This window comes from Poecilia mexicana, unplaced genomic scaffold (genome assembly GCF_051168715.1).
Source record: "Poecilia mexicana isolate PSO_F unplaced genomic scaffold, ASM5116871v1 scaffold_7, whole genome shotgun sequence".
Classification (NCBI taxonomy): Eukaryota; Metazoa; Chordata; class Actinopteri; order Cyprinodontiformes; family Poeciliidae; genus Poecilia; species Poecilia mexicana.
This window is the reverse complement of record NW_028263376.1, coordinates 7,227,507-7,371,685: the sequence shown is the minus strand read 5'-3', so window position 1 is coordinate 7,371,685 and position 144,179 is coordinate 7,227,507. Positions and strand designations below refer to the sequence as shown.

The window sequence follows — 144,179 nt, the reverse complement described above, 5'->3', positions numbered from 1 at the left end:
GTACACATTGCTTGGGATGGGATGTCACTTAAACTTGTATGTGAGTCAAGGCAGGTGAGCAAATACTTTTAGCAATATAGTGTATTCTGGAAGCCCTGCACGGCCCCTCAATCTTCCAGATGCAGATGCTCCACGTTGCCTCTCAATCGTGAACCCTGTGGTTATCCCTAGGGCTTTAGCACCTTTTTCCCTTTTTCTGCAGCACTCTGGGAAGCTCCTGCTTCTTTAATCCCCTTGTATGGCATTTCAGTCTCCTGCAAAACTGTCAAGTCAGCCGTCTTCCCTATGATTGCAGTCCATGCAATCATAGGGAAGTTAACTTCTTGTTATTTGTATTATAAAATATTAAAATCTTCTTAGACACTGAATTTTGGATTTCTATTAGAGGTAAGCCACAGTTATCAAGATGAATAAAAACCAACTATTGAAATATATGGCAGCCCTTTATTTGAAGGAGTGTGCTGACACGACACTGTCATAAACATGACATAACACCTGTCATGAACATGAAGGAGTCTTTGTGAATGTTTATGACTCTTGACATGAACTATCATTCGGTAAATGACATGAAGACTCCTGCATGCTCATGACAGGTGTTATGTCATGTTTATGACAGGTGGCCTGTCAGTCTTATGCACATCCCTTCAAATAAAGTGTTACCAGATATATCACCATGTGTGTAAGGAATCTGCACGAGTTTCACTTTTTGTATTGCATCTTTAAAAATACAGAAACCTTTTGATACGGTTTCATTTTATTGTAATATACACAGGTGTAAAAAAAAAATAGTTGGTAATCCTCTGCTAATAACTGAAGCCCACAATAGGCACTTAAATAACTTGAAATCGATAACAATGATAATCAAAAGAGGAATACAAAAAATCACCAATGAAAATCAGACATTACTTTTGAATGGTGGCTCACAACGATAATAATAATAATCTAGTGAAACAGGTCTTTCGATGTGATTGGTTTTGGTCTGGATTCTCAGATTTTGTGTTTCCTTGGTGGTTCACTTAAAGCTCTGGGACACCCTGGATGATTTAGAAATGTGGAGCTGTGTCACACTGTCTGAGCCCCATTATCAAATCTTGATAGTCAGCCATATGAAACGGTTCAGTGTGAGACTGTAAGATACAACATGACGCCCTGCTGTAATAAGTCCAAGTGAACTTAGTGACGCAGCGCAGAATTGTGGGGAGTTTAACAGAAGCAGTGATGAAGTCCTTTTTTTTTCATGGTATCTAAAGGTTAGTGAAATATATCGGTAAATATCGGTTATCACCCAAAACAGCAATGTTCAAAATTAAATATCAACATCGGCCCTCCAGATTTTCACATCAGTGCACCCGTACTCCACACATGCTGACTTTGATGCTTGATGAAGACCAATTTAAACCCTCATCCACTTGATTTAGCACAACTTTTTTGAGTAAAACTTGTGCAGGAATATAAAAGAAAAAACCTTAGCATTATCTCTGATTCCCATTTAGAAAAGGCTGTGCTCCACGTTTTCCTGTCACCATCGGAGCATCATGACTGTGTGCTGCTTCCTGACAGACAGCTGCTCGCGCATGATCTGTGCTCTGACTCCACGCCCTGACAGTTCACTTAAAACACATCTGAAAAACAACAAAAGGCTGCACGCCCACATTTAATGTGAGTCAGCTCAGCGCGGCAGAGCACACAGCTGTCATTATGCATCCTGAAGCGCCTTCATCAGCCTCTGTTCTCTGGCTCTACTGTACATATGAAGGCCTTAAACAACACACAGAAAACACCCTCCTGTTGATGATCTCTGTGTGTGTGTGTGTGTGTGTGTGTGCGTGTGTTAGAAATAACTGATGTAGTTCTAAACACTGCATAGACTCCTGCAGCATCTGTTCCCCCCGGGTGAAGCAACAAGGCAAATAAAAGGGAATCATTAATCACACACATACTCACTTATTCATTCTGAAACCTTTGTACTGCACTTTACTTTTTATTCATAATAAAAATATAAAAGGATAAAAACAATTGTAGATCAGATTAAAAAAAAATCGTGTGGGTTTCTAGAATGATTCTCATCTTAATGTATGTTTATCATAATTTGAGAAAAATGGTGTCAATTAAATATACAAATGCAATATAATTCAGTCCAGCGGACCCCCGCCTATTCAAGATTGAGTAGTCAAAGGTTTCTTCAGTAAGTATGCATAAATATCTAAATATTTCATTTTCAGAGAGGCGTCTGAAGTATTTGTGAATTCTACCTGCAATAACCGGGATCTACTAAAAAAATAATTGAGCTTGGTTCTGTGAATGTGTCTGGAAATGGGATGTCATAAACAACCATTAGAGCTGATCTCTATCTGAAAGCTCAAGACTGATTTGCGTTGGAATCAAGAGTAATGAGTTATTACATGAACTGCACATGTTTCTTGTGATTGTGACATGAAGTCACCACTGGTCCTCATGTGTCCAGCTTTGTGAAGTTAACAGACTGACTAGAAATTTATGTTCACCTGCCACTTCATGAGGTACGTTGAGCTGGTTCGGTTTTGGAGCCCTTTCCTGTTCGGATCCTCCTTAATTCTTTGAGGCATAGAGTCAGCTGGTCTGGTGGTCTCTCCACGGAAACATCCCAGTACCATCCAGTGTTACACCAGCAACCAAAGTCTCTTAAAATGCCCATTCTGTTGGGATTCTGGGTTATTTTGAGGTTTGAGAAAAATGGTGTTCTCAAACTTAGCCTTAGCCTCCTTCTTTGCTTACATCAGTTTTGTGTCTGTTTTACTTTAGTTCAGTCCTTTCCTAGTGATTCTAGTTTATGATGTTTATTTCTTGTCTCTAGTTGTTCCTTGTTAGTCTTGTTTAATTATGTTCCTTTCGTCCAGTTATTCTTTAGTATTAGGTTAATTTCCTAGTCTCATGTACTCTTGCTCGCCCCCTGTGCCATTTTCTCTCTCTCTCCCCCTCACACCTGCAACCTGCTTCTAGTCGGCCATCTGTTCCCTGTTCTAGTAATCAAGATCCCCAGTATATTTACTACTTGCCGATTCCTCCTGTTGAATCCTGTTAAAAGTTATCATCTTTTTTTTTAAACTTTCAACTCCATTCTGCTGCTGCTGCTTCTGTGCATTTGGCTCCACTATCACCAACGTCATGACACATTCGTATTCACCACATCTGGATGCCAAATGCATGAAGATCCTGTCATGTGATTGGCTAATTTGTCTTAGCAAACCATTTCTGCATGGCCTGTAAGTGTGGAGCTGAATTTATCTGCATGTTTAAGTCTGAATGTATTTGATTACAGCATTTAAGTTCTTCTTTTTGGGGGCGTGTTTAAAGTATTTGGTCGCCTCCATCAACATACTTCAGTTTGATAGTAATTTGTGGTGGGACTCGATCAAAAATGTTTAATTGGGTTAATTGCAGGGTCTATTATTAAATCATAAAAATTAATTGCATTTTAATCAAAAATTATATGCCAGCAAAACAGACATTTATAATTTAAAAAACCACGAGCTCAGAAACAATTATATTAATTTGGAATCTGTTTAAGTTAAATAATCAAATTTTAATCAAATGATACATAGACAAAATAAACAATTCAAAACTCCTTTTAGTTGCCAAGTTGTTGAATAAATAGAAACACAATATTTATAGCTGTTTAATCTCCTGGTTCTTCAACCACCAGAGTGGAGCAAAGTGCTATTCTGGCCTTTCATCGTTCTAGTGTCTCAGGAAGCCCTGATTGTTCATGGAGTTTCTATAGAAATGTGGCGATCCAGAGGAACACGTTTCCCAGATAGCCTGGATTCCCCTGGAGGAGCTGGCCCAAGTGGCCCAAGAAGATGGATGGACAAACGGACGGACTGTGGATGCTGACATTGGCGTTGGGGACGTCTGTGCTACTGAAATGTTTAGCAATCGAAATGCTATGCGAGGCTTGGAAAACTGCTGCGATCATCTGCCCGATTTTGTACAACTTGAACACAGCAGTAATGTTCTCCAGTATTCAGTTCTGCTTCACGTCGTTTTAGAAGCAGAAACGAACGCACACTGGGGCTGCAAGAGAGGCAGCTCTGTCGTCCATTTCCGTTGTGCGTGGCTGTAGCTTGTGCACCAGAAACAGGCAACATATTATAATACAGGGACCTATGTATGTTCAAAAAAAAAAAAAGATTGATTGCATCAACATTTTTAACATGTTGAAATCGATTTAATTAACTAATCCAAATGAACAAGTTAAAACCCAGCCCTAATAATATTAGTACACTTCATTTAAAGACGCCTGTTAGCACACACAAGGTCACCTAGCAGAAATAAAACAGTCAAAAAAGTTGATCTTGGTATCGGTACGTGTCTGTTTGCCAACTGACAAGTGATGGAAAGCAGCTGCGTTCAAAGCATGAACCTTTTCAGGAATCTTTTGTCGATTCAGGATGGCTGTGGTCAGAAGGCACCTTGAGTCATATGTCAGTGTTTCTATGCGTCATTACTTTGCTTGCTAAACAGTGTCAAGTCATTGGAGATTCCGAATCCAAATTTGAAAAGGAGCATTTAAGGTCGCCTTGTTTATTTCTAGTTTCATGTTGGAACATTAGATGAGCGCTGCAGCTGCTTGCTGTGCAGATGTTAGCTGCAGGAATGACTGAAGTTTGGTAGAGAGCAGCAGCAGGTTTGATTTTTCCACTGGGGGGATTTCCAGCAGCATGAAATGTGCCTCTTTTAACCAGAGCTAACATCAACTTTTATGCCTCACCTATTGTAGGTCAACAGAGATTGAGCTAAAAACATCACCTTAAAAAAGAAGATAAAGGGTTATTCTGCAGTCTTAATATAACCAGAACTCAGACCACCAAAAAGCAGAAAACCTGCAGGACTTTAAACGTCTGGCTGCTTGAAAGGATTTGGGATTGGATCCAACTTTAGTGCAGCGCTGTGTAAAACAGCTAAAGAACACAAAACATGACCAGCTCCGTGTTCAGGAATAACACGGCCTCTTTCTCCAACTTCATTGCTTCAGAGTTCCCGTGGGACAATAAAGCAGAGCAGCAGGTAATAAAAACAGAAAATTGATTGTTTGTGTCTTAATGAGTTGTGCCTTAGTGCTTGTTCATTGGAGTCCCCCTCAGCCCAGCACCAACACACACACACACACACACACACACGCACACACACACTGCAGCGGGAAGCAGGTTGACGAAGCTGGGAGAAGTAGAGAAGCGACACTTTGTGGCCTTAAACCAAGAACCCGTCTCCGTCTCCGTACCTGGCAGGCTTGGCACGCCACGACTGCTGTTACCACATATTAATATTCATCAGACATTTCCTGAGGGGGCGGGGGCTTCTCTCTGTGAAACGACGACACGTTTGAACATCATTTACCTGCCGCTCGCTGTTATTCCCCCTCCAAATGCAGCGCTCCTTACTGCCGGAGCGCTGTCAGAGTGATGAGCTCGGAGTAGAGACTCGTAAGCTGGATGGTATTTCTCAGTGGCACTGAGAGCACATCTGAGCAGGAAGCAGGATGAACAAGCTGCCGAGGCATCGTTAAACAGCATTAACCCAGACGAGGCTAAACGTAGCGCTTTCACACCAAAAATGACATTCCTACTTTGGTAAACAAAAGCGGCTCCGTTTCAGCATCTGTTATTGAATTACGATACCTGCCCCAGTAGTGGACGTGAACATGCTGAAGTGCAAGGAATGTTTCATTTGATGCATAAAGCTTTGCATCAAACAACAAAATATATTTTTTCTGATATTTTAAAAAGATTTCACCCCCCTGACTGCAGTAAGAAAACACATGCACACATGCTCTTGTACTCCTATCGAAGACTTTGCATTGACTTCCATTAATTTCAGTACATTAACTGTATTTATGCCTAACCCACTTACCGCATTAGCGTATCATCAACCAAAACCGTGTTCACATCAAACCTGTAAGGCTAAAAGTGGAGCGCAGAATAATGTGAGAACTAGGGAAATGTCCTTACTTCACAAAAAAGACTTTCCTTTGTTGGTTAAACATGTTTTTAGACTTTAAGTGTTGCATGTACAAGTTTCCTCTCTCTCTTTATTTCTCTCTCTCTCGTGTTAAACTCCTTCATGTGGAGCTGTACTAAAGCACCACTCAGGGCGTCTGATTCATTGATGCTGTAGAGTAAACTGTAGTGTGTTCTGAGTCACCTGCCTTAGATTGAGCCAACTGTTGCATCAATGCTTTTGGAAAACACACACACACACACACACACACACACACCCTCACGGTGGTTGTTGTCTTCTGAGAGTGTCTGGTGTGTGTGTGTGCAGCCTGATGGACTCTTCAGTGCTTTCAGTGCAGCTCTGGGCTCAGTGTTGTATGCGCTGGGCCATTAGCACCTTCCTGCTCCCGCCTGCCTGACAACACATCAGAGAGACTGGGAGGAGAGGAGAGGGATGTGGAGAGATTAAAGAACTGAAAACAAGCGAGGCAGACACGAGCAGAGAGGAGGAGGCTGAGGACAGGATATGGGGGGGGAGGGAACTGACAGGAGCGTAGGTAGGAGAAGCTGAGAAAGAAATTAAATAAAAGAAGGACAGAAAGAGACTGGAGGAACAAGAAAGAGGTGATAGAGTTGTTTTCTGCTTCTTTAGAAACGATGCATTGAAGCATTAGAATCCACAATCCAACACTCTGCTGGAACTCACAGGATTAAACAGATTACCTAACGAAGCTCAGCTAAAATGAGGAGGATTTTGTTTTTAAGAGGAGGGCCACAAACTGATTAGTTTTAAGATTAAAACAGTATTAAAGGAAACTACCGAAGCCCTGTCTGTGTTTGGTTGATTTGAATTGGAGTAGGTGCGAGCAGTCAGCATCATCCCTGTAGAAGTACCTTCAGAGTGCTGGCCGTTTGGATCCTCAGGGAGGTCAATCCACCGGTGAGTCAAGAGGTCAGCTGGTGATCAGAGGCATCATTACAAGCTGTATTTACAGTTCACTCCAGATTATTCCAACTTTTCTGGTTTTCTACTTTTATACACTTCTCAAATCTAGATCATATTTTAAAAACGTTGAGTTGGTTGTGGCATGCTAGTCAGTGTTGTGCCAGTTCATCCTTAACAAGAACCAGTTCCAGGTCAGGCAGTTTAGAATGAACTAAATCACGTTCATAGTTCATCGCCTAAACAGACCCTTAATAAATATCCAGAGTTCAGTCCTGAAACTCGATTTGTAAATCTTTAGTTCACCTCCAACCAAAGCGCCTTTAGAAGGCGTCAAGATGAGCGGCGTCACCTTCTGCATAAACTGCACCATTTGCTTCTAAGTTCTCAAAATGTGATCTCCACTCATTCACAAACACCGACTACAGTAACAAAATCATTTCCTTTCTTAGATGAAATATTGTCTCAATGTATTTTTAGCTTGAGCAGCCTGTTAAAAACCCCAAATCCAGCCAGCACTCCATTCCTGAGCAAACACAGGTTGCACTTACAACATTATCTGTGAGGATCTGAAAAATAAAATCAGAAGAAGTTAGGCGGCTGCTTCACGAGGCTGGGTTCTGTGCTATAGATGTCCAGAGCTGGTAGGCGAGTCTGAGCTGTAATTTGAAGTCATAGACTTAACTGGTTCTTTGGTGTGTGTGTGTGTGTGTGTGTGTGTGTGTGTGTGTGTGTGTGTGTGTGTGTGTGTGTGTGTGTGTGTGTGTGTGTGTGCATGGAGGCTGGGTGGAAGGTATCACTCGTGTTATAAAAAGCTTAATCAGCAATAGTAGAAATTAACACTTACATGAAATTTAGAATGCTATACAGGCCTATTTATCAGATTTAATGAGTTTTTCCATCCTGGGCTACCATGATGTAGCCCATGACAACCACATAGAAATGTAACGGCATGGTAGACTCTGAGGGAAAATGCCACCTTCAATAAGAGACGAATTTCGAGGTAAAAATAAACGTAAACGATTCTTTTCAGATGATTAAATTGACAGCATAATTAAGATTTCTGCCACCAGATGATGATGATGATCTGAGGCACATTGGTACCAACCACATTATGCCTGCTGATGATGTTGATTTCAGTCCGGCCCACAAGTGAGTTCATTAACAAAAATGAATTAAATCGGAAAGAGGTTCCCATTAACCCACATGTGTGCTAACTAGTACAAACTGCCTTCTGATGACTTGGCCTGGAACGTTCCCTCCAGACGAGCTGAGAGACGCGCACAAAAAAAGTATCTGCTCAGCTGCCGCTAACAGAATGGTGTAGTTAAAATAAACATAAACCTGTAAAGATATTTCCAGACCTTTTCTAGACATGTTTGTTTGTGCCTGCAGTAGAATATGACAACCCTTTGTGCCCCCTACCTTTATTTGCCACCCGTCGTTTTAATGACGGAACAGTCAGTCTCTCTGCACTACTGCTGTCAGTAACAGTGAAGTGGGAATGACTTCATCTGCAGCACAGCGTCTCTGCATAGTGACAGTTCAACAGCACAGATCATGTTCAAACAAACAAAACAACAACAACAACAAAAAACTGCTTTATCAGCACCAGGGGTTATATTAGGATTCAGCAGAGATGGTGACTCAAGTTTTAGATGGCGACATGAGTCACACTTAAGTCGTAAAAATAAGATTTCACACCTAACTTAGACTTCTACCCTACAGACCTGAGTCTTACTCTAGTCCTTAACTCACCACACAACAAGGAATAACTGGAAGTGACTTGGCACAAGCAGCTAGAGAAAGTCTGTCTCGCTCACTCGAAGATCTTTGGTGTTGTAAGTAACATAAGGTCATTTTATTTATACAGCACATTTTCAAGTGCTTTACATAAACTAGTAGGGCTTTCTCTAGAAACCCCTATTAGTATAGTACACATTGAGTGTTATAAAAACATTCAATGCCTCCTATCTCTGTTGGCACACTTACTCTATGTTGGTAATTGAACTCCTACATCGTCTTCTTTTTACACCAATCCCAATTATGTTTGTGTGAGGAAAGCTTCCTAAGTGAATCCCTTTGCTTTGTAGGTCAGATTGTAGTTGATGGGCAGCGCTGCAGTGAGTTCAGGCCTCTCTCACTCAACTATAGGCCCAAACAAGAGACATCACAAGAAGACTGACCTTTTCACTTGTCTTTCAATGAGTCACGGCTTCTGTGGAGCTTGGATTCTTATAACGTCAAGTTTTGTTAGATCAGATGTGCAAAATACAAAAGTTCTCATTTTACTTGGTCCAGTTTTCTGGGTGGCAGCTGGAGCCAGACCTGGACTGGAGCGCATACTTTACACAAGGCTGATGTTGACAAATAGGACTGAGTCACAGACCACATAATCATATTTTAAATGCAACACAAGAGTGATCAAAGTAGTGTTTGTAAAGAAGCTCCTCCCACTGAACAAAGTCATTCTTCCTCCTGAGCAAGCACATGGCGACAGTGAACAGGTAACTGCATGGTGCTTTGATTTAACGTGTCCAAGTCTGCAGTTTTTCTTTCCCTCTGTGAGGAGCTGGAGTCCAGAGGACTCGGTAGTTCTTGTATTTAGGTCGGTCCTGGGTTCTGTTTGTGGATGCGGGGGGTAATTGTTGGCTCGCAGAGCGCTCTCAGCTTAACTCGATCCATGTTCATGTATTAACCAACCGCTTCCTGTCAAGTGTTGCTCCAGGGCTTGAAGGACATCCAGCTTTGCTTTCTGCTTTTGGCCTTGTTGCATTGAGGTTTGCGCAGACGACCTGAATATCTGTTGCACACTTCTGCTGTGATGTGCACAGACTTCATGATCATTTGCAACAGTGAGCAATGACTCACTTGCTGAATTTAGCACCGCAAAGATTATTTTGTGCTTTTTGATATGATCAACGTGTAATCTTCTGCTTTTGCCATTAATGGCATTTTTAAAGAACCTCCAGTGAGCATTAACTGATAAGACAAGACGCCCCCCTCACCCGATCATTACCAAAATAAGCTAAAACAAATGTCCAGTCGTCCAGTCAGGTTTAGTCCACCTGAAGAGACTTAAACCCTCCCAAACCTCATGAAGAAGGAAACATTGTACTTGTTTGTGTTCTAGGAAAATGTCCTCAGCCTCATATTTAAAAGGGTGAGTTACTGATGTGAAACCATGGAAACACAGCAGACAAAAAAATTTCCCAGCTGAATCACTCCAGCTCAATTATTCTGCTGCCTCTACATTTCAGCATTTTGTTGTTTTTCTATCCTCTCGCCGTCACTGCCGCAAAAAGAATCCCCCCACCCCCGTTTTCGCTGCATGTGGAAAGGACCAGGTGGACTGAACAGAAGAGTATTTATTTTTGGGCTCGCTGTTTGCTTAACCACCTAACATGTGCAGGGGTATTTTCCTTTCCTCAGACGTGCCTCGGGTCAAGCACAAAACATGTGTTCACCGCAGATGCGGCAACAGTAACGCTCCTACTCTCTCTCTTTTTTTTTTTTCTTTTTTTTTTTTTTTAGAGAAGTTCACAATCACACAGAGGCTTTGAGTCTCTGCTTTATCAGCAGAGGGCCAGGACAATCTGTCACAAAACTTCCAACGTGGGAAAAACACAATGAGTTCTGACGAGAGAAATGAAGGACAAATATTTCTGGGACTACTTCAGCACTAGGCAAAAAGAAGATTAAGAAGCATTGAGTGTGTAGAATAAGGGGGGGGATCCTTCACATTTCCAGTAGTGGTATACTTACTGTAGTAGTTTTCTGAAGGAAAACAGCAGCAGCTCAGTCCACTGTGTGAATGTGACACATGGACTAAATTTACCCACAATCCCCTGCACACTTGGTCGTATTGACATACAGAAAGAGGTTACAATATAGGTTGTAATGTCTTTTCCTAATAAGAATGTAGAAAGTGTGACAGGCCTTCGTAGCTATTAAGTCTGAATATATGGTCATTGATACAGTCTCCAAATATGAATTTATGTGAATTTATAGATCAAAAGATTTATATGGCAATATAAATCTTACACAAAGCCAGATAAAAATCTCATATTTGGGGATTTATACTTGTTAAAACTGTTACAATGTTGTGACAGTATAATATGAGACGGATCATCTGTGAAAACATGAAGCTCCTCTACCTCCTCCCAGTGCGATTATTGCCGTCTGAAGAAATGCACCACCCCCACTCAGGAACAGTCAGGGCCAAGAGGAGGGTCTTAATGCTGTCAGTTATGCTCATGTATGTGCTGCTCAGCGTACTAACGGTGGAGACAGAACTAGACCGTTCCAGCGGTTTATCCGCCATCCTCGGTTGCCATACTTACTATCCTAAACCTTCATGGTGGTGTGTCTGGGTCGGTGTGGATCAGCACCCTGTGCCTCTGTTCCCTGGGGCTGCTGGGACCTTCCACCATCCTCACCACTCCAACGGTCAGTCTGGATTTAATGAAGTTTATCAGACAATTAGGATGTGGACTTAAGATGTCATTTTTATAGAGAATATTTGCCCCTGGCACTTGTAGACAACCATCTTCTCAGTATGATATGCCTGAAATGCCAGACATGACACATTTAAAGCACAATAATAACAAATAAATTGTTCCAGTTTGCAACAACTATTTCCTCGAGGCAGTTTTCAAAACAGATAGAAAAAAAAATTCCTCTGTATTCAGAAATTTGTAGTCCATTCAAACTGTACAGATCATTTCAAAGTCAACTATGACTTAGAAAATCCAGCAGATTAAATCAAGTCACTGACTTCCTGTTGAATGAGCATGTGGCGACAGTGGCCCGTGGTTGCATCATGCTCTTCGTTGGGCAGCAGCAATCTGTCACACAGAGCCAGCGTTAGCGACGGTGCGGTGCGTAGCAGAGAGACGGAGCTACAGGGACAAAAACACTGAAACCTTTCAAACACGCGTCCAAAGCCGTATGCCTCTGGGACCGACCCGGCTGGCAGCACGTCGCCAGTCTCTAAAACTCGACTGAAAACTTCCAAAACGGCAGCGCATGAAAAACAGAGGAAGACCAAAAACAAACAGTGTATTAAGAACAAATCAACACGGTCATTAGCTGTGTTTTGACACAGGCTGTTTGTTCTTCTCTCCATGGCCACCACTCCGTAATTCTGGAGAGAAAAACTGTTGTGGCACACGGCGATGACACATGTTAATGGGTTTGTTTTTCTTCAGCTGGAAAAGAAGGAGATGACGGCGCCCTTCAAACCTCAAATCTCTGATGAGTACGGCCTGGAAAATTTTGACACGCAGTTTACCAACGAACCAGTGCAGCTAACACCAGACGACGAGTGAGTACTGCTCCTTCTCTGCTCCTTCTCTGCTCCTTCTCTGCTCCTTCTCTGCTCCTTCTCTGCTCCTTCTCTGCTCCTTCTCTGCTCATATGAAGTGTCTGTAGTTCTAATTAATGCCGTGAAAAAGTATGTGCTCCCCCTTACGTATTTGTTCCTTGCAATTTGTTGCACTGAAATGTTACCTGTTATCTAACAGATGTTACTCTTTGACTAAGATAACGTGTAAAGGTAAAAGCAGATTTAGTAAAAAAAAAAAATCCTCATAAATTCCCCGCTAAAGTAATGAATGTGTTCAGTTTCTCCCACAGTTCCTGCATGAACTATTTTTGCATGAATTCGTCATGCTTGTATGTGATGCATTTGGAAAAATAAAGGTCAAGTGCTGCAGTTACCATACTGATTGTGCCATTCGGGCCATTTATTTTCATACATTTATCTCCTGGCCACTTTAACTAAATAACTGAATTTTAATATGACTAAATTCGTCATCAAAATGCTCTCTTCTACATATTTTCCTGCTTTAGCTGTCAGAAAGGAATGAATGCTTGGCCGGATAGCAGCCCAGTAGGGCAACCTGTTTAATAGGAGACTCTTAAAGGAGAATTAAGTCAGTTTTTGTCCGAAATAAATTATTGATTTTGTTTAAGCATGTCAGCTGACAACAGTTTTCTATATTCGAAGCAGCCTGTGCTGTTAGCACACCTGTAGCTACTTGCTACCGTGGCTGAAGGAGAAGGTATAGAGACTGAAGGCCAGAGCTCACACACTGAGCTCACACACTGAGTTCACACACTGAGTTCACACACTGTACCTACAGAACTGGGGGGCAGAAACAATTCAGAAGGATATGTCTGTTTTAATCATTTTATGGTCGATGCAATTAGTGTGAGAGAGGGGGATTCATAGGTCCATACAGCAACAGATTTATGGATTATCTGCATGAAGAAGTTATTCGGTTTATATCTTTCAGTCATTCCCAATCAAAGTGCCATTTACTGACACCAGGAAGACTTCAGTTCACTTTATTTATGTGGTGCCGATTCACAAAAAAATGTCATCTTAAGGCACTTTGCAAGGCAGATAGAAGCAGTTCATGTACAGAAGTATGTAATCAAATAAATCCAATGATATGAAGTCACTTACAGATTTTTCAATTTGGTTTTAGTTCGATAAGCAGTCAAGTTGAGGCAGTTATTGCTTTAAAAATTCCACCTAAGAAAATACCTCGAATTACATCGCAGCAATCCCTCCTCTGGAGCAAGCATGACGCTTTCTGCGGGCAGTCGGTCTCATTCAGTGGTTTGCTTTACAGCAATGGTGAGCATGCATATGGTAGCAGTGGGTAGGAATGGCTCCAGTTTAACAGGAAGAAACCTCCAACAGAACCAGAACCTGGCTCAGTGTCAGCAGCCCAAACTATAGAAACACAGGAGCACTAATCCAGGAGTTTCTTCTAAAAAAGTAAAAAGTAAAGGATTAATGGAGGCAGTAGCTCCTTCAGGAACATTCTCATTCGAACACAAGACGAGACAACACTGGTGGTAGATCAGAGACGCCATCTTCCTCCAACTCATCCTGGACGATTCTCCTCACTTAAACCAGTAGACTCGATTTCTGGAATCCCAGTAGAGCATTTTCTTTTACCAACTGCAGTTGAGCAGCTCCATCTGGGAGGGAGGGAGGGAGGGAGGGAGGGAGGGAGGGATGGAGGGATGGATGGATGGATGGATGGATGGATGGATGGATGGATGGAATCCACGTTTATTCAGGTCTCACTGTGAAGCTCTACATCATTGTTACCATAGCAACACGTATTGCTGCAACACATCATCGGACATGTCACAGTGTTCCTGTCGGGTAAAACTTACCCCTTTAGACAAGAACAAAGATGATTAATACCTTCTGTTAACAACAGCAAACATACAGAGAGTCTGGGAGGGAGAAGGAGGGGGCTTAATGGGAGATGGTGGTGGTGGGGGGACATGTTCCCTCCATCCGTGGTGAACACGGAGAAGCCCCTCCTCGTCCTACCTTCACGCCAGCGCTGCATGCTGTTCCATCTTCCCACAGGACTTTCTCATCAAATACAGCAAAACATCCCCCACGGGGTTCCCAGGCTGATGTCTTTATCCATCAGGGACATTGTCTTGATTAACACCAGCATGGAGCTTTTAGGGCCTGACGGGAGCTCTTGTTTAAGATTCGACTTTTCGAGAGAAAAGAGGCTGAGGATATCTGGCACGACAACAGACATGAGTCGCGCTCTGCTGCTGGGGATCGTCTGCAGACGCAGCACGAAGACACAAGCTCGGCCTGTTTTCCTCTGTGCCATTAGAAACAGCTTCCATACGCCTTTAATAAGGCCTGCCAATAGATACCAGGCTTTTCTTAGACAAGATTTTTCTATAAATCCATGCAGGATTGATTGTTCAGGCTCCAGCATTTAAACTTCTCCTGCAAAGCATTTATTGGACTGTTTTTTGTTTTTCATCAATCTCTGAACAAAGCAGCTGCTCAAAAACAGACGGACTGAAAATTCAATACCCACTACGTATAATACACTTTAAAAAAGACAGGCCTCTCATAAGCAGGAAGAAATGGACATGTTAATAAGGCTTGACAGTTTAATATTAAACAGGAATGAAACTCTGTGTTGTTGAAGCATACTCTGTAGGACTGTGAACATCTAGAAAGAACGGGGCTGTAGCGGTTCTAGAACCTGTTGAGGTTTTTGACTCTTGGACTTGTTCTGATCTCAGAGCTGGTCCCAATCTTCTGCCTCCTGATGCTCTTACAATCAGGACTTTCTGGCCTCAGTTCTGATCTTCTAGCTGCTTTATGCTGACAAAACACCCAGGACCAAAACCTGCTGCAGCATCCTGACCTCAGTCTGAGACAACGGGTCAATAAAGCATTTTGAATTGAACAAACTCTAGCGCTAACTGATAGTCTGCTATTACCAAAGAGAGGAGGAGTCTGCAGCAGTCTGTAGGCTGATCAGATTACTGCCGATTTCTGCTGTTTGTCTTCTCTTCATAGGAAGACAACAGATGTGCAGAATGATGCCAGATTATTTTCAGTTTCAGTATTTAGGTCTGTTTAAGTCTCGCAGCATCATATTTGAGATATGAATATCACAGTTCAGATCTCTGACCTGTAGAATCGCAGCCTGCCAGACATGCTGCCCCCACCTGCCCATCCTGGATCCTCATTATGTTCACCTTCAGCTGGAGCAACATGAACTTCCTCCGGTCCTGTGAGGTGACACTGAACTAATGTCACACCGCGTCTCCTTCAGTCTGAAGGTGCCGCTTTGCTTGTCAGACTTCAGAGCAGAGCTCATTAAAACGCTGCAGCAGGGTGAAGCTCCACCCCTCGTTGTGACAGGGTGTGATGAGGGGGGTCTGTCACAGACCTGTGTGGGTGGGTGGGTGGGTGTGGAGCGCCTGTTGGTTCAGGAGTGGAGACATTCGTGCGGCCTCAAGCAACACATCAGAAGATGGAGCAGGACAGGGTGGCCTGCAGCACCGTTTCAAGCGGAGGCTGTTTGATGGAGTCACATGAGCTTCGCTCCTCACATCCCCCAGAATCCCTCTCTGCTCTCCTGCGTATGAAAGGCAAATTAACAAAAAAAAGGAGAAAATAAAAGAAAGACCCACGCATCTTTTCCTGCGTCTCGCACTTTGTCTCCCCTTCCCTTTCTCTTCCCTCTGTTACCAAGGAGAGGGGCTGGCGTCGCCCACTCCCGCTAGGAGGGGGGTGATGCAAAAAGCACTTCAGTCTCCTCTCGCTCCCACTCATGATGGGCTTGGCACGAGAAGAAAGAAAAGTGAAAGCTGTGTGGGGAGAGAGGAGTGTAAGCCCTCCATGTTAGAGATTTACATTGCTACATTAAAAGCCAGGATTGCTGGGGGCCCACGCCTGCCTGGTGGGGTGGGGGAGGTGGCGGAGGGGTCTTTGTGCCAGCTCTGTCTGGGAGAAAATGGCTGTCTCAGCTACTGCCAAGGAAATCACGTTTTGTGTCCTCTGTCCCTGGTCCAGGTGTGACAGGTAGCTGTAGTGAGAGTCATCGCTGCTCATTGATGGTCAGTCTGCCAGTTACCCCCCCTCCCCCCCAGCCCTCCTCCCGTCCATCCATTCTTCTAATTTTGCAGCATGTTGCAGTCTGTTCTCACCTCAAGAAGTCCCAGCAGAGTCTTTAGGAGCCTGTTGTGTTCACACCGTTTTACGATCAACAGGAACTCATCTGTGAAAAGTTTTGCACTGCAGTCCAGCAGTTGGTCAGCATGTTCAGGTTGGCCAACTCTAGTCGAAGGTTTTATCAGCAGGAATGTTCCTCTGGGATTCCTGACTGATCCATATGTACGGCTGGGGGTGGCGGTAAATCTCCTACCGTTCCTCTAGGATGTTGTTCTCAGATTGTGTAACCCAACGCTGATCCATGTCTGAGCTTATTGCTGGCTTTTATGACCTGGATCCAACAAACAACGTGAAGTCTTAATGATGGGAGCGTTTGAGAAACTGCTGCCTTTTGTAATATATCGATCCATTACTGCCGATGGGTCACCTTTACTGCTTCCATAGAGGTAAGAGAGAAAGCAGAGAGCCCATGCTGCTAATAATATGGAATTGATTTTCTTGCTGAATCATCAGCGAGTGAGAAGGCCTGAGTAACAGCAGGGATGTGGGCAGTTTGCTGCTTTGGAGCAGCAGTACACTCTGTGTGTGTGTGTGTGTGTGTGTTTGTTTGTAATACCTTGTGGGGACCATTTTCCTGACACATACTGCATTGTGGGGACCCACTGCTTTTTGTGGGGACTGAAGCCTGGCCTCCACAAGGGGAAACGCTGTTTTTGGGTCAGGGGTCAGGAATAGGGTCAGGATAGGGGTAAGGTTTAGGCTGTAGAAATGAATGGAAGTCAGTGGAAAGTCCCCACAAAGATAGCCACGCAAAAGTGTGTGTGTGTGTGTGTGTGTGTGTGTGTGTGTGTGTGTGTGTGTGTGTGTGTGAACACAATGTCAAGTAGGAGACACATGAGCAGTGATCCTAAAGAAACAACTGTTGCTGCCATCAACCAGAGAAGGTTTATTCAATGAACACAGTTCTGAAGAAGGAAAACCTATGAGGTGATTTCTTAACAGCAGGTTGAGAACAGGCAGTGCTCAGAGAAACCAGATCAGACTCTACAGGCCTCAGATGACTGGCTGGGTGTTAGAGTCCTCCCTCCAGCAAACCTACACTAGAGTGGACAGAATTAAAATCTGTGCTGCAGTGGCCTAGTAAAAGTCTAAACCTCAATCTGAATGACGTGTTGATAGTTTAATTTGTCTGCCCATCTAAATGAGCTGCAGCCATGTTTTAAAGAGCAGGCTGGCCCCGCTGTCCTCCTGACGGGTTCTGAGCCGTCCTGAACTGTTCCACATCCTTCTGAACTGGTTCAACTGTTCCCAACTGGTCTGAACCGTTCCGAACCATTACTATTGTCCCAAACTGACCCAACCATTCCCGACTATTCCTGACCAGTCTGATCCATTCCATACTGTTACCATCGTTCCAAACCGACCCAAACCATTCCCAACTGTTCCTAACCGGGTTGAACTGTTCCTTCTGTTCAGGACCATTCCCAACTGTTCCCATACATCACTCCGTTTCACTTTGACTCAGCAATCCCTCATCTCTGAGAGAACACCGGCGGATGCAGTGAAAAGTCCAACATGTGGAAGTGCTATGGATATTTTCCTCTCTGGGGAAAAATCCTCCTGTGGTCATTATTGTAATAAGGTGTTAACATCGTGGCAGGAAAAACGTCTGTCTTCCATCATTAGTAAAGATCCAGAGAATGGCCTAACCCATAAAACCTGACCTTTTCTTTATTAGACAATGGCCTTTGTTGTAAACAACTAAAATAAAACCGTCTCAAATGAACCGTTTTGCGTCTCTAGGGAGCGAATCTTCTGGTAGTTTTTGGTAAAACTGCTCAGACTCGTGTGATTGTGTCCCACAGTCACTCTGAGTTTACGCCGTAAAGTGTTGGTTTGAGTGGCGTCCAGCCTCCCCGGTCCTCCTCATCCTCCTCCTCCTCCCTCCCTCAGCGCGCTCCTCTCTCTGCATCTGGTAATGCTTTCAGCTCCTCCTGGCCTGGAAGAGAAGAATGCAGTGTTTGTTTTGGTCCCCTCCCAGAGCGTCTCCTCTCTGCTTCGTGTCCCTCTCCGTTGCTCCGTCTCTCCGCCTTTCAGAAAGTTCCTCCGTGTTCTAAATCCAATTGTTGTCTCGCTGGTTGACCTCCTCCTACGCTCGCGGCTCTTCACACGAGATCAGACGGAAGAAAAATATTTGCTTCATCAATATTCCGCTCGGCACACTCGAGGAAAGACACTGTAGTGTTTTATTCACTTGTCCCGGTGCTCCGTGTGGGTGGGACGGGCAACCTGTTGGACGCCGCTGGTGGCCCTTAACGGGAGACTCCCACCCACCTGGTGGACCACTCAGCGCACCTTTTGTTTCAACTTCAAAGCCCCCGCCCCCCGCTCAGGGTCTGCAGGGAGAAAGCCTCCCAGCCTTTCTAGCAGGAGGCTCCTTTTTGGGTTTCGTCTCTCCGACCCCCCCAAACCCCCAGCACACACACAGATGAGTAAACACCCTGTTGCTACAGAACAAGAAAGCAGCAGCGTTGCTAAGGGAGTCCATTTATTTTTACTCTGCTACTCCTCACTCTCTATTTATGGGGTTCCACTTCATTTACCTGCGATGACGCTTTTGTTGTTAGCAGAAATATTCTCAGAAAAATAAACAAAACAAAAAAAAAAAGATTGCTTTTAATTTTGCTGCCTGGGGAGGAAATACATGGCTTTTTGTTCTGAAGTGAGCTGAAAGAATGGGCCCATTGGGGTGCAGCAGAGCAGGTAGAGGCTCGAACTGCACGCAGATGCTGAGAGACGATAAAGAAGAGCGGCTTGTTCAGGTAACACCTGCGCTGCAAATCAAGCACCATTATGAAGTTCTTGCTGTCGGTTTCAAAACCAGCTTGGCTTCTCCTTTGATTGGTGAACCCAGAATGTGAATGCAGTTTGTAACAGTGGAATGAAGATCTGTCTACGGTCTATACGCTCCCGACGGGGTGAGCAGCAGTGAGGAGAACTCCCCTTCATGATGACAAAGAGTCAACAAGCTTTTGGGATTAAAGTCAAACAAAATGTCGAGGTTTGATCGTTAGAGACACGCCGGCCCATCGGTGGCGCCAGAGATGGACACAGAAAACACAGGACGACACTAGGTCTTTTCACGATAACAAATTTTGCTCGCCGATAAATTGTCCCAGAAGTCATTGCGATAAATGATAACATTGTTGTTTTGAGACCATTTTTAAGTAATGGTAATGGCAAAATAATAATTCAAGAGCACATTCTAAAAGATCAGTAGACTTTATGAGCATTTTGACACTGGAACTGGAAGACATTTTAATTATCCAAAATAAATAAAACAAATAAAATTAACTTTGAAGTCTTTGTAAACAAAACTGACCTTCAGTAGAAGGGATAGTTGACACCAAATCACCAAACTTAAGACTTTTATCATCCAGTTTTTGGTAGAAAGAGAGAAAAAAAAAAAGATAAACGATAAATCATGTCAATGGAAATCATTGAGCTTGTTTTAATTTATCATGCGATTAATTGGTTTGTTGATTATTGTGGCAGGCGTAGACGACAGCGTGTTTGTTGTTTGAGAGAGTGAGGAGCATGCGGGATAGAGAGAGACGGAGCTATGATGTCATCATGGCTCCATGGAAACATGAAACTGGTTTTCAGAACCCAACCTAAAAAAATAAAATAAAAAAGGTAGTTTCTAGTGACCAAAGACACCGACTCTGTGTGGATGCAACAGCCTAGGTAAAAAAATAAAAAACCATTTGAGGATGTACCCAACACCCTCTCCGTGGTGACAGCAGGATGCTGTGGGCTTGCTTGCTTCTAATCAAACCAGGGTTTTGTTAAGGTGGATAAAATTATGAGCAGTTCTAGAAATGTAAAGTTTGATTTCATTTTGCTGCTCCACAGCGAGTCCAGGCATACAGTCAAATTAACGAAAATGACGAAGGAAGGAAGTTTTAAATGCCCGAGCCAGAGTTCAGAACCGAATTTGATAAAATATCAAACATCTCCTATTGAACCTGAGACCTTCTCCCAGTGTGACTGATTTAGTGAACTTTTACAAAGTAGAACAGTAAATATTACCACTTTGATGAGTTGAATGCTGCTTGCCATAACGCTGCAACAATGCATTGGATTTTGTCCCTAGTAGAGTTTTCAGGCAAATCGTTCAGGATAAATATCACATTAAAGGTCAAGAAAGCTTAGAAATTACATTTTATCATTCATATCCCAACAATAAAGCATTTTAACAGGATGCGTAAACTTTTATATCACGGTATGAAAAAAGTTTTTTTCTGTAAGACAGGACATATTTCCAATTGCAGGCCAGCAGGTTTTGATGTTCAGATTGGCAGATTAAAATCCAAAGATTTTAATCTGCCAGCTGATTTGTTTTTACTGGAGCAACTCTAACAGGTTTTTTTTTTCCTCCTTCTCCTCCTCAGGGACGTCATCAAGAGAATAGACCAGTCAGAGTTTGAGGGATTTGAATACATCAACCCCCTGCTGCTATCCACAGAGGAGTCTGTATGAAGGAGAGAGCAGCTTCCTCTGTCGCCCACCTTCTGTCTGTCCAAGCTGCTGTCTTAGCCAAAAATACAACCAACACAAGCCAACAGTGGAAGGCCAGGAGGAGGACGATGAACTCGCTGCACCGGTCATGAAGGCGATACGAGGGGCGGGGGGACTTTCTCCAAAAGTCCAGGAGAGTTTCCTTCCTGGACTTTTGGATTGTTTTGTGGAGTGGCAGACTCTGCTGTCTGTGTAGTTTGTAAGTGGAAAACAAACCGTGGACTCCGGGAACATTCCCTACCCTTCTGTTCTCCTCTCCTTTTCTTTTTTCAGCTTATTTCCATCCTTGAGTCAAAGCATGACCGGCTTTGTAATTTCAGAGCAGAAGTGTGTCATTCTGTGCCTGCCATCGTGAAGACATTTCAACCCGTCCCAGGATGACGACCAGAGTTCTGTCCGAGAGCTTCAGATGACTTTAGGTGCACCCGGTCCTCATTTCTGTTTTCCTATCTCGTAGACGAGGCCACACCTCAGACCAAGCAAGAATGTACAATGACGACGTAAAGAATTGGGTTGTTGCGTGTTACGACGTAGGTAACTAATCCAAAATTGACGATGCCTTTTGTTGATGCGACTGGCACATTCTCATTCTCAACCGTAAAATGTTCTCTCTCTTTTTTAATCTTCTCTGATTGTCTCTAACTAAACATGGGACTCTGTCTGAGAGAGTAGTTTTTATTTAAAAAGTGCCTCAAAGATCAAATGAGTTCTGTCTCTGATTGCTCCTCCTGGACCTTCTCTGCCCACCGGCTCCAGCCGATCAGTCCAATTCTCCTGTTTTCAGTATTAAAACCTCTCAGCGATTATTGCCTATAAGTTTGCTTGAGCAGAATCGGGACACAGTGAGAGCTTGTTGAGTCTTCAATGTCTGAACAGAGGCCATCCCCAGCATCGCACTTCCTGCTGGACAGAAGCATCCGCACTCGTCTGGTTCTAACTTCCATGCGTCTCCGTCTCCAAACCAAGGTTGGCTTTGCTGGATGTAGTTTCAGCTCAGAGCCTCATGTAGCTGGGCTTTGGATCCGCAGTGGACCATAGAAAACCAGCAGAAGGTTTCTAGAGATGAACTTCTGACGGTTTAACCTTGTTGCGTTAGCCGATAGCTGTTTGGTATCAGCCAGACAGTTTGAATTTACAGGTCTCGTTCACCAAACTGGGTAGAATTAAACGAACGATGACCTAAGCTGTTACCAGAAGGTTCTGATAGGATGGAGCAGGAGATGGATGGGTGGAGCCTGCAGTGCTGCCGCCGCTACTCCGATCTGTTGTGGTGAAGAATGGCTGAGCCAAAACCCACCATACCCAGCTTCACGCTCTGCCCCGACTCTCACCGCCGTTAGGAGAGACGGATCATGACCAGAATCACAAGATGCCGGATCTGAGCTTCCCCTGCAGGCTGGCTGGGTTCTGCCTTACAGACTGCATCAGCGGTTCTGTCACCCGGATGACTTAAACTGACCAGAACTGGTTGTGGACGTAGAAATGAAACGTCTGGAAATGTGACAGGCTCACTGTGTTCAGTTCCAGAGTCTATATCCTCTGTCTGCATCTGGACCTGAGCTGATCCCTGAAGCTTAGAACCTGTTGAGCCCTGGATGAACAAAGTCAGCTTTCCTGAACATTGAGACCGTATTGATAGATCAGCCTCACTCTGCTGTTCTCTTTGACCTAAACCTTTCACACTCTTCTCAAGATGGGACCTCTAACTCCACCGGCTGTGTGCGGAGTCAGGAGGAAGATAAAACGGATAACTACGTGGCGTTCTGCTGGACACTAGAGGAGAGAATTGGGAAGGTAAACCAAGGCCCAGCTTGGTTGGATCATCAGCATGAGCCGTCTCTTCAACCTTTGATTCCTGTGTGATGTAAATGCATCAGTATGTGCAACAGGCCTTTGGTTTCTTGTGAAGGTCCTTCTGCCTGAGTCCAATGCTCGGAAGGTTTCTAGTTAAAGCAGGGATCGCACCATTGATCTAGTTGGACAGCTGGAAGAGGTGTCGGTTCTACACCGAGCCATCCTCACAGTCCAGAGCCCAGCCTCCTCATGCAGCTCAGCCGCAGCGCACACTTTGCAGTTTGAAGGTAATCAGGGTTCTAGCTGATCCACTTACTGCCACTCACACAGCTGACATTTCTGGAAACAGGAGCTTTGAGCTGGGATCACAACATTGACTGTCACATTTTCAGGTTCAGATGTTTTGTTTTCCTCGCGTTGCAAATATTTTCTTTGAACATAAAAAGCGCAGACTGCTACCCTGAGACGGATAATGAATGATTCTTCTGTTGAAGAAAAACAACTGGAGTGGCTAATGCATTTAGTACATTTTTATACATGATCTACTGAGTTGGGCATTTAAGTTTGAGCTTTTTTTTCTTTTTTTTTAATACAGAAAAGTCTGGAAACACCCAGGTTCTTCCATCGTCTTTCGCCAGACTTCTCCTGGAGCAGTACTGTTGTGTTCAGGAACCCCGTAATGATCTGTGAATATCAGCTCTGAGGATGGAGGTCGATCTCCTCGGGGGGGTTAGAGGAGCTCTCTGTGGGCCAGGAATTACGAGATGAACTGTGACCTGTGCTAATTTGATAATGACATAATAGGATTAATTAGCTCGCCTTGACTCTGAATCTTAATAATCTGCAGGGTGGGATCGGATAGATAGCGAAGTGCTTCGGTTTCCACCAACATGCTGGTGGAGATCAGAGGAAGCCTCCCCGATAAACTCCACCCGTTTCACTGCATGTTCTAAACGATTTCGTTGAGCTTTTTGTACATCAGATAACATGTTTTCTGAGGGACCAATGGATGAACTGGAAGTCCTTGAATCCAAACGTCAGAACACTTTAAAGAATGACTGAAAAATGAATGAAATAAGACCACGATTTTTATTAAATATAATGCTGGGTCAATCTGCTTACCGTTGCTTCACCACATCCTTGTAAATATGTGTAATTATTAAAATGATACTGGTTTTCCGTGACCTGGCTCCATCCTTGTTTGATTTGCAGGGAAATGAAGCTCCAGTCAAAGCTCGTCACCGCTTTCTATGTTCACACGGCGAGGGAAGAACCTTCTTAGATCATCCTCCGATTTTCTTTCTTTGATACAGAGAAAAGGACATTTTCATCTGTCTACTAATGAATCTGCATCTTCACATGATTGGGTCAGCTTAGTCCAAATCAGTTCAAAATGTAGGCCTGAATGTTTCTTTTTTAATAGTTTGTATGTTTTCAGGGTGCCAAGAAACAAAAAAAAATATCTCACACAATTCTTCCAATCTGCATCTTTTCCACATAAATACTGCCATAACTTGCATATTTCTACAGTAACAAGAAACATGAAAGCCAACATAGGCGTACAAAGAATATCCCAAGGCTTAATGTAGGCCACGTTTATGTTCCTCTACTGGGACAAATTAAGTAGCATTTATACAGTTGTGTTCAAAATAATTTATTTCTCAAATAATTTTGAAAGCAGAAACCTGAAAAGGCCATGCTGCCTTATGCACAAGAGCCTCAAACCAACAGCATCATATAAAAACCTTTCCACATGATTTGCTTGAGTTTTCAGGGTTTTTTCAGTTCCGACACCTAAAAACGTGGCTCAGAGGTTTGAGAAGAAGGAACAGAAATCCAGAAAACACCAAGAACTGATGTAGGAATAAAGATCAGACAGAAATGCAGCCAAGCCTGAATTATTAGCTTGATGGTCATTTAATAAATTCAATTTAATTTCATTGTTGTACCTCATTAATTCAAATGCATGTTTAAGGTCACAACATCTTAACTGGATGAAAGTCACAAACTGACAGCTGGAGATTCTATTTCATGCTTTTTGATGCAGATCTGAATTCATGGGTTGAGGCATGATGTAACGCCTCTTGCTGGCTTTTGGCCTACTTCATGTTGTCAAAAAGGTTTTAAGTGATTAGTTGATTCCACGGGTCAAGCAGAAATTGAGTCTAGATTTGGCCAGTAAACCTCAAACAGGAGAATTTATCACACTGACAAAGAAAATTTTGTTTTCCAGTTGATACATCTGTTTAGCATTTGAACAGCATTTATGAAAGGACATATCAGGAATAAGGCAGTTCAAAGTCCTTTACACTATGAAATCATGCAACAGCAGCCATTTATAAAATAAAAAAGCACTTTATCAAGTGCCATCAACCTCATTCCTCCACTAAGTATACGAGTTTTAGCCTTGATTTAAAGGAGCTCAGTGTATAGCTTAGCATTTTATATTTCAGTTTGACGAACAGCTCTCGTTCAAATGCAAGAATAACAAATCCAAATCAGTCCAGTTCCTCCCCGTTCAGATCCAGTTACACACACTCCGGTTCAATCACGAGTGTAAAGTAGGACAATCAAACTCAATCACATAACACAGAGTGGTTAAAAGAAAAAAAAAAAGTCGGCCTGGCTGATTGCATCAAGGAAGTCCTCCTGAGAAAGCATGCGGTGCCACTTCCTAAAGCCACGATGGCAGGACTTGATCCTGTTGTTTGGAATGGCTTCCTGCATGTTCCAGTTCAGTAATGGTTCCCAGCAGCAGCACTGAGCTTTGACCACTTGTTCTCCGTGTGAGGCAGATGATCTGATTAAAAAAAAAAAAAAAAAAAAAAAAAAAAAAGCACCTTGCAGAGTCAATTTGCCAGTTGATGAGGGATCACCGAGTAAAACTCGCCCACATTTCCTTCACATAAAAGTTCACCGTGAAGTATGTCACACGCGAACACAAACCATGTTGGTATGAAAGCGCTTTCCAATTACCCAGCTAATTACCTTGATTAACAGGAAGAGGGTGATCGCTGTGAACTCAACCTCAGGATCACAGCACAGCCGAATCACTTCTTTACAGATAATCTGACTTCATTTTACCCTGCGGTGTACATTTCCATATCAATGAATTTTAAAATATTTTCAGGAAACACACTTTCTTCACTATGTTCAAATAAATGATGCAAATAATGATTTACTGCATTAAAGCAATCAGACCAACACAAGTCCTAAGCCTTTTGTACATGACAAATAATAAATGTGGTGTATATAAAGTTGTTGACGTTTACTTCAAGTGTTGACAACACGTTATATTGATTTAACAGTGTGGAGCAGCTTCTATGTACAATGGAAGGACAATTACAATTATTAGAGAAATGTGACGAAAACAAATTATCACTAAATTATGGCAAAACAAAATTTGTACAATTTAGCAACAAGCAAATAAAGAGACAATGTTAAACAGCATAGGAATAGAAAATACAAATTGTTTGAAGACTCATATTGACCATGTAAAAGGTAAAATGTCAAAAACTATTGCAACAGTAAATATTTCCATACATAAGTTGCTGTATAGAGACCTGGGGAAACTTATGAAATGAGCAGAAAACCTTTCTACATGCTTCAGAAGAAATTTCTTGCATTGCATGCGTCAAAATGTTATAATTTAGTCAAGCGCAGAATGGCAATGAAAATATGCAGAGCTTACAACATTCCAACATGTATGCAGATGTGGCTCAAAATTAAAGAAACAGATCAGGAATTAAGAGAAAGATTTGTTTAACCCATCATGAGGACGATGGTTTCCTCATCCACCCCATTGACTTGCATCAAAGTGTTTCTGAGGTGACAGTTAAGGGGTTAAAAAAAAAAAACCCAAGTCTCACAAAATATTTGTTTTTGCCTTTGACTAAAGTCCGAGAGGTTAAAGTCCTTGTCAAACGATGTTTTGACTAAAGTCAAAAGGGTTGGAGACAGCTTTTTATTTCTCTCTCACTGTTTGCGTTTTAATGATGTTTTTTTCTTTTTTTTTTAAAGCTCTCTCACATGCTGTTCTTATTTTAATTATGTAAAGCACTTTGAAATGCCTTGCTGCTGAAATGTGCTATACAAATAAAATTTGATTGATTTGACAGGAATTTAAATATTGTTTATTTCTATTAGATTTGTCCATTTGTTTTTCTTTTATCATTTTCAATATTTAATATACATAGCACATTTATTTTTCACAGGGCGAACCCAAAGACATCCAGAAAATATTCTGTGGAACGATGAGACAAAAGTTTAATTTCTTGGGAGGCGAGGGTCATATCTTAATGGTGGTCGTGCAGTAGGAGCCTGAACTCACCGTTCATCCTGAAAAATCCTCCAACGTGGCTTAAATCAAACATTCATATTAAAGTGTGGATTAGGACAAACGATGCTGATTCTTACAGAAATCCACTCCAAGGTCCAACTGAACCGTCTCTGATGGAGGTGAAAGTGTAAACGGGCTACAAGGACTGAAAAATTCTTCAAAAATCATGGTAACGTCCTTTAAACAGAGTGGGTTTAAAGAATGTTACCATGGTGACAAAACCATCCCAACACTGGAAGCTGACCCTCTGCTTATATGTGCATCCAATTTTGTTTTTAAGAACATATTCCACCCTGAGCCATGCAACAGCAGCTGAACATGTTGTATCAGAAACATTATAACAATGTTGTTACTGAGTGAAAATTGGAAAAATGCATTTATAAGACTGCAATTACAGGTTCAAGAACAAAAAAATCACATCTTTTAAATTTTTCTTAAAAAATGATTTTTTTTAAAATGGAGGCGTAAAACTGAGGTTGAAAATCTCCAGTTTTACAGATCTGGCATGTGGAACATGAATTTATCCAATAGTATAACAAGAGCCTCATCTCCTTGGCTTTACAGGCCAATCGGATACAGGCGCTGAGCCTGAAGGACTTTTCAGCTGCTTTCCCTGAGCTCGGATTTCAATGCAGATAATTATGTTTCCTGAAACGGCTCTAAGTGGGTCAAAAAGCTGAAAGGTGCGGTTAAGGCCAACCTTTCTTTTTCAAAAGTCCTTTAGAGAAGAACAAACGGCTACACTCAGCGGCTGTCTGAACCACGAGGGGCAAGTTTTTCACCGTCCCCCATCAGATTCTCAGTTCAATTCAAAGCCCTCTAACTTTCCCCAGCTCTGACCCTGAGTGTTCAGTCTGCGTCAGTGGAGTAAATAACCTGACCACGCCCTCTTCCAGCTGACCGGGTCCTGGAGTGTGTCAGGGCATCTGGCTGCCTGAAGCCCCGGGACGGCCGCCAGCTTCCTGTCGCCTCACCAGGTCATGTCCACGCTCAGCTCAGAGAGACACTGGGCCAGGTGGCCGTCCCGCTCCATCTGTGTGAACCTGGAGGGCCAGAAAGCATCACACTCAGAGGGACGAGATCACCAGGAAGCTGCTCACTAAGAGAAAATAACACATTTTATCCTGCAACACTTTTTCAAAAAAACTCTAGACACTTTACAGGAACCTAATGAAATAAGAACTGAACACTTGGGTACATAGCGCAGGACATTAATCACACGCTGTTGGAAACAGGCGAGTATCTGAGTTGTGATAAGTGTGACGGATCTGCGCAGACGCGGATGTGTCGGCGTATTCTGTGTCCGCTGTGACCGAATCGGTGTCAGACAGGATTTCTATCAGTATTTGGAGCAGGACCCATCAGCACCAGCTGGGGATGCTAAAAGGACACATGGTGACCGTAAACAGAGCCACCAACATCAGTCACTACCCGATCAGAATTTACTACGCGAGTCCTAATCAAACCCTGAAGGGACGTGACTGACAGTGAGCTCAAGTAGTTTCTAACGACCGTCTTTCAGCGTGAGCAGACCGAGCGCCCCTTTGACATCCATCGTTCCCATTAGGGCTGTAGTGATACAATAATCTCACAATACGATACTCTGCTTACGATACGATATACAAACAAACGATACAATTCAATACACTTTTGCGATTTTCTGAAAGATTTTAGGGGGACAGAGTGATTTTGGTGACATTTTGTGACCGTTATAGAGTTGGATTGAATTAATTTAACTGAAAACTGATTAAAAGCACCAACTACACAATACCTGGCTCTGGTTGGACATGGACACAGACTTAAAGTCGACAGCTGGACAAAATGAATCAAAGTGGTGAGAAAACATGTTTCTTTTAATTGAAACAGTACAAACTGTAGCTTACATGCATTTGTAAAGTAAATAAAGTGCACCAATAACCTGCTCTGAATAGTTTGATACCTTTTTAACTTTGACACTTAACATCTGAAGGAATCACTCTAAGCCTGATGCCCTAATCAAGCGAAGCAAGCAGTGAGTGAGCAAGGTGATGTTGGATGTTATGATACTTGTGGATGAATATCGATTTTTTTCTAGGAAAGAAAATATCGATATATATCGCAAAATCAATATTATTACACAGCCCTAGTTCCTAGAAGGCTTTAGTTGGAAGAAGTCATGCAACGCGACAACATGAGACATCTCATCAATAATGAATCCTTGCAGCATAGTTCAGCTCAATAAACGAAGAACAATTAATTTCACAGGCTTAGATGGAAATGTAATTTTACTTCATGGGAGTACTCTCAGGATTTGAGTTATTAATATTACGAGAGTCAGAAAAATTATGCGTGCACAAATAATGAGGCGTGTTCACCACCCCCACCCCAACAGGATGACTCACGCTCCAATCATTAGCAGCGTCTTCATCATCAACAGGATGTTTCACACACAGTAGCTTGTTGTCAGACCACAATGTCTGACTTTTACTTTGAATTTACTTCTATAAATCCACTGACAGCTAAAATCTACTAGTTATTTAAATGCAGAGTTTGCCTCTGAACTTTGGCTGCTGCTGGACTTCCTGTTTCCTCGCCATGCGTCATCCTGTTTCATCCGGCTCGCCCAGACCAAAAACTCTCGTCTGGTTTTTCTCTCAGGACTTGATCCAACAGGTTTCCCACACACAGCGGATTTTTACTGGTAAGAGTGAGCCTGAACTAAACGCCAGCACCATCACTCAGTGGTGCACTGCACTGTTAGTTTTCATCCCACGTAGTCAGCTTGTGTGTGAACGCAGCAGGCAAAGGCGACGCCACATGAACTGGCGAGAGACAGAAATCCACTGGTGACTTTGCAGCTTCACCATTCCCGACTGGTGGTCAGCTGATCCAATGTCAGATCTTTTTCCGATCACTTGAAATTTCAATTCAAATAAATGTATTTGTCCCGTGCAGCAATTTAAAGACGCACAAGTAATACAAGTGATGGCTCAGACAACAACAGAAGACATAAAATTCACACATACTAATAAATCTATTAGTATTATAAACATATTTGTGATGTAATATTGTTGTTCTACCAGGTTGGGCCGATATCATCTGTTATGTTGTTACTAGACAAAAATATTCCTCTTTCTGGATACACCAACAAGATTTTTCATCCTCCTCTTATCCACAGAGACCCTAGATTAGGGCACAAAGTTGCAAATATTTTGGCCAAACTTGGAGAAACTGTAAACTTGTCACTTTTCAGAATCTAACCACATTCAGACATAAAGCAAACACGTTTGTGCTGAGTAGGCGACTGTCGTCATTTCCCCGGGTATTTTCCAGAGCTGCCCTCTGCCACTCGTGAGGACTAACGGGAAAGAACGTTACCGTTTCACTTTAGTGTGAGAAGAGAGAAAGTGAGTGATGAGCAGCTCTTACCCAGAAGGGAACACATGAAGGCACATGGGGCAGCTCTGCAGAGCTCCTTCTTCATGTTTGCTAGCGCTCTGCTCCTCCTCCTCGCCTCCTGGAGAAACCGATGGGTTGGAAACCTTCAGCGACTCGGCTACAAGCCGTCCGCTCCACTGTTCTTGTTCTCCTCCGACCCTCGGCTCTCCTGCTGAAGACGGAGCTGCCTTCTCCCAATTTTGAATCCTGCTGAGGGCTCTGGGAGGTTCAGCTCGCTGTTCAGGACTCTGTCTGCTGTCAGATGGCGGCCCTTTGTCAGACCAGGCCTTCTTTCTAGAAGGCCTGGTCTGGACTGGGGAAATCTCCTGGGGAGAAGATGCTCTCTGACGGTCTGGGTCTGATGGAAGCCCCGGGGTGAGTGGGCCGTCTTCTGGAAAGGGAGGAGCATCACTGAAGAGATCATATGTCCACTGCTCCTCTACCTTTGGTGTGGCAGGTCTCTAAATGGAATACAAAATAAAATAAAAAAAAACAAGTCTTATTAGGTCTACAAAATTTAAGACAATCCATCTATTGCCGTCATCATTCAGGCAAACACACCAAAACCGATCATCCTGTCCTGAGACCACTGCGTCTCGACTGTTTTCATGAAGCGGTCACTCAGGAGACCTCAGCCAATCAGACCACAGAAGCTGTATGGTTGAAACGCAAACCAGTGACAAAGCAATTAATCTACTTCCAGGTCTTATAGTTCTGAGTCACAGGTTGTTGTTTACAACGGGCTGCACTGAAATATGTGAATAGAAGAAGTGGAGTTCAATTGGCAGTAATGACTGATTTGCTGAGATGCGTTTGTGAACAAACAGAGCTCAAACATACAGATTAAACCCACAGCAGGGGCATCTTCTAGAGGAAACCCAGTATAGAAAACACTCCTGGATCACTTCTCTTTCTTTTTTTGTGTGCATCTGCTCCGTCTTCTCAAAGCCCCTGTTGGTTTTGACAGACAGCTGGTCCTACTGAGCCCGGTCGGTTCTGGATCTGCTGGAGGTTACTTCCTGTTAAAGAAGTGGAGTTTTTCCCTCTCCACTGTCGCTACATGCATTCTCAGTATGAGGGACTGCTGCAAAGTCAACAAGACGACACAAGCCGATGTCTACTGTTGGAGTCAATGACCTGCTGGGCTTCCTTAGATAGAAAACCTGATGCACTGTCTGACAGAGGATCAGAAGAAATGCATGTGATCGAATGATGCTTCCAGATGACATTTGTTGTGAATTGGTGCTTTAGAAACAACCTGAACCGACGTGAACCAGTGCATGTCTGATTTTGGACTTTTAACGCAACATACTGATGAATATTTTTGAAGCCGGTTGTATTCTCCGCAGGAGCAGCTTTTGGGTAACTTACCGCAGCAGGAGGAAGGGGAAGATCAGGAACCGGGTCCCAGAGCTGGTTCTGCAGGTGCGGCAGAGCAGACATCAGTGTGAACGCCCACAGGCTCTCCACAGCGGGGGGCTGCGACATGTTCCACCATGCTGCTGCTGCTGCAGGCGGCCGACACCTGAAAGCAGCTCACACACTCTGTTCCTCAGCATTACTGAGCTAACTGAGCTTTTTCTGCATCAAGCCTGATGAATACGTTCCAATACTTTTAACAAGTATATATGAGATACACTTCAACAGATTTTTGAAGTTATATGAGAAAGAAAAAAAAAAAAAGTACTATAATTTTAATTTGTTGTCTTCCCCGTTATAAAAACGATTTCAATGCATTTTTAATCTAGGCATTAAATTATTTATGAGGCTCCTCTTTGATCTGGTGCTCTGTGACTCCTTTTGTAAAATAAAAGAATAAAAAAAGCGCAAGAGGAGAGAGATGCTGAATATCTTCTGAATACATTAAGAGCAGAAGCTGAAATCTGGCTGCTTTGCAGAAACAGAAGCGGGTTTGAGCCAGGTGGAGGTGACACACTGCCACTGAATCAAACTTCAAAAACATAACGCCGCATTTTAGACCCCGTCTTTTTCAATGAACATGAAAAAAACATGACTGACACATTTCCGCCTTGCAAGCTTTCGGCATTGTAAAAAGGTTAAAGTAGCTAAATCATTCTGTCAGACAGCATCTTGTAAGGTATTCATTCATTGTCGCCCATTAATGGCATAAAACAGCAGCCAACTGGCCACCATGAATGCCTTTTTCCTCCAAACAGCCAAACTGTCATTAGTCATTTCAAATGCTTTTGATCAACAATTTTCTAGACTGAGCAGCCAAATTAATTGGAAAGAAGAACATGAAATATTTTTCATTTTTTATTAATCATTTAGCAATGGGTTGAGCTATACTATCCACAACATGCAAAGACTTATTTCCTGGATTGTAAAGATAGTGTACCTTAGCGTGGCTTTTTCTCCACTTGGCAAACCGATCCTCATTGAAGGTTTATTATGACAGATTACAATGCACCCACTCCTCAACAATAAATAAGAATAATTTTAAAAACTCTTGGCATATTAATGTGCTTTAGAAATTACTAATGTTGCAGTGATTTAACATTATGGATTGGTATCTCGATAAAAGAAAGGATGGAGAGATACAGCTTAAAACATGGACAGAGAAAATAACTCGAAGCTTCTGTCGCTGTATTTCGGTTGGATTTTGACCAGAGCATTTATCTGATACTTAACATGTCAGGGAATCATATATCCTTCCTTACAGAGTGAACCTGAATGCAGCATGGATTAAAACTCGTCCGGAATAACCAGTCAGCAGTGCGGTGAGCCAGAAGAGTGGGAACGGAACATGTTCTGGTTCCGGAGCATGCTGTAAACACCTGAGACGTTTAGTTCGCCTTGGAAGTTGTTCCTCCTGAATGTCCAGACGCCACAAAGAGCCTGACCTGTCAGGATGTGCTGCTCCGTCTCTGGACAGCGGAGCTGCGCCGCTCCTCTCCGCTGTTCCTCGGGAACCGAGTCCAGACTTCGGCTCCTCCGCTGAACTCCTCTTCCGTTTCAGTTTAGACTTTGAGCCGTTTTCAGCCATCTCGTTTCATTACTTCTTGGTTTCCGCGCCGAACTTTTAGACGGGCTTTTCCGGTGTTATACGTGCAACGTCATTTAACAGTATCCAATCAGAAGTCGTCATTAGAGATGGTCTGTCCAATCAGGTGAAAGTAAAACAATTACGGAGAGGCAGGCTGGAAGTGAACCTACTGATGATGAAGGTAGGTCGGGGCAGCGCTTCAGTCGCTTCTTATTTCCTAAAAACTCATTGCTGACTTGTCATCTGCTTTGTTTAACTCTCAATGAACTGACAGTGTATAACAGTAAATGTACCTCTGCCCCCTTTATCCTTAATGGCCCAAGTGCATTAAGGATATTTTTTCAATAATAAAAAAAATGCACAAGGATCTCTATCTATCTATCTATCTATCTATCTATCTATCTATCTATCTATCTATCTATCTATCTATCTATCTATCTATCTATCTATCTATCTATCTATCTATCTATCTATCTATCTCTCTCTCTCTCTCTCTCTCTCTCTCTCTCTCTCTCTCTCTATATATATATATATATATATATATATATATATATATATATATATATATATATATATATATCTCCTACAGGTGTCTCTGCTTCAACACACCTGAGTCGAATAATGAGGTTGAAGAGGAAATGCAGATATTTGATTGAAGCACATTGAACCAAGGACACATCTTCAAGGGCTGGATTTGAAGACCTGCCTGCACCCAGAATTGGAAAAAGTTCAAATCTTATTCATTTATCTTCCTTTAACCATTGTAATCAGATGTTATTCTCCACCTTAGCATGCCAGTGACACCAGAGGAACTGAAGAAAGCTGGACTCTGACTTTCAGAAAACGGAATAGTGTTGCTCAGCATGTAAACTAAACTTTGCAATGGTAATGCAATCAATGAAAGGATTTGTGATTTGGTTGTGCCTTAAAGCATGAAACAACAGGATAAGCAGCGTTCTCTGTTCCACAGTTTGATTGTACAGTATCATTTAATCCCTGACTCTTACTTTTAATGCTCTAACAAAATTATGTCAGTCCTGCACAAGGATTTCTACTTAGCGCAAAGCACAGCAGGTTACATCATACAAGTATGCTAACTGTTATGATGGGGCTTTGTTCCCTCTGCAAGGACACACGTAAAGTGGAAAGTTGAAGTCATAGTGTTGGTGGGACTTTCTGAGTCTTTTAAGCTTTTGGCCAGAGGGACGACCAACGGAGAGCAGCTGTAATTATGCAATGGAAAAAAAGACAAGGGAAAGCTGGAGTGAAAGGAAGGAAAAGAGAACATCAAAGAAATGAAAGAAGAGGGTGTGGGAGGGGGGTAATGTGTACAAATCTTGAATTATGTTTATGGTTACTATTCCTTCCTTTTCTGAACTTCTGCACCACAACATGAGGACTGCTGCGAGACGTTTTCTGAACTGACCATGTTGCACAATCTTTCTTTTTGTGTCACACTGGGGAAAAAACACAAAAGCAGAGGACTGGGCCAGGGTTGTGGTCTGCAGTGCTACACTGGGAAAAATCCTGCTGGCACCTAGAAAGAAACGTTACATCACACGCTGCAAATGATGCTGTGTTGTCCCCTGCTGTCATGGAGACCAGGGAAGTGAAGATGCCTCTGCAGAAATTGCAAACGTACCTGCTGAATGCAGAGGAAAGAGAAAAAAGACACAGCTCCATTTGTCTTTTGACAGAAAACCGATGCATAACAACGAAAATTAGATCTGCAGCCTCACAAAGACGCCGTCTGTTTGTTTTTTTGTTTAGTCAATACTTTAAAAAAAGACCTAACATCACAAAATTTGACAGACAGAAGCTAGGATTTTAGCACCAATGAAGTGATTCAAAATGGTGACATTAAGGTGAAAACTATAATAACACACCTTGAACTTCCCCACATTTTTTGCACAGTTAGAATAACAAATGGGACACTGATACATACTTTTAAAATGTCTGCAAAAATGAAGAGAAATGTAAAAATAAAAAGTTGCAGTAGCCTGGTTGCATAAGCTGCACACCCTTTTAAATATTTCTATTTATGTTTCAGTGTTCAGTCTTCTGAATTCCACACCTTACCGTCCGTTGATGAGAATTTGATAAACCTTAAATAAAGTCCAACGGATCTTGTGCAATTTTCCTTATATTTGCTAGTTTAACTAAAGCCACAGTTTGCAGAGCTTTGAAAGCATCACACAGTTATCCATTAGGGGAAGATTACAACTAAAGCATTTCACTATGGTACACTAAAGACCATCACAAATAATTGGACAAGTTATCAGACAACAGCGGCAAGACAGACACTGTGTCATGTTTGAGTATGAGACTTTCAAGCAGTCAACAATAACGGACACAAATAGGAAGTTTTGAAATATTTATTGGAACGATGAGTATTTTTTTTTTGGACATGAAGAGAAAAGGTGAGTGGTTGTCAATATCAGTAAGGTAAGTTTTATCTGGAGACGCTGTCTCAGGCTCCTTACTAGAAGCTGGTAAGAAAAGTGTTGAGATTGATGATGGTATAGATGGACCAGAGTGCAGACACAAACTCGGAATTATTATAGAACACACAACAAAGATTATGGAAATACTCACGAAATGAATAAACTGCAGGAAAACAAGATTTTCACATAGGTGGTAATGGATTAATCACGAAAATGATAAGGGAACCAGAGGAGCTAATCAGAGAGAAGTTGGCGCAGCTGTGAAAAGAGCAGGTGGAGGTGAAGGATGCAGACTGACAGACTGAGGGAAGGTGAAAGGTAAGCAGAGAAACTAACACTGGAAACGAATGGCACTCATGTGAGAGAACAAGAGTGCAATGGGACGAGTCAGATGAAGTCTACAATGTAGGTTCATAAACGACTGCGGATGGACAGAGGTTGGAGAAAGGCCAGTGGGGTCGATAAGACCTTTTATTCTGGTGCAGGTGGTACAGGCTGAGGCATGAAATGTCTTTAAAAAGTTATTTTAGCAGTTCTATTTCATGAGGAATTTTGGCGATATCACCAAATGACCAAGGAAATCAGTCAAACACACATGCAGACCAGAATAAGAAATCCCCACACTTACCAATTGTTCCAGAAAAGTGCTCTAAAGTGAAGAAGATGGCAACCAGGAAGACGAGAGAAGGATGAGACCTGGAAAGGGAATGGATTTGAGACTGAGGCTTGAGGATTGGATATTTGAATGTATTTTATGTAACCGTTGGATTAGGTGAGAGAGAACACTGATCCGACCTGCTCACAGTCCTGCCGACATGACGGGCCAATAAAAAGATGAGCGAGGCTCCCAGGAGACCGAGCGCAAGACTGAAGGAGCTGCAGGTCGTGTTCTGCATGTGGCAAAAGTCTTGTCTGTCCTCCATACTTCATAATGCCCATAATGCCTAGGCATTATGGGGTTAATATGACAACAGCTTAAAAAAAATCTGAAAAGAAATATTGACACTAAGGCAAAATATTGTCATGGAAAACATAATTGTACTGAAAATTTGATTTGAAATAAATGTACTGAAAAATTTAGTATTGAAAGTGAGCCTAAATTGAACTTGAATTAAAACAAATAATTCTCTCCACATAATTTGTTTAAACTGTCAATATGATCCAAATCAACTTATAAAAACTACAAATACAATTTGAAAGGTTTTTACAAAATAATGAACAAAGGAATACATGACAGTATTTAGTCAATTCAATCCATTCAAATTGATTCAGTGATTTACATAAATCCCAGTTATAGTTGCAGAAACTCTCAGATTTAGTTTATTAAGTCAATGGTGAAAAGGTTTAGTCAAAAACATTAACATAATGTCTTTGCAGCAATCCCTCATGTAGCGACAGTAGAAAGGAAAACTACCCTTTCACAGGAGGAAACCTCCAGCAGAACCAGAACCTGACTCAGTGTAAGCAACCATCTGCCACTGCTGATGTGGGTTTGAGAAGACAGAGCATCCACACAAACAAACACACAGACACACTGATCCAGGAACACTTTCTATGTTAATAAAAAACTGTAAAAAGTTAATGGCAGCAGCTCTTCAGTGGCCTCAGCTGGGAGAGAAACACAGCTAAACAAATAAGCTCTGAGGCTGTAGTAAAATCCATGGGGTGAAAAACAGAAGACAAACCGCTGGTGGCAGCAAGGTTTTATTTTAGAGACCACATTGGCCAAGTCCATCACCTACAGAGAGAGAACATGAAGTTATTGGCAGCAATAGCTCAGCTAATGGTCCTTTCCAGGAAGGTGTCACAGGTAAGCATAAATGCTGGGCTGGAGGTAACTTTTATAAAGAGAAAACCAGAGAGAACATAAAGGTAATGGGTTCAATAAGGGCAGATATGCTGCTCTTGACCAGGACTCCCTTGAAAAAGAGGTTTTTAATCTCAATGAGTTTTTATCCTGGTAAAATAAAGGTGAGAAGGGAACAAATAATAAAGATGAGAAGAATATTTAGAGAGCACTAACAGAATGTAACAAAGTGAGAAAACGTTCAGTTTGTCCTCCAGCAGCCCAAGCCTACGTCAGCATAACTACAGAAATAACTCAGGATAACCTGAGCCAGTCTAACTCTTATCTCAATCAAAAAGGAAAGTTTTAAGCCTAGTCTTGAAAGGAGGCAGAAACCCGTCTAAAGCTGGGAGCTGGTCAAACAGGAGAGGAGCCTGAGAACTCACCTCCTGTTGTACTTTTTGAAATTCTGGGAACCAGCAGTAAAACCTGCAGTCTGAAAGCAACGTGCTGTGTTAAGATCAGACAGACCAATCAGATCTCTGATACATGATGGAGGAGGATTATTAAGAGCTTGATTATGAGTGTGAAGGAGAATCTTAAATTCTGTTATAGATGCAACAAGGAGGCAATGAAGGGGAGCTAAAACTGGAGAAATATTATGTCTTTTTAACATTTCTATTAGAACTCTTGTTGCAGCATGTTGGATCAGCTGAAGGTTTTTAAATTTGTTGGACTTCATAACTCCAAAGAATTATAATAGTCCTGCTGAAAAGTAACAAATGCTTGGACTAATTCCACAAGTTTTAACTACACTGTTTAAATATTTACGGTTCTGGGGAAAAGTGTGACCCGTGTATCCACCAAATCATCTGAAGAATAGATAAGCTTTACTCTAAACTCCTTCGCCTTTTGGCCAACAAAAACATTTTAATCATTTTTTTTTCATTTGTAAACACTGAAAAACCTTTCACACTTATCTTCCTCCATCACTGGAGAAACAGCTCAAGGATTTCTATTTAATCCATTTTATTTCCCATTTCAAAGGTCTTTTCTTTTTTTATCTGATTTGACAAAACTTGAAGGTCGAAAAACTGTAAATAAACATTTTGGTGACTTATTCACAAGACTGTTTTGCTTTCAGACTGAAACACAAGAGTCATCAGATAAACTTGAAGTCGCCATAGTTTCCCGATTTTTGAGCGCAACTAATTTAAGCTACACCCACTGACTTTAAAAGGAAACAGAGTACATGTGTAGGCCGCAGGCATATACATTATAACATGAGATACACTTAAAAGATTTTGATTTAACTTAAATGAAATACTTTGGAAAATGCTTTTTCCAAACAGTGCCTGTAACAGACTACTTTTTTTTTTTTTTTTAAAGAAATTGATCATTGTCGTCATCTTCCTGTTGTGCGCTCCTCTGTTAACTTTCTTAATGTTTTTACCAGCAGTAGCTCCTATAATCAGCCGAATTGGTGTGCAGTTTCATCAGATGTTTGCTAATTGCTGCTGGCTAGTCTAAAGGAGCTGAGTGGAGAGAGAGAGTAACAGGGGAGGACTGCTCTGTGATGAGGAACTTGGAAACGGCATCTATCTGTCTGTCTGTCTGTCTGTCTGTCTGTCTGTCTGTCTGTCTGTCTGTCTGTCTGTCTGTCTGTCTATGTATCTATCTATCTATCCTTCCTGAGGCTTGGCCATCACAACCACAGAAGCGTAAGGAGAGTGAAAGCGAAGCGTCAACAGATCGGTGCCCATGAGGCGAGGCTAGCATAGGGGCTCCATCTTGGCAACATTACATGAAACATCTAAAAGCAGGGTTGGCATGCACTCCGCTGTCTGGCAGCTTTGGCCCAGGTGGGATGAGAAGCCTGAAAGAACGGCAAGTTTTGCATCACATTTTCCTCCATTATCACCAAATCTCCATACAGACAGCTGCAGGCCTGACTTTACCGTCTGTAGCTGCCAGAGTTGATCGCAGTGCTTCGTGCCAAAACACAGACTGAACACAAAGCATGTCTGGTAATTCTTCCCAGGTCAACTGTTTCCTAAGTCATATAGGAGGATTCTGAGTGTTTATATTCAAGGTTATATTTAGGTGTTCTTCACGAAAGTCCTTTTATGTTTATGTTCTTTCATTTACATAAAATTGGAGCCACTTGTTATTTTGTATATTTGTATTTAGAAGTGTAGAAAGGTTATTTCTTTATACTTTTCCCCTTTAATTGTATCTTTCTGTTCTGTTAAATTCAACTTATTTACATAGAGTCCATTTGCAACAAATGTTGTCTTTTAAGGCACTTTACAAAAAATAATTTTGATTTAATTATAAATCATCCCAGTTGATCCTCGTTATCAAACTGTACAGTTTCAAGTTTCCATTTCTTTCTATATATTTATGATGCATTGACATGATTTTCCTTGGGTCATAAAAGCAGCTTATTAAACAATAAAAAGCAACAAATACGCAAAAGCTGGTCTCAGTTATTTGTGTGTTAAAAATGACTACGCTATTGCCATTTGATTTGCTGTCAGCCAACCAATCTCTCAAGTACACCAGCTCTTCTCCAAAATAATCCATCCTTTAAAAAGCATCAATAACTAATAATTAGTATGACCTTTAAAAGATCATAAGAAAATATGGTAGTCCAGAAGCAAATTGTTGGATATAAAACTTTTGCACCATAGGCTGCTGAATCTGAATATATTAGTTTCTCTCAGTTGCTTTGGTGCATTCCTCAAAACAGAATTGAAATTCTCAAAACTACTACACCTTCATAGTTTCTCATTCCTCTGAACAAGTTATAAATGCTTCTTCTATGCAAACTATTGTGCATAATTTGTTGCTTTTTCATACATTTTCAATTGGCATGTTGTAATTACATTACAACATGCCAATTGAAAATGTAGGGAAAAAGCAGGTCTCTGTTGAATGGATCTGTCCTGCTCCCAGGTGAATCCTGATTTTCTCCAAAGTAGATAAATGTGTGAAGCTTTTGCTCAACCAATTACCAACCAGTTTTCTGAAATAGTTCAAACATGCATTTCATGAACCATCAACTGGGAAGGATATAGTGTATGTGTAGAAAACACAATGTTACATTTCTGACAGTGGAAGGATGGGGAAGAAGAGTGAGGCTGTGGTGGGGAGAACAGGAGAGGCAGAGGAGGTCGAGGACGTTTGACAGTGACAGTCACTCCAACACCATCAGGAGACGACACAACAGGATGCTGATGGAGTTCCTCTCATCCTGCTCTTCATTCCTTAACTTCATTGCAGAATTTCTCTCAGCATGGAGATGAAAAGCATAGGAAGAAAACACTGTAATCCCTACAGCATCGTATTTTTTGTTTTTCTAAAGGAGGTTGTCCTATGTTCACATTTCAACGTTAGCTTTTTTTTTTTTGTTCTTCTTTTTTCTTGATTGTATTTTTTTTTATCTGTACATCAGGAGGCCTGCTTGTGCCCCTGAACAATAGTATTTGGCTAAAAATAAGAATTTAGAAAAATAAATGGCCCTGGCTGCCCGGTTCAGTCTAATAATGACTGAACAGATTCTCAGTTCCTCTGCTTCCATGTTGTTAAGACACCAGGCCCATGGTGAGGAAGGGGCTTAAATGCACCCTCTATCAAGTTATTGGCATGAATATTTCTTTTTTCAACATACACTTGTTTGCTTATAAAATCATAGGTCTGATGTTGAAGTTAGAAAATTTGTCTTTATTTATTTTCGTAATGGTCTTCACAATAGTGAGAAAAAAACCCTCCTCGCCCCCAAACTCAGAAATAGTTCGGCTGCAGAGAAAACTTCTGACTTTAATTTTACCAGGCTGCCTCAGTGGTGGACTAAATGCCCGGTTCGCTACAGGTAGACTGAGGTGGTCCCACTACTGGGGGTCAGAATCAGACATCCTGATTTAAAGAAAAAGTACCCTGCTGCAACTGTCACAGCGACGCACCTCAAAGCCCCCCGGTACCACCTGTTCACTGTTCGCTCTCTTCATCTTAACCTTGTATTACTATCAGGCAGGTCCACACCTTCCTACTCAGAACATCAGCATCACTGGCATTGCTTAAATACAGATTCGGAGAAGTCTGTGAGAGGGGGCCCAGGTTAGTTGCTTCAGCTTAAAATCAACCACTGATTATTGGCTATTATTTATTGTGATGTAATTGTGAACTAACCCAGCTCAAACACAAAGACTACAGATAGCATCTGACTGTAGCCATGGTAACACAACAATCAAACTATCAAGATTCGTTGCACTTATACCAAGTAAACTTACAAATTAAATCCTAAACATACAATTTATTTTATTGTATCTTTGCTGAAAGAATTAAATAAAAGTTAATAGCATTGTTATTCTCAATATGTTACATTTCAACCGTTCATAGGAGCCCCTGGACGTCTGGAGGGCCCCTACCACCAGCTACTGAGTTTTCTCTGCCCTGTTCAGGCAGAGAAAACTGTTCAGTTTTATAATTCTAGATCTCAGAGGAGCTTTCATCCAAAAGTCATATAGAGTTAACCCCTCTGAGCTTTTTCAGTCTTGAAAACAGCCTGCAGCCAAGTTACTATGGAAGTTAAACAGTCAGATATTATTAGGGCTTATTTAGTAACATAGTAACAAATTTGCTTATTTCATAACTTCATAACCAGAGACCTTCTCTGCTCTGGTTTGTTTAACAGCTGCAGTCTCAGATCAACTCAGCCCTCCAGCTCTACCAGCACCAGAAACAGCAACATTATACTTATCAAGGAAAACAAAGATTTGCTTTGCATTGCCCTCACATGATGATAATGATACAGTATGATCTGATTAAATATTAGATTCTTGATTAATATGGGTTGTTGCTATGTCGTATGGTGTTTTAAGATGGTGTTCCCTTTTTAACTCTGAGCCCCGGCCCCTCCAGAGGTCTCTGCATGGTCATGCCATATGCAATGAAAAAAGGACTTGACATTCTGAAGCACTGATATGTTCACTGACACAGATGATTCATATTGAGAGATGAGCTAAGTGTTTTGAGGCATAGACTGGATTTTGCAGTTTTTCACTGGTTTCTTACTGTTTGAGGAAATTATTTTGAGAAATGCAATTACTGTTTTGCAAATATCAAGGGTGATTTGAGAAATTCACCAAAGCGCCTAAAAAAAGGAGAAAAACTATAAATAGACTAGCATTCTTTTCTGAAAATTCACTTTTTAAGGCGAAACCCAGACATTGTCAGTTAGGTGTAATAGTAAAATAGAGAGCATAAAGTCTTTACTCTGAAAATGAATTAGTTAGATGTCCATTAAATGGTCAGTTGATCATTAAATTCTTGCAGGTGCCACTTAAGCTGGAATTTAGGTGTCAAAAGCATTTTCCCTGGGCTGCACAGTGGGGAAGTTGTTAGCTCTGTTGCCTCAGAACACGAAGCTCCTGACTTTCCCCCCAAGGATTCCCCTCCAACTCCAAAAACACCCATGTTGGGTTAATAACTGACTGCTCTTCAGTGAACATTGCTGTGAGTGTGCATGCTGTATGGCCCTTTAATGGACTGATAACCTTTCCAGTGGCTGGAGACACAGCACCGGTAAAAAGTATTCACTCCCTTTGATGTCTTACCCTTTTTACTGCTTTTACTAATCAGTCATGATCAACACATTTTTGGATTTTCTGACAAAAGAAAAATTACAAAAATTGCCTTTAACATCAAAGTGAAAATTAATTTCTTTAACATAATGACAATTAATCAAAACTATGTAGCATAAATAAGCGATTTGCAATAATATTGGCCACCTTTAAAGTGACTGACCTAAATCAACAGAGGTCCAGCCAGTTGGTGCTGGTAGTATCACAGTGAGTGGAATGGAGATCAGCTAGTGACTGTAGTTTAAGGACAGCTGTGACTCCATGGTCAGAGGAAAGAAACTTCTTTGGTCCAAAATAGAATTGTTGTAGTTCAATCACTTTTATCTCTGTGCCCCACCCAGGTTCGTTTACCAGTTTCAGGACCCGACCAGAACCCCTCAGTGTAATTACCTTGAGAAACAATGAGATTTGGTTGAGTATAAAACCAGGCTTTTAATGGTGAAAAATGATCAAAAGTTACAAGCTACACGTCATATAAATGGAACAGACACAGAGTTACATTCACTGTCCAGAGCTGGAGCCACACTGAGCTCACCTGATGGATGCAACCAAGTGAGGCAAAGACTGTAGCTCGAGTTTAGCTTTCATTCTTCTCTGCAATACCCTCCCTAAAGGTTATTCCAATCAGTTTCAGTCTGTTTATGTACGACTGGCGATAGTCGCTGGTAACAGTCGCACATAAACATGATTATGTTAGCCGCAGCAGTGTGCGTGTAAGCAAATAAAAGAGATAGAGGAAAAACACAGAATCCATAACAGAACCTTTTGTCCAGACACACAAGATGGACACCAAAACACTGCACATCACCACAAACACACTATCTCCACTGTGAAGCATAGTGGTGGCTGCATCATGCTGTGGGGTGCTTCTCAGCAGCACGCCCTGAAAACATTTTAAATGTAGAAGGTCAGATGAAGGCACCAGAACAAAGGGAAATCCTGGAGGACAATTAGTTTCCATCTGCAGGAGAACTACGGCTTCAGGGAACATTTATTATCCAGCCAAACAGCTGGACCTACACAGAGATGGTTTGAAGACAACAACGTGGAAGTTCTGAAGTGACCTAGTCAAAGCCCAGGCCTCAGTCCCATAGAGAACGTTTGGCTAGGCTAGTAAAGGGCCGTTGATCCCCACCAACCCGGGATCCACCCTGAAAATGCTCTAACGGCAGCCAAGGGGTTCAATATCTCTGCAAACTGTTTTAATGCTACGTGATTTAATTAATTTTTTTTTTTTTTTTTTTAGAAATCAGTTTTCACATTTACATTACATTTTTGGTCGTAATTTTGGTCAAAAATACATTTTTGGCCCCATATATTGTTGATCATGACAAGTGAATTTTCAAATAAATAAAATGGTAATAAATCCAAAGTGGGAATAACTTATTAAAGACACTCCAGTCCCTGATGACTCTGTACCTTCTTGGTAATAAACTAATATGTACTATCTGTAAATCTGCTTACAGCATTTTCAAATATTTAAAAATTAAACTTTGGATCGGTAATCCAATGGCAGGATGTGGCATCAGGACATGGACATATTTTATACCCCCTAAAAAAGTAGATATTGAAAAACAAAACATTTAACCTCAACTGTTCTTGCCGTTCATCTTATTACTGTCATTATGATTCCACGTTTGTTTCCTCCTAAGTCTTGCTTGTTGCTCTTCAAGCTCTCTGTGTTTTGTGTGTGTTGGAAAGGTGCTCTCTGAACACAGCAAAGCGCTGGTTTCAGGTCATGACCCACATTTTAGGTTGCAGTTGCAGCCAGATTTGGACAGGGGACGCTATAAGAGCAGAAACCACCAGAACTCTCTGGGAGTTGAACTTGCCCTCAACGCATGAACCCAAACCCTGCCAATCCTCCCCGGTTGGTTTGGATTACAGATCAGGATTATCTTTTACTAATTCCTCCAGTTTTACTTCTTTTTCTGTAACAAAACTGAATCTAACAATACGATTAAACAAACAGTATATCTAAACATGTAATTTGAAAATACTTAAACGGTACAGCTTTAGAAACATTAAGATTCCTTTGAGAAAACTCATGTAAAAACATGGAAATATCGCTGAGTTATAAATCCAACCTAGTTGCTGTTTATCAACTTCTGATAATTTTTGTTCATGCAAAGCATTAACAAGAACATTGCTTCTCACTGATAGCTCTTCTTAGCACATTAAAGCAGAAGGTACACTAAACCACAGCCAGACGGGTAGCTTAAATATGTCCTGTCTCACAAGACAACACCCATCCTCTTTTTGGTTCTTCTCTCACTGAACCAACTGACTTACATCAACTCGCCCCTGGACGTTGTGAGATGACAAATAAAACCCAGAATCTGTCTTTCAGTTTAGTTTCCTGCAGATAATTACTACAAAACACTGTCCATTAATGTGGTGATGTTTCTTGAGCATTTGGTAAAATCTAAAAAGACAGTACTGCTGCAGCGATCTGTTCTGCGTTTCAGCAAGGTTAGGTATGATGTCTTTTTCATTGCAAAATTTGTCATGGTATTTTTTTTTTATTGTCTTTTTTGATTTTCTACTGCTGTCACAAAAAAATATTTTCTTATTATCCAGCTTTTCCAGATCCAGCTCTAGGAATAAATACATTACTATTACAAAACACTTTGCTCCTTCCCTTGGTATTTGCCCTCCATATGTTCACTGATCATACATCATTGTTATGGAAAGTAAATCGTAAAGAAAAACTCAATAAAATCAAATGTTATTGTGGAGAACCCTTTACGAAGTGACATTTAAGTAATATGTAGTGACTAGTTTAATAGTCATGCACAATTGCTTAGTCGCCAGCTATGGTGGCTGACGAGACCCTATGAATATCAGCATGGGGTCTCAAACGTCCGCCCTTGCTTTGGCTAATATTAAAACTTTACATTTGTTCTAAAAACAGACAAACAAAAAAGGTTTGCAACACAGAATAATAAAATGCGACTGATTTAAAAAATATATTTCCCCTACACACTCTTTAAAGCGGCACAAGTCTTCTAACTTTCTACACTTTTTTTTCCTGCTTCGAGGTCTGTGTTAAGCTGTCCGCGCAGTGCTTGCGCGTGTTTGTGCGCGCGTTGCGGCGCATGTCGTGTGCGTGCGTGTCTACGGTGTCAGCGGCGGTGAGGGGGTGACGGCTCGTTCCTGGAAGAGCCTGGCCTGCCTGCAGAGTCACTCACATTCCTGGCTGGGATTCAATGACTGAGCCAGACACACAAACACTGAGGGTGGAGGAAGAGCGGTGGAGGAAAGGGGAGGGAGAGGGCGCGTGAGAGAGAGCTAGACGGGGCGCGAGGCAGAGAGGCAGGGAGGGAGTCGGGGAGCGCGCGCGGACGGGCACGGCAGGCTGCTTCTCAGACTTCTCATCTCCATCCAGTCAGAGTGAACTGCGGGGGCAGACGGAGCGGTTCTCTGCAGTCCTCGACAGCGGAAAGAAACCCAGAGTAAGATTTTTTTTCCCCTCGCCGAGCTTTTCCCCGCTTCGGTTGGTTTTCGCCTGCTCTGCTTTGGGAATCGACCAACGGAACTTTTCGGCACTCTGGAGTTTCAGACAGTCTTGTTTTTTTATTTTTGAAATGGACAGTCGGCGACCTGCTGCGGGGAGCGATGTTCTCTGAGCTGGACTAAAACTGTAAGAACTGTCGTAGGGATCTTTAAAAGCTCCGTTCACTGGATGTTTGATGAAGCTCTTCTCGGCTTTAGTCAGTTCTGGGACGCCGTGGATTTACCAGGTCGGGGAACGGATTGATACTTGTGATTCCCGTTCAGCGAGAAGGATTAACGCTTCCAAAGTTGGAAGAAAAACATGGAGACTGTAAGTCGGCAGAGCTTCCAGCCTCACCCGGGACTGCAACAAACTCTGAAGCAGTTTCACCTCAGCGCTATAAACTCCCTGGGCGGACCGGCGGCTTTCTCGGCTCGGTGGCAGCATGAGCTCCTCTTCAAGAAGGACGGGAAAGAGCCCGAGCCGGTCCTGCAGCATCTGCCGCCGCCCGTGATGCCGGGCCCGCTGTTCATCCCGTCCGACCGCTCCACGGAGAGGTGCGAGACGGTGCTGGAGGGGGAGACCATCTCGTGCTTCGTGGTCGGCGGGGAGAAACGCCTGTGCTTGCCGCAGATCCTCAACACGGTGCTCCGGGACTTCTCCCTGCAGCAGATCAACTCGGTGTGCGACGAGCTGCACATCTACTGCTCCCGCTGCACGGCGGACCAGCTGGAGATCCTCAAAGTCATGGGCATCCTGCCCTTCTCCGCGCCGTCCTGCGGCCTCATCACCAAGACGGACGCCGAGCGGCTCTGCAACGCCCTGATCTACGGAGGAGCATATCCGCCGCGATGCAAGAAGGACCCGGGCTCCGGCTCTCTGGAGCTGCAGCTCACCGATCGGAGCTTCAAGATCTACCACGAGTGTTTCGGCAAGTGCAAGGGCTTGTTCGTACCGGAGCTGTACAGCAGCCCCAACGCAGCGTGCATCCAGTGCATGGACTGCAGACTCATGTATCCGACCCACAAGTTTGTGGTGCACAGCCACAAGGCGCAGGAGAACAGGACTTGCCACTGGGGCTTCGACTCGGCCAACTGGAGGGCGTACATCCTCCTGGGTCAGGATTACACGGGGAACGAGGAGAAGGCGCGCCTGGAGCTGCTGCTGGACGAGATCAAGGAGAAATTTGACTTCGCCAACAAGTACAAGAGGAAAGCATCATCCAGGGTGAGTCAGTCTGGCTGCGTTCAAGCGCCACTGCTGCTGCTGACAACTTTGAGCTCTGCCATGCTTTATCCACTGATTTCCCCCATCCAGAGGAAGGAATCCATGTGTGGATCACAGTTTTGCCCCAAAGTTTTTCCTATCCCTAAAACGGAATTCTCTCTGATCCCTGTTTAGATCCTGTCTTCTCCCGTCTTCCCACTTTGAGAAAGCCCTCAGTGTTCGGCCATCATTGGCATATTGACACTAATTAGGCCTCATACACTGGTGACAACAAAACGCCTGTGGCGGCAATAAAATCATTATTCGAGTCGTGAAACTCTTAAAGCCTTCTTTATTGGCTCGTACAGTAAACACAATCTCATGTAGTAACAAATGGCTCAGTGGGGGGTGCAAACATTGGCTGGGAGGGAGACGTTAACCTGAAGGTAGTTTATTTCCCATTCCCAGGTGTAATAACAGTGTCCTCCAAGGATTTTACACCCTGAGCTAAAAAAAAAAAAAAAACTTTGTCTGGTTGTTTCTCAACTGGATTTTAAATCCTTTTCTACAACTTTCTGTCGAATTTCTGACACACTTGGAATGTTTCGATGCGTCTCTGTGTTTGCTGAGATTCAGGTGATGAGACGGGAACTCTTAGAAGTAAATCCTGAGAAGGGGTTTGCGGGGAGGGATCGGCCGATTTAAAAGGAGTCTCACCCCCACATCCACCCCCTCGGTGAAAAAGGCCCAGTGCGGCCATTTGCATGAACTGTTCCACATCAATGGAGCTGATGAAGCAGGGTTTAGAGTATTGTGGTGGAAACATAATATGATTCCAACAAAGGGGAGCATTCAGTAAACAGAGCGGACCACCCATCCCCACCTCCGACATGCTCCCCCTGCCCCCTCTTCTCCTCACCTCCTGGGTTATTTTGCGTCCTTTCGGAGCGTCTGATTGGAGCCTCGGTGGCCTTCTAGTTGAAGGAGCTCAGGAAGTGTTTGGAGGCAGGCCGCCGTCTTCCAGTCAGACCCAGAGACCAAACAGGAACTAGGGGAATCCTCCAGAGTCCTGCAATGCCTGCTGGGTACAAGACTACTGGCACACACACATACTTTGTGTTCAGGCTGGAGTGAGGACACCTCAAAGGCCTCCATTCTGGGAATGGGGAGCTCTTCTGTTTTTAAAAGTTGCAGACAAGACAGGGGAGGCTCCTCTGTCTTGCTTTTTCAACCCACTCCTGTTTCATAAAGTGACTAACGAGGTTTGCTGGGATGTGAAGAGGTTCTGGGATGTGAAGAGGTTCTGGGATGTGAAGAGGTTCTGGGATGTGGCGAGGCCCATAGTGGAAAAGGTGGCAGTGGGAGCTCAGTGGCTGGCCATTTCTGTGAATATTAACAAGGCTGTTACAGAAGTGTGAGCAGCAGTCTCGTATGCAGACAGACGCAGGAAGTGATATTGCCACACTTCCCTCCTTGCAGACGCTCTTTTGAAAGCTTCAGCTTGAGGCACGCTCGTGACTGATTCACAGAGAACCTCGGCTCTCTCCCTCCCGTCGGGGGTCCCAGGGTGAATGAGCTTTCCGTTCCCTGCTGCTTATCTCAGAGGATGCACGGCGCCGTGAACAGCGGCGGGCTGATGTGGTGCAGCGCTGGGCTGAGCTGGGTGTGGAGCTCTGATGCCAGGCCTTGGCTGTGAGACTCTTTGGTTTGTGGGTGGTGTGCATAATCAGTGGCTTTCCTCATCAGGATGTTTAGATAAGAATTGTGGCCGCAGATTTAGCAAGTTTCTAACTTTATAATTTTCCCTTAAGATGAAGTGATTTCTCCGCAGGCTGCCTGTTTGGAGAAGATATGAGAGCAAAGAGGAGCCAGGCACTGCAGACTGAGTGGGGAGAGAGGGGGGGCTTTGCAGACTGAGTTTATGTTCCAAGCTGAACCTCCCGTTCTGGAGGTAGACCTGGTCATTAGGCCTCAGTCTGCTGCTGCCTCTGGGCATTAAGCATGGCATTCGCATGGCCTGCTGTTTACCGCTGCTAACTTTAGTGGAAACCTCACTTCCTGTTTTGTGTAAAGAGCCGACCTCCATCACAGGTTGGGGGAAACTGATCCACGTCGGGATAAAAGTACATCAGGATTCCCAAGGAGAACAATACAACAGACTTTGCGCTCGCTCCACACATGTTATTATGCTGACAGCCAGCGCATTCCTGCAGGCCGTCACCATGTGTTTACTCTGGATATCTCTGCGAAAACCAAAGCAGGCTGAAATTGAAGCTGACGTGTGTGGTTGTTTTGAGCTTTTAACTCCTACAAATAGATGCTGTTTGCGGTCGATGCATTTTCCTCCACAGCTGCAGGGATGCTTTTAAACTTTGGGACGCTCAAACTTCCAGTTTTACTTAGAGGACGACTCCTGCCCCTCCCCCTCCTCGCTGCTGCAGCTCGGGATATCTGGCCTCCAGCTGAAGGGGCCGCTTGTTTCAGGCGGGAGGAGGGGTCTGTGGTGGTTGGGGCTCAGAGGAAGTGAACTCCCAGAGGGGCTGGAGGGCCATGTCCTGTTTCATATGCAAGGCGCAGTTTTGGAGCAAGCTTGCTGACTGGCAGCCGTGTGCTCGGAGGGAACAGCTGGGAACTTTCAGGCCTGTTCTCAGAGAGGTACAGCAGAGCTTCTTGTTGTCCTGACAACAGGAAGGCTGGAGATGGTTCCCATTGGCTCTTCTCTTCCTGTTCTGATGTTTGTCCTTCCAAACAACTCAGTAAATACTTAGAATTTATGGAAATTGTTTTTCGTCTCCATTCATCAGTTACTGTAAAACAGGGTTTTATTATTATTTTATAAGAAAGGATGAATGAAGTGATTTGAAGTTGACATTTTAAACCATCTGTAGCATCTTTTATTAGCAGTTAGCATGGCTAGCTCCCAAACAGCACTTTGTGTGTAAGTATGACAGAAAAAGTGGATCATTTCTTTAAGTCTGAGATTCCCAAAAGGCTTTCAGCATAGTCCATAAGAGACAGAGGTTGAAAGCTCTAAGGGATAAAACAACACATTGCTGTTGTGTTCTATTAAGCCTTCCTGTTACCTGCTAAAATCTTTCTCTCTCTGTCGCTGTGCCACAGACAAGTTTGGTTTCCTTGTTTACATCCTGGGTTTGCTTTCAAGTACCTCACTGAAACTACAATAACCGGCTTTGACCCAACAAAAGGGTCAATGTCGGTTTGACCCCTTTCTTATGGAGAGCTACCAGTCTTTCCATAAGAACGACAAATATGGTGTATCAGGTTTTGTAGTGCCTGACTGATTCTGATGGACGGCTCTCTACATAATATTAATGCCTTAAGTTAATATGAAACACACCTTAATGTTAAGGATGCGTAAATGTTAACTCATCCTTAACATTAAGGTGCGTTAATCCTAATGTTAAGGATGAATCAATTTAATTCTGAAACCCAAAGCTTGAACATTAAATTGGCCAAATACTTGGTATTTCAATTTAATTTTCCCCAAATACTTGTTCTATCAGTTCCCCAAATACTTGTTCTCATTAATGACTTTGAGGGAAAACTGCCCATGGTTAGCTCTTATAGTCCTGCCGTCTGTAGCAGAAACCAACCATCCTGTTGTCTTTGAAATGTTGGTGCACCACATGATTTCCACTCTGGCACCAGAATTCCTTCCATAATTTAACCCTGTTTAAATGCAACCTTTAACCTTTGGGTATCTACTACAATTGACCTCCAGCCAAAAGCTAACAATGGGACTTTGACCCAACAGAGTAGATCCTTGATTCTTGGAATATAACAGTCGACACATTTAGCATGTTGTGATCTTCACACTGAAGATCAAAAGATATAAGTATTGTGCAGTCGTGCTGTAGATTGAACTCACTTTTTCTCCTGTAATTTTATTTCATATTCCAAAGATAATGAAGGTTAGAGCCGGCTTCAGCCAGCCTGCCATTGTCTTAGGGGCTCATGGTGTGATCCACCATGAGGCTCAGTGAAATCAATGCCATATTGACCTTTAAGAGTCTCAACATCGAGTGGGATTGAAAAGTCACTCCCTGTTGAGCTCACAGTGACAGTCTGACACAAAGCAGAAGGACTTCAAACACCAACTTGCCAATCACTGGGCTGTTCATCATTTCAGAGGTTTAAACTGGTGTTCATTTTAAAAATCATTTATATTCAGTCACATATACATTCTAATTGACCCTAGTTAATTGTGCACAATAAATTCTTCAGAGTAGATTAAAACATTTCTGTCTAAGGAAACCCAGCAGTCAGTCACTGACTTGCAGGATTCACTCCTCCCGGACGAGGATGTAACAAATCAATTGTGTTAAGTTCTGGACTGTACAGTAATCCATGTACAGCATGAATGTAGTGACAGAGGAGAGGAAAAACTACCCTTGAACAGGAAGAAACCTCCAGCAGAACCAGAGCTGAGTATGAGCTTTTGCAGCGCTTTCTTTCCCTCTTCCTTTGTGGAAAGAAAACCTCTCTTTGAGGCTTGGTGACGTCAACTTTGAGGAACGGTATCTTCACACTGGGCTTGATGCGCCTTGAAACGGTGGCTTTATTTCCACCACAACTGCTGACAGGAAAAGCGCTGCGGAACGGAGGAAAAGCGAGCAGCATAACATCTCAGACTGCATCGCTTTGCTTTATTTGTTTGGAAAAAAAAAAAAAAACTTTCAAGAGGCGGCCACTGAAGCAGCAGTGGAAACTGAAATAAGTGCAGCGATTCTTTCTGGAAGGTACGTCTTTCTGCCAGAAGCTGTTTCTTTCGGAAGACTTTAAAGCTGTGAGAAGAAAAAGGGATTTTCCCAGTTGATGCCTGATTATGTGGAAAGCATGAAGGCTTTAGCAAACAGTCTGCATTTCACTGGATTGTGATGTAACAGCTCTGACTGACTCAACACACACAACGTTCAAATCGCTCCTGAAACAGGAAACTTTCTTACTCAAACTAGAGTCTTAATGAAGGCTGTCACCGATTGATCACTTAACACTGATGCGATGGATGGATGGATGGATGGTATTCTGTGAACCAATCAATTGGTCACAGATTGTAATTTGTCTCTTTTCCCTCTAGCTTTAATCCCCAATCAGCATGTCAGGCAGGGATAAAACAGATTTCTCTTTATGAAATCATTAAAAACATCAGAATGAAGAACTCTATCTACTTTAACTCTAGAGCTATAATCGGACGTTTTGCTTTAATGCTTCTCTTGTAATTCTTCTCTTGTCTGTTAGACTCCAAACTTCTACATCGCTCTTCCTATTTGATGTGTTATGGTGCTTAAAAAAATTAACTCAAGATTGTTTTCACGTAAAAGAAAAAAAAATGTTACGTATCTGACAGGAAACAGCCAATTGGTTCGCCTCCAGAAGAAATAGTTGCTTGGGACATTTTGAACAGAATTAAATTGATTCATGCCTGAATGATTCATAGATTTTAGAGGGTTAGCAATCCAGAAAAGTTTTCTGTGAACATGGTCATGCAGCACGCTGAAAATGATCCAAGGACCAAGGAAAAACTCTAAAAGCCATCAAGAAGGCTGGGAGGATCACTGCTACCGATCACTGGAATGTTTACACTAAGCTAAGGAAGTTTGGGATGAACTGAAAACTTTGGAAATTCAGAGTACTACTACTGAGGTTTGATTAAAGAGAAATAAAATGGAAGTCCTCATTGTCAGTTCCCCCACTGGGCTGTTGGCCTCTCCATCCACCCCCAAAGATAGATGGAGGTAGCAGCGCATGGAGTGCTTCAGTGAGCGCTCACCCGGAAGACAGTGGTCCACATCGATCCACCTGCCTGGGACAGTAGCTAGTCAGTGTTCGAGCAGAGGAGCAGACAGGGATAGAGGTATGAACAAAGCCCACCTCTCTATCACCCCACTCAAAACCAACTGCCTCCCAGGCCGTACACTGCGTTGTTGTGAACCATCTCAGCCTAAAGAGCCCACTCCTTCCTATCTGTCAGAATATTCACAGCATCGCAGTGCAGTGTGACCTTCCTGCTGCAGTGCAACCTTCCTTGTGCTCTTTGCTATTCTGAACCTCCTCTAGGTGGTAAAGGCAGCCATTCCTCCTGACGGCCCGCTTTGAAACTACACACACAGGTTTTTGTGACCTTTCAATATTTATCATATGTTTCTGTAGGAGGAGAGGTCTGCTGTGTTTATTTAATGAAAGAAGCTTTGAAATATTCATAATCACATGCGGCTGTGTAAGACCCAGCTACAGTGGCAACGGCTCCATCCACAGACCTTTGACCCCTTTAGAGCCGACCCGCATGCCTAGCCCAGCACTTTGCTGAGTTCTTCCATGTTATGTGAAGCTTAAAGCCTTGCTGCAGCTATTGATGGAGAAGAAAGTCTGACCTGTAGTAGCAAATGTTAGAGCGCTTTGGATGAAAATATCTTTGCCAGTTTTCATGTTCTCAGACATCCAGTGTGTTCAAGGGTTAGTGGATTAAAGTGACATTACAGATTTATCTGTGAATTACTGCCATTTTGGATTATCAATATGAAACACATTCTTTATGCACTAATTTTTCTTTGCTCAATAAAACAAAAAATACAATAAAAGTACAATGAAAATTCAGAACAGATTCAGCTTTTGTCGTTGAACCAACCAGGTGTGTTTTTTTATTTTTTAGTTAGTTCAGTGATAGTTTTTTACTTTAAGAAACATCGGTCTGTCAGTCAGGTCCAGGATCCAGGGCTGTAATGTAGTTCAGAGCTGGTAAACAGCCCATGAGGTGACTGATGGTTATTTTATGCTGCGTCAGCCTGGGACTATCTTTTGTGTAGGACGGCAAAGCCACTGACCCCCACCCTTTCCCCAGCCCAACCACCACACCCCTTCCACCCATCCCCATGTGAGCACATGACCTTTTCCCTCCTCAGATAAAGCTGCGACCCCCTTCTGCTCCCCCTCTCCTCCCACGGTTGGGCTCCACGGTCCTCAGGTAGAAGCTTTTAGCTTGATGCTAATAAATGAACGGTTAGGTTGCTGAAGGTGGGCTGGGTTTAGATGGTGTTCATTATAAATGAGATCCATGCTGCTGCTTCATAGCACAGGCTTTCTGAGCCTCATTCAGACTGGACCTGATCCAGTGTGTTATTTGTAGTGTCACATGTGTGTGTGTGTGCGTTTGTGTGTGTGTGTGTGTGTGTGGATCAGCTGTAGGAGGAGATTAGCATGAGCTCTCTGCTTACTCATTTCCATCCCCATCTGTCTGTCTCCCACAGTGATGCTGCCCCACCCCCGTCACACACACTGACACACACACAGCCCCACAGCCACACTGACATGTGCTCAGACGTCCACACAGCACCCACTTCCCACCCCCACAATGCATCAAGGTCTCCTGACAGATGCAGCAGGAAGATGTGTGTCCACCGAGCTTGAAGTCCTCATGTCCAGCTCGGTGGACGTCAGGAATGTTGAGAGAAACCAGCGGTCCAGCTCTTAGTTGGGAGAACTTATATTTCCAAAGGAATTTACCCCTGCAGAGAAACACATTGGATGGACAAGGAGCTCAAACTGCTGCAGTTACTCAAAGGAAGAAATTGCAAAGTCTTCTTTATGTAGATTGATATTTAAATGAATCCGTATGAAGATTCTTGCTATTCTGTTCTGTTATCTGCTGGTGCAGAATCCTTGTGTTTGTCATTTCCACCGACAATCCCATTGAAATTCTGCTTCAGCTGGGATTTGTTATCATGACCTCCATCCTCTCCTTCATGGTCCTGAACTAAATGAACCAAGTGGTTTGTTTAGTATTTGAATAATTATTCCTATACTGAACAGTTAAGAAAAAAAAAAAAAACTTTGGTTGTCGAACTAGGGGGATATTAAATGTTTAAATTCTACTTTACCCCAAATCTGTTCAGTTTGTTGATATGGCAGCAGTTTTAAAGATAAAACAACAAATGACAGGACAGCTCACAAACTCATCAACGAAATAGAAAAAAATCATGAATGCATAAAACTCTGTCACGCTTTACAAAATTATCATGTCAAAGCACAACAATGCAAACATCTCCTTATATTGTATTAAAAACATGGAATTAAATCCATCACATTCACATCAGTGCAGGACAGTCATGTGGACGGGAGCTGAAACGGTCCAGTTGGATCGTAATTAAAATGCAATACAGTCATATTCAGTTGATCATATTAGTTGATAAAGTATTTATCAACCCACATGAATAATTCATTGATAGTAAATAATCTAGTGTAAATGAAGCCCGAACCCAGAAGTGGTCTTCAATTATAGTAGAGTTGACTGACCCAAAGAGTAGGTCTACACTCATCTGAACTCTCTGACAGTCATGAGGTATAGATGTTTGTTGTGGGACCCAAATGCAGGAGACAGAAGAAGCCAGTGAATATGAAGATTTAATAAAGCATATGGAGATAGAAATTTACAAAAACCAAAGGGAGCAAAGGCAAAAACACAAAAAACAAGCTTGGTGTTTTTTGCAAGGGGAACACAAGGAGATCATGGGCAACACGAAGCACGAAGAAGTGACGGGAGTAGACAAGAATCCGGTGAGTGGTGGGTGAGGATGAGAGGGTTAAATACTAGGGAGGTTGTGAGCTTGACAGAAAGGCCTGGGCTGATGAGCTAATGGATTGCAGGTGTGAGTGGAAGGAGAGGAAGTAGACTGAGGAGAGGGAGAAAGAAAAGTGGCACAGGAGAGCGAGGAAGAGAACACCGGGGAACAGAAAATAAAACTAACACTAAAGAATAACTTAGACTAAAGAAATATGATAAACTAGAACAGCAAAAATAACTAGAAACAAGAAAAATCACAACTAGAATCAACAAGGAAGAACAGAAGTGAAAAACAAGACAAAAATAGGACACGATAGGGACACGAAAAATGGCAAAAATCCATAACCAAACTGAAACAACCCCAAATCCTGACACTGATGACATGGAATAAACAGCAGATAAAGAGAGACGTGAAGTAAAGCAATGGAATACTATATTAACTTGGAGAAGCATGAAGCTCAGGAATCCTGCCACATACTGATGGTCTTTAAACATTAAAACAGATTGAAGCGTGATTATAAAGCATTGATATACTATGTATGAATGAATCACGTTGTTACCTAGTGAAATATTTATTTTAGCCAGATTAAACCATCCAATGATATGCTGTGAGAGTAGAGTTGGGAAAGCCTCGAGGTGTTTTCTGATGTCCTTAATGAGACTCTTTGTTGGCCTCCTCTTTCTGCCAGGAAGGTGGGGGAGGAGGGAGGGGTCACATTGGCTTGACCTCATCCATGTGGAAGGAAGCTCCCAGCAGCTTGGTATAAGGTATTGTTGTGAGAGCGCAGAGTGATGATGGCGGCACTGGCGGAGGGGGAAGTGGGGCTCCACTGACCAGCCATTGTCCCTCCTTTTGTAGTGGCTATCAGATGTGGATCTGTGTTTGGGGGACAGATACCAGTGACCGCCCCTCCTCCACTTCACCGCTGGATGGTCAGGGTCCCCAAAGAGCCTGAGTCATGGACCAGTGGTCATTGTTTGCCTCCCCCACCTCAGTCCTCCAGCCCGCCTTTGGTCGGTTTTCCTGGAAGTTTCATGCTTTCTTCTGTCTTGGATAAACAAAGCAGAAGGTGACAGAACCATAGTGGAAAACGCACCCATTGCTTTATTTACAAGATGAAATCTGGAGTGGGTTCCTGACTCCAACCCACAATGTAAATGTTTAAGACTGCATGTTGTCTTCAGCATCCATCTCGACTTACATACAGATCTGTCCTGCATTTAGCCTCTCAGAGGCCATCTAATCTAAATCATGGAAATACTTTTTGGTTTATGTTTGCTGGAGTTGAAACACAGGTGATAAAAACCCCCAAATACAATCAGAAACCAGGCCAAAGTGTTTTAGCTGCTGTCCTGATGTTTTTGTAAGCTTTAGCTTGGAGGAAAGGGATTGGCTTCTCCTGGCTGACCAGGGACCAGTGGTGGTGGGACCCGGGGGGAGGGTAGGAAAACATATCAGGGACATTACACAACCAGAGATGGTCCAATACCTGTTAAATGAATACATCATTACAGATTATTCTGGCAGCATGATGAATAAGCATACCTGAAGTGTCTGTTCTGTTTAGTCTGCTCTGACTCACAGCTGCTTCTATGTCAAGGTGGGGCTAGTTAAACTTAAACTAATCAGAAGAACAGACGTCCAACCCCTAATGAGCCAGCCAAGAGCAACCAGTCAGTTCAAAGACCTGATAGTAGAACTCTGAGACGTGACGCAGCAGGTTCAGCCTAGTGGAGGAATGTGACAAAGAGCCAGATTATCTTCATTCAGCACCTTATCTGTGAACTAAAACCACACCTCAGCTGCAGCTTCTCAGACGGCTGCCGCACTATTTTGCGATGGTGGTGACTTTGGTTGCAATTAACCCACATTTCCTGTCCAGCATGACATGCCACCTCTGTTCTCAGTCCCTGAAACCAACGGAAGACTTGGTTGTTAATGGCAGAGAAATTTCATCCAACTGACCCAGCTTATTGTTTCCATGCAGAGCATTAAAGCCTTGCTCTCAGGATACAGCTGCCCACTAACTGTTGGATTCAAACAGTTCTTTGCAAGTGTGCTTTTGCACACATTGATATGAGAGGAGCACATGAAACCAGCTGCTAACCTGAATGTTAGCTTCTTCATTTCTGCCTCTCAGGCTACCACACTTAGCCATCTGTCAAAGATTGGAATTAGATTTTATAGCTTTCAAAATTCAGAAAAAGAAGAAGAAGAAAACTGAGTATGTGCAAATCAAGTCTCTCTTATTCTAATTGTGTGTAAAATAGGTCTAAATGAATTGATTGCTTGGTCAGAAATCCACTGGTCAGAAACTGAAGAATGCGATGTTGTTTAAGAGTAGATCACCATGCTTCGCCCCCCTCAGGGGGCAGAACTCTCCATCATGGTCTGCTAAAGCATCCATGCAGATGTTGAAGCAGAACTCCAGCTGCTGTTCACAGCGCCCAGACTTGCTCTTTGCTTTTTACTCCATTGATTACACATCCAAACCTCCGTCCTCTTCCTCATCTTTTTCTCTCTTCATACACTCATTCATGTGCAACACTCTCATTGTGCTCCAGAGCAGACAATAGGGCTCTTATAATGATAGTAATTGTAGATCTCTGAGACGAGGTGGTGTGTGAAGTGTGGAACGGCCTCTGAGGCGAGGTCTCAGCCTGCTTGCTGCTGCTGCTGCTGCTGCTGATGCCGCTGCAGGACGTCTGGCAGGACCTCTGGCTACGCTGACTCAGCTGAGCTCACTGCTTCTCTGTGACCCTGGCTTTCTTGCCGGCCTCGTCGTCTGCCCGTTTTAATTATCTGCACACACACAGAAACAGGAACTCATCTGTCAGAACCCCCCCCCTCTGACTGAGGAGGTGTGGAGTGTATAGTTGTATCCAGTCTTTTACTGTGCAGGATGAGGCTGGAGTTCAAAGGTTATATGAGATAAAATCCTTGGCTTGGCACACTGAACTAGAAGTGCAGATTTATAGGTTGCCATCATTTTCCTCGATCTCGCAGCACAGCTGACTCATCACATTTCTGAAGAATCAAACGTCCTCTGTGACAGAGACAGGCCGTTGCGCCACACACCGATATTGTATTCAAATATGAAACAGGTGGTTTGATCAAAGCCAAATTGATCAAACCAATTGATCAAACCACAAAAGCCCCACTTACAGATACACACTGTGATACTATCTGGCGGTTTCACAAAATCCCTTCTGGGCTTGGTTTCCTGCCAGAAAAACCACGCTTTGGTCTGAAAGTCATCCGGTACCTTTAAGGAAGAAATGTGGACAACTCAGGGGTACATTGGTCCATGTGTCTGCATGTGTTGGGCCGGCTCCAAGCAGAAATGAAGCCAGTGAGGAAGGACCAGCCCATCTAGCCATTTACCGAATACTGGATCTTGTTTCTGTTCTGAACTGCAACGCCTTTGGGAAGGTTTACATTTCAGAGTGAATATATTTGATTTTATTGATTTTATTGATCTTTTAAAAAAAATTTCCACTTATTTACTATTAATCAGGATGGCACTGTGGACCGTTTTAAAGATAAACGCTGCCAGACATTAATATTCCTCACAGAGTCTAGAAGTTTTGTATGTTTGAAAAATGAAGAAGTGGAGTGTAAAGCAACTAGTTATGGTCAAAATAAGAGAGGGCTTGTTCACATCTCTACAGCTCTGACTAAAGACAAAGCTCTAACTGCACACACATACACACAGTTGCATATCTCATATTTTAGGGCGTCAGGCTCCTGAAACATAGGATAGCGATTGATTTTTCCACGGAGCAGCAGTCGGCTCTCTTTGAAAGGGAAGGAGAGGCATTGTTTGGTCTCAGCCCAAGGACAAAGCCAAAGCTGTGTCTGTCTCTGCACTCCTTCTCCTCCTCCTCCAAGCCTTTTTCTTTGTTCTTGCTGTTTTTCTAAAACTGGTTACTTCCCCTGTGTCGAGTCTCTTCCTCCACCCGGCCAGAACCCGCTGCTCACAGCTTTCACTGTCGGTGGCGCAACCGTCTAACTCAGGAAGCTCTCTGAAACATCAGATTGCACTTCCTGCACCGATCAATACATCTCACGTCCAGCAAACACACAGCTGCGATGCACACTGAGCGCACGCGTACACACTGGGACACGCACATGCACTCGTACGGTGTGAATTCCTGCTGCAAGCATCAAAAACGGGCTTTATTTAGAGCAACATCCAGAAGCTTTCAGGCAGTGAGATGAGAAAAGATGGGTTCAAACAGCTTGCTTGGCCTTAGGTAATTAAATAACAATGAATCAAATAAAAAAATGTGTTCATCTTCAAACATCGACATTTAAAGAGAACGTTCCAGCACACTGACATACAATAAGTTTAGTTCTAATATAAAATAGCCTCATGAGAGCAAGTGCTTGTCTCTGTAAACTCCCTGGTTCATTTCTCTGCCATAGCTTAGCCTCTGCTCTTGAAGCAAGCAGCATTAGCGGATTGATAGCAGACATGAGTAGGCGATACTTCCAGGACGGATGTCTCCTCCTCCTCCACCTAAACGGCAGTAATGAAATGATAAATCCCTGATGTGGATGGAAGGAGAAGTGAAGGAATGACCTCAGGCCACCTAATCGTCGCAGTGGGAGAAGCCGGCAGCTAATGTGTCCATTAACCCTCCCTCCCTCCAGAGGAGAACCAACCTGACTGGGAGTGAGTACAGCAGAGGATGGAGGACAGGACGGGAAACAACGCAGCTGCTTCACTGCTCTTAGTGTCTGATAGATTTCTCTTTGAGTTTTTGCCGCTTCTCGCCTGTTCTTAGAGGGGATTGAAGTTCAATTCGGGGCTTAATGAAAACTCAGATTCGCTGGAACAAAATAGTCGTTCTGGACAGGCGCTCTTCAACCTTCCTGGGCTGTCCAGAATGAAAGCAGTGTTGACTCAGTGTCTCTGTCTGACCCCTACACAAACATGGATGATCTCTGTGGTTGTGTAAATGTTGTCTACTGTCTGTTCCTGGCCTGCTGAATGGTTCATCAACGGGAGGGGGGGCAGTGGGGGAGGTCAGGGAGGTTGCTGATACCAGAGTTTTCTCCCATGAAAGCCCCTCCTCATGGGGCGACCCCATGTGGGGTGACAGCAACCGCTAGCCCATCGCTGGGGCCTTTTATCGTTCAGATTGCAAACATAGCAGCAGTGCACACAGCTGAACCCATGCAGCGTCACATGACCTTCTGCTGCTCTGAATTCCCTCCCACTTCCCCTTTTCTCGGTACAGCCCGGATGAGCAGAGTGTCGGCTGTCGGCCACAACAACCCAGCAGGCTGTCAGCCGAAATGTCTACCGCAGAGCCGTGGCAGGCACAAACCCTTACACTTCTGGTTTCGACACCACACTGCCTTCATTTTGGGACTCCACCCTGCTGACAGAAGCATCTTGATGCAACAGTCTCAGACATTTGCACCGTCTTATACGCTAGTTTCCCTTTTTTCCTACCTCAAACAAGGCTGGATGGGTGTACTGGCCTCGTATTTCTTGACTGAAGCTTTTTTAGAGGGCACAGTTCCCTCATTCATTCTAAGACTAAATCAAGAAACCATTAAAATATTGGGTTGGATTCACTCTAATCAGATTAGAATGTAATGTAGACATGTTCTGCCCCCCTCATAGCAGCATGTTGGGTATTACCTTGTCCTAACAGAAGCCACTCTCAGAAGTAGAGACTGGACCGAATATCACAACTAGCCTATCTGGGTACTAGAGATGTGGTGGTTTACACTGCCTATTCCAATTTCTCTCCCAAAGCTATAATTAACAACATTTCATTTTAACCACACTGTCATCCTGCAACATTAATCATATGTCAGGATCAGAGATGCCATCCCACTTTGTGTGTGAGAGAGCAGTTGGTATAAAATATGGTTTTGCTAATTTAATATCTAGGTGATGGAATTCAGAGTTGACATCTTTAGCGTCTCATTTTAGCTAGCGCTAATTGTGCAGTTTCATGTGTTTCCCTTAGAGAACATAAACCTGTAGTCAAGAGTTACAGAAGTAACTCTTGACTGCAGTGAAAATGGCACAGCGAAAGCACTGCATTTTGGAGAACGTCAAACTCTCTGACTCTGGTGTCTGATTTTTGGTTGTAATAAAAGAATCTGTGCTGAAATAGGTTTTTCAGCACACTATCTTGACACTGAGCTTCCAAAAGGCTGCTAAAATCTCTGTATGCAATAGCTATAATCCATAAGAGATATCCAGGGAGATATTTTTTAAAGCTGAAAGGGAATAAAATACATCAAGTCCACTGTACTACATTTAACCCAAGGTCAGCTCAGGGTCAGTTTGATGCAACAGCCCAGCGCATGTATGAATTAACATCCTGTGGCAGACGGTTCTTTTTCCTCCACAAAAAATAACCAAACAGCAAAAAAAAAAAAAAAAAAATATGGAGTGGTGAAGGCGTGGAATTACCAGCAAAATTAAGTATTGGCAACTTAAAGGGTAATCCTAATGGAACCACAGCTCTGTTTGGTTTCAATCCACAGTATATGTAGCATTAGGGTTAACTTGAGAAAACAGGGTTGACAAAGGGTCTCGTCAATCCTGACATATCAGAAAATGCTCCGTCTGTATTCCCAGTTGAGGACAGTGTTATTATGAAGCATCAGAAATAGAAAACAAGACATTCTATTCTCGCCACAATCAGGTTTTTGGACTCTAGAGACCTTATACATACAATATGCGGATACCGGAACCAGATTTCCAGATCCTCCTCCCTCACTTCCAGCCGTCCTTCCTCTCCACTGGAAAATTATGTGATCTGGCTCCACAGTCAAACCTCTCACTCTCCCTTTCACTTGATCAGCTTATTCCAGAGTTCAGCGGTGGAACAAAATGTCCGACCCTGGAGTGGAAAACACCAGCATGTACTGGCCGGTCGGCTCGGTTACGAGACTGCCCAGTGTCCTGTTCTGAACCGAGAGGCCTCTTTGTGCTCTGGCCTTACAAAGATTTACCCGAGCAGCAAGAAAAAAAAAAAAAAAAAAACACCTCCTAAAAACAAACCCAACAGCAGCGTCTTGGTCATGGACATGCCTGCAGTCCCAGCCAAGTAAAGGAGCTGGCTTCAAAAATATCCAGTGAATAAAGCAGAGAAAACAGAGGAAGGAAGTTTCCCATTTGACCTGAAGGGGCCCCACGTGGTTTGCTTCCCGTTATTATGGACCAAACCAGGACTGCTCTACAATTACTCCAGTTTTTCTAAGAGTTGTGCACTCTTTAAATTCTACATTACTGGCCATGGCCTTTCTGCGTGGTACACCACATGTGTCCAGAGATACACGGCTCTAGGTCAGTTGTTTTTACTGTGGATCATAATGTCAAACAGCAGGAGATGCTTGGAGCTAACCTTACTGAGCCGCTTCCCTAATGGCTGGTTTCCATTGATCTTATCAGGGCAGTCTTTAAGATGGGACATTAGCAAAGACAGTTTGGAAAGCTAAAATCAAGACTTTTAGGATTTACTTCAGTTTGGCTCTTTGCAACCATAGACTTGATTCATATATAGAGGAATGGAAACATTTATGGCAATTATTGAATCATTTTTCAGATCCTCCACTTTGCGTTTTAAGGCACAAATAATATACATACAATAATACATACTTCAGAAGTATTTGTTTGTCCTCCGCTGCTAAGGTCGCTGGTTTTTCTGTATATCCACCATCCCCATACAAGTTTAAGAAAGCTGTGCTTAAAATGGCCTTCAGCATCATCTCCATTTGTGGTCAACACAACCACACATGTGCCTGATGAACACACAGGTGGTGAATCAGTAAAGCACTCCCTGCACACTAGTAGGAAAGACGTAAGACTTTATCTCAGGCTGATTCACAGTTTCAGATTCCCATCATCTGACTGTCTATAGCGTCTATTTGTGTGAAAACATTGGATTTGCTTTTTTTGTACCTGCTCACTGATCATAGGGGCCAAAATGTCACACTGGATTTAAGTATTTATTATTCTAATTAGTTTCAATACAGTTTATTTATTTTTATTTTTAGTCATTAACTTCCACCATTTACTCCTTCTGGGTGAGTATGTACATAATGGGCAACCACTTCTGTTTTGTTGTTGACTTTGCACCAATCCTTTATACTGGGCGTGCATGCAGTGACAGTGGAGAGGACAAAACTCCCCTTTAATAGGAAGAAACCTCCAGCAGAACCAGAACCTGGCTCAGTACCAGCGGCCAGGTTTGAGAAGACAGAGCAGATGCAAAAATGAAACGGAATCACTGAAGCAAGTACTTCCTGATTGAGAGATGTAAAAAGCTCATTTCAGTAGCTCCTCTAATGGCTTCATCTAGGAGAGAAACACAACTGAACAGATCAGCTGATAAAGACGAGTTTCCTTCAATCCTGCTTCCAGCAGAGATACTCTATGTAATGATTGATAATATGACGTCAGGAGAATTTTTATTTGAACCGTGGTGCGATGCCACAGGTTGGTTTCCTGTGGTCAGATGTGCTTGGCTCAAAGTTAGTGTGCTTTACTGATAAGTTGTAAGATCTGAATCAGTGTCTGTTTCTTATTGGTTAAACGAAAACTGCCTTTAAATAGATTGCGTGTAAATAGATTGGAGGAGGAGTTGATTTAAGAAACCCATGAGCTGTTTGTTACAAACCCATATTGGAGTGGATTGGACTCTTGTTTCACACTCCATATTTTTTTTTTCAAATAGTTTAAAAAATGAATTGGTGGAATTAAAGTTAGCTTGGGACTTTAATTAAAATGGCAGATGAGAAATCAGTCCATCCTTGCCAATCTTGTACTTGGTCTTCGGTGTGAAGCCTCAAGCAGGGACGGAGTTTGCCTGGGAAAGTGTTACAGTCTCACTTCACTCCAGAGTTTCAAAGCAGCGAGGCTAGCACAGGTGACTGCGTCTCATTCAGCCTCCTCCTTGTCCCTCTGTGTGTGTTTCCAAACAGCGTTGAACTTTGACCCCTGTCTGGAGGCCTCAGCCACCATGTGTGATAGTGAAATCACGTCTGTGCCTAATGAACTTCTCCAGCAGCCTGATTACTCTCACCTTTACACCACTGCAACACAAACACGGCGTGGGCAGCTTTATTGTTCACTGCTCCATGTGTTCAGGGTGTGCCGTACAAAGTCTCCTTTCAAGTGTTAATTTGGCCCGAAGTTCAGCGTCCGGCAGTTGATTCCAGGAATAGCCGCGGGTCATGGCGAGGAGAGCCCAGACTGGGTGCTGGGTTTCAGTCCAACATGGACGACTCAGCCAGCATCAACAGCAGCTACCGCACGTCTATTTTAGTCTGTTTGTCAGGGTGTGGATGTGTGTATGTGTGTGTGTATGTGCGGTGGGGATGGGGGGGGTAGACAGTCAGACACCTCTGTGGCATACAGAGGGAGGGGAAAGCGATAATGGTTTTACTTTAGTGCGCCTTTTCAAGGTGCCAGACAATGTTTCACTCCCTTCCTCTCTAGAAGCGGCTCGGCAGTAGCTCAAGCATTAAGGGAAAAAAACTCTCTTCCTCTTCCTTTCATGCTCGGGGAGAGCAACAGCAGCATTAAGTGAGACAGGCATCACACTAGTGTGTGTATGTGTGTGTGTGTGTGTGTGTGTGTGTGTGTGTGTGTGTGTGTGTGTGTGTGTGTGTGTGTGTGTGTATGTATGTGTGCGTGTGTGTGTGTGTGTGTGTGTGTGTGTGTGTGTTGCTTTTTGAGGCTAATGCACCGCCTCCACATAGAAGAGCACAGCTCTCTGGGCCGGCATTATCCCAAATGCTGCTGTGATTGGAGCTGGAACATGGTTGCTAAGCAGATGCAGTTCTCTTGGACTAAATTGCAATGGACAAGACTACTTCCTGTCTGGCAGGCTTGTGGGCCGGACTCAGGTGCTGCGACTGCTGTTGTACTAACGATCCCCACAAGCCTGTCTGGTCTGTGGCAGCGAGTTCATCTCAGCCTCATCTTACTGCTTATTATCAAGGATATATTTAGATTTCTCAAACCCTATACAGTTAGACCACATTTCAACCAAAAGTATCAGGTTCCCTGAGCTCTGGGGAGTTTTATTCAGGAAACTTCAAGAAAGTGGTTGTTTTCTTTTCCAGCGTGGTCTAAAAGCGGGGCGAGGATGAAACAAGTCAGCCGGCTGCCGCCGTGCTGCTGCTGCACATCTGTTTTAGGAAGCAGAGAACTCCAGCTGCAGATCAGCAGCGTGCCGCTGCAGCCACAGGTCTGGGTGGTTACCCTGGACACACACACACACACACACGCACACACACACACACACACACACACACACACATATATATATATATATAGTTCACCCAGCAAAAGTTGTCTTGTAAGATTTGTCATATTTGCAGCCCATGGCGAGAGCATGACTAATTATGAGTTCAATGAATCATGCAGCCATGGCAGGCCACAACAAAGGGTTTCAGATGATTCAGTGAAAGTAGCCGTAGTTCATTACTAACTATCCTGCAGCTCTGAAGGGTTCAATAAAGTTGTGTTTATTTGCTGGGCATCTAATGAAAACAAAAATACAGTAAAAGGGAAGAGAGTCAAGTTGTGTTTCTTCAGCTAAATGCTTTCAAGTTGATACAACTGGGGGTGTTGAGCGCTGGGTTCATGGTACGTAAAAATCAGTTTGGTAAGTGTCCTGGATTTAAAGTCACGGTTTGATATGTATTCAGTACGCTTCAATCAATAAAAATAAAACATTGAAATAGTTGTTTTCTTTTTCTGTTACTGCAATTAATCTGATTTGATTATTCTCTAAAAAATATAGAACTGACTGGAGACGTGATTACATTTTTGTATGAATGAAGTAGCATAAGAAGGCATATCCAGTGCCTAGACAGACAGAATAAACAACAGTGTAATCATGTGAAATGGTCAGCATTGATGATTAGAAATTATGGGTTCACTGGGAAATCGACCAGCCGGTAAATCAGCCCCATTTTTGGGATCAGTGATTGGCTGATACATGTGAAGCTGGTCTTATCTACCTCAGCATAGGTCTAAAAATCAGCCACTGTTCTCTTTTGCTGCTGTGAGACAGGCTTGGCTATTAGTCTTGCCCACCAGGTCATGTCTGCATGTTTCCAGTTAACAATACTCACCCCTCTGTTGCCAACTCAGCAACTTTCTTGCTGCATTTAGCAATAATTCAGAAAAAAAAAAAAATCAACTTTTATCCAAAATCGTAATCGTCAAGTCAGGCTTTTTTAAAGATCGTAATCAGCAATCGGCCAGAAAACTGCAATCTCTGCACCCCTATTAAATATGACTGTGTTCATATTTAGGATATCATATTTAAATCCTGTTGGATTTGTTTTGATAGTTAGACAAACTAATATAGCCCAGCTGTACAATACAGCTCGGATATTAGTTTTTCTTTCCTGTTGCATCAAGGAAAGAAAAACTAATATTTAACTGAGCTAAAACGTTCTATAGCTACGGAAGCCCAGTAGGTTACGTTCAGTCACTGACTTTACAGCAGTTTCTCATGTAGCGCATGCAGTGTTGAAGAAAACTGCCTTTTAACATGAAGAAACTTCCAGCAGAACCAGAACCACAAAGCTGCCTCAGTGTGAACAGCCACCTTTCACCACTGACTGAGGATTTAGGCTGCTCAGTTATGATTCAGTTTAATAAATCCAAAGAATCTTAAAAGTTTTAACTGATTGAAACAATTAAATACTAAGCTGGCCAAAGTGATTCAGTTTGTCGTTAGATGTAGCCAAAGGAAACTGCTTGGACTTCCTTCCCAGGGTGTTGAGGTCATTCTCAAAGTGTGGCCTACATAGTGTGTTTTTACTGGTGGAGCCTGGTCCGCTCCTCCTCTCAGGTTCCCTTTCAGCCAGCCAGCAGCCGGCTTGGGTTTCCAGTAAGTTGAGACTCCAGGTCTCAGGCATCAGCCTGTCAAAGAGTGAGCTTGTGGTGCAGACTGGAATGGAAGCAGGGGGCGGTTAGGGTTGGGACTCTGCTTAGAGTAACAGAGGAGCAATTAGACTTCTCCGGAGTCAGGACCGTCCGAATGTAACCTATGAAGCAGGTTGAGGGCTCCAGAAGTCTCCATGTTGGCTCTGGTTTGCACATGGGAGCAGGAAGCCATCTGCTATAAGCTGCTCACTCCATCATATCACCTTTCCTTGCATTGCCTCTCAGAATGGAGCGCCACTGAACCGACGTTTCCAAGTGATTTGTTTCAGTACAAGTCATTCATTATTCCTTTCTGTAGACCAGATAGATTTTTGAGGAACACGTTCTGCTTTTTAAAATCAATGGTTCAGATAGCAGGCGTATTAGGTGCGTTTTCACCTAATGAATGAAATGAAAGCTAATGAGAGCTGAACAATACAGTTTACAATAAGTTATCCCACTGTTTTATAAGGTCAGATGTGGAAAAACTTATTTTCCGAAATTATTGTATTAAAAAGATTGAGATACTGTCTGAATGGGAAATTCTATGCTTTTTAATTCTATGCTTTTAAAAAAAGATGGGAACGTGTGCTTGAATATTTCAAAATTTCAAAATTAAACGACCAGTAATGTGAATCAGACTGATGTATATGTTTACGTTACTTTTCTCAAATAATTGCTGTAATTTATGTACATGCCTCCTGTTTTTTGTTTTCTGTGTCAGTGCTGTATAAGTTTTGTCCTGTTATTGTTCCTTCCTTTTTTTTCTTCTTTCTGTATAAATTTTCAAAATACCCAATAAACATAATATAAAAAAAAAACTGAAATTGAGGGATTAGTAAAAACTACATTTTATATTGTACTTCACTTTCAGTCTCAAGTTTGAAAAATGACAAAAAACTTTTTTATAAAATAGACATTTCTTATCTTTTTTTAAAAGTCATTATGGTTCTTTATCAGCAAGTTCATGTAATGTTAATCCTAATGTAGAACATGCCAGAGTATTTACTAACAATCACTGGTAAAAGTGAGCCTTTAGCAAAGGAACAAAGACGTAATGTGTTAGCAGCCGCCAACGAGCTCCATGCATGTAGTGGATGTTTCCTGCTGAGGTGTTAGAGGATGAGCTGATGGTACACGCTTAATCTTTTCTATTTAGTTTAAAATGATCCCACACTGCTGACACTTTTTGTCTCTTTCTTGGCGTCGCCACATTCTTTCTCTCTTCGTCTCCCTCCATAGATGCTAATGGCACTTAGCGTTCGTCAACAGCTGATTGGTGGAAGTAAGAGTGTTGTGCAACACAAATAATCGTGTGAGTCGAACACAGCACAGCACGCTAAATAGTAAAACTTAATTCGATGAAGTTTGAGGCAGATAATTTGCCTTGAGGAATTTTAAAAATGGATGTCCCGTAACCATCCGGTGAACGATGCAGAGAAACAAGGACTTGAAGGCATAAAAATACTGCACTGATCCTATAAGTGGTTCTCTGTAGCCCAGTGTAATGTAGCACAAGCATGCACAAGTGTGCTCTCTGCTGCTATATAGATCCTTTCTATGTGTGAGGGAGGCCTCATGTGGGCCTGACCTGATTCTAACCAACCATTGCGTGCCTGACCAGAGGATCGCTGTTATTTCTTTCCTTCTCTCTTCTTTCGTCTATCCCTCGTTTCCTTTATTCTTCTCTTGCTCTCTTTTCTTCTCCACATTACAGCCTGCCTCAGCGCCCGTGCTGCAGAGCTCTCTCTCTCTTTGTTACATGGCCTACCAGCATGTTTACCTTAGGAAAACTGAAGAGGAAAAACTCACAGAGGCAGCGTCAGATTTCCCGTTGTTCAAACTTGATAGTGAAATTGTACACCTCTGTCTTGGAGCCGGCTCCTTTTTGCCCGGTTACATGCAAACCACCATCTTTTTGCAGCACAGACATTTCTTACGAAACTACCTTTTTTTTTTTTTTTTAACAAATATCTTGCTTCTTTCTGCTTCCTGTGGCCTGCATTCCGAGCTGCAGAGGCTTTTCCTTCAGCAGTCCTGAGGGGCAGCTTCTCCCTGCAGCTGGAGCTCTGCCAGCTCAGAGTACAGGCCGCGCCCCGGGGTTTAGGTTTCACCTCTTAGGGGGAAGTGGGTAGTAGTGCACGTTCACTGAGACGACAGGAAGAGCTCCACGATAAAACTCAGCAGTGTAAAGGATACCGTTGTTTACCTGCTTCATGTAATCCCATTCCAACTAAGTCCTTTAAACTAACACAGCTAGCAGTTCAAATACAATCAGGCAAAGTCTGTTCAAAGGGTTGAGTTAATTCTAACCTGCAGGTCTAACCTCACTCTGCCTCCATCTTTAATGTTGTGAAGGATTATGGAGGATCTGTCATTCCCTATTAACCAGATGTTAGTCTTATCCTCCATCCCTGCCATTAATCCCTCCTTTCCTTGGCACTGAGGAACTGTTGTGGTCTTCAGCGCCATGTTTAGGGTGAACATATAGAGCAGCTGCTCCTCTGCTTCCTGATCGTCGCAGCAGTCTGCAGATGGTAAAGTCAACACTGGTTCCATCACAAACCTGGGCTGATTACATCATTTCAATCATTCATTGGCGTTGGTTGGCTGGTGGTGAGATCAGGGGGTTTATACACAGACTGAGTTTTATCTTCCTTTGATTTCTTGGTGTTTCTGTGTTTCCGGTGCTGTAGCAGTTGGTCAGAGCAGATTCGGGGGTTTGCTCCCTCTTTTTGCACCATTCACACATGGGACTGCTAGGTTGCAGTATTTGGTAGGATGTAATGTTTCAAGAGCTCGGCTGTTTGGTCAGAAGGATGGACTCTCAATTCTTGAGATGCTGAAGCTAAAGGAGGGAGGTGGGAACATCATGAAGATGGAAAGCAAAGAAGAGAAAAGAGATCAGTGTCATTTCATTAGTCAGCAAAAATATTCCAATTTTACATTTCCCTATATTGTACGGTGGTAATTCTTTTAGGACGACTTTGCCATCAATCCATTCTACAGGCTCATAGGTTGTGTCTGAGTTCCTTATTTCCTCAGGGCTCTTTTAGCTTGACCCTGAAATTCAAGTTCAGAAAGAAACCAAAGCATAACCACTAATATATTGTGGATATTTTACAAATAATATCAAGATTTCACAGACTGACAAACTGTGACTGAAAGAATCCAGGTTTAAAGCAGGAAAAGCCAGTCCAGATCTAAGTTTGTCCAAGAAATAAACCAAGCCAACTTAAGGTGACACAGGCCTCTACCACCCTGCGCAGTTAGAGCCTCATTGTGCTGAGTCATGATCTGTTGAACATACAGGTAAAAACTCAACAACTGACATGTTTTGTACTCAGTTGTTGGAAAGACTGGCTAAAAATCAGGACGTCTGATTCTGGAAAAGTCTGAGTTATGAAAAAAAAAAGATAAACTCTGACTAGATTACCCTGTGTGCATTGTCATTCTGATTGATCTTTTTCAACCTCAGTAGTTTTTTGTTGCCTTATGAGGTCTGTTGCTGGTTAGTAGGGAGAGAGGACCGGCTGCCACTGCTGTGTCTTTAAAAATCTCTCCAAGCTGCTTTTCAGATTACCAGCACTGCAAACTAGGTAATCTCCCCTCAGCACGTAAAGGCTTATATGCCAACTCTAAAGTCTTCACAATTCATTTCCCAGCGCCACCTAACTCTGCTCACAGCTTTAATCGGCTTCTTGTTTCTGCTGGTTAAGTTCTCAGTGGTGGGAGTGGGGTGTGCTTGTTTACCACCTACTCCTCAAGCCCTCTCAGCTTCTTCCTGGTGGCAGGTGACTGCAGCATGGTGTCACTATGCACACAGAGTAAACCAAACACACTGACATGAGAGTGCTGCACAAGTGTTGGAAAGAAGAGCTCACCTGGAAACTAACTTCAACTGTATCTTTACCTTGAGACAGACACCTGACAGACCTCCATCTGTCTTTTGTTTTGAGCCTTTGGTCTGACCTCTGTTGGTCGTGCTGCAGGCATATTGCAGAACAATGTTAGTTTAAATAATTCCGTCAACATCACTATTGTTTAGTTTTGATACAGAGCCTTTTGCAAATGTATACATTACGTACTATTGTTGTTGCAGTGAGCATGTCATACTGGTAGATGTTTGCTCAGTTTTCACACCATGACAATCAGGAATATTTCTGTGCAGTTTGATGTTGTGGGCTTGGTGTAAGTAGGAGCTGTCTTTCAGCCAGCTGATCAGCAGTGCACATCAACAGGTGGGGAGGGGCAGAGCCGCTACTCTAAACTCCTGCAGTGTGTGTTTCCTCTGGCATCACATGAAGAAGACTTTTAAGTATAGAAACTGTATCATGAAACTCATCAGTGGTTTCCAAACTCTAACTTTGATAAACCTTGACAGCGATAATCAGCACAAGCCTAACTTCTAACCAATCAGCTGCAACCTCTGTAGCCCACCGCCAATGCAGACCACTTCCAGCTGTTTTTCTGTCTTTTCACTGATGGGGGTGTTAGTGGTCAACACCAAACAGAGACGGGTTGTTTTGAGGTGAGGTGCAGCTACGGGGAGATGGTGGCCAGGCAAGACATCATCCTTCTGGAGCCAAGAGGACTGCTTTAACGCTAGAATCTGGGCTGAAGTTTTACATCCAAAGCCAGCTATGAATGTGGCTGCTTTTCTTTGTTTGGAGGAAAACTCGATCCCCAACAGCCACCTACAACAGGATAAGCTTCAGACATGGCATACCGGAACAGCAGCAGATGTTGTGTTCGTTTAGACAGGCAAAAGAAGGCCTAATAATTGGTTTAAAGGTAGAGACTCCACTTGAGCCGAAGGAAGAGCTTGTTGTGGGCTTGTTTAAAAATGAGTTGCAGCCTCGCATGGTGACGGGGAAGAGGAATGGAAGAAGTGAGTTTTGGGAGATTTCTGGCACATAGCTTTTGTGTTCTGGGGACAACACCCCCTTCCTCCAATGTTCCTTTCTCAGCTCATATGCTTCCCATCAGGCAGAGCAATCTGGATGACGTCAGTGAGTGTGTGCGTGTGTGTGCGTGTGCATGTGTGTGTGCGTGTGTATGTGCTCTTGAGGACTGGCAGGGAAAACCAGTCCTGCTTTCCAGATGTGAGAGGAAAGGAGTGAGATGAGGAGAACAAGTGAGGGTGAAGCGATGCTCTGTTTCAGCCTCTCTGGTGGCCACCAGTGTTTTTACAGATGGATTGTTCGGATCATGTAATATTGCACCAGAATATAGTTTCTTCCTCTTGTGGATTTAGAACCTCCCTCTCTGGTTGGTAATCCCTAATCCCGCTGCCGTGTGTGGCGGACAGGTGTGAGCAGCTCTTGATGCTGCCCAAACATCCCGCTGAACTATTATTCAACCTGACCCTTGTGTGACCCCTGGCTGGCCTGGGATTTGCGGCCTTTAGAGAAAGGGCTGTGGCTCCATGTCATTAGAGGACATTTGGTGCAATTAAGACTCTTAAGTGTCCCTCCCTTGATCACTTCTCAAGATAGTGTTTGCAGAGTGAGGCTGCATTTCTAAAGGCTAGACGGTCCAAACCCTAGCACCCTCCCTCCCAGCCCTCACCCCAGCCCCCCTTTTGCTGTTTTTACAGTGGGCCAGACCATAAAGTCACACAAGAGGTGGCTTTGGCTGCTTCTTGGAGAGGTCGCAAGGGGTCGTGAACCTTCTCTGACACCTGGAAAAGAATCCTGAGGGACACGTCTGCCGCAGAAACCCCTCTGAATAGTTGATGAAGTTGGAGTTTCTGTCAGAGTGCACTTTTAGAGCTTCAGCTACAACAACAGGACCGACTCAAGCAGATGGAATTTTTTTTTCAGTATTTCTCCTCTGAGTCAGTCTCCTCAGGTGACTGGATCGATGTGACATGGCCAGAGCCTTGTTGTCTTAGATGTCAGGTTTATGTGTCTCCGGGGTCAGTGGTCAGCGTTTTACAGGGGTAGAGGCTAGTTCACAGGCAGCCCAGGCCCCTACGATGCCATCTGGCAGTCGTAAAACCAGTAAGCCGGACTTTTGGACAGTTCATTGGGTCTCTCTGGGGGCAAACTAGAGGGTAGGAGTGATATAGGACTTTGTTTTGCCTTTCGCTCCCTCACCTTTTACCCAAGACTGCACTTTTATTCTCCTCCACAACAGAAGGTCAGAAGTTCAGCACTGAAAGCTACTTGACTTGATTCGACTTTCTTCAGCTGCTGCTAAAAAAAGAGTTTGTGACTTTTTCACCTCAGTTGACTTAAGTCCTAATGTAGTAAGCTGCCAAATGGCAAGTCCTCCTTCATCATTCATTGATTGCCTGCAGCAGAGTGCATGCTGAAGGTTGCACAGAGGATGCTACTGTAATATTCATTGCACATCTAGTTTTCCTTTTATCCTCTGTAAACAAGCCTTGACGACAGTGAAGAGGCGTAAAATGGCTAACATCTGAAGCATGAGCCGTTGGGGGGGGTTGACTGTGTGGATTCTTCCTTCACACCTGCCTGCTGGTTCCAGTTCACCCACTATTCTGGCTGCTGAGAATATGGAGACCCTCACAGCGCCCATCGTCCCAACAGAGAGACACGCAGAGCCTGATCCAACCCGACCGATTCACTTTAATTATAGGTTTGAGTGAGCCTGAAGTAAACCCAACATGTTATCTTGATTAAGATTTTAATGCTTTCGATGTTCGTCCACCATTTAAATAAGCAGTGTAACTTCTCCCATTTTTAGCTTCAGCTTAGCGCCTTCCTGCTCCATCTTGTGGCTTGTTGTGACCTCAGGGTAAGTCAGGTGCAAATCATCAGGGTTGTGTGTCTGATATGGTCCTATCTCTGCTGCTGCTGCTAGTTGAGTCGTGTGACACATGGAATGCGCTGCGCTTGTTACAGCCTGATTAACTTCTGCACCCTACTTGCTATCTTTATTTCCTCAACAGGTTCAGATATCTACTCACCTGTTTGCACTATAGTAGGCAGATTAACACAAGTTTACCACAATGTGACATTCATTTTTGCTTGATTTCTCTGTGCTGGATGTACTGCATGCAGGTGCATTAAGCATGCAACAGAAGCCTGAACAATTTTAGGTTGGACTGGGGTCAGGGCGAACCATAAATTTTAACTCTCATTTAGACTGAATGAACTGGTTTCCCTCAAGGACGCGTCTTCTTCCTCAAACTTTTACAGCAAGTTTTTCATATAATATCGGCAAACCATTCAGATCATATCCTTCTTGTCTTCTGCCCGTTGCCATTTTTTCCCTGTCTCATTCGTCAGCTCTGCACCTGACCTGGCAAACGTCAAAAGATTTCACAAACCTACAATTTAGAGAAATTTTCTATATTCCATTCATAATCAGCTTTAAAGTCATGCAATTTCATGACTTGGTCTCTAGTTGTGTTGAGCCCCTCGGAGCTTTAAAGTCAAATCAGTAGGACCTTACAGTCTGCTTTCAGGTTGCATCTTCTGCATAATGGCAGGGAGGAGCATTGTAATTTAGATTTTGAATTGTGATTCCAACTCAGAGACATGAACATGGCTTCCCTGGACATCCAGCCCACCCTGAGTCAGGAGTGCTGCCTGCAGAGGAGCTGACTGTATTTAGCGGCCCTCTACAGAAGGGGCCCAGAGCCAAAGTAGGTTGAGGACAGCGCTTTTGTCCCAATTACCGCTAATCCCTTTAGCGGCAGAGAAAGTGGGAAACCCCGCTGGCTTGCTCTGAATACACAGAAAAAGCTGCAGGGTGAGGGTAGCAAAGCAAATGATGATTGCACTAGGGGAGCGGGGACAAGAGGGGGGCTTCACTATCCTAAAGAGAAGAGAAAGTCAAGACCCATCATCTGCCTTTTGTCTTTGGGTTCCATTTGTCTCTCACATGAAAACTTGCCATTTGCAGCCGGGCCTGAAATATGTTAAGCTCTGAGACATTAGCCAGACCAATCCTGTTATGAGCTTCAGAGCCTGGGGCCCGGGGCGTCCGGGGGGTCTGGGGGCCAGGGGAGAGCCGGGCTGGGTGGCACAATCTTCTTAAGTGATTAATCACCATGTGAAAGTGAAACCCAGTTAGGAGGGATTCTCCTCCTCACAGTCACAACTGCTGCTTGCTTCACCCCCCTCTCCCTCCCAGATAAACGTTTTTCTCTTCACTTAGATGAAAATATGGTTTTAACCAGAATATTTCATTTCAGAATGATCCATTAGAGCGATCAGTTCAGACGAGTTAGTCAGTCAGAACCGTCCCAGACTGGAAATGCAGCAGAAGGCAATCAGCTGGCCAGGTAACACTGTGAAGGCGGCCATGATGCCTCAGCCACAGGCCTGGGGGCCCGGCGGGTTCCTTCTGGACGCCAGGACAGAACGATCAGAGGAGGCGCTGGGGTTCGGGAAGCAACACATTCTGCAGGCCCAGATCTGTCTGTCTCGCTGTCTGCTCATTCATTGCAAATGTGTGTGTATGTGGATGTATGTGTGTTTGGGAGGCTGAAACCAGAAGTGGTGCTTCAGGAGCTCAAACACTTAGATGAGTTCACTTTAACAGCATCAGGAAGCCCAGCTTACACCTTTAACCCCCTACAGGAACACACACTGCTTGACTGAAGATGGATACATAAACTTATTTCTAAACCACAGAAAAGTAATTCTTAGGGATGCACAAATATGAAAACATGGGCCGATATTGATATCTGACATTAATATTGCTGTTATGGCAGTATTTACAAAATATATTTTCTAATTCTCTTTATTAGATTACTCAATTAATCGCCAGAATAACCGATAAATACAACAGCCCTAATCTGAACCAGTTAGGAACTGGGCCAGGAACAGTTCAGAAGACAGACACAGAATTGGCTTGAAAGTCCTTCCTGGTTCTGAACCTACTCAGTGGAAAGAGGCCTCCAGGTGTTCCATATAGAGAGGAAGGCGTTGAAGGCAGCAGTTACTCTGCCATGTTTCTATATGAGGATCGGGAAGCGTTTCTCCAGAGCAGGAGCCGAGTTTTCACTGAGTCACTTTGGAAGAACTTGGTGCTGACAGTTTCCCCTTCTCTCTCTTTCTCTCTCTTCCATGGCTCCATGTCCCCATGGCGTGTCCCTGCTGCTGTTTCATCATCTCTAGGTGAGTGTCACTCTGTGTTTTTCTTCTCCTCTCTCCCCTTCAGTCTCCATAGCTCCAGTCATAACAGCGTCAGATGGGGTAGGGTTTTGACATGCCGCGGTGGTGAGATGCGCCCACTGCAGGCCTGCTGCAGGGCCTGTTGCATGGCCACTGTAGGTCTGCTGTGTGGCCTGCAGTGGCCATGCAACAGGCCCTGTATCAGGCCTGCAGCTGCTTGCTGCATCGGGGCCACTGCAGGCTTGCTGCAGGGCCTGTTGCGCGTGGAGCTTGCAGGCTTCCTCGCAGCCTTCTGGCAGCGCCAGACGTTGTAAGCTGAGATTTGTTTGGTCGTTTTGGGAGGAACATGCGCTGCATCAGGGAGGGGAAGGGTGCGGTAGTGAAACCCCAAGCGCAGACCAACATGGGTTTAACCAAAATGGCCGCCCGCCACAGGCCTCTGTGAGATGGAGCTGGGTGTAACCGCATGCCTGCGCTATCTTCTGAACTGCAGCAGTACATGCATCGACTACAAACCGTTCGGAGCGCGCTCAGTGAGGCTTCGCCTGCTCCTGCTCTTTGTCTTACAAGTTGTTTTTTTTTTCTTCAAACCATCCCCGCCACTGACTTTCAGTTTGCATCACCCTGAGCTCTTCAAAGCCACAGAGCCGTGCAGACGACCCAGCCTTGCAACAGTCATCGCTAACTGAACGTTGCTGCATGCTCCTCTGATGCCTTCCACTTGACTCATCTGCATTCAGCTGCCACTGACTGTCACTGATGGGGAGAAGGCAATCTGAATTATGGGTGAAAGTTCACAGACCCACAGGGGAAGGATTTTTCATTCTTAATAGTTTGACAATGAAATCTGATCTGTGTCCCATGAATGGGACAGAGTCAGCAGGAGGAGGCTGGTTTATGCAGAGATGAACCCGTCAGGCCTCCGTCCATTTCCTCATGGAACTCATGGTAACACACCTGCAGCAGGTAGCAATTTGAAATTCAGTAGAGTTTAGACATCAACATAGTTTTGATAAATTTAATGAACAAAGCAAAAAAAAAAAAAAAAAAAAAAAAGACTTGAAAGTATTAGCTGAGCCAATGGAGGAGAAAGGACTAGATTCTAGATTCTGACCTAGTTCAAGTCCTCCCGTCTCTTCATTGGAGGGCACAGTGCTTTATGTGTTCCTGCCTGTTTCTTCACACTGAAGAAACTGGCAGATGTTCATGAAGTTCATTTCCTCCCCAACATTTCAAATCTCTCCGTCCAAAACATCCTTCATTCTATGGAGGGGAGACGTCCTTCTGTCCACAGAGGGACGTCCTGCCGGACAAAGGCTCTGCTTGTCCAGTTGGGAATTCTGGGAGCTCATCTGTGGATGGGTGGGGTCAGAGTCAGCAGGTCAAGGGTCAGGGGTGGACCGTGTTTGTGGTGTCCCGCTCTGATAGGCAGGTCAGTGCAGTTTGGTCCAGGTCAAAGGTCAGAGGTCATGTCCTTCAGCCCAGCTTGCAGTTGGTTGAGTGCCTGGTGCACAGGGGTTCTGTCGGTCTGAGTACAGGTCCGGTTCTGATGCATGTTGTCAACACAGCCGGCATGGAGGAACTGAGCAGCCGTGGTTTCACTCACATGATTAAAGACGGAGGAAATATTCTGAGACTGTAGTTGGGCTGTCGGACTGATGAGCCCGTCTCTTCTCTAAGAGCAGAAGCAGCTGATCGCTCTTGTGACGCTCATGGGAGATGAATCGGTCGGATGCTCCAAATGTTTCAATGCGTCTTCTGCTTTTCTGTCACATAAACCACAATCAACCGGAAGACAGTTCGCGACCACACGCTCTGGTCATCAGTTAGAGCAGAGAGTGAGTCTGACGGGAGGCTGCATCCAGATCAGAGATGGTCAACCGGAGGCTGCCGGGCTGCATGGACCCCACCAGCGTGTCAAATATTCACTTCTTAACTCGTTACACACTCGTTCATAATAGATCCGTCCTGTTCCAGTCAGACAGAACAGCGGCTTCAGCTGTTTTAGCTCGGAGTCCCACAACAACCTGTGGAGTCTCCTGTTACCATGGTGATTCCCGCCTTTTCCAGGGTGCAGACAGAATTTAGACTTCGAACAAACACGCTGAGTGAAAGCCACAAGCTGCTGCTGGCACACTTGTGTGCGTGTGTGCAGTGTGACACGTTACACTACATAATGAGTTCTATAGGAACCTGCAGGCATGCTGAGTGTGAGTTAAAAGGCAGTGATGTGTAATTATAGTGTTCCTGAAGGCTGTTATCCCTGCATGTCTGCAACTCACCTCTAACTTCTGCAGCTCCACTGCATGCCTGCTGCAGCTCCCATCCTGCTGGCCCGACCAGCACAACTCATGCATGTCTTCGGCAGGCGGCGCGCCCTTGCAGGTTTCTCTATCATTCAGCTTCCATTAATTTTTAATTGCTTCCTCCGCCTGGCACACAGTGAGCAGGAAGGAGGAGGAAGGACTTTTCCAACAGAGGAGAGGGGAAGGAGAGACGGAGAAGAGGAGGAGGAGAGATAAGGAGGCAGGAAATTAGAGGAAGAGAGGAAATGGCTCCAGCAGCCAGGTCTGGCTCTGCTCTTTACTATGAAACTGTCCCAGCCTGCCGCTCCTCACCTTCCTGACCTTGCTCACCTTCCTCAGGCTCTTCTTCTCACTCTGTCGCCTCAATCACTGTTGGTGAATGCGTGAAAAAGAACGCTGACGAAAACAGGGTTTTCTGCCCTCCTTCGCTCCTCTAGCTGCTGCAACACCAGTAATGCTGGCTGGCTTCTGTCTTCCACTTTCAGCATTCCCCACCCCCTCTAGTTTCCCCTAGTTTGGCCCTGACCCCAGGCCCTGACCCCACGCCCTAGCCCCTGGCCCCTGGCTCTCTCCTCTCAGTGGGACCTTCCTCCTGAACAGCTGGGACGGTTCCACCTCGTCTCCTGTCTGATGGAGGAAGACAGAAAGTGGAGAATGAAACATGGCTGCCAGCCTGTGTTTTGCTAGCAGAGAGCCAGGTGTAGCAGACGCTCATAAACGTTAGCCCCTGGCAGACTGCTTCCTCACTCCCCCTCTCACTGCTCCCATCTCTGCATTCATTCTGGAATGCTTCACCAGGAACCACAAAAAAACAAACAAACAAACAACAACAAAAACAAACAAACAAACAAAAAAAAAAGAAATTGGACAGAAAATCTAATTTGTCCCACTGGGGACACAGTGGAAGGCTGTTCCCAACTCCAGTGGAAAGCATGGGACATTTTCTGAGGTCACGAGACGGACGACGTCTTCCAGAGCTTATTTGACTGTTAAATAGAGCAGAGTTGCAATTAACTATTCCTTAAATTGGTTTTCCAAATTGGATTGGCAGAGTGTGACATGATGGAGTCCCAGTGGAGGCAGGGCCTCTCTGAAACGTTGGCTCAGGTTTTCCTGACGCTGCTGTACGCCACAGAAAGGTTCCGTTTTCACCAATCCATCACACAGTAAAAGACGGCACTAAAAAGCGAGCAGATTATCTTCCTCCGTCTCTCTGCTGCCTCCTGCGTCACGGCGTCGCGCTCTCTGCCGGCTGAGGCAGATGGCACGTGGATCTTGAAAGGGCACCACTCACCAGTCGTCACCCAACAACCCGGCAGCACCCTCCCCTCAGCCACCTGGTCCTCATGTCTGTTTGACCCTCGTGTGCAGTCACACTCACAGTCATGTTTTAGTGTTTTGTGGGGACTTTGCATTGACTTCTATTCATTTTTATAGCCTAGCCCTAACCTTAAAACAGCAATTCTCCTCGTGAGGACCAGGATTTATCCCCACAAGAAGCGGTGGTCCCCACAACCCCACAATGTAGACAGACATAGGTCCTCACAAAGATATAAAAACCTGGTTCACACACACGCACATGCACCCATCCTTGTACTTCTATGGAAACTGAGGTCTTTGTACTGACCTCCATTCATTTTATGTCTAACCCAAAAATTTACCATAACCCTAACCATTACTAGTCTATCCCTAACCCTATCCTTAACCAAAACGTCATTCACACTGTACTTCTAAACCTCACTAGTAGAGCGCAGTAGAACTACAAAAAAAAAAAAAGTGACCGGGAAAAGGTCACTTTCCACAAATCACCTCCCTTTGTTGGTAAATATTGTGAAGTCGTCCTCTAAATGTACACATACACAGATCCACACACTGCTAAGTGTGTGAAGTTCACATCATGGAATAAGATAATCAAACCTCTTCTGATGCATTTTTCTTAAGCTCCTCTCATTTAGACTTGTGCAACATGCATTCTTTGATGCGCCAGCATCCGTATCATGATAGCAGACAGTAGAGCCGCTGCTTAACTGACTGAAAACTCAGACATGCCCTCTAATGGAGCCGTTCAGTCTGATAGATAGCTGTGCCTCAGAGGATAATGGGTTTTGCGAACAGTTTTGAACATTCAGATAATAAACCTCTGAAACTCTAATAGTAGTGGAAAATCACCGTAATGGTAATAATTTTTGTTTCTGGTGATGGCGACCATGCATTTCACAAGAGATACTCAACTTTAAGATTATGTCCCAGTTTTTCTTTTCCTGAGGCGTGTGGGCTACCTTAGTGTGGAGTTTCAATAAGACTTGCTTGTTCCAAAACAGATGAGGGGTGTTGCGCCGTCCACAGGCAGAGAGAATGAGCTCATTGTTTATAGTTGAACCTGGTGCTAATCTTTTCTGAAACACTAACAGCTGCCTGCCTGCTGCCCTTCCCCTCCTCCCCAAGCCCGCCCACCATCACTGTTTTAGTCTCAACTCTGCTCAGACTCCTAAACACCAACCAGGCGCCTGATGATTGCCAACCTTCCCACTCAGAGAACCATCAGCGCCAACCCAGCGCTCTCCCCAAATCTAATCTACGCAATGAAATCGATCACTGTGGGCTGACTGGCCCGTGTTGGGTTACCTTCCCTAACATCGCCCACCGTTAGGGGGCGTTTCAGACCTTGGGGGCTGGGTCGAACAGTATGTATACATGTAGACTCCTGTTCATTATTTACAACATATAATTAAAATGTATTTCTATGGAAAAAAAAAAACATCTTCCTTTTGTGATGGAGTGATGAGCTGACCGGTCCACCCTGGCATCACTGCCAGGCAGTTCTCTAAAAACACTGGATATATACCTAAATACTAAAAAGCCTAAAGAGACTTTTACTTAATTTCGTTTTCATAAATAATGGTAAATTATTTAACCATTTACCATAAGATAATGTTTCAACACAGCCACGGGTTTGCAATAAAATAGGTACAGTGACGAAGGGATGAACAAAATAATAATCTGTTTGCAAAGCTAGAGGTGGCCAACTAGTTTTACATTTCATTTGAATTTATACAGATGCTAAATTTGATGGTTGTACCGATTTAGAGCTGAATATAGGTTGAACACAGGTAGGAGTATCAGCCAGCCTCCTGCAGGCCAGTCCACTGGACGGAGTGGACCAAAGCTGCAGGTCAGCCAGTTAATTCAAGGTGTTGTCCTCCCTTATTGGCTTAAGATGATGAGTTTTTGGTGTTTTCAGGTGTGCCTGCTCACCGTGCGTTCCTTCTTTGGTCTGTTAACTTCTCTGCAGTTCGGTTCTTTGTTTGTGGTCCTCCTACCTTCTCCTCTGTGGAACTCCAATCACTCTGAGAGGAAGTGATGGAGAAGTAAAAGAAAAGGCAGCTTTCTCTTTTACACTTCATAGACCGCCTTAACTTATCAGCCCACATCTTGTTTTGGAGGATTCAGTTATCAGAGCGAAAAAGAAAGAGGAGTCAGGGGAAAGAGGCACACTGAGGAAAGATTATAGCTGGTGGAAAATGTCCAGACCTGTCAGTTCCAGCTGGAAACAATACTTTGATTCCCCCTAGCCTCTGATAGAAAGACAGATGTTCTCCCACTCAGAGCAGCAGACAGATGTTCAGTCTTCCTGCTCACCAACCAGCCACCCACCCAGCCACCAGCCAGTAATAATTTTATTTTTTTCAGGAAATGACTTTGAACTTTAACTGGCTGAAAGTTTATTAATTCTTCTAAATCTCTTCCTCTACTTGACGGAAAATGAAAATATTAATAAGGAAACAACTGAATTCATATCTGTTCTAAGTTGGCATGGCCAGCTAACATTACGAAAGTTACGCTTCAATAAAATTTATACAACTATTCAAAATAAAAATGCCAAACGTGATCTAATAATTTTAATGTAAAAAAAATAACAACAACCCTGAAATATCTTTCTGGCATGATAAGGTTAAGTTTGTCTAGTGACCTCTGACCCCCTGACCAACAGGCCACTCACTGACCAGCAGAGCTTCTTCTTCTGGAGCTGGTCTGCTGTAGAAACAATCGGCTTCCAGTTTTGGTTTGAGGAAATTATGTTTTCACTTTTACTGTCCGGATGAACAGGGACTGTGACCCACAGCGCTGCAGAAGTCACTGAGACACGTCTGTCTGGGAACCTCGGCTCCTCTGCCTCAAACATAGCAGATGAGTGTGATGTGAGGATGAAGGGCGGCGGAAGAGGAGGGTGCTGCATAGTTTGTAAATCCAGTTATGTAACCGAGTCCTGGTTGTAGAGCAGATCAACATGAGAAACACAGAGATGTTTGCGGCAGGGAGAAGGAAGTTATTTTTGCAGAGTGTTTGTGTCTGTTTTAATGTCACCCTGCAGTCCGGCTGTTAGTTCAGGGTTTCTAGTCAGAGATAGTAACAGTCATAATGACCAGAGCCAGACAGGACAGCAAGGCCACTCTTCAGCTCAGGGAAAATGTAAAGCTGGGAGTAGGGCAGCTGACAGACAGCTGACTCTGTCCAGAGACGGCTGATAGAACCTCTGTGACGTCTTCTGCCAGAGTCTGTCTCCCTGACTCTCATCTCCGTGTCACGTAGACTTTTCCCACAGCCTCCATCAGCGCTCCCTTCCTTCCTTTCCCTCTGTCCCAACCCACAGATCCCAGAGGACGTGGGTTGGCTTGGGGCTGGCTGATGGTCTTCAGCAACAGCTGGCGGGCCGATAGGTTGACAGACCGGCAGGCCGGTGGTATGACGGGCCGATGGGTTGACAGACCGGCAGGCCGGTGGTATGACGGGCCGATGGGTTGACAGACCGGCAGGCCGGTGGTATGACGGGCCGATGGGTTGACAGACCGGCAGGCCGGTGGTATGACGGGCCGATGGGTTGACAGACCGGCAGGCCGGTGGTATGACGGGCCGATGGGTTGACAGACCGGCAGGCCGGTGGTTTGACAGGCTGATGGTTTGATGGATTGGCGGGCCAGCGGGGTGATGGGCTAACAGGGTGACTGGCCTGGCGCTGCTCACCCTCAGTAGACATAAAGGATGTGCTTCTAGTTGAATCTGTGCATCTCTAAGGAAGAACCACTCATTATTGATGAGAGCTCTTTAAGTGTTTGCACTGAGTGAGCTCTTCCTTCAATCAGACCCCAAGCTGGTTAACACCAGCTCCTCCTGTTTAATAGCAAATAATGCATCCTGAAGTCCCTCTACACCAGGATCAGGGTCAGGAGAACACAGGGTTGCCATATTGGCATTGGTTGCAACTGGTCAAAGGTTTTTAGAGCATCGTTGCATTTAAAAGACTTTACTGTTGAACTGGACTGAATTACAATTCAGTGCAGTTCACAAAAATAAAACTATCTCATTCCTTTCCAATTATACAGATATGTGAACTCATAACAGTACTGTCCAACAAGGTAGGCATATGTCATGCACATGCAGTGTAACCTGATCCTAATGATAGAAGATATTCTAGTTCTGATTGTAATTCCAGCAGAACCAGACTAAGTGACTAAGAAAGGACGAGAGATCACAAGACACATGATCACACAATCAGCCACAGTCCCCCACCGATGAATCTCAAACATCCTGTAATGGAACGAGCAAAGGATAAGCAGCAAAGGATAAGCAGCAGAGAGTGGAGAACACAGGTGACGATGGCATCCTGGATGGGTCACCTTTCCTCCCAGTGGGTTGACAGTCTCTGGGATGATGCTTCTGTCCTCACTAATCCTGCTGTTAGCCTGCGGTGTGGAAAGGCCTCCTGATCAGTTCTGTTTTCTGCAAACGCATGTTAGCATGTGCTCTACACTGTCATGCAAGTTTGCATTGGAATCAAGACTTAAAATTTATTAAAGTAAAGAAGTTTTCATTGGACTGAAAAGGTGTAATGGAAGACTTGGACGTCCTGTCAGAACACCTGAAAAACTGCTGATCAGGACCACAAAGCTTTGCAGGACAGTGTGGCTGCTTGATGAATGACTCAAGACTTCTGCACAGCGCCATGCACCACAGAATGTGAATGCCTGTTTTATCTCTTTTGTTTTCCACGGATTCCAAGGCGCTCTGACATGTGTGGGTTTCATTAAGAGTTTTCATGTTAAGGGAATGTCTTGGAGGGAAGTTTTCCTTGTTGCTTCTCTGGCCAGGAAACGTCAAACTCATGAGATTCGTCATTTGTCCCATCTGGCAGCTCCAGTGGAGGGTTTGGACGGGGCTTAGCGCTTACATAACTTAAACAAATATCTGACATTTTAGGGGATTACCTCATAGGAAGGGATGAAAATCTGTTAGGTTCAACTTGTTTTTATGCTGGGTGCAGAGGTGCTAAAAGATTTTGTGTTGCTTGCTTCATGAAAAGCTGGATCCTCATTTTCCATCATAATTAGAGCAGAATAAAAAGTCATCTCACAAAAAGTGGTTTAATCACCACTAAGGACTTCTGCACATTCGGAGGAGAATTTACAGCAGGCTTGGAGAGGTTTTCTGTCAACTCTCCCTGCAGCTTTTAAAAGTCTTGTGGTTGAGCTGGAAGTGCTCTAAAATTGGGCGTGAGTACCTCACGGAGACGGAGGGAACAAGGAAAAAAAAACCTGCTTTCGCACATGCCGAGTAAATGATGGATTTTATTTGGCCTCTGTTTGCAGAGCCCAAGCTCTGCTTTGTTGGACTGTTTTGTCGGTTTCTATGGTGAAAAACACAGGCCATGCCAGACACTGAGTTGTAGAGGGAATAAAAAAAAAAAATGAGAGAGGGAAACATGTGTGGGGTTGGGGTGAGGAGCCGTGGAAATTTGATTCCAAGAATTCAAGAGGGTGTGGAATCACAAGCAGCGCGCCGTGCCGCGCCGCGCCACGCCGCGGCAGACAGAAAGTGTACAGCAGAGCAAAGCGAGCTCAACCCTGAAGCAAAGCAGGTTCAGAACCCTGCATCAGAACGCTGAGACAGCAGCCAGGACGTTTGGATCGCCCGGCGTGTGCGTAACCAGAGCAGTGTGGGAGAATCAGCTGAATTCTATTAGATGGCTTTACGAGCTCGTTATTCGCGCTCATCAGTTGTGCAAATACCAAAATTGCTCGTAAAAACAGAAGAGGCTTTTCCAGTTTTAAACTGCTTTATTTAGGATTTTTTTAGTTTCTTTTCAAAGATAAAAAGAGCTGTGTTAGAGTCATAAATTCCCCCATCAGCCCAGAGAAACAGAAAGCGAGACATGGTGAGGCCTGGCTGGCTGTGAGCTGAAGTCCAGCCGCCTCGCTGCTGTTAACACTGATCCCACATTTCAACATGAACTCATCCCGTTTCCTCTTCATGAATGAAAGATGAGGTGCATTAACACTCACTGACAAGTGATTGATTGTGTGTGTGTGTGTTTGTGTATGAGGTGAAGAAGAGATGAGGAGTGTTGCTGTGTCAGAGGTAGATTGATGGGCAGCATTTTATTTAAAAGATTGAAGTGGGTGAAAGGTCAGTGCTGAGTGCCATGCTTCCATTTCCTTGATTGGTGTGTGTGTGTTCATGTGTGTGTGAGAAAGCAGATGTTTGGGATGAATCTTAGTAGGTGTGTTGTATCTGCAGCTGCATCAAACCTTCCTTTTCATGTCGGCGTCGGTAGGCCCGTACCTGTTCACCTGCTATCGCTTCATCTTTCCACAGCTTAGCGAGTGGTATGCAGCTCACCTGCAGAGAAAACACTCCCACACTCTGACTGGGCCAGCACACACACCGTTTGTCCGCATGTGTGTGCGTGTTTCTGTGTGTGTTTTATTAGCACAAGGGAGGGCACAGTTACAGAGTAAAGAGGTAATGCAGTCGGTACATATTGGCACACAGGACTGCACGTTGGTGCAGGCAAACACACAAATATATTTACACTTCTCACAGCAAGTGTTGCCAGTCTGCAAACAGGCGGGTTGACTCACTTGTAGTCTCCCACTCTTTCATGCACACACACACACACACGCACACACACACAATCTGGCCAGATACATGGGCAAACAGTTGTCATGCTGACCAAAAACACAGCAGTGCGGATGTTGTTGGTGGAAGGTTACAGTGACCCCAGCTGCTGTCGGCGCTGACCTGGAGCCGCTCTGCTTCTCCTGCCTCCTCAGTCCGCTGTCCCTGCATCCAAGACTGGCTTTCCGGTGACCCCAGGATGGGAAGAAGAAAAAAGTGATGAGAACTTTTTTGCGCATTGTTAAATATGTTTTTTTTTTTTTTTTTGGAGGTATCAAGGTTAATAATGACAAAGTGCTGAATTCATTAAAGTACCTGAGTCTAACTCTGACATATGAACCATTCAGGAATCAACAGACCCTTAAACTCAAGGGATGGACCAGTGCTGCACATGGACTTACTAAAGACAGCAGCATTCCTCTCAGATTCAGCCTTTTTCGTTTAGAGATGCACTGATCACAGGTTTTGGTTTCTTATCTACCTGTGTTTACCTCAGAAGGACAGAAATCCTTTTCTCATCAGCTGGATATTCCTGGTGGGATCAGACAGACTCTGGTCAGCACTGAATGGTCCTGAGTAAGGAGAGTTGATCATTAGATCTGATAGTTTTCATTTATAGTTTCTTGAACAGAAGTTGACTTTTTTGCCCCACATGCATCCTGTCAGGCAGCCAGTCAGACGGAGAGCCGTGCCCTGTTTCTAGACCTGAGCCCATCAGGGCCATTCTGAAGCTAATGGGCTGTGACTCCAGAAATGTGTGCTGGTGGCGAGGGCATGGCCGCCGGCCCGCATGCATCTGTGTGGCCGCCTCGGAGTTAACACATCCACCAAACACACCCTGATTGATGGGAACAGCAGCGCTCCAGCGTTCCGGCCCCTTCAGACGGAAGCTGGAAGCGGCCCCAGCCCCACATGTGCCTCTGCAAGTACGCGCTAGCTTCTTTGGTTTGCTGTGGCAACAACAACAAGCTGCAAGTCCTTTCAAGGTTTATTAATGTGTTTTGCTCTCAGCCTTCAAACCGGTTCTTTATTAATCTTTTATCACCTGCAAATAAGACTTGGCTGTTGGGTAATTACAGGGTTCCTGAAGGGAGACTCACTGTGAAGATGCAGAATCACACAGAGAGTTGAGGAATGTTTGGATATGTTCTTGGGATTTTTGGGGGGGATTCTACTGTGAGATGGAACAAAACTGTTTCCTTTAAGAAGAAACAAGCCGCCCGCTTCTCCTCTGCTTCCCTCTCAACATGTTTGCAGTGCAGCCGGCTCCCCTCAGGCACACACTTAATGCATAACCAATTATTTTAATTAAGACGGATTCCAGCGAGGAACAAAGTGCTATCCCATCAAGCAACACATACACACACACACTCTCACAAGCACAGAAATGGCAGCTTGGTATCGTCTGTTTTCTCTTCCTGCTGTATTGCTTTTTCATCCCTTCTCTTTGAGCCGATGTCATCCAGAGCATGTTGCTTGAGTCAGATGCTGAACAGTCGCAGTCGCCGCAGAAAGCATAGCGGCTGCAGGACCGACCCGAAGAGCTTGACCCCACCTGCTCTCTGAATGACCCCAGACTCATTCAGCCCCTTGCGTATTTTTTTCCATTCGTTTTTACAACTGCTTGTCTCTGTCGTGTCTCTGCACCTCTTCTCTACACCCCCCAGCCCCCACTCCTAACACCCTCGCCGCAGAATGCAACAGAACAACAAACCCAAATAGTGGCTATAAACTTCAGACTTTTTTATGGCAGGGGTCTGGTTGCTCACCTCTGGGTGAACTCCTCTAACAGACACCTCTGTGCTCTCCTATTGGAGCAGAAAAACAAGCCAACCCCAACTTCACCCTGTCCCTGTCCTCTGGGTGACTGCAGCAGGACAGACGTGTCCTTTATTCCCCCTGGTGTACCAGCAGGTTTCGACCAATCTGTTCGAAACCTGCTGGTTCTGGTCCCAGCTTTCTGTCACCTGGAGGAAAGTCAGAATTTGTTTACTTCATAACATCTGCAGCGCAAACATGTTAGGAGATGAATATTCAGCTCAGGAACAGCTTTAACCTCTGAACCATGGCCTGCCTCATGGCCTTTAAATAAGACTCCTGAAAAGTCTCTAGCTCTCCAGGTCTGAAAAAATATAGAAAAATGTTTTCTGGGATTTTTTTCCTTTTTCCATTTTCTCATGGACAAGAATCTTGTTTGTTGAGGCTAAATCAGACCTGAGCTTTTTAGGCTGGGTCTAGTTATTATGTCAGAGTTCTGAAACTTTATTTCTACTGAAGTAGTAAATGTACCAGTGTTCTCGAAGCAGTACTTTGAGAACACTCCTTTCAGAAGTGCTCTCAAAGCAGTGTTCTTGCAGTGTCAACATTTATCTGCATTTGGTGTGCAATTCTTCAGCCCATGAAATTTGTTTTAGCCTAGAAACAAATTTCTAGGCTAAAACAAATTTAGCCTAGAAATTTGTTTTAGCCTAGAAATTTGCCGTTCTTATTGATTAAGAAAGCCAATAAAGATGGAGGCCCAGTTGATGGATCAGCTGGACATTTTACTACTTCACCATTTTGTTCACGTCTGTCTCACTGCTATCAGCTCCAGGTTGCAAGTAAAATATTTACTTGAAGCTGTTGATCGATCCTGTACTGTGGTCTTTAGAAGGCTGAGATGGTTGGACCATGTGACCCAACACATGCAGGCTTTCTAGTTATTTCATAGTGTCACCGAGGTTTTCTTAAAAAGGAAATATATAGAATACTTTAAAATTAGAAGGAACTAAGGTACATAACAATGATCAGACAAACTAAGGATTATTGATTAAAAAGTTTTTCTGCACGTGAGTCAAAAATCTCTTAAGTGTTTGAAGATGATTTGGCTTTCTAAAAGGATACCACAGAGAAACCATGGTTCAAAGCGTGGGAAAAAAGGAAGGGATTAAGTCCGAAAAATACGGTACTTGAATGATTTGAATTATTTAGCACTATGAACTGAAGAGCCAACAGGAATCCCATAATTCACCAGATTTGAACTGAGCAGGAAGGTTATGGAGGTGAAATTATGATGTTACTGACATGGAAAACAGCCTGTCGAGATGCTCTAGACTTCCATCTCATAGTCAGGCTGAATAAGATCTCGGTGTGATCGTCATCCTCCATCACATTGCTCTGATGTCATTCAGCTGTAGGGTTTGTGGTTTGAAATGGGCTGCTATGGTTGGTAGTTAAGATTTAACTACATCGCTTACTTGTGTCTGTTAGTTAAGATATGATTATTCAGCATTTGGTTTTTATTTTCCATACAGAGCTGCTAAAAGGTTCTGCGCTTCAGCTGACAAACAGCTGGTTGGTTTGGTTGGATGGAAAGTTCCTTGTTAAGATGTTAATCTGCTCAACAGGCCATCTGCCGCTGTTTGTGGGATTAAATGTGACCATGCAGCACGTGAGTCAGACATTCACATGAATGCACACAGATGATTCAGTGCAGCAGTGCTGAGCAGAGTGAGATTAGGGAATGCGTCTTCAACCTGCCGACCGGTTGGCCCCACCGGTCTCCGCCTGCCGCCCACAACTAAAGAGCCATGATTACTATTTTATTACAGCATGTCAGTATTCTGATGCTATCAATAGAAATTAATTGACCGACAATTGATTTACAATAGCGCTCCCCTCCTCAGCGCGGGTCCTGGGAGAGCCTCCAGCGCTCATTGATTGGTTCCTCCTGAATGGCCCTAATGAGGCCTCCACCTTTCACAGCCTGCGCCGCAGAGACATCACTGCTGGATTTTGAAGGGATCTATCTGCTTTCTCTCAGACCTGGCCTCTTACCTTGTTGACAACGGTCAGCCGTGCAACACTGGCGTTCAAAGAAAAATGTGGAGAGGTTCTCTGGAGGAAATGGACACGGATGATTTTGGGCTTCTGATCTCGTTTTTGTTCAAGACTTTGACCAATATCACTTGCTTCAAGAAGATATGAAAACAGTATTGAAGAGATTCGTCCAGTCTCCCTGGTGTGAGAGCTCTTTGACATCAACATCACAGGGCATCCAGTCAGCAGTCCTAAAGCAGCGGTTTAACCCTGAAGCTTCCAGAAGGCTGCACACTTCCTGGTATCTGCTAAAAGCCTCGGGACCTTGATTAACCTCTGAAATGTTTCTTTCAGAATATCTGGCTATATTACTGCACTTCCTCTGATTGCATTTCATCACTTCACTGATTGTGGAAACAGTAAACCTTGACTGGTCTTGACTCGGTAACAGCTGTCACATGGAAGAGTGTTACGTTGAGTCTGGACTTGGTCCTCAGTTTTTCTCTACTTTGCTCCCACCCACTGAGCCTATCTGTTCCCTTTAGCACACCTCTATTTTTACCCTCCAAACCCAAACACAGCAGTGGAGCATAGCTGGCCCGTTTCCAGGAGGTTGTGCCTCTGCTGATAAAATGGTTGAGGAGACTGATTGGAAGAGGACCGGCTCCCAGCTGGCCACGGGGCATGCAGAACATCATTAGTGCCAAGTGTCTGAAAGCTGTCGAAAACATTCCCGTCACAGCGCAACTGGAGTGCTCCCTAACAACCCGGAGCATTATGCTGCTGCTCCCTGAGCAGGCCGCCAGGCTGAGCCCCACAGCAGCCGGCTCGTCTTCGCTCACCTCCGTCGCTCGAGTCTCCAGGCCTGAAAGCGAGCAGCTCACCTCTGGGAGAAAGAGGAAGTATGTGACAGCTGTCAGACCCTTCCCAGACTTTTATTATCGTCGTGAATCCAGCGGCAGACAAAGCTCACTCTGCTCTCCACAGTGCTCCCCTGTGGGTCGAGTCTTTAAAGTGTTAGTGCCGACTCTCGGCTGCCAGCTAATGATGGTAATATCTGTGGTTTCCTGTTGCAGCGTTACGGGAACATGGTGTTGTCTGTTTTGTCAGAGATCTTCTAGATGCACAGTTCAGCCTGTGGAGGACATGACCTAATGTCTCTCACTGAAGCACTTCTCTTTTTCTCACAAAGCAGCTGCTGACTTCCTGTCTGGTGTGCTTGTTGAAAGGAGCCAGTGGCATGGCATTAAATGCGACCTGCTGTTAGAAAGGCTCTGACGCAAATTCTGCCTTTCTGGAAAAAAGAAAAGAAAAGAAGAATGCATTCAAGTACATTTAGATGCATTCAAGTACAGCACTGGTGGTACCACTGCTGCAACCGACTGCATTCTGCTGCACCTGCTAAATGGGACAGGAAGTGGGAGGACGGTCTGATTCGAGGCAATTTAAACACTGATCTTCCCCCTGGAGCACATCCCCATTTCCCACCATCCTTAGCCCTCCACCATGATGAGAGGAGGGCTAACCATCTACAGTGAGATGGATTCTCTGGTTTATTTGTTCTGCACATAGTTTAAAGTGGCCAGGAAAACATTGTGGTCTATTTTTGAAGATTTATTCAAACAAGGCTGCACAATGTAAAACATATACTGTGTATGAGTAAAAATGCTGGTGTGTCCAGAATGAATATCACCAAAATCTACATGGACAGCAATATGTGTTGGCTGCAATAGTGGTGACATGAATCCACACTTTGTATGCAAGTGTTTGTCAGACATTCTGGGTGATTCATGTTAAAGGTCACAAAGAGAAATGCTACCAGGATAAATGGGTTTGGAAAGTTTACGTACACAGAAGGCAAAATTTTACAATCCCAGATGAGAGCGCTAATCCCCCACAATCCCACCAAAAACTAAGTCTGTACTACATAATATCTGACCCACTGATTGGCAGTTCTGAAACAGTACTCCCCTAATTGCAGACGGTGTCTCTTTTATTTAGTCTTTATCTTTGAAAGGTGCCAAAGTTTGCACCAATGATATAAAGATTTGTTTTTGGTCTTTTTATATTTCTTTTTCCATGTTCTTAAAAAAAACCCTTATTCATTATCAAAATGAGGATTTTTTTGAGAAGGTATTTATTTATTTATTTGACATTAAGAAAACAATGTCGATTTTCATTCTGTTCTCCTGTAATTCTTGAAGGTTTTAGTTTAAAACAAACCTCTTCTATTTATCCGAAGCAGTTCTACGGTGCTTCATGACATCCTCGACTTTTTAAAATACCTTTTTGAAATCAAAACATCTTCAAATCTTAATTAATAAGATTAGATTGACAATAATAGTGATCTGATATCGTTACACGGACATCGCCTGACGATGATAGTGGCTCCATTGGAGCTGGACTCCTCTGTCCTGTCGTCGTGTCTCCGTCCTGCAGAGAGTCCTGTTCTTCTCCGTCTCTCCTCATAATCACCGCTGTTTGCTCCTCAGCAGCCACGGCTCTGGGAGAGTCTGTTTCTCCATGGCAGATGATGGACTCAGCTTGCTGCTCCCTCTGACCCCACATGTCTGCACATGCATTAGCGCAACCACACTCGACCCACTTAACACGCCGCTGCAACAAACACGGCCGTCAATAGGAACAGCCGCCTTTTTATGCCGCATATAGTGAGCTGCTGTCCCACTTGTGAGGGGCCCAGTGTGCTGAGCGCTGGTATAAAATGCGGGCAGAGCCTGGTTAGGATGGTGTGGTGTCAAGCTGACAGTTTGACCTCATCTTACCACAGAGACAGGAAGGAGAGAGAAAGAGTGCAGCCTGCGGCCATCGGAGCGCTGCACGCTCAAAGAGCGGCTGTGTGTGAGGTGAAAGGTGGATGGCTGGCTGGAGAGGAACGCTTTATCCGCACCTTGTCTTACTGGTTCATGTTTAAATACACGCTGGAGATTAATATCAAATATTTTTGAAAGGATGACCCAGAATTCCCACCATCGCTATCAGGTTGAGGTTGAATGCAGTGATCTGGACGACGTTAACCTGCTGAGCAACATTTCTCCCCTCAGCCATAAATTCTGGGAAAGAAGGTTTAGTTCTCAGGCTGATAGGAAGGACAGCAGCTTGTTGCTGTGGGTTTTTTTTTGTGTTTTTTTTTTTTTATTGTTGAGATGTCATGAGCCTCTCCAGTCCCAGAAACAATCTTTGTAGCTTGTTGTCTCTGTTTATCCTGGTTTGTAAAGACAAGATTTGGGCCTGGCCACTGCGTCCTGTCAGTGCCGACCTGTTCTGGCGTTAATGGCCCGGTCGGGTCGCCGCCTGCTGGGCAGACCCGCTTCAAGCCACAGCATTTCCTCCTGCTGCATCTGCAGTCAGCGTGGCTGCTGCTCTGACAGGAAGAGCAGACGTTTGCACAGAGCACCAAAACATTTCCACACACCAAATTAGAAATACTACTGTATGCGTTTCCCATTAGAGTGTTTGCTGTAAACAGAGAGGCTCCTGACTGAACTGGATCCTCACACACATTCATTCATTCTGGTGGAGTGAGCTCCACCTGAGGGAGGGAGGCTCATTTGAACGCCATCGTCTACCCAGACTCTCACCTTCCCTTCGCTGTCCCGCACACCGGCGCGGGCCTGTTTATGCGATCACTCATATTTGTTTCCACCTACTAAGTCACAGAGGAGCGCTCCATCATGAGCCTTTTACTGATGTGGTCACGCCGCGCTGAAAGGGTCAGCTGGGCTGCAGATCAGACCCTTCTGGTCCCAGCTCTGTCCCGCTTACATAGCAAACCTTGCATATTTTCTTCAATTTATTACATTAAAAACAATAACAAAAATATCAAAGGACTTAAGCTATACAATTGTGAGAAGAAAATAAACTGTACAATAAATAATCTTACTGTTCATACAGTGCTGGACTTTGTTGCTCTTAATAACCATTAACACTTCTTCTTTCTGTTTTTAAATGACCTTGATTTATGCAAATACTATTGTGGTAAATGATGTTTCATTTTTAAAGATACAGTTCAGGATTTTTGGGGTTTCTGTGCAAAAGTTAGAAAAGTTAACATTGCTTCTCCAGTAAATAACTCTGTTGGTGATGATGAAAATGCACCACTACTGATCTTCCAGTAAGAAACTTGAGTACACAGAGTAGTTGCCTAGGAACTAAACAGTAACTACCTTGCTAAAAAATAAAAAATAAAAAAAATAATCATTTCACATTCACTTAAACTGACCACAGATCATCTGAGTATCAGACTGTGACAATGAAATCCTTCACACATTCTATTTCCAGTGTATGTGGCAGAGCGCAGTCCTCTGGTAAAATAACTGCACAATGCAACTTGACTCACAGAAGTCCCTCTGTCTGACGGACTAACTGTTAGTAACTGTTAGCTGGACTGATGTAGATTTGTACAAAAGAAACCAAAACCTGCCTTGTCAAAAATATTTACTGTTCAAAAATTAAAGCAGAATGTTTTTCCAAACATTAGGACCTATCCCTCTAAAAGAGAGACCTGAAACAAATTTGCATAGTGTATGATTAATACCAGGCTAAATAAAAGTAAAAGTTTCTTTTTTTATCAACACGTTCCAGTCTTACTTGTATGCCTTTTTTCAGAGTATGGAAATCACAAATCGACTTCTTTTGGGGGCAAAATGTAGCAGGATATAGACAACAACACCAGTAGCCTACAAGGTACTTGTTAAGCTTAAGGTGCTGTATTGATATTAGCTAGTCATCTTTTAGCTAACATTACCTGCATCCAACAGCTTTACTCAACTCAGTCGGTTAGTTTGGAGGGAAAAACTGTGAAAAGTTCTTTGTGTTTTTCTGGTTTGCTGCCGTGATTCTAACACACCTGTGTATCTCTGCACAGCAGCAGCAGGTCGTAGCGCTCATGTTGCGTTTAAAGGAGGCTCGGAAAAACAGGTTACAACATGTTAACAACGGATTAAACAGTTTTAACTGCTGATAAAAGTGACAGAGAGGACACAGGAAGTGTGGAAGCCCCTACTGTATCAATTTGACATAGGAATAACATAGAGTCGGCCATTCTAAGGTAAAAACCGAGCGCATACAGCATTCATGTTTTTTTTATTTCCATCCATCCAGACGGCTTCCCGCGCCCCCCCTGCAATGGCACGGCGCCCCCCCCTAGGGGGCGCGCCCCACAGTTTGGGAACCTCTGGGTGGATGGATGATGAAATCAGAATGAAAGCAAATTTATTTAGTCTAGTGTGATATCAACCTACTGGGTGCTTTAAATCATTTGGCTGAACATTTTTGTTATTCTCTGTCTATTACAGATGAACTTTGCATTTAACAACCAGTCTCAGAGACCTTATGTAAGCACATCTCTTGGCTGAAGTTGCATCTTTCTTAGCCTCTATAGACCCTAGTTTTAAAAATACTAGGAATTACTGTGCTCATGTTAATGTTAGAATTCAATCCCAGAAGAGGATAGAAAAGTTGTTGAAATGTCCGAGCTGTATTTACCCTCCAGAACAGTCTTTAAGCTATCCATCACTTCCAACCTTCCAATTCCTGGTCAGCTCTGAACAAGGAGCACCGCTCTTTTCCTCATTTCCACAGAAACTGTTGCCAAAGCTAATTTGGCAAGAGGAAACAGAGACCCCAACCCCTGCCCAAACCTCCCCAATCGTTCCCCTTTCTTCACTCTATCTGCAAACCTAGACATGCATGGAGACAGTCTGTAGTAGAAAAAGACTCATTTATTGTTTTTCACTTCTCCAGGCTTTTATCACCGTGGTCGTGTGGTTGTTTAATGACTTCCAGCCTCTTCAGGTTAAACTCTCCAGTCAGGATGCAGAGATCTGAAGATCTGGTCAAATTGTAAACAGGACCTCTTGAGGAAGGACAGTTGGTTAAAAACAATCATCTTTTTGTGTTTATGTATCTGTGGGACCAAATGACAAAGAAAGCTCTTGACTTACTACAGCAATCACTTTTCCTTACCTGTTTACTGATGAGCTGTACTCAAGGTCACGCTTTAGCTAAGCTGCTGTCACTTTGTCTAAGCATGTCATTGCTAATGCCTCATTCTAGATGTTCTCCTGTCATGTTTTTCTTATGCATTTAATGCAATTAATTTCTTTTTTTGTTTGTTTTACAAAGCTAGTTTTGAACTTTTACACAGTGCTGTAGAAGCATTGAACCTTCAGCCAGTTTCAGCAGTTCTGGGAGGCTTCTCCTGTTTTTGATTCTGGTGTCCCTCTGGACCCTTCTTGGAAGTGGGAGGTTGAAAAGTACTGCAATTTCACTGCAGTGAAATAATAATAATAATAATTTTGAATAGCAGTAGGCCGTCTGGTTTGTAGAAGGAGGGCGGTCCTCTGGGAAAGCGCTCGGAGATGTCCAGAACAGTGTGTGTCTGGAGTGTGTCTTTCAAGTGGCGGGGATGCAGACAAAGCCGCTGTGGAATGAATGACGGCTTCCATGAGAGGAGACGGTACGGCCAGGTACTGCTGGGGGCCCGAGGCCCCTTGTCCCATCATCACTGTACACATGGGAGTCTCAACATCTGCCGTGTGTCTGCACACTCACCAGGCAGGCGTCTTTTTCCTCAGCTTTACTCAACAAGTTCATACTTGCTCCCAGTAAATCCAAACTTATTGAGTAAATACAGTCACTTATGTGCTGAGCACAGGAAAAATTACTCGGCAGCACATCAAAGAGAATATTAGATGAGGTCATTTAAAGTCTAGTCAGCAAACCGGTTCATCTCAAACACAAAACTGCATCTCAGCAAGTCTGCAGGCTCCTGAATAATAAGACGATAGGATCCCCTTTTTTTTTTTCCGCACAATGCTGCAGCGGCCCAACTGGAGCTATGGAAAGTGTTTTTGCTGTTTACTTCATTGAAGACAGAAGCCCTATTGTTCTCCGTGACTCCTCAGCCAAGGAGGTGATGGTGAGATGAACTGGTTGCCAAATTTAGAGCTCTTCTGTGTTCGCCTGTAACCCACAAACACTCACTCGAGGATTCGCTCTGCAGTGAGCTGCTTTTTCTCCTTCTCTGCGCCATGCTCGGCTCTCGAGAGGCATGCACAGAAACAGGCAGATGTAGAGCAAAGAGAGGACGCTACATGCGAACATAAACATAAGCAGGTGGTGGGAGCTGAACTCGCCTTCTGAGGGCTGCAGGACTTTTTCTTTTGCATAAACAGATGAGCCATGTGTTGTCTGACACCTGTTTGTTTCTTCTGCATGTGCAGGTATTCTTTTGTGGCGAGGGCTGAGCTAAACTGACACTTTGCTTCCAGGAAGGGTCCCCACCCTCTTCACAGCTCAGGGGGCCCTCTGAAAGACATGCAGAGAGGCCAAAGTCAGGTCACAGGCAGGGTGGGGCCCCATTCAGCCTCCTGACTCAAGACAAAAGCAAAGAAAACAGGTTGCTCGGCCTTTTATCTCAGCCTAGTCTGCAGGGATGCTTGATCTGCAACCACTTCTCCTGCCAAACATCTAAAGTTTGAATGTTTTCTGCTGACAGTCGCACAATCCTCACAAAAAGACAGTCCAGGTTTAACCTCCGATTTATACAAACCAATCACCAACATGTAGGCATTCAAATCCATTTTTCAGACAAAACTTCAGGTATGTAGTCAAATATTGACAGCTGTGATTTTACACATTTAAGCATATTGTTCTGTATGAACAGAAACACATTTACCACAAATGTGTCTAACATGTCGAACGGTGGCCACATGTCTGCAGATTACTTTAGAACCACCTCTTGCTTTAGTCACTGTGTATTCTGTTTCAGGAAGAAAATGACTGTTTAGGTTTTTAGAACAGGTCTGAACCCAACTGGAAGATTCTGCAGCTTTCTGCTTGCTTCACTCTGCAGCTGGAATTTAGCTTGTTTGCAGAAGACATCCTGTAATCTGTGACACAGGAAATGCTCTCAGACAGATAGATGAACGCTGAGGGGCGGGGGAGGGTTTTAGGAAAGACAGGGAGTGGTAGAAAAGGAAACAAGGTGTTGACCAAAGTGACAGATTGTATCAGGACAGAGATTCTGCTTTGCCTTAATAAAGGCTGGCTGTCATCTGTGAGTTGTTGATTCTTACTGGCTCTCATATTTTCAGCATTACACAGTCTCTGTAAAAAACACACACACAAAAAAAGCAATGTTTGGTTTCACCTCAAACTGACTTCATTTCCCTGAGGTTCCCAAAGATATTTCCTTCCAAAAACTTTCAAGACAGCATTTATATAATCACAGAGGAACCACAACACTTTTACCACAAAACAGTTTCCCTGTTTTAGTGAGCAGAAAATTAGCAAGAGTGCAGAAACGAGCTGATTTCACACTTAAGTTTCAGAAGGTTACAAACCGGCAATGTTTGTCTGATTACCAGGTAGTGCGACCACTTCTATAGTGGCATGGCTTTTCTCAGTTCCCAGCTGTGGAGCTTCTGATCATCAAAAACAGTAACACCCAATCTTACCAAGTATTTTTTCCTAATTTCTTTCCTAATAAGACAAAACTAACTTACAAGTACTTTTCCAGGAAGATATTCTTGAACATTGATCAAAAGTAATAATACCGATGGCAGATTTCTATACTACTACATGGGGAAAACATCTTGTTTTCTATATTTGAACTTGTTCTGAGAAGGATGATTTTTGCAGTGAAGCCAGACAGACATGGGCATTAACCTCAGTGAAGCATCTAATGCTGCACGTCGTTCTGGGAAGAGTTGGAGGAGCAAATAATCTGATGTCACTCATTCTACCGAAAGACTGGTTAGACAAAGACTGAACATGGACGGGCTGTTAGGAAGTGTTGCTAGGAGAAGAGATCTTCTCTTTAAAAAAACACAATAAAACAATAAGTCCAGCAACATGACTTTGACAAGTTGCATCAAAGTTTACTGCAAGACCTTTGCTAAGAAATGTCTTGCAGTCCCAGAAAAATGAGGCAGAGAAGCTTGAAGCTTAACCATAACCATTGTCATCTTCGGTGGCAAACTAAAATATCAGCAGAAAAAAGATTACTAACTGATAAGCGTGGTGGAAAAGCTGGTGATTTGAGATTATTTTATGTTTATTATGTTGTAATGAGACTTTTAATGCAAAGTAAACAATTTTAATGGACTTTTAATGCAACTTTGCATTAAAAGTGTCATTATTTACCGAATGACACTTCATGACAACAGCCATAGACATTCATAAAGACTCCTTCGTGTTCATAATGTGTGTTATGTCATGTTTATGACAGTGTCATATCAGTCTTATGCACACTGCTTCAAATCAAGTCTTACCATATTTCCAAGAACTGGGTTTTATTTCAGTCGGCCGTTACAGTTATTCAATTGTATTTATTTAGTTAGTTAACATTACATCACAGAAATACAAGCATTGTTCATAAAAAAGATTGTATTTTTATTTTTAGTACGTAGTACTGTAGTTTTTGTGTTCCTAAATGTTCCTCCTTTTATCGTCGCATTTTTAAGTAGATAAAAACTGTTGTCCTTGTTTTCAAAGTGGTAGGAGAGCCTAGATTTCACAACCAAACCTCTGAACAGTTTGTTTTGTCCTCACACTGAACACAGTGAGCAGCCAGAGCAGGAAAGGAAATCAAATCATTACGTTGAATTATTTAACATGGTCTGATGTTTTTTGCGTGGATTGGTTAGAAAGTCTGGTATTTAAATCTGAAAGGTCAGCACAGTGAAAGTGGAGTGTAGTCAGTTTCATTGAGATTTCGGTTCCCTAAATCCCTTCGTCTAAAACAAAAGTGTTTGGATGTGATTCCTGCTAAAAAATAATTTGAAAAAGAAAATCTTCCAGAAACTGTCCTTCCGGCATTATGGAACAGAAACAGAGCAACTTGTCAGAGAGTTCAGGTCTGCTGATTTGATTTCTCTGAAAACGAGTGTCTTGTCTCAGTGGAGCAGCAGACACAGGAAGTTAAAGAACAAGGGTTTTTAAAAGTCTTTAGGAGAATACCCCACCCATCCTGTCTCTGCCACAAACAGCCTCTCTAACAGACACACACACACACACACACACCCAGACTGAAGATGTGCATGGGGCCCCTGCAGCAGCTGAGACATGCCTGACACTCCGACTGATGTGGCCCCATGACTTAATGCTTTGTGAGTTTCTCATGCGGGGTTTATTCCTGACTGCTATGTGCAAAGTAAGGGGCCGTAAATTAGACACACATGAGCTGCAGAGCTCGTGGTTGCATCCACACAGCAAGCTTAAAACACATGAAACACACAATAGAAATACAAATATAAGTCAAATACACGTATGATCTTATTTACATTTAAGGAAATTCTTTCCATTAAAACTGAAGTTTGGCATGAAACCAAACAATATCTGAATAACAACATCAGGACTTAATGTGACTGGTTTGGAAATAAAGGCAGCATGTGTTGGTAACCTGTAGCAATTATATAAGATAAATTCTTCCTCAGTGGTGGACACTGGAAGGAGAGTGGCAGATTCAACTATTTTACAGGTGTAGTTTGAATTCTGACCTAGCAGCAGTTGCCATGATGGTAAGACTTTTAAGATTAGGTATGTTTACCTGGAAGTCTTGTGTTTTAAAGTCTCGAGTCACACTGAACGTTTGACAACCTCTGAGGCTTTAAACAACAAAGGTCTCAGAGAACAGGTGTAATGTCTCCATTCCCGAACACGGAGCTAAAGAATCGCATAAGAAGCATCTGAACCACCGATTGGTCCATTGAGCTCTGCCGCTCTGCAGATGAAACAGGCCCTACTTCGTAACTGAAGCATGCTTGTAACACGGTGCTGCTGCGCTGACAGTACAAGGTGTGCTGTTCTTAGTGTGAGGTGTTGCAGCAGACGGTGCAGTGTGAGCACGTCTAACACACCCCGACTAATCTTTAAGCCTTATCTCAGAGGTGTGACATCCTGTCTATGCAGTGTGAGCCACGGCGGATCGCAGACAGCTGCGTAAGAGCATGAGCATGATTCCATTTGCATCATGCGCGGAAGCCTCCTGTTGGTCGGTCAGGGCTTCACCAGGAGACCCCTAAAGGGTTTCCATGGAGGCCCTTGGTTGTTCAGGTCTGCTTGTAGAAAGGGTTCTTAGGTTTACATCCCTGAGCCAGAGAGGGGTATCTGATTATGTTCAAGCACCCAGAAAGACATCCACATCTTGTGACGGAGTCTTTCTAGGTGATCAAGATGAGTCCTGAACTCTGAGGAACCAGCCCTCTGTCTCTGTGCTGGATGAAAACTCCCAGCCTCATGCCTCTCGGTCTCACTGCTTAAACATGCAGATTTGTCTCTCTTCCTCCGAGTCGCCCTCCCGCCCCCTCCGCCGCTGAGACCCACAGGCTCAGCTGCTGGTTTTGTTGACCCCTAAACGCTCTGCTCCAGCCAAGATTTCTAGCGGATCTCGTCCTGCTGGAGAGCCGCAGTATTGGCAACCAGTGATCCACGAGACAAGGACTGACACGTGGCATGGAGGCGCAGATTTTGTGTGTGCGCGCGTGTGTGTGTGTTGGAGAGAGAGGATCAGCCGCTCTGTAGGCTAGCCACTTGCCTCTAGCCCTGCTTTGCTACAGTCAAATCTAGGACAAATCTCCTCATCTCTAGATAACCCACAAACTGTCAGCCTCTCTGGGTTCAGCTCTGCTTCCAGGACTCCTATAGCACTGACACATGGGGGGAAAAAATACAGAGTACTTCAGAACAGTTTTAGTCATTTTGGACGGCAAATTGATCAGTAATGGAGGTAATTGATAGAAAAGCTGAAGAAATGGGATCCATCTGGTCACAAATTTTCCAGCTCTAAATGGTTTATTTGAGTTTATTTGCAGTTTGATGGTGATGGAGACTTTGTCAAACAAAACCAAAATATCTTCAGCATCTTTGTGAACCTATATATTTTTCTATAGCATAAGGCTTCTAAAGTTGTACTAACTGGCCAGAAAAGGACTCCCATGATGTAATGGAAAGTTAATGAAAGTCGTGGAGCTGAGCCCTCAGGAGTCTAGTGGAACGAGGACAGCTGTCATGTTGGGAGTGCTCGCCCGTCTAGTCACACCAATTCCCCGCCAGAGCAGCTCTGATTACATCCACAAGTGGCAAAGCAGGCCGCCGTGCCAACATGACCGGGAGGGGGGTGGAGGGGGCGGGGGGGACGACCTCACCCAGCTGCAAAGGACCACCTGTTGACACCCAGCAGGACGCTGCTTTGTCCCAGTGTGTTCAGAGCACTGTCCTCTGTCCAGTCCTGACATTGTGTTGCTGTAAACTTTGAAGGAAGAACAAGAGCATCACATCCTCCAGAGCAAAGCAGATTCCTCATGCAACAGTTTTTACCGTGTCTACTGTAGATAACCTTTGGATTCACAGCAGACCACATATTTATCACACTTTTGTGTTGTGTTGGGGGGGGGGGGGGGTGACAGATCAAAGTGCTCAAACCCAGAACCCACAAACCAACCATCTTCAAACCAGCTGAGCCTCATTTTACCCACTGAAAGACAGTTTATCGTCACCGTGTTACTTCCATACCTTGACAGCTCCTCCACTTCCTGTAGAGCCCTCGTCAACAACAGACGTCCCCACTCAGCCGTTCAGCTTAACATTTTTAATCGATTATAAAGGCAGAATCATTGGCTGTTGACGTCTTCATGGTATGAAGCTCATAAGTAAATATTCTGCAGTAAATCATTGTCAGTGTTTACCACAACAACGTGTGAAACATGATGTAATTTATTTTATTTAAAGTAACTAACAATTATCCCTGCTGCTATTGTTACAGTTCTAATATTTTGATTTAAAAGCCTTTACTGTTTGGTAAGACAAATGTTGAAAACTCCTAATAAGCTGATTATCTAATCAGGCTATCTGCTCAGGTAGCTGGCCTGCAGTCTGTTTCTTCATGACAGCTACAGTTTCTAGACAGCGCTGCCTTAAATAGAGTGATGAGTAGAGCAGAATTGTGTTGGAGCACAGCGCCCCCTCAGGATGGATGTGTGCACAGTTCAGTCTAGCCTGATTTGTGTTGCTGTCAGATTTTTGATTTTTTAAATTTGACTTTTTGACTTTTGCCTTTGAGTGTATCATCAGCTTTGCCTTGTGCGACTTCTGCAGTTTGGTTGCTCTTATTTTTAGGGAGTATCTTTCTTAATGCTTTTGTCTGCTTTCAATGCACTGTGTTGGTAGATTTGACTTTGCACCAGTCAGGTTTAGCTTCCATTAAGAAAAAGTACGATATAATTTAAAAAAAAATTTTTTTAGAGAGCGACACACTTTCTGTTCAGTTTCTGCAGTAACTCAGAGTGCGTGTGTGTTTGTGCGGCAGCTAGTGACAGCCACAGCTGGGAGAAGCTGAGGTCATAGTGACAAAGCCCTGCTTGTCTGCCTTTCTGGGTGTATCGGAGTGTGTCAGACACTCACACTGCCCCAGTCACCTCTTGCCTTCTCTCTTGGCTGGCCGTATGCAAACACACCTTCGCTGCTCTGGATCCCGTGTGTGATGCAGAGTGTGGGTCGTATGTGTGTGTGTGTGTGTGTGAAGTTCCCCATAAATAGAAAGATCCACTCAGTCAACAGCACACCTAAATTTAACCCCCTGGTGGCTGCAGCCAGCTCCCCTAACGGCACGTTGCTCGTTGCGTTTTCACTTTATGGATTTTTTTAATGTAACAACCTCTAGCTAGCAGTGCAACTTGTGATGACTTACATCCCAAAGGGACACATGGAATCAGACTAATGTGTAAAATCAAAACAGAGTCTGCAGTGTTGTCACTATGAAGAACTATGCAACAGTTGTTGGACATTACATTCCTCTCTGTGCCAGTGATAAATCCAGCCTCTTGGTTGAGGTCTCTGCTAACAATTTTCTGACAGAAATCTGGATTTCTGTCAGCTGACAGAAATATTTAACAATAACGTGAGAAGATTCTCTTATATAATAATAATTCCTTCTGATAAAGATGTGTGTGTAAAAGGCAACGGATGTTCTGTTTTGGAGTGTCCACATCAGGGCGGCACTTCTGATATGCATTCCCCTTAGAGTTAGTCAGGATTATGCTTTATTAGCTATAGGCAGTCGGTGTGTCATGTGCTCCAGACAGCGGTCAGATTAGACTCAGGTTGGACGGAATCAGGAGGAAATCATTCATGTCGGAGTCAAGCTAACAGACAAAAGCACACACACTTCCCATGTTCATTTCCCTCCATCTGGAATAAGTGAAAACTCTTCCAGCTTTTTATATAAAATGTATGAAGTATTTTTGACATGATTGTGAAACTCTCAGTGGCAGTGATTGTATAAACGAGACACAATGCCCTGACTAACATGGAGTCTTTATGTCAACGTCCTGTCTGTCTTTTAGGCGTCTGATGGCATCCCTGTGAAAAAGTCCAAACTGGAAGACATCCCGTCACAGTCTCCGCTTGGTGACAAAGAGAAGCAGCACGACTGGCTGCAGTCTCTGTCTGCCTCAAGCAAGGTCAGTGTGGCTGAGCTCAGATGAAAGTCCTGATCATTTCAGATCAAGTCGTCTAAAGTGAGATCTTGTGTCTCTCAGGGGATCAACTGCCTGCAGCCCAGACAGAGACCTTCAGCTTTCAGACCATGGTCTCCTCACATCTCTGCTGGGGAGAAGGAGCCGCCCCCCCACCCTCTGGCTCTGCTGAGAGACAGGTGAGTCCAGCTCAGAACCTGACAACACTGTGATCCACCCATTGGTCCACCCATTGGTCCACCCATTGGTCCACCCATTGGTCCACCCATTGGTCCACCCATTGATCTTCCTTGTGATCTAACCCCCTATGATCCACCCTGTAGTTGACCTGGTACCTTATGGAAACATCTGATTCTTTTAGCTCTTTATATTCAGTCACAGCTGAGGGAAAATCTAATCTCTTAAAGCCACAGACAGCTGTGGTTTGAACATCATGGCTGTTCACCGTCTGGGTTTGCTGGTGCTCCAGGGGTCCGGCTCCCCCACCCGGCCCGGCCATGTCCCCACACCAGGGCTATAGACTGCCACCTTTATAGATCAGAACACTACGAGCCTTAACATCACCTGTTGTTGTCCTCCAGCTTCTACAACTACAAGAGCCTCGAGAATGCTGTGGCCCCCAACGTGGCCCTCACGCCACTCCCTCTGGGGAAGGCGGGGCCCACATCCCCACCTGCCGCCAACACGTCCCAGCCTTCAGATGAGGGTGCCAGTCACAGCTCCAGACCTCGTAAGAGAAGAGCTACGGAGGAGCTGCCGGCTCCAGCTCCAGAGGGCCCTTGCCCCCCACCTGCTGCCGCCTGCCGGCCCCCACCGCAGGATGACAAGGACTCCGAGGTGGAAGTGGAGGTGGAGAGCCGTGACGACTGTGAGTAGTGCTCCGGCCCTCCTGTGTTCATAAACGTGTTGCAGTCGTTGACGTGTTTCTTATCTTTCCTCCACAGTCATGTCCTCCATGTCCTCCCTGTCCTCGCCGTCCTTCACCTCATCCAGCAGCTCCGCCAAGGACCTGAGCTCACCGGGTGCCCAAGGGCCGGTCTGCACCGTCACGTCGGCGGAATGCTCCGCCACTGCCGCTGCAGCCCCCGCTGTGGCCGTGGCGCCTTTGGAGCTGGGGCTGGAGTCAGAGCTGGAGAGCCTCAGGCAGGCGCTGGACGGCGGGCTGGACTCCAAGGAGTCGAAGGAGAAGTTCCTGCATGAGATCGTGAAGATGAGAGTGAAGCAGGAGGAGAAGCTGGGCTCAGCCCTGCAGGCCAAGCGGAGCCTCCAGCAGGTAGTTAGGCTCTGCACTCATTAACTCCACATTCCAGCTACACACTTCTAACATCAACAAACTGATCAAAGAAGAAGGACTTCAACACAACTCGTTTCTCAAAACTAAAACGTCACTTTTATTGGCCACTGTACTCACGCAAGTATTCAGCACTTTCATGACAAGCATGTTTAGTATGCAGTGGAACACCTTCTGCTGTTCTGTTCTGCTGCACGTGAGTTTTATAGACAGGCACCGGAGGAACCAGTCTTTTCCTCCACAGCTGGGTTTGGAGTTGTTAAAAATAGCATTTATTTTACTCTTTGTAACATTAGTTTTATTTAACATTTTGAATAAAACGTTAAATCACTTGTTGATTACAAACACACGAGGAACTTAGAAATTTGCTAATAAGAAGAACTTGAGTTGCACACGGAGATAAACTCAGAGAACTTGCAGGCTAACTGTGGCCATCTCTTCTTCACAGGAGCTGGAATTCCTGCGGGTGGCGAAGAAGGAGAAGCTCCGAGAGGCGACCGAGGCCAAGCGCAGCCTGAGGAAGGAAATCGAGCGTCTGCGAGCCGAGAGCGAGAAGAAGATGAAGGAGGCGAACGAGTCACGGATCCGTCTGAAGAGGGAGCTGGAGCAGGCGCGGCAGCTGAGGGTCTGCGATAAAGGCTGCGAGGCCGGCCGTCTCCGCGCCAAATACTCTGCACAGGTCCGGCACAAACTGGAGCCTCTCACACTCACTTCCAAATGTGGAAATATTGAAAAACCATCAGACCCCAAAAGTGGCTAAGCTGCTGTATGTACACAGCAGTCATATTGTCTCACTTTCAGGACAGGGGGAGACAGAAAGTGTTCTCTTCGTCCCAGTCAGAAATGAACGGGTGTAGTTCGGCTCCTCCCCCTGGAAGAGGAAACAGGAAGAGGCGTCGGCTTCCCTGAGGCAGCTTTAGACAAAACAAGAAGGAGACTCTGTCCTCCAGCTGCGTCCATGTCCTCCTGCGGAGGAGACGCTGTCAGCGCAGCCAGGAAAACAAACAGGATCAGGACGTGAGAGCAGCAGAGTGTTTGGATGAGTGTGAGACACGAGCTCTGCGTCTTTGATCCGTGGTCCAGTTCCAACTAGTTGTCTGGCAGCAAAAGCTGACCACTGTTTCTGGAAAATACTGGGTGGAAGGACGTTCAGCGGCCGAGCCGCTGCTCCATACGTCTCCATGTGAAACCCTCTGTTTGGGTTTGAGTGGATGAGGCTGCTGTGAGGAGCACATGGTGCGGTGAGGTCACACTGACCTGGCCTATCAGCGCTCTGCGTTAGGTCATCCAGCAACCTCAGCCAATGGGAAGACGTGTTATTCTGGGACGGCTGAATGTCTCCAGCCTGAGGGAGAGCCCTGCACCCACAATCAGCCGTGTTTAACTCTCTGTTCCCAGGAGCGCAGGCCTTTCTCTGATTTTCCTGTGCTTCTCGGCTTCACAGCTAATGTAGCTAATGAGCAGGGGGCGGAGCTAATTCTGCCTCAGAACCTGAACAAAAGAACGAGTCACAACTCGAAATGGCTCATAATGGCAGTAATGTTGGCCTCTGGTTGATTCTAGCAGTTCATTCATGAGAGATTCTGCCGGTGGGAACTTTAGTCTGAGCGAGGCTGTTTCACAACAGAACCGTGAACAGTTGCCGTGACAACATTAAGAAACCTTGGGTTTGAAAAAGAACAGCAGCTTAGAGGAGTCGGTTTGTTTACACAAGGAAAATGACTCTTTCCATACAATGTCAGAACTATTTGATCAGTGAATTACATGCAGTCATGCCGAGAGCCCAGACCCTCTGGACAAAGCAAAGTGCAGGACAACGGGCTGGTTTTTACCAGACTAGGGCTTCACCTAGCACAGTTTTCTGGCCGATCATTGTGTTTGAAGTTTATTTAAATAGAATAGAAGGTTTTGTCTCTTAAGATGACTTCTCTTTGTGTTTATCAGATCGAGGACCTCCAGATGAAGCTGCAGCATGCCGAGGCCGACCGCGAGCAGCTCAGAGCTGACCTGCTGCAGGAGCGGGAGGCCAGAGAGCACCTGGAGAGGGTGGTAAAGGAGCTCCAACAGCAGCTCTGGCCCAAACCTGGCAGCAAAGAAGCTGCCCCTAACAAGTAACCCCGAGACAAGCATCGGCACTCAATCATTCCCCCTCATTGCTCTCATCCCATCCGACACAGCCTGCTGCTCCAGCAGCTCTGGGCCGACCCACGGCACCACCGTCACCGACACCTGAACCCAAATCGTCCAGAAGACAGAGAAAACGTTCCCATCAGAGGAAACACGCAGGTGTTTTCTGATCCAGACCCATGAAGAGTGAAGGGGAGAGCAGAAGCAGCCAGGGGACAAGCGTTTCTAAATCCAGCACTGACTGACTCACCGTTCACACTCAGACCTGCAAACAGACGAGGACACGGAGTTCACCGGGCGCAGCAGCGCCCGCCAGGAAACGAAACCAGACTCTCACTCCGCACTAACAAACTGCTGGAAGGCCGTCATGACATCACAGCTGCAGCGAGGGGCCACAGCCTAGAGGGCGGGGCCGGGGCCGGCCCCTCCAAATAAAAGGCTTCCAGCGTCGGCTCACGGCTGGAAGCAGGCAGAGGCTCTTCAAGACATTATAAGCTATCTAGAGACTACATAGTGATATGTACAGGAAAAAAAAAATGCTTTCATCAGTGCTGATGGAGTGGAAACAAATGAATATGATAGACAATAAATGTAAAAGATGCAAACTCCACCACGGTGTGGTCGTTCAGGAGGTTTCCTGTCACTCAGCTACAGATCCAACCCTCCATTCAGGCACAGTTAAAGGCACCTTCTCTGTTTTCACTGAGCACTTGTTGGACAGTCTCACACACAGCCACGCTGGTTGCCATAGTTTTACTTTGATATTTTTTTCCCCTCCAGTGTGAGCGTGGCCTTGTGTTCTCGTAACGTTTGAATGACAGACGGCGTGTTTTTTTTGTTTTTTTTCCCTCCAGACCAGCTTCGTCATCCAGGAGCTTTTCAGCGGGCTCTCGTCAATTACCACAAAAAATGTCTGATTGTTAAGTTAAGGCGTGTAAATAAAAAAAAAGTTCTTTTTGTTTTGTACTTTACAGTAATAAATCGCACTTTTGTCAAAACTTTAAAAAAAAAAAAAACAGAGAAAAAAATCCAGTTTAAATGCATTTTACTGCCACCGTTGTCATCCAGTGGCCACAGAATCAAGCGAGTAAAAAGCTGCTGCGGTTTCCAGCAGCTGATTGTAAATAGACAGGAAAATGTTCAGCAGACAGGACTTTTCAGGAAGTTTGGAGCAGCTCAGATCTCTGCGGGCTGGACTGTTACAGCAGCACGAACAGTCAACTCTTGGATGTTGTTTTTGTATGTGGAGATACTTTTATTGCTTGTCTGTTGTGTTCACAATTCGTTTTCCGGTAGGAATCTCATCCTCTTTATGCATGAGAAACGAAAAAGGTTTGCCATTCATATAGTCACTTATTGGGCATTGATACTGTACGTGTAAGGGTTTTTATTGTGTTATGCAACATAAAGCGACTTGTCTTATTTAGCAGGAAAAGCATTGGTGTTAAATAAAAGCCAAATGCCATTTTTAGATCAACTTACATTTACAACAAAAACATAAAAAATAAAAATATTAAAAGAGGAAAACAAAAAAATGAGTGCAATGCTGGACAACCTCAAGTGCCTGAGAGATGGGCGAAAGGTTTCCAGAGTCAGAAACCTGACGGCGGCGCAGCCGTCTCATTCCCATCAGCAGGTTTCGAAACGAAGAGGCCCTTCTGTGCTCTGCAGCGCTTTAATCAGTGTTTCCTTGAATCAGCAGTTTACAGAACTCTGCGCGGCGCAGAAAACACTCTCAACAAATGCTTCAAATGTTTTTTTTTGTTTTTTTTTCTGATGTCTGAACCAGTGATATGCATGCTCTCAGAGGAGATTTTATAAACGATCCTGAAAAAAAAAAGAAAAAAAAAAAACTTGGTAAATTGTTACTATAAATTGTACATAAGGACTTTTACAGTTGGGTTTGCTGATGCAAGTGTTGGACCGGGCCTTTTCTGATGCAGCATTACAGACGTTCCCTGATGTTGCCTCCCTCCAGCAGACCCGTGTTGGTACATTTTTCTAGTAGTTTTTACTCTTCAGAGTTCATATCCTCTGTGTTCTGGTTTTCTACGGCGGAGGGAAGCGCTAACATCGGCCTGTTTGCTCTCCCGTCCAAAACAAAGAAAAAAAAAAAGAAAGCGATTTAATGATGTCTTGTTTTCTAAAGGAGAATCTTTTTTTTCTAAGCGATGGGCAGCAAAGCAGCAATAACAGTCCGTATTAATAGGCCAAATACTAGCCAGTGTGAAGATTTGAATACAAATTTACATGTGTAAATATGTTTTTCATTTACGATACTGTATTATAAATGTACATGGTGTTTCCATATCTTTTCTTACAGCAGCTGTTTGTTTTTCTTTTCCGTTTATGTTGTTGTTGTTGTTTGTTTTTTTTAAGTTTGTGTTTTAATGAAAATGTTTCAGGAACAGTTGATGCAGAGAATATTCCCTTCATAAACATTTTATCCTGTTTTTTTTTCTTTTTTGTACTAAATAGTTTTTACTGAATTATCTTTTTTTCACTTCTTCATATAGATTTTAAGCAAATGTTCAGCATCGTATAGCCGGCCCACATGACTTCCTCTCCCCTCCCTCATGTATTATTTTTAGCCCTGTGCTGCTGCTGATACTATATACAGTTCTAGAAATATTTTTTATGTAAGAGGCAAGCTTTGTCATGTATTAATGCCACATATATAATATGAAAAGAAGTTTGGCTTATTCATCTATGTCCGTTTTATTCCCCCTTACCCCCACCCCCGTGTTTTGACACCTTTCCCCTTCCCTGCTCTAACGACTCAGACTATATTGTAAAGGACTTTATGAGATTATGTTTGAAAATAGCCATGCTTATATACTACAGTGACTGAATGTACAGTGTATAGATGCATTACCAGAAATAAAGATGTTTGTCCAGATTGAATGGCCCAGTTTCTGTTCATTCCTATTTATCCTAAGGTAGTGACAGACTTCATGCTTTGTTTTTTTGTTTTGTTTTGTTTTTATTTGTTGTTGTTTTGTTTTTTGTTTTTTTTCAGATTGGCTCAACAAATAATTTCAGGTCGATCCAAATCAGAGCTCAGTTTCATTTGTTTCTTTGTTCCATCCTGCTGCAGCATCAGTGAAGCTTCTGGAACCAGGCCTGCGTTTCAACAAATCACAATGTAACCAAGTATAAAATTTAATTCAAAAACCAAAACTGATTATGTAGAATAATACAAAAAGTGATGAATCTTAAGTGTTTATTGCTGCTCATTTTGATGATTAGATATAAATCTATTAAAAACAAACAAAAAAAATCTGTTTCTCAGATGATGGACTCAGACCTGAACTTTCAGAGCCTCGTAAAGACGGTTACAAAGTCGGCCTTCTATGACCTGAAGAGCATTTCCAAGATTAAAAGACAAATATCACAGCAAGATTTAGAGAAACTCATCCATTTGTTGATGTTCTGTTGCATTAATTTCTGCAACAGTGTCTTTACAGGTCTGCCTGTAAAAATCAATCAGGCAGCTGCAGCTGATCAGAAGACTGCTGTTCACATTCTCACTGAAACCAGGAAGACAGAGCACATCAACCCAGCTTTAAAGTCACTACACTGGCTCCCTGTAGCTCAAAAAATAGACTTTAAAATACTGTTTAGTTTATAAATCACTGAAGAGCTCAGTTAGCACCACAATACATTAAAGATCTGCTGTTGTGTCAGTCTTCCAGATCTCTCAGGGCTTCTGATTCTGGTTCTGTTCTGCATCCCTGGAACCAGAACCAAACATGGTGAAGCAGCATTCAGCTTCATGCATCACAAATCTGGAACAAAAAGTCAAAAAGTTAATTGAAAGTGACGACTTTGCATTATTTAGTAGATGTATACACTTGAATGCAAAGGTGGCACTTTCAATGCAACTTTTAAAGCCACTTTGCATTAAAGGTGTCATTGTTTGACGAATGACACTTCATGATAACTGTCATAAACATTCATAAAGACTTCTTCATGTTCATGAAGGAGTCTTTATGAATATGAAGACTCCTTCATGAACATGACATATCATGTTATGTCATGTTATGTCAGGACATAACATGACATAAAATGACATAACATGACATGTTATGTCATGTTTAAGACAGTGTCATGTCAGTCAAATAAAGAATTACCACAGCAGATAGATATATCCTAGAACTAATGATGATGGCAAGGAAAAAACCCTATAACTAAACAATGACTTAGCAGCCCAACCTCCAGTATCAAACAGTCAATGGGCATTGTTAATAGTATTCAGGGCATGGAGCATTTGGCCTTTAAATTAAAACTAGAAGAAAAGGGGGATGCTTTCTGGGAAAAATGGGTCACACACCCTATGGTAAGAGGTGACAGCCTATCATTGCCTTGGCACTGCTTGCGTGTCTTTTTTTCTTTCTCCACCTGGTCATCATTGGTATTCTTGGTTTTTAAGAAAAAAATGTTCCACTTTATGTGTTTGTACTTTTTTTCCGTTTTCTTTACTATTTTGCTGCTTTATAATGTAAAATGTTTTGATGAGAAAAATACTGAATTAATACTAACAACAACAATAATAGTAATAATAATAATTATAAGAGTATGTTCTTGCTTCCATTTCCCATCTGGTTTACGTACCCAGATATGGTTGTTTTAGAGCAGCTGCAGGAAAAAAAAAAAGCCCTCCATAATTACAGAGGAAACCTTGAAAAGCAAAAGACGAGTTGCAAACTCTGAACTAGACACTAGTGCACCCCGGATCTCCATTTTACGCCTACTCTGCCTGCCAGCATTTCATGTAAACATTCATTAGTGTGAGCTCCAAAGCTGTGTGTGTGTGTGTGTGTGTGTGTGTGTGTGTGTGTGTGTGTGTGCGTGGGGGTGTGTGTGTGTGTGTGTGTGCGTGTGTGTGTGTGTGTGTGTGTGTGTGTGTGTGTGTGGAGTATAGCTTAGCTTCAGGCCCCTCTCCATCCAGTGGATGTTGTTCATGGCCAACCGACCGATTTTTCAAAGGTAAATTAGGCTTTAAATACTTAAAGAACTTCAAAGGTTACCTTAAAGTAAAATGAGAAATCATGTTTCTCCAGCTCTTTTCTTGCTGCAGCATCATTGATAGAATGAGAGCCACTGCCCACTGTTGCTACATGCTAACCCAAGAGGAGTGCCTGCTGAAAGTCGCTGACTTGATGTAATTAGCTGGGTTTCCTTAGAAAACGGTTTACACATTTAAATGATAAATGGAGCTTGGATGCATTGACTGATCGCCAGGATCAGATCGGAACATATACGACTTTGTGTCTTTGTGTAGGATTAGATTTAGTTGATTGGATATATCTGTATATGAATTAGATTTGCTTTTTGGGAAGTGTCTTGAAGCTATTGTTGTGAATTAGTGCTATATAGATAAACCCAAGTTGAATTAGAAGAAATTTAGTCAGCAAAATTATTTTTCCTACATAAATTACTATGAATCACTCAAATATATTTTTAATATAAATTGTTCCTATCAAATGTTACATCCGCAGATCAGATTCAACAGATACACAGACATCTGTGTAGAGGTAAGTCCAACACTGTAGATAAACATGGGGGATTTAGCCAGAAGTAATTTTTGAAGGAGACGAGAGAGATCATATTTCTCCTGCTTTAGCTTCCCTTCATTAAATACACATCCACATACAGGGTCAGTGTTTCATAGAGTCCATCGCTTCATGTAGGTTGGAGCTTAAACCTCGTTCCAGCGGAGCTCTGGCTCTTTCCATTTGTTGTCTAGATCTCACTGATGTATTTTAAATGTAGTTCACTTCTTATACAGTCTGGATTTGATAAAGCACCTGTAGGCACATGGGACCAAAACGAAAGGGCTGGTCCTGAAAGACGTAGTCTAAAAAAATAGAAATCTTCTTTATATTATGACATAAAACTTACGTCTGTGTTGCATTATTTTATTTAGTGTGGGTATGATGCATCACTGATCCCATGAATCTCATACCCAGCTTGGTTTAAAACCAGTTTTAGTTGATCTTTCATACACTTTTACATTTAGTGAGAAAACGGACTGAAGTACGAGTGGTTTCCACTTTTCCTCAGCAGTTTAATCTAATAGTCATTCTGTTCATTAAAGCAAAGCTGTAGGTGTGTACACGAAGGTTCAATCTGATTTACTTCTGAGGGCTAAAATCTAATCAGTCCATGATTAAAAGCTTAAAATCTTTGTTTTCCCCTTGTATTAAAAGTGATGGCAGTGACCATGTTATGGACACAGATTGCTGAAAACAACACATGTGCTTCCAATGCTCAGTGGATTTGAATTGTTTATGTATGTATGAGAAGACTTGGAAAAAGTGAAGAGAATAGATACTGCTTACTTTTACATTATTCCACCTACTATAGGCAACATTTCATCAAATGCAGCAGACTTGACCTTTCTCTCTCTGCCGCACTTACACACACACACGCACACAAACACACACGCAGCTGGGTTCCTCAGAAAGGCCTCTATTAGCCTGTGCAGGTCACTGGCCTCTGGGCAGGTTCAATATTTATGGGTCGTTGCAGCATTTTACCATCTCAGCTTGACAAAAGTGATCAACGTCTCAGGTCCTGTGCCTGTCAATCCGACAACTCTGCACATCATGTCGGCTGCCGTCACAGTCGGCCCCGCAGGATGTCTGTCACTGGCTGACGAGACGTGGCTGTCAGGAGGTGGCACAAAAAAACCCGGGCCAGTAGGCTGGCATTTCCTAGCCTTGATCTCTCCAGATTTAAGCAGTCTGTAAAAGTGGAGGTGTGCCTGTGTGCATAATCACAACCCAAAATATCCAGACCAGGTTTGGAATGCACGTGTACCAAACAAATACAGCGTCGTTTTATACCTGAACACACATAGGAGATGCATGTGCAGGACTATGTGTGTAATACGCTAGTTCACTAGAAGTAGTGATTGCTTTTCAATTCAATTCACTTCCAAAATATTTTATCGATCCCAAAGGAAATTAAATTTCTTCAAAGAGTTATTGTAGATAGTGATGGCTGTTGCCAGAAAAGATCTCTTGTAGAGAAATTTGACGCAGATTTGAAAAAGCCTCTGACTGAAGACGTGAATAGATGATGCTCTCAACAACAGACTTATAGAAGATCTGCACCATTAACACATTTAGCATCACATACACAAGGATTGATTGACACTCCCAATATCTTCCTCCTGACTCTAATTGGTTGCTTTGGGTCAGGAATGGAGCATTTCTTCAGACATTGATAGTAGCACTGGGGAGGAGGTGAAGGAGTTTCATGTTTTAAAAGGTTGTCTGTCTCATATCATACGGTCATCATATGGTGACAGTTTTAACAAATATATAAAGAACATCTTTTTTTTTCATAAAAGTTGCACTGGAAAAATCAAAGAAAATGATCCTCACTGTGCTGTCTGCTTTGCCTAGATGACAGTGTGTTTGTTGAAGCAGATGTATGACAGCTTCTTCAACTAAACAGTGATGAGAAAACGGCTCTGATTGGTTGTTTCCGACCCAGCGGTGTACTTCTGCAGATAGCAATAGGACCACAGCGAGAAGGCGGAGGAACTCGATTTGTTTCATAGATTTTCTATTTCAACCGTCACTACATAGCGACAATTTTAACAAATATGTGAAGAAACATGTTGTTTTTAAGATTTACAAACTCCAACTTTAAAGCGTCTGCAAAGTCAGAAAAAATCATGTGGAAATTCAACAAAATAACTTTGAAGACAAAACATGTAGAACCTTAACATAAATAAACCATGAACCTACTTTTAGCCACGGTTAGAGGACGCTGCAGTCGTGTAGCAGACCTGACTGCAGCAGTCCAGTAAAGAACGAACAGTGTTACTGACCATGCTGCATTCCTTGCAGCCTCCGGCGGTATAATGTGGGGGTATAATTTGGGGGTTGTAATTGACTGCGGTTTACAGAGGGTGCTGGGACATCTGTGTCATGCCGGTGAAGCTGAACTGACATGACGTGCCCTTCAGAGGCTGCCTGCACAGCAGGGCTCCTGTCACATGTACACACAGTACAGCTCCTATTATTTAATCCAGATGGTTGCAGTTTTTTAAACGGTATTTCAGCCACTGTTTAGGTGAACTTAGGCTTCGTCTGAGCAGCTTCTGTCCAGACATCACAGAAAAAGATGAACAAATGTGTGCCTTTCGCAGTCAGTAGTGATAGGAGATTATAAATAGTTTGTTGTTGAACAAAACGCAGTATATCTTGCTAATTATTTACAATTTAAAAATGTGGTGAAACAATGTCTTTCATTTAAATGCAGGGAGACATCCTGGGTTGTTTGAGTCGGTTTTGTGCTCGGTTCATTTCTGTCCCTCAGTTCCTTTTCTTTGATTAGATCAGCTGGATTTCAGTTTTACATGGTTCAGTCCTGTCATAGTGATTCTAGTTTATTATGTTTATTTCTTGTGTTTAGTCCTTTTCTAAGCTACTCTAGTTCTATGTTTCTCATGTGTAGTCATTACTTAATGTTAGATTCATTTTCTGGTCCCTCACTTCCCTTTGTCGTTTTCTTTTTCTTCTCTCTCTCTCTCCCCTTCAAGCCTGCAGCCATCATCAGCCCAGGTCCTTTGTTGCAGCATTCACTCTCGCAGTATTTAAACCCTTCTCTCGCTGACACTCCTTGCTGGTTCCTCCGTTTAAATCTCGTTCGATCCCGTTACCTCCATCGTGCTTCTGTACCCAGTTGGTGTTTTCTGGCTGCCTGTAAGTTTGGTTTTGATCATAATTTTTCATTAAGCCAAAGTCAAAATCTCGCATCACATTTTTTTGAGGAAACAGTAAAACACCTAGAGATCCTTTAGATAAGTTGTACTGATCCATATTTCTGCCATGTCCTGTGGGAGTCGTTTAGCACACATCCAGAATCGAACAAAGACAAATTAGAATGTTTAAGAAGGTTTATTTTACAATTTAGAACAAGGGCAAACAACAGAGCAGCTCCTCAGGATGGGTCCAGGAATTCGACAACAGATGAGATAAGTTAGAGACCTAGTATCAGGAAAAGAGTCTTGATTAATAAAGAGTAGATTTGTTACGGAGCTCTGGTGGAGAGGAGGCTCAGTGAGGGGATGTAATTCTGAGAGCGACTTTGGTAAGTGGGCTGGTGGATCCAGAGGCAGAACTGTGGAGCGACTCGGAGGGGAGCGGGCAGGCTGGTGAGGACCGGTAGGTACCCTGCAGGAGGACGAGCAGGAGCGAGCAAGTCTGCAGATGTTCAACGAGGAAGCAGGTGTGATTACTCACATGGCTCGGAAGAGGACCGATAAGGAGACAAGGCAAAGTCAGATCTGGAACTCAGAGGACAGAAAGCACTGAACAAACCATGTGGGAGGCTTGCGAATACCAAATGGAGGTGTGTGTGTGTGTGTGTGTGTGTGTGTGTGTGTGTGTTACTCACACACTCACACCCATGTACACCCTTCTCTTGCTCATGCACATGTGAGCAAGAACATTACAACCATTACGAATGTTGTGCTACAGACTTTTTATGTTCAAGCACCATACACAGGTTTCCTGTGTCGACTCGATATTCCTCCAACCTTTACAGGAAACTTAAAGACAATCACATTAAGCAGCTCCTGTTAATTCCTTCTGCTGACTTCTGTATGCTGGAATATTTCCTCTTTGAGACCATCCTCAACAACAGTTTGCACTACAGGTTGTGTATTGTTCAGTTGTAATAAGTTCAAAACCTGGGACTTCTGGAGTTGTGATTGGCTGAAAGAGAAAGACGCTCTAATGTAAAGGGTCTGGAAGTAAAGTTTAAACAGTGAGCTTCGTGTTTCATAAATTACATCTGAACATGAGGCCACAATTTAGTTTATTATTATCAGACTAATGATCTAAACTTATCATTGGATTTGGAAACTAAAACATTTTGCACAATGCAGTAACTTTTCATCTTTTTAAATCCTTTTTAAACAAAATGTAATTTTCTAGTTTAAGTAAAGCTGTAGTGTTTATAATATGGAGATTAGTTTTGTCTCCCCTGTAGCGTAGATTAAAAATATTTTTATGAATTCATGGCTTGAGCTTTATTTTTCTTGTTTTTACTTCTAATCTGATGTTTTGGGAAAGTTAAAAATGTGTTTTATGGACATAGCAAAACAATATTCTAGTGACAATGCCATTGTTAAAATACGGTGATTAGCTACATGATTATGTTCAATAAATGAGAATATTACTGAAAAGTTGATGTATTTCATGAACTCAGTTTGCTTTGTGAAACCCACTGTGGAACAATTCCACACAGACAACTTTCTTTATTCCTTTATTACTGTTTGTTATGTTAATTTTCCACTTACATCAAATAAAAACAGGACATTTAAGTTTCATAATATTACATCAAACCAAAGGACAAATGTTTTACGTAGAAATTTGAGCTTGATAATAAAAACTATGTTTAATATCTGCTAAAAATGTTGATATTTTCAGAAGCTACTTTTGATCTGACGAGAAAGCCTCAACTGGACGCCCATTCCAGCTGATGAAGCATCACTGTGCATTGCAAAAAAAAAGTGAATGTCACAGCAACAACCACAGACAGCCAAAAAAATACCAGCTAACTTCATTTCTGTTCAGTCGTATCAAAAGCACTGTAAAGTTGAAGCAAACACAACATTTAGAAATATAGTTGTTGCTCTGCAGCATTAGCATCCCAATGTTCTGGTAGTGACTGTTTGAACCCCTGAAGCTGCAACACTCAGTCATAAACCTGATTTTCTCTCATGCAGTTAGAAAAAGCCTCCTTATAAAGTTGCAGTATACAAAGGAAATAGAAGTCCTGTGACCGTTTGAGATTCTTATCTTCAAATACTGTTAAGCCAGCTTGACCTGGAGCTGACCTGCAGAAGAAAAATGAGGTGGAGGCTTTGTGTAGGTCAGGCTGGAGGACGGCGACCGAGAACGGTAAATTTAAGGTGAAACATAAAAAGAGCTTGACAAGAGCAGAGGAAAAAGAACAGACCAGAGCAAAACAGCCAGTTGGGGATCAAGAGGGTGGAAAACTTCCAAGGTCAGCCTCTGTCATGTCATGTCAATATTAAGCCGCTGCTGTAGGTGTGCATGACTTACAAATCCCCGCCGACCAGTCCGGTCAGGCATGGAGAGAGAGAAATAGAGAGAGAGAGAGAGGGAGAGAGAGACCAGGTCCCAGGTTGTGAAGAGAGTCAGTTGATGCCCTGAGGCGTACAGCCTGCTTCACAACTCCTTTTTCCATGCATGGCTCCTGCATTGAATTAATCATGTGCAATATGATAGTTCCAGCTCTCCTCCTCCTCCTGCAATTTGGGGGCATCTCTTTGTGTCACTGGGATCACACCTGTACTGCTGCTGGTAAAAAGTGGCTTCAAAGTGAGTGTGAATAGCCAAAAGGAGAGAAAAGGAAATGAACACAAGCGGGGATGAGGGAGTGACATACCACCACCGAGTGAAAGTGGAATCCAATGGCTTCTCTAGCCACTGGCTTGTTAGCAAAACTGACCTTCCAAGTTCAGATTCGTCACACTAGCCTGCAGCTATGTTACCACTAACTAGCGTTATGACCTTCCATGATCATGAATGAGTAAAAGGCTGGGGGCACTGGGCGCTGGACCCCAATGTAGGGTCTGTGCACAAAAATCTTTCATGTTTTCTGTTAGTACATCACAAGGAAAAAAGTTTCAGTCACGTTTATTTGCATAGCACAGCAACGAGGCAGTTCAAAGTGTTTTACATCATTACCAGACGAGAATAAGAAGTCATAGAAACATCATACAGTCAAGAATTGACTGACAGTGACAGACATTACATTTTGATGAGTGTATCATCAAGATCATCAATATACATTGAACATGTGGGTCAATGTTCCATTTATTACAATTCAAAAACAACAGGTGGAGTTTTAGCCTTGATTTAAAGGCACTGTTTTCAGCTGTTCAGCTGTTTTGCAGTTTTCTGGAAGTTTGTTCCAGATTTGTGGTGCATGAAAGCTGAGTGCTGCTTCTCCATGTTTGGTTCTGGTCCTGGGTATGCAGAGCAGACCACTGTGCATACCCAGACCACTTCTGACCTATCAACGCCGCTGTACCAACATGTCTTATTCAGACACCAGGCAAGAGGTGTCTTATTCTGTTTCCCCAGCATGTGGTCCACTGTAATGGTGGCGCAGACACAACTGCCTGGACAGCTGAGGGAATCACCGAATAACACCAGCTTTCTAAAACGGTTAAGAAACCAGGAGAAGTCTTGCAGAAGAAAAGTCTGCCAACTTTCTGTCACACTGCTCCAGATTCAACATGGCTCCCTTGGTTGCTCCTCCATTTTTTAGTGATATTAGTATCAACAGCATTTCATCAAATTTTGAAATGAAAATTTTCCATGCGCAGCGGAAAAAATGCCATAATTCTTTACAATTATGCCGTACTTAAAATCTCAAAATGAACAAAAAAGAAGAATCTTTATCAAATAAGTGACATGAGAACTGGCTGGTTGTTTTGTTAATAGCAGCTGCAGCTGTTATTACATTCGTTTGATTAATTTTTCAATGCATTTCTAGGGATTCAGTTTCCGTTAACCAGGCTGCAGACCAGCCTGACAGCTTTCCAGAATAATAAGGCAACAAAAACAGAGAAAGCACACTGCTGCCTTATTTTACGCTGTGGTCTGTTGTGTTTTTGTTCCTCACAGTATGAAGAACATTTGATTCCAGTGGCCTCCAGTTAGCCTTAGTGTATGTATGTGGGTGTAGTGAGACTGTCCTCCTCTTTATAACTTCCATCGTTCACTTGTCGAGTATCTGTTAAAAGGATTCAGAGGAGCGGTGGGTGGGAGAGCCAACACGTGTCCACCACTGTTAATGCTGGTCAACTTACTGAAGCCACTCTGAGCTTACTTACTGCTCAAGCTCTCCAGCAGAGAAACTGCACTACAGCGCCTACACACACACACACACACACACACACACACACACACACACACACACACACACACACACACACACACGCACACACACACACACACACCCCCACACACACACACACACGGCTATCTTTGTGAGGACTTTCCATTGACTTCCATCCATATCTACAGCCTAAACCTTACCATTATCCTAACCCTAAGCATTACATACCTAACCCTAACCAAAATTCAATTCACACCTTAGTCCTAAATCTAACCTCTTACCCAAAAACAGCATTTCCCCTTGTGGGGAAAAAGGCTTTGGTCCCACAAGGAGCAGTAGGTCCCCACAACGTAGTATATGTCAGGAAAATGGTCCCCACAAGGTATTAAAAACAAACACGCACACACACACACACACACAGACACATATATGGAATTGAGACTGTGCCCTTAATGAACAAAAAGCAGACTTCAAGGCAGAGAAGCAGAGCAGTACAGACAGATCACACCGGTCTGCACATAAATAATTCCCCATACTACAAAGAAAAGTGGCTCCATCAACAGACCTTCAGGTCAGTGTCCAAAGAGTGAGTCTTTGCTGTATGGTACATTTCCTGTATACTCGGTCCGACCACATCGACTCTTTAACGATAGCACTTTGACCAAGTGAGCTACTTATTACAGAAATTAGCTTAACTGTCCTTCTGAACCGAATTTTATGCAATAAAGGAAACACTGTAAGTCACTTGTGGGGTGTAGCATGACTTTAATGTACTGAGTTTAACTAAAACAGTCTGACAGATAAGACTTGATTCTTTCAGACCATGTGACTCATTAAAATATGAACCAATCAAAACAGGTTTCAAGAAATGCTGTGTTAACCCTTCCATGCATAGCAGTCACTGTAGTGGACAACTATCTAAAAGAAAAACATTTCCTTGTGCTTCTGGATTTTTATGCTATAAATGCACACAGACGGCTGAAGTGGACACTAGTGCATCATATCAACTACTGGCCATCCACTGCAAGTGGACTAGTTAAATGGTTCTTAGGCAGGTGAATTTTCCTTCTGGTTGCAGCTGTATGGTTTGGTATGACTTGTATTTATTTCATCAACTGAAGATCAGTAACTGCTTCAGTGGAAACTAATGGGATTCCTCATAAATAAACACATAAAATGTGTCCAGTCAACCCCATGATAATGTAGCGTACCTATATAGACGGGGAGACAATTTATAGTCACTCCCTTCTGAATCTCAGAAGGGAGTGACACAATGAGTTTCCACTATTTCAAAGTATTTTAATCTTTGAGACGCTGAAATCCGGGTTTTCTGCTGTAATCCATATTCATAAAAATTACACCCCTATGGTCATAGTGAAATGTCTACTCTATGTGAAATAAGTACATGTAGCATGAGTTTCAGTTTCATTTTGAGCCACGTTCTGCAGTTAATTTATTGTTGACCACCTGATCCTTTGTGTGAGTAAATGATAAGAGTTACATTTCTGACTGCTGCTCAGTAAAATCAATGTACATCTTTATGCTTCTTTCATTGTGTAATGACTGGACGCTATTTTAGATGTTACTTGTTAGGTGGTTTTAGACAAATAAAATTAAATTCAGTCAAAAATTCTCAGTAGCAAGCACGTAAATAATTTATCAAATTTTTACATCAAAGTGAATTATTGGGTTATATCTGTTAAATCTTTTGCGGTTTAATAAAGTCAAATCTAAAGTACTTGACTTTGTGATATTAGTCTGATTTGATTCTTGATTTAAGCCAATATTTTGTTTATAATTCTAAATGCTGTTGAAATTAGGACATTCCTTATTTAAATCTACATGTACTTCTAAAAACGGCGTAGTACATTACGTTGCTAAGGAGTCAAAAACCGTTGTTTTGTGGAGTTGCACCAAATTTAAAGGTTGAGGATTATAACTGCAGCTCAAAAACATAATTACATGGCTTTACACCCACCTACCATGTAAACTAACTCAGGAATGTACCGAGCCTTTAGTGCATTAGCAAAGTGTTCACATTGTATGCCCTCTGGCAAGACAGACTGTTTTTATAAAGGCAAAGGTCAAAGGTTATTTTTCATTCTACAGAAATGTAAATCGACAGCAAGTTTTCAAACCACTTAAAAAAAAAAATAAAGGTCTGCATTTTAAATCCCTTCACCTGGTAAAATAAAACAAAGAGTAGCTAAGGCAGCTATTTTTCGGTCTGGATGTTCCTTTAAATGTGTGTGTGGGCAGAAGCCATACTCTGCAGAGGCTGCTGGTTGGACAGAAACTGGCAGTTGGCTGCGTTCCAGGTGGATGGAGGCTGAGCGACGCCTCGGCGCACTGAAATATTGATTCAGAAAGGTGAAGACGCCTGCAGGCTATAGGCTTCGTTTGGACAATGCATGCAGGGGAATGTGAAAGTTAAATTTCTGCATCTGTATCACGTCTGAGTGAGGAAACATTTGGATTGTTGAGTCTTCTTCCGAACTGGCTTTACATAAACTTGCTAGATTTACATTTCTCAGTGGAAATGTGTGAGACTTTGTGCATAAATCATTCGTAGTTTAACTGTAGCGGAACTGACACAAAAAATGGATGTTTAGGAGCATCATATTACTGCAGCATCGTTATAAAAACAGCACTGCTGCTGCCTTGAAGAGGGTAGACGAAAAATGTTTATCAAGTACCAAACGTCAGTCCTTGGAGGCCAGTGTGCTGCAACGTGGTCCACCACCTGAACCAACCCCCGGAACCAAAGATTTAATTATTTTAATCAGGTGAGTTGAATCTGAAATGTCAAATAGCTGCATCATTCTGGTGAAACGTCTATCTATGTTTCACAAACAGACCCACAACAAAATTGAAGTTCCTGTCACGATCCGGGGGGCTGTTTCAGAAAAGTGCTATTACGAAATCCAGCATAATAGATAAAGCCAGGCTCGACACCAGTTCATCCTGGTTTTATTCCTTTTACAAAGACCAAGAGGTGTGGCTATATCCAGCCAGGCTGAAGTAATTCAGGTGAATCCATATTAACAGATTTGTCCAAGGGACCAGTGAGATCAATCACAGATTCACTGATGCTGCTCTGAACATAAAGTTACCATAGCGACAGCACACAATCACCTGCTTTGTGTCATTGACTTTACAGCAGTGGTGCCCAAAGTCGGTCCTGAAGGGCCACTGGCATTCTGCATGTTTTATTCTCTCCCTTCCCTGGTGGTAGTAACAACCATTTCAGCATGTCAATGTTCTTCTTAGGCCTCTAATGAGCCATCATTTGATCCAGGTGCGTTAAACCTGTTTTCCTTTCACTGTCACAAACATCTCTGTCTCTCCTCCTCCATCAGCTCTGGATACCACTGTGCTTTGGTGTTTTATGTTGTTCAAATGAACTAATCATTTGACTGAACAAACAGAAACAAATCAATTTACAGATCTGTTCGTTTGTCAGTTCTGATGGCGTTAGCCTGAGCGCGGTTCCAGAGAGCAGTTGTACTGCAAATCAGGGCTGGAGCTATTCAAAGCTGTGTGCACCACGTCACAGCGCTTGTTCTTTCTCGGTCACCTTTCCTCTTAATCTTAAAAAATGACAAGAGCAGACTGTACTTCTTGAAGAAGCTATGGTTCTTTATGTTTGCAGTAAAATGCTGCAGATCTTCTATAATATCCACTGCCATCATCTGTTGTGGCAGCAGGATCAGAGCCAGGACCTATCAGGACTCAACATCCTGATAAAGAAGAACCTCTGAAGATGATGATGATGATGATGATGCAAAGACAGATTCTTCATAAAATCAAGAAGATTATGGACAAAACTGTCCATCCTCTTAGAAAAGCAGAGTGTTTCAGTCAGAAGCTTCTTCAAATTCGCTGTAATACAGACTGCTGCTGGAGATCTTTCCTGCCAACAGCCGTCACTATCCATGATAACTCTTTCATTAAATGAGTCGCAACAACATTTAATTTCCCTTTGACATCAATAAAGCATTTTTTTTTATTTGAATCTCAGCACATCCTTTTGATGTACCGATGCTAGAGATTCTCACGAACTGAACACTAATGTCTCTACTGGGTCAAACAGGCAGCCTGTTGATTAGTTTGAGCACTGCTGCCACCTAGTGGCTGGAGGCTTGTTTATCATTCAAGCATGAATAAAGGCACAAAAAAAAACAAAGTCCTCAACATCGAAGGAAAATAAAACAGAATTATCTAGCAGAGATAAACTCCAGTATGGAGAACCAATACATATTTGTGTGGTACACCTGATCAGAACCTCTGCTATACAATTGTATCTTATGTGTGACAGTAACATTCCTTACTGCATGCCACTGGCATAAAAACAAAGGGCAGCACAAAGAATTTGTCGTTATGTTATATTAGTGATGTGTGGGCAGTAATGTTATTGAGATAGATTGAGAGAAAGCATATTAATCTGGAAATCATAATAATCATAATGGAGGTCTGATCACCCTGTCCTGATGGGAGATTTCTGGAGAGTGTTTGCTCTCTGTCTGCAGCCTCCTTCAGGAAAGGACCTGCGTTTTCTAAGCTTTTCCTTGTGCCAAGTCTCAGCTAAAGGACGAAAGCAGACTCAGACTCACAACTCTGCAACCAAACAGCACATATGTACCCCAGAACTTAATCTTAGTTTTTACCAATCAAAGCTTTCTTAAACAAGCCCTAGAATAAGATGTCAACACTAAGCCAAGGAAGATGGTTAGACAGCGTCGTTTGGACAAAACTACTGTTTGTATGGAGCTTTTGAAATGAGACTGAAGAGAAGTTGCTGCGGAAATCCACAGAAGAAAGCCGTGTTGCCTTAACACAAACTTAAAGTAAGAACGCCATTTACGTGGCGCTCGCAGCCACATATTGCACACAAATGTCATTATTTGTGCGTCAAAATCCCAATTTCTTCGTTCTTGCAGGAAGCTGTTCATAATTTTCACAATGTTGAAACAAACAGGCTCCTACAAACGAGAGCTTTTAAATCCATTGTAATGAACTCTTAGAATACAAACAGTTTTTTTTTTTGCTGTTTTTTCTTTTAACAGATGGAGCGAAAACCGATCTTGTGCGAAATTTGGTTCCCCTGAAAAAATCAGTTCCTGCTCTTGGGAAAAAAACACTGCAGCCAAATACAACAGTCTTCATAGCACTTCACAGACCACTGTTGTTCAAAGTTGGATAGAAAAACTTGCATGTGTGGAGGGGATTAAAGAAAAGAAGCAAAGGTGTAATCAAATCAAGCCATTGGGTTGTAGCACACCATCCTTTTAATTTAAAATAACGTTTAAAACTTAAAATGACTGCAGTCATGGCATATAATAAAACAAATGCACAGGTTAAGTCACACAATATTTGAAATATACTTGAGATGCTGGAGATCTCTCGACCTCTGTGCACCAATCATCTCATCAAGCTGGCTGGTGTATAAAATGAGCTGCAGAACCTTTATTCCTTGCTGGATGATTACCTGTGATGCTGCTTCTAGCCAGCTATGGAGCTCTACTGAACTTCTGTGAAATGCTGTTCCTCGTTTCAAGTTGCTTTGTCTCCTGTGGTCCAGGTTGCCTCAAGCTCTTGAGTTTTCCTCTGATTCCCCCTAAGGAAAACTTACCTGTACAGTTCCTTCACGTACCTGCCCACTGTCCATCATCAAGCTCTCTTCAGGATTACGTCATTACGTCATCCCTCTCTGGACACACGTTCTCTCTAGAACCTCTGGACTTTTCTCTTCTCACTCAGAGAACGTGAGCAGTAGCATTCTGGATCAACTGTGACTTTTTACGCAGACCTGTGAGGACACTTACGCTAATCAATGCGACTAAAGATAAATGCATGGATGAGTTTTTCTAGTTTAGATCCATCCATGTTAACCTATCAGGTCATAGAAGGCTGACACTTTCATAATCTCTGCTACAACTTTCAAAATGTTTTTTTTTTTTTTTTTTGACACCAGCTGTCAAAGTGAAAGACATCGAGACGTTCTAGAGCTCCTCTGACTCAGAAAGTCTGGCAGATGACTTGTCTCTGTTCCCGCCCCCTCAGCCAGTCCACCAATCAACAGCTGACTTCAAACCAGATCCTTACATTAAGAAAACAGGATCAATATCGAAACATGTTTAATAGACCAAGATACTCCAGCTGCTCTGGGTGAGATTCAGACCTACTGCACACAACCTGAACAGGAAAATCTAACTTAAAAGCAAATCAGCAAACAGAGCTATGAGTCTTTGTCAGCCTGGTTACAGTGGGGTAAAAATGAATGTTACTATTAATATTACTAGATTTGTGTTTGCAAATAATTTCTATTATACAGTATAATTTATACTGTATTAGACAAAGAGAAATTTAGTCCTAAGTGAAAGTGAAACTGTCCTGAAGTGTGTTTTGAAGTGCAGAGCTTTTAGTTGAAACCATGACGCTGGCCTTCTGATTGAAGCTGAGGCAGCATCACTGCACAGAGCACTCAAAACAAAACACTTGCTAATTATCTTATAATTGGTGTTCACAACAAACTGTGGCTTTGCAGTCATTTGAGCCAGATTTTTTTTGTAATAATGAGGACACTTCTCAGTGGATTTGGGCTGAGCCACAGACAAGGCCTGATGGTCTCTTGTGGTAAGGTGGATGGGAGGAAAACCACCAGAATAAGAAGAGAAAATGGAGAAGGGGAAAGTAAAGCTCAAGGCCAGAAAGCAGACTAATTAGTTATAAACGAAGGGATAAGAAATGAAGGGAAACCAGCAGAACCACACTGTACCGAAGACCATTAAACATGAAGGACAGACTTTAATTTACTGGAGATATACAAAAAGTTACCAGATTGACCCTGGACTTCTTTAGAGATAGTCAATGATAGCCAATGGTTGGAAGGAACTAAGGTAACCAAAGTTGTGCATTTCATTAGAACGTTTATATGTAATACTTGTGACCTCTGAGAGAGAACTGCACAGGGGACAAGGAGGGCGCACAAAGGGGAGCTGGGGAAATGAAATGAAAAGTAACAAAGAATAAATAAACACAATGAACCTAGAATCAACAAGAAGAACTGAACTAAAGTAAAATAGAAACAAGGTTGATCTAATCAAAGAAAGAAATACAGAACAATAATCAAAACAACTCAAACAACCCAGGAATTGGCAAAAACATTAGTCCCTCAGTATCAGGTTTTATTATTGCACATTTCTGGTGTTGCTGTATGAAGAACAAACATCATACTATGGTAAATGAACCTGAATTAGTTAAAACTAATTAACACATTCCATTTTCCTCATAAAACAGATCTTTGGTTTGAACGTTCATAATTCATACTGAACTGTGACACCACTGCATCATTTAATGGTTCTACTTTTAAGCTGCTTGGAGCTTGATGGTCCTGTGACTACAGCTGCACAGGTTATTTAGACGCTTAAGGTCTATTGGATTGTAGCCAACCTCCCAGACTGTGGTGCACGAGGAAAATTGACTGTGGCACAGAGTTGAAGCACGACCTACGTATGGAGGCCTTAGTCCTCGACGCGGCTGTCAAGGGTTCAAGTTCCAGCTGCAGGTCCGTCTCTCATAACCCACTTTCCTGTCTGACATCTGCTAAATAAAGGCCAGTAGAGCTGACAAAATCTTAAAAAAAAAATGCTACTCAATTACAGTATTCATTCCCAAGAACTGCACTTAAGTACATTACTCAAGTAATTTTACCATTTGCTCTACATATGAATGGGACCCATTTACTTTTTTCTCACTGTGGTTGCAATTAATCTATCATTTGCTACAATCCAATGCAGGCAGTAATCGATAGAACCACAGAGGCTCTGCTGACTGCTTACTTCTGTCTGTTTTACATGCTCACAGGTCAGAGCTGTGCTGGAAGCCCACATCATGTTAAACAGGTGGTTTTAATGTGTTGAACAACAATTGTGTCTTGTAGCAGAGCTCCATTCTGCAGCCTGGTCACAGACATTTCCCATGACTTCAGATCCCCTGGGGTGTGTGGAGTGGAGGTTTTGCATGTGTGAGAAAGAGTGTGTGGGTGGGTGGGGGACATGCACAGACCTGCCTTTGAGCTAAACTGAGTATTCTATTGAGAGAGAAGAGCTGGATTAAAGACAGACTAGAAAGATGAGATTAATGTAATGCAGGGATGAAAGGATTCACTCACAGGAAGTCGGGACATTCTGAACTGCAACATTTGGTTAAGAAAACAAAGTTCATGACAATTACGGCGCGGGATAGTTTTTGTTTTTTAATTAATTTTGAGTGTTGTGCTTATTTAGTGCACACATACCAATAGATATTCCTACTGCGTATGTTTTCACATGTTGGTAATCTGTTGCAGCAGAACCACCGTGGGCATTCCTGCAAGCCTCCCAGTGGTGGGTCTCAGTGGGGGCACAACTTCAGGATGTCCAGTAGTGAAAAAAGCTCCCAAAGAGCCAATTGGCTCTTAATTGATTATCATCTGCAGCCTCATTACTCCCTCCAAACCTCACTGACGTACAGTTCAGAGAAAGCAAAGGTCAGATGAGAGGTTGGGCTTCTAAAAGAGTGGCTGTTAGGCACAGGAGTCTCAAAAGTGTCATTAAATAAGAAATTAGAATCAACAAAATGCCTATTAAACCAGTTCTAACATCTCCACCTTGTCTAACACTGGCCTCCAGTCAGAGATCAGAATAAGAGTTGCCAGAAATAGATTTAATCATTTTCCAAAATTTGTGTGGGTCATTTGAATCAATTTTAAAAAAAAATTCCATTAGATAATGTGAACTGGTTGCCTTTTTGATCAATGCAGTGCATTTATTTTGTAACTGGCAAAAAGCCTTCAGCCTCTATGTACCGCAAATCTGGAACGACCTTCCAGAAAACTGCAAAACAGCTGAAACACTGAGTTCCTTTAAATCTAGACTAAAAACCCACCTGATCAGAGTTTTGTACCATTATAAATGCAATATTGACCCAAAAAATGGCTCTCTTAAGTGTAGCGGTGCATCAAACTTTATTCAACCAGGATAAAAAAAAAAAATCCTTGAGATTAGAAATCTTTTAGAAGAGTGTCCTGGCAAGTGACAGGATTTTTTCCTCACTCAACTGTCCTGGCACCCGGAGGCACTGGGAGAACATGCAAACTCTTCACCAAAGCAGACAAGCAAGTTCAAATGCACAACCCTCTTGCTGTGGGGCAACAACGCTAATCAATGCATCACCATGCAGTCCTAATTTGCATAAGACCAAATTTATTAAAGGTAGAGACTCTACAGCTCTGAAAGAATCTTCTGGTAAAATAAACTGTTTTAACTTTTTGAAATCAGATTTCTCTGAGTATCCCTGATGTGAAGATGCAGTCTGATATCTACTAACACTGCTGCTCCACTTACACTTATCTCTCTGTTTAGAGTGTAATGTGGAATTTATTAAATTAACATTATTTATTTTTTTTAAAAAAAGGTCCTATATGCAGAACCTGCTAATTGCTGTTTGTGCAAAGTTGAAAGTTAATGAAAAGTTCCAGCGTAGAACCGTTTCCAAACTCTCTGCACCATCTTACACTGAGGACAGGAGGTACTCTTTTGTCTCACGGGTAAACAAACTTGAACACACAAAGACAAAAGGAAACACTCAAAACACTCAGACCAAAAAAAAAAAAAAAACACACAGTGTGAAAAGCCGGCTTGCTGGCTGGCTTAGCTGTCAAGCAACATGGACTGCTCTCAGGTTCAACCCACCTTGGCTTATCATGAAAGGCTTCCTCTGTGGCATCCGCTTGGAGGATATCAAAGACTGTTTCTGGTTGAAATCCAGCTTGAAGGACAACAAATGGAAATGGGGAACCTTCACCCTCCATAAGTTTCTCTCCTTGTTTGGCATAGACGGTGTGCATGAGGAATAGTACAATACGATTTTGGAAAAAGATGCCCTTTTCCCACAAAAGGTGAATAAAGACTGTGAGAGTAGCTCCTCAGCTGTTACTTTTTTCCCACTACACAATACATGTTCCTACAGGACAAATATTTCTATGTTTATAAATGGACTGTCTTTGCATAGGTCAGTGCCACCGCGCCCTCTGACCTCCACCAGCAGGGAAAGCGGGTCAAGCAGTTGTATATATATTGATATATATTGATCTTTATATATTGATTTTTTTCTAATTCTTATTTTACCAGGTAAGCTGTTTGAGAACGAATTCTCATTTTTAACACCGACCTGTTCAGATAACATGAAAACATCACATAACTGGAACAGCAGAACAACAGAAACCAGAACAGTATCGAATCTACCCATTAATAAATGATTAAAATCGCTCTCAATGAGTTTGTCTTGAAATGACATAACGTTGGACATATTTACGTATTGATTTCATTTGGCAGTTTACAGATACAATCTGCTTTGATTTGAATGATAAAATATTATCTTTAAAGTTTAATTTATTTGTCCTCGTAGAGTCCGTAGGGCCTCATAAAACCTTACGGCGGGCCGGATTTGGCCGCTGGGCCTTTGGTTTGACACTGAGCTGAACACAGGAAGGATCACAGTAGGATGTGGTGAGAATCTGTGCTGAATCCATGCTGCAGGAATAATCTCATGTTGTTGCCTTCATGTTCCCTTTACTTTAGTTTTCCCATATACTTATGTGGACTAAGCTGCTGTGTGTGCACAGACATGCTTTTGAATACGCAAAGAACAAGAAAAACACTATAAATCCACAGGCATAAAAGCAAAGTCAATAGATCCAGTGAATTCTAACAAACTGAAACACATAATTACCAGGCTGTTGTAGTAGCATGTGAAATGTAAGGACTGTAATTATCCACATGTTGACCTATGGAAACAGCACATCCAGTAATGTCAGGATACTGTGATAAACCACAGTTACTGCTGTGTAGAGACATGCATGACTCCCTGGTATCCAGAACTTTGCTCATGCTAAGTAAAGGAACATTTCTAGTTGACATGCTGCTGATGTTGAGGTTGGGCCACTCCAGGCAGTTGCTTGTTGCATAGATTATTACTCACTGACACATCGTAAGGCAAGTTTGCTTCTTCACCAAGCCGTAGTCATGCTGCATCCTTTCTTATTTTCATAATGCATAAATCGTCCATTTCATAGTGTACACATTTAATCATTGTACAAAAGTTAAAGTACACAAGTGCATATCTGTTTATTCTCCTTTACAGCATTCCCTGTTGCATTCCTGCTAACATTCAGACAGACAAAAGCCTGATTGCATTACATAAATTGCTTGATGTAAGAGCGGAAAAACAAGGGGAAAAAATGGTTGCAGCTTTGAAGAAGCGCAGCACAAAGAGAGTAGAAAAAGAGATGAAGGGGAGTGAGGTTAGTCATCAAAGCCTTTTCTGCCCAAATTTGACTGGTTACTTTGTTGTTGGAGGCCATCTCCAACAGTCTCTTGTTCTCGTTCCAGTGAAAAGGAGGAAAATGGCAGCCTTGTCTGAAAGAACAAATCCCTTGTTGGATCAATAACGAGTAGGCGACATCTATCTTTGTGAGCCAGATTTCCAAATGAAACAGTCATATTTACCCAAGGCTAAACCTACCCTTATGTTAAGAATAGCAATGACAGCTCATTCGACTGTCTAATTTGTTTGTGTGCTCATGGTGTATGAACTACATGGATAATGTGGAAGCTGTGTGAAGCTTGCATAGAATAACCATGTTTGACTACACATCAGATGAAAGATGGTCATGAATGTTAAAAATGTAAAGCTTGTGAAATATGTCAACTCTATGAAAGCTTTATGGATTAGAGATGTTATGTCCATTCAGTAATGTGCAGCATGTGTCTACATTTAGATCTCCAGTCGTTACTCTGTCCTCGTTAGCATCCATAGTATTAATTTTGCAGCATCTGTATGGATGTAAGTGTTGCATACCTTGAGATTTTACTTTGAGTAAAAAAGAAAAAAGAAAAAAAAGCATATAATAGTGATTATTATATTATCACTTGTGTGGACAAATAGCAAACTACTTTTTAATACAGTTTGATAGTCTAAATTTAATAAAACACGAAACAGTGTTGATTGGGAATCTTGTCAGAGTAAGTACGCAGATATATTGGTGCTGTTTTTAGAGTATTACCCAATAAAGTCCTCAAAAGAGTTTCCACATCTGAAAAGTGAAATTACTTGAGGACGTTTAACAAAGGAAATGAAAGCTGTCCAAGGTAAATATTGCCAGGTCGTTGATTCAGGTCACAGGAGAGGATATGAAGGAGTCGTTCTTCTTTATTTTGAACTGTGCCAACAAATTTGGGGTGATTTCCCACCTACGACTATTATGCCATCCAGCATCAAAACTACTGACCTGGAGCATTCCCTGCCTCTACCCTCATCATCCATGTTTTCCTCTTCCAACATGGACATAGTGGACAAAGAGTCTGACAGAGATTGAGAGCCTTGTGGTTCCTACATCAAGGGACAGGAGAGATCTGCTTTGTGTACATATATTTATAGATCTATTCCTCATAAATAGTTCTAATGGTGCGTTCACACCAAATGCAATTTATGCATCAGGTGCATCTGGTTTACATTCAGTCTACGTGGATGAGCATTTCACGCGTTTTGAGTGCGTCAAGCACGTCCGACACCTCAGACGCTTGAGTTAATAGATCTGAACTTTTGCCGCTGGACGCAGAGCGTCAACCAATCAGAGAGATTCTGCTATGTAACGGAGTGACCTGTAGTTGGTGTCCTGCCAGGAGATGAAGGCACCGATACTGGCTAGCAGGTCATCAAACTGGGATAGGTTGAAACAAAAACAACGCTGATCGAAACCAATGAATATGCTGCACAAACATCCAACAAAGTTAAAGGCTGACTCATTTCCAGGACCATCCCACCAATCTGACCCCCTGGCATTCTCTAAACAATACCTAAAAAAAATCTTCACCTGCTTCCATGAATACAATCTCTAAATGAAGACCCGTTGTTGACAGCAGCTGAGTAACCAAGAGAAGGAGGCTGTCCTGTTTACCTGCCGCGTGAAGGTTTCTGTCACCTTCTCAACCACAAATTGATGCTGAAATTGGTCCCAGAGCATCCTGCTTGTGCAGCAGGAATATAAACAGGCCCACTTATTACGTCTCCTCTTCTCTGACTCATTTCATAATCTCAGCTGTGCTTTCAGATGTATGTCATGTGAGGTTCCTCCTCCTACAAACACACACACACACGCATGCACGCACGCACACCCCCCCCCCCCACACACACACACACACACACCTTGACAGACTACTTTTTGACATGATGACATGAACAAATAAGAAACTTCACTGGCTTCACTGGCGTACAATTGTTTCTGCAAAAAAGTTACAAAATGAAACTCAGAGATGCCCGTCTTATAAAAATGTAATGAATGTCTGTGTCTGCCGGTGGTCTGAATGATGGTGGCGAAGGAAAGGAGGTTGAGCTGGTAAAGCATCCTTTTCATTCATCACTGATTCATCAGCGTCAAGTCTCTATTATTGCTCTCTGGTCCTCCCACTGTCCTTGTTCTGTCTGTGCAGCTGCAGTTCTCGCTGCACTAATCCTAGTCTCTTCTCTGGGTGCTGGAACGCCACCCAGCTATTTAACCACAGCCCTGAAACAAACTAACATCTGTTTGGCTGCTGGCCTGGACCCGGCCGCTGCCTCCTCACAGCAAACACCGCCATCTTAACCCCCTGGTGCCCAATACAAACACAAGACTATGCCAGCAAGCCAGCTGCAGAAATCCGTGTTCTAGGGTAGAGTTAAAATTTTTAAAGAATTTTTTTTTGCTTGTTTTAAAACTTACATTTTACAGATGTGACTTATTATTATTATTATTATTATTATTATTATTATTATTATTATTATTATTATTATTTTAAGCTTGTAATCTTTAAGATGACAGGTGTTCATCATAACATGTACATAAAGCTTTCAATGAAATCATCTGAATTTCTTTCTCAGTGGATGTGTAGTGGCAGAGGTGGGTATAGAGCGCATACAAATTAAGTGTAAGCAAAAGTAGCAGTTTTAATTTTAACTCAAGTAAAAGCAAAAAGTAGTTGTACAATAAATTACTCAAAAGTAGAAAAATACTTTGTAATAAAGGTACTCGAGAAGTAACTGGTAAGAGTAAATGATCATAACATCTGATTTATTCATCAGACAAACTAAAAATAACAAGGGGAAAATTCACACATTTTAAACAGTAAAATAAACACAAACAACATAATTACAAAACAACAAATTTTAAGCAAAAGAGCCATTTTTAAATTAATTTTCTTCAATATAAAACTGATGAAACTATACCGTTTCTCCCGACATTGTTTATTTTGTCCCATAACGTCACTGTTCTTCGTCTTCTCCTTCTTCTTTTCTTTGGGTTTTCTGGTCGCACCACAAACTTACTCTACTTGACAGGACCAAAGTATTGTAGCATTAAATCCAAGCTAATGCATTGGCAAGCTACAGCTTGGCACAAACTGGATCATTTGACTTATTCCAAGATGGCACAGACAAAGAGAAGGTTAGTAGTTAGTTCTTGGGTTTAAACTGATTGGGAGAAGACAGGACGACACTGGACATGAAGGTCTTGGTTCTTGAGAGAACCTGGGTCTTCTTTTGATTTATGTGATCATCACCTGAAATGGGCAGAGAGAGTAAACCTACGTCCAGGAGGGAGATTGAAAGAACAGGACAGCAAGATCATGAGTGAGTGTTTAGCGCCAGGAGGCTTGACTCCACCAAAACACATCGAGTGTCGAACAGTCATCTAATGCTGGTTTCTCAGTTGTAGTTGGAATTGGAAAATTCTGCCTTCACAGTCGTAACAATCGACTGTGACGCTCGCCGAATTCCCTGTTTTTGGAGGCAGTCTAATGAAGGAACTCAGTCTACTTCCAGTTATGACTTCTAAGGCTCATTGTGTGTTTGTATATGCCTGTTCCTCGCATTAACAAAAGGAATCGGTGGTGAAAACATGCTTATGTTACAAGACAGGCATGTAAAAATGCATCTAAATTAACGTTAGATGTGGCGCCGGCAACTCTAAGCTGAGCGAATTAAAAGGTCATGTTTGATGTTTGTAAGACGTTCTGCGAACAATGTCAGTGGGGCGTTGACTTCTCTGACCATGTTTATTGGAACTCCGTCAGCCCGAGTTTCAACTTCTGAGGCAACAGGAAATCAGCAGACAGAACCATCAGAATGCCACCCAAACAAAGGGAACTGTTTCCCACAGGTGCATAGCGGCAGCCAGTGTTACGCATCTCTAACAAAAGACCCTCTGGAAGAGAGACCACACACACGTACAAAGAACTCACACTCAAATGGATCCATCGTTAAATAGTATTGGCTCCTTGGTGGATGAGTTCAATGTCAGTATGCTCTTTGGTTTTTGAGGTACTTTTAAGGCCATTTATTCAAAGATAAGTGGTGAACAAATCCAGTATTAAAAGGTTCACAATTTTTCCCCCCCAAGTCCCACTTGTCTGCCACCAAAGCTCTGAAACACAGATGCTCCATGCCTGAAAGATAATTCAGAATTTCCTTTGGATAAAAGTAAAAACCTGTGCCACTGGATGCCGGTATTTCCCACATGAAACCAACATCTGAAGTATGTGTGATGCTCCACTGGCCTAGACATGCAACCAAGCAACAGGCAGGGCCACTAAATGAATCACCGGTGAGGCCATCTGGGGAGCTGAATGTGTCATGCTGTGCCAAGCTGCAGAAAAATAACTCATCACTGGGTCCTCAGAGGAAGACAGAAGGCAGAGGAAAGCAGCAGTAGCTGTGCCAACGCTGCTCATAATCCATCATTATTATGAGGAGAACTTGGGACAGATGAATCACCACAAGTCACTCCATTGTCTGCACACTGGGATTCAGTTGCCACAATGTTCTGACACTCGAACTTGGTCTTTGCGTCAAAGTTAAGTTCAGTTTTACAGTTTCGTCATTAATCCTACGCCACACTTCCTTTGCCACAATCAGTTTTATGTGTCACTGGTCTCTTGAAATTGTGGGTTTTGCGATATAAGAAGTTATTTAAATGGTTTGCTGCATCTCTTGGATTTGTAATATTAACGTTTCCACATTCGATAAAAGTATGTTGTGTAGGAATCTTTCTGCTCAACATCACATTTAGAATTTTCCACAGTTTTTGATAATTGTTCATTTTCTTTAGATTTAACTTTACCTCAGACTTGCTTAACTTATAGTACTTTTGCTTATCTTCTGCCATTTTAGTTTTTTGAGCTAGTTTAGGATATAAAAATCACATGATCAACTCAAGGTGCTCGATATCTCCTTACAGTCAATTTCTTAACAGGTCGGTGGATTTGCGATCCCCTGAGTCATTCAGGGTCAAATGCAAACCACCTCCCAACAACAAGTTGACAGGTTCCTTTGCAAGCCAGGACCCAGAAACCAAAGGTCAAGGGCACACCCTCAGCAGACGTCCAACAGGGGCAAAGCTTCAACTGGGATTGAGCTCATAGTTCTTATGACTGAATTACCAAAATCTAAAAGATTCCACGTAAAAAAAAGAAAAAAAAAAATTCAAATAACATGCCATGATGTTGATAGATTTGTACTAATTGCAAAATAATAAGGTATACCGAGTTATTTTCATTATAACCAGCAATTAATTTCTATAGGACAAAATGCAATATCAGGGTTTATTTGAGTCAAAACCACATCCTCCAGGTTCTCCAATTGCTGCAAACAACATCATTGGAGTGTCCCAACACTGGCGCTGTTGTCCATATTTAGTCCCAGAATAATGAGAAACAGACACTGTAAGCGGTCAGACATTGACCGCTTACAGTAATCTAAACAGGAAATGACCAGTCAGACAGTAACCGCTGAGAGTGAAACTTAATGATGATGAAGATTTTGAGGGCTGTCTTCTCCCTGATCTTGTTTGCACAGTTCCAACATTTAAATCACCATACCTCCTTTATTTTTATTTTGATCACTATCTGTTTGCCATCATTGGAAAGCTTTGTAAATAACTCAAAATGCACCATAGGAGATTAGTTCCCTGTTTTGCCATGTCCATTCACATGTTTTACCCAATAACCAGCTACTGAAACTGGAACCAGTCTAACTGCAGAAACTTCAGTTGGAACAAAATTTATTGCTGTTACAAAAAACAAAAAGGAAAGGGGCGTTTGCATTTCCCAGGAATCTTTAGGTAATGGGTTGAGAGGGTTACATTTACAATGCTATCGTCTTGTTTATCTTGATATTAGATTTATAAGTCATAAGTCCAATTAATCATAATTAATCACAGATTACATTTTTAATTGATTGACAGCACTACTGCCTACGCAAGTCTATCATCAAAGAGATTACTGGTGAGGTAGTGTTCAATATACTTAACCGTATCTGTCACTTGGACAGATAAGTGTTTTTAAAGGAATATCATGAAAATGCATTGAAAACTGCTGTTCATTTCCTTGCATATTCTCAGGACCCTCGACTTGTCAGGCCTGAAGTTACTAGAGTGGAGAATCAGCTAAAAACAGGATGAAGACCCACCATCGACTCGCTTCCCGTGTGAATTTCAACCCAAGTCCAAACGCTGTCCTGGGGATCCCCCTCACAACAAACCACACACACAAAAAGCACAACAGACTCTCGCTCCACACACCCAGATCCCCCAGTCCTTCTTGCTGCTTTCCTCTCTGACCCCTAATTGCTTGTATGCCTTTATTCTCACAGTGTGAGAATTCTGACAGTGCATGAACGAAATTCCAGAACAGCAGCAGGATATGGAAAAAGCACATATGGAAGCAGTTTGCCTTTCCTCCGAAAAAGACTGGGAATGTTCAGTTTTATACATTTATTCTGAGCAGAAAATGATGTCACTGGTATAAGTCAGGAGCCTGTTTTCACTTATTCCTTACAGGAATGTAAATCCCTGCTGTTTAGACCTGACTATGGTGTCCAGGGATTTATTTGCTTGCTTGTCTTCGATTTCTGCAGGTCAAAATATTCGGTTTGCAAGGGTTCTGTCACCTCATGGTGATTTCTGTTCTGTTTGTGATTAAGTGGGTATTAACATGAAGCCACCTATCAACCAATCCTCTTCAGTCTCATTGATTACCGCAACAGTGTCTCAGTTTGCCTTAAACATCAGGCAGCTGCAGCTGATCCAGAACACTGCTGCTCTCATTCTCACTAAAACCAGGAAGACGGAGCACATCACCTCAGTTCTGAAGTCCTTACCCTTTCTGCTGTAGCCCAGAGTGTAGACTTTAAAATGTTGTTGCTAGTAAGAATAGGAGATCTTTAATGTGTATTGGTACTAAGTCATTGAATGATTTACAAACTGACATTAGTCCTTTAAGCCTGGACAGAAGACCAACTTTGCAACTATCTCTATGTGGCTCTGAAGGTTCATGTCTGAGTTCATCACCACACCCAGATTTTGGACCTAATTGCTCATTTCTAAATGTAACAACCAAATTTGTGAGCTGACTCTTGATTGTTCCTCTTTAGGTCCAAAGATAATTACTTCAGTTTTGTTTCTGTTCAGCTGGAGAAAGTTGTGGCACATCCACACATTTATCTGTTCTGAACATATATTTAGTGTATGTATGGGTCACCTGGTAACAGTGTAATGTAGAGCTGTGTATCATCTGCATAGTTTTTGTAGCTAATCTTATCTTCAGTTATTTGCATCTTTTCTAGGAATCGGGTATAACAAGCAAACTTTTACACACATATGTAAAGTTCTCTATTGCCTTGTTCTGGTTCACATTCATTGCCGTTATACTTTGTCTTTTATTATTATCTGGACAGAGAGAAAGAAAAGAAAATTATTGTTGGATGGCTCAGTGTGTTATTCCAGCTCATTCTGTTGAAACGTGACCCCGCCCTCGTTCAGCTGGAGAGAAGTGTATATCCACAGTGTGTGATTACACTGTCTTCTCTACCTTTAACTTACCAAGTGCCAACTTCATTTTTCTTGGATGTAAGCGTGTCTCTCATGGGTGCAGAAAAATGCTGGGAGTAAAGACAGATATTTTGCTTGCAGGAAACAGATCCTGGTCTCACGCTCCTGCCCTCCAGGGCCATTTTCACCGTGTTGCCCATCAAAAAGAACCACATGCTTTGGCTGAATAGCAAAACCGGTGTGAGGAGAATCACTGTCAGAGAGTGCAAAAATGGACTTGGCATGTGGTAAGATTCACAAACCCTACGAAATAGGAAAAAGATATATTGAAAAACTTGTAAAGTTTTGTGAATTTATACCCAGTCACTCTGTGGTCCAGTCAAAGACTGCATACAATCTGCTGGGTTTGACAGAAAACTTTTTCTACTAATCTAAGTAATAATACTTATTTTGTTCAATGATGCATTGAGAAGCATGTTTGACTAAACTGAGTTGCCTTTTTGTTTTTGTAAAGTGCCTCAATTTGACATGTGCAATGAATCGGTGTTATATGAATAAAATGAATTGAATTGAATAATGGACATACTGTCAGGATCTGTGCTGTTTTGTGTTTCCGTTACCTTGATCGTACAAGGTATTTTTCTTTTTGCAGCATACTGTATGCACAGTTGTGGACAGCAGAAGTCTGAGAAGACTTCAGGTTGCCTACAATGATGAAAAGACTTTATGCATTGCTTAAATCAGAAAATTTATTATGGACTTGATTAAGCCATGGTTGAACGCTACACGATGCCATTCACATCTGTGGAGACACTGGTACAGTTGTTTTATGTAATTTAGTTTTTTGGATGTAATTTAGTCTGCTTGGTTGTTTCTTATAATACACATTTATTGAAATTTAAGCCTAGCAGTTGGATGTGGGCCAGTCTGTCAGAAGCTTGTGGGCAACTTTTTCTCTCTGTTGTCTAAAGGACCTCAGACCTGTCCAATCGGAGGGAAAGAAATTGGGACAAAAAGCACAGCGCCCCTCGTCAGCCACCTAGAGCCACCTCGAGCTCCTGCAGTCGTTCGGGACATTCCAAGGACTGTGGAATGAAAGCAGAGTGTTTTCATAAAGAAGGGGGCCCAGGAGATGCAGTTGGAATCCCCTGCTGATCTTGCTCTTTTCATTGAAAACACAAAACAGCGCAAGCGGCCTCTGCAGGACCCTGAAGGAGGTATATTCCCCTCTATCCAGGCTCTATTGGCCATGAAGGCCTTGAAGAAACTCGGAGGGCTTTTTTACGACAAACATATCTCTTACTAAATGATGTAGAAACAAAGCAAGGGGGTCACTGTGAACGGGATGAGTAAGGGCAAACGGATTAATAAACTTGTTTGACTTATGTAGCTGTTTTGGAGTGTACAATCACAATTCTTTTTGAACAAATTAGTTATTGTTTTTTTGCCTTGTTATCAGGTGTTATTGCTTGAATTAAAAATTCACTGTCCGATGGTGTTTTTCTGGTTTTTATTTAGTCTGTAAATAATAATTGATTTATTGTTCATCCTGTACCAATATATATATATATATATATATATATATATATATATATATATATATATATATATATATATATATATATATATATATATATATATATATATATATATATATATATATATATATATATATATACATATCAAAGGCATCTGATACACGGTGCAATAGACAGGAATGTGTTTTGTTGCACTGGGAAACTTTTTCCCAAGTGGATGAAAGTGGTGAACAAATCCAGTATTAAAAGGTTCCAGTCATTTTCTCCATCCTTATCAACTTACCTGATTTAGTGTGCATTTAGTGACTTGTTGTAACTCAGATATACATGAAGCTATATTTCTTTCAACTCACTAAAAAGCGTTTTGGATGGTAGGCCTGGAACGCAAATATAAATGCTCAGTGACTTTTCCTGTCTTTATGTTTAAAAAAAAAATGATTCCAAATTACAAGTTATTATAAAACACAAGAAACACTCAACTCCATTTACCACAAGCTGTAGCCACCATGAAAAATAAATTCTTCCCAATTATATGTTCATGCAAGGGGTTGATCATTTCACGTGTATGAACTTGTATAAACTGAGACTAAAATAAAAATAAAAAAAAATGTACAAAAAGAACAGCAGTTAGTTGCATTGTAAAACTGACTCGATAACAAATACTGTCTGGAGGGGAAAAGCTGAAGCTTTTCAAGCTTTCTATTAAGTAGGTGAGGGAAGAAGAGGGGCAGAGGAGCTGGTATTGTTGAGAAGTTTCTACCACTGAGTAAGGTTCGGTGCCACCGCCGTCCCCTTCATCGTGAGTTTTCATGTTGTGACTTGGTCGGGGTTTGTGTCCGACAGAGAAAGCAGAAGCTTTGCCTATGGGTTTACTTCATGGCCCAGATACATCACATCTCCTCACGAGCTGTCATTGCTGTACTGAGACCACCTAGAGGAGAAAAACCATCAACTGAACAACTGGGAATGAAAGCCAGACAGCTTTGCAGAGGGTGCAGACATACTCTGAAACATGGTTAATCTACCTTTGGCAGTGTTTCAGCAGCTGTCAGTTTAACAAAAAGTCGCAGTTTATTCATACAAATGTCAAGTAGGCATTTTTTTTTCCAGTTACTCTTTTTACAGCTGTACACATCTAAAATGGAAAAATTACTGTAGAGGTTTTTAA

The 144,179-nt window shown here is 43.1% G+C and overlaps 3 protein-coding genes across 9 annotated transcripts in view; 2 read left to right on the top strand and 1 right to left on the bottom strand.

Moving 5' to 3' along the window:
• prkcz (protein kinase C, zeta) overlaps positions 1-23,946 on the top strand; it is a 97,287-nt gene extending 73,341 nt beyond the window's left edge. For 3 of the 7 annotated variants that reach the window (XM_015011628.2, XM_015011627.2, XM_015011630.2), the window contains 2 exons: positions 12,129-12,244; positions 20,842-23,946. In XM_015011628.2, coding sequence (XP_014867114.1) covers positions 12,129-12,244; positions 20,842-20,929 — 204 coding nt within the window. In that variant the 3' untranslated portion in view covers positions 20,930-23,946. The remainder of the gene's footprint in view (positions 1-12,128; positions 12,245-20,841) is intronic. The other 4 variants (XR_015763730.1, XR_015763733.1, XR_015763732.1 and 1 more) reach the window with 4 other exon arrangements.
• Positions 23,947-24,400: 454 nt separating this feature from the next.
• si:ch73-70k4.1 (FA core complex associated protein 20) lies at positions 24,401-33,636 on the bottom strand. The gene is made up of 4 exons (XM_015011626.2): positions 33,383-33,636; positions 31,890-32,043; positions 30,510-30,979; positions 24,401-28,144 (listed from the first exon to the last, which is right to left on the bottom strand). Exons 1-4 carry the CDS (start codon positions 33,523-33,525, stop codon positions 28,072-28,074), a joined length of 840 nt encoding a protein of 279 aa, XP_014867112.2. The 5' UTR covers positions 33,526-33,636; the 3' UTR covers positions 24,401-28,071.
• Positions 33,637-46,514: 12,878 nt separating this feature from the next.
• skia (SKI proto-oncogene a) lies at positions 46,515-112,571 on the top strand. The gene is made up of 7 exons (XM_015011633.2): positions 46,515-48,123; positions 106,123-106,239; positions 106,318-106,433; positions 106,836-107,122; positions 107,199-107,527; positions 107,994-108,224; positions 109,490-112,571. Exons 1-7 carry the CDS (start codon positions 47,218-47,220, stop codon positions 109,658-109,660), a joined length of 2,157 nt encoding a protein of 718 aa, XP_014867119.2. The 5' UTR covers positions 46,515-47,217; the 3' UTR covers positions 109,661-112,571.
• The last annotated feature ends 31,608 nt before the right edge of the window (positions 112,572-144,179 follow it).

Excerpts from the sequence above, each read along its gene's own strand:
- skia (XM_015011633.2), top strand. The coding sequence starts at position 47,218 with ATGGAGACTGTAAGTCGGCAGAGCTTCCAGCCTCACCCGGGACTGCAA. Across the intron at positions 48,124-106,122 it reads AGAGGAAAGCATCATCCAGG|GCGTCTGATGGCATCCCTGT; the intron begins GTGAGTCAGTCT and ends TCTGTCTTTTAG. Across the intron at positions 106,240-106,317 it reads CTCTGTCTGCCTCAAGCAAG|GGGATCAACTGCCTGCAGCC; the intron begins GTCAGTGTGGCT and ends TGTGTCTCTCAG.
- si:ch73-70k4.1 (XM_015011626.2), bottom strand. The coding sequence starts at position 33,525 with ATGGCTGAAAACGGCTCAAAGTCTAAACTGAAACGGAAGAGGAGTTCA. Across the intron at positions 30,980-31,889 it reads TTCCCCTTCCTCCTGCTGCG|AGACCTGCCACACCAAAGGT; the intron begins GTAAGTTACCCA and ends TATTCCATTTAG. Across the intron at positions 28,145-30,509 it reads CTTCATGTGTTCCCTTCTGG|GTTCACACAGATGGAGCGGG; the intron begins GTAAGAGCTGCT and ends CTGGCCCTCCAG.